This window comes from Balaenoptera musculus, chromosome X (assembly GCF_009873245.2).
Source record: "Balaenoptera musculus isolate JJ_BM4_2016_0621 chromosome X, mBalMus1.pri.v3, whole genome shotgun sequence".
Lineage (NCBI taxonomy): Eukaryota > Metazoa > Chordata > Mammalia > Artiodactyla > Balaenopteridae > Balaenoptera > Balaenoptera musculus.
This window is the reverse complement of record NC_045806.1, coordinates 60,664,450-60,808,628: the sequence shown is the minus strand read 5'-3', so window position 1 is coordinate 60,808,628 and position 144,179 is coordinate 60,664,450. Positions and strand designations below refer to the sequence as shown.

The window sequence follows — 144,179 nt, the reverse complement described above, 5'->3', positions numbered from 1 at the left end:
GATTCCTAACCCTGACATCTTTGTAGATGACTGAAATATCTACTTACAACTGTTTCAGAGAGGTACTGTGGGACCCACTTGAAAGCACGCTGTGATTTACAGCATCCACCCTCCAATCACCAGTACTGTATACACACTTTGATTGCACTGAAAGGTTAATGTGAACTGTCAGCATGGCCCTGAAAGGAAGAGGGAAGGAGAGATGGCTATGGATTGATGAATAGACCAATAGGTGTCTTGAATATCTATCTGTTTATGGGTCACTGGACTAGGCTTTTTTTTTCCCCACGTTTTTCCTCTTATTTGATACTCATAACAATTGGGGGGCAACTGGATATTTGCATTTTATCCCTGAAATAAAATCAGAGGTTAAATGATATGCTCCAGGTCCCACTGCTAGTACTGGTCATCAAAACATTTTTTTATTGGAATCTATGTCCCAAGTACCGTTCCAGGTGTAGAGGATACAATGGTGAACAAGACAAAGGCCCTTGCCTTCATGGAGCTTACATTCTAGTAGGGAGAGGCAGATACATTTGTAAATATAAATGAAGACAGTGACTAAATGCTGGGGAAAAAAAATAAAATGGTGTGATGTGATTGTGACTGAGATGGAATAGGGTGGTTGTAGAAGACCTTTCAGAGGAGGTGACACAAGCTGAGAACTGAATGAAGAGGAAGCAGAACACTCCAGTCCCAGAAAATGAGCTCTGCTCATTATTTAGAGGGAGGAAAAGGAGCAATGTTGGAGGGGGGAAGCTGTAAGAGATAAGTAAGCGCCAGTTCATGAGGGTTTTATAGCCCAGGGAAGGGAGATAGGATTTTATTCCGAGATGAGAAGCTGTTGGGGTCTTGATCATGGGAGTGAAGTGCTCTGACTTTAACTCCTAAGTGGCAAAATCGAAGACAGACCTGACTCTAGAGTGGCTGCTGCAAGTTCCATGATACCACAGAAGACTCTTCCCTGCCCCTCTCCTTCCAAGTGTAAGTGCTGGGAAGCTGAGTCCACAGTACCCTGGAGATGGCTCTGCAGTGCTCTAATCTTTTCACTTATCTTTCCTTGTTTTCCTAACGATTTGGCTCTTTGTGTTATTTTATTCTAATCTGATTCGAATGACCCTTTTCTGCCATCACTGAGAAATCCTCAGGTAATGGAACCCAATGCCACAAATGAAGTGGAACAACCTCTTCTCACTGAAAACTGCCAGCATTGCTCTGTTTTTCGTTGCTAATACCTGTAGGGGGCAGTGTTGTCCATAAAATGAACCAAAGAGACAACAGGGTTAATTTTTTAAAGAGCTGACTGTTCAGATCCTTTTCATCGGATGCCTCTTGGTGACTTCTTTACTTGTCAGTGATTTTACTGATGTGTAGGCTAAATTCAGCAAACTCAGATGAATCTAGGAAAGTTAACATACATTTATGGATTAGCTATTATGCCCTGGCATTTTATGATTGACAGTCACCCAGTTCAGCTGCCTTCATCTAGGCAGGTCTACATTCAAACCATCCCAAGAGCTGAAAGACTGGAGACTCTGGATTGAAAGATTCCACTTACTGATTGGATATAGGGCCCTAACCTAACCATGGGAAAAGGGGTCTCAACCTCAGTGTCCAAGTTACTAGCTCATCTTCTGGGTTTCAGATATAGAAGCAAAGGGCCAAAGGAAATAGGGTCAAAGGAAAGGCAGTTCTGGGCTACCGCATGGGAATCAGGCCAAGCTACATGGAAACTGGCTCCTTTTCTGCTTGTTATGGTGGCATACATTGCTTCCCTAGTCTAGTAGGTCCTACTACCTCATCCCTCTGCCATGCCACCACTAACTGTTGGGATGGATCTAATGGTGACTTCGTAGCCACAATCCCCCTGGACCCAGCCAAGTCCAGAGATGTTCAGGGCTGTAGGTGAGTGCACATGGAGCCTGGCTCATTTGCAGAAGTATCTCCTCAGGCTAAGCAACAAGTTTTGGGAAAAGGCCCTAGTTCAATTGCTGATTCTAACCTTGCCCTAAGTTGATGAGACAAAGCGTCCTGCAAATAGCATATTTGACATGGACCCTAGTCCTGTGCAAGAAAGACACTTGCCTAGGAAGATTACCTCCTGACAGCTTTTCCCCCACTGAAACTTCCCTCTGTCTTTGTTCCTTCAGAAGAATCTATTCACCTGGAGATCCACCTGAATAATTAGAACTGTGTCTGGATAAGGACACACAGCCCTAGGAACTTTAAGAGGCAGTATAAGGATAAATATATTCATGCATAAAAACAGGCAATATGTGTTCAGGACCTTACTAGTAACGAGCAGCAATGATCCTATTGAGCAAATGGCCCATGGGAGAGGTGATTTGGGGACCTAAAGGTGCAGTGAAAAGAATACAGGTTTAAGAGCCAGTTAGATTCATATGCCTCTTACAAGCTGTGTGGTTTTAGATGACACATCTTCTCTGAGTCTCAATTTTCCTTTCTGCAAAGCGGGACTAATGATGCCTACTTTGTTGGGAAGCTTAGCGATCACGTAGGGAAATTCCCTAGCACTTTAATGGGAGGGACATTCTATTGAGATACTAATAAGATAGGAAAGCAGCATTTCCTAGCGTGGGAGAGGTGGCTGAGCCAACCTCCAATGGCTGTGAAATCTGTGCATCTAATTTTTAAAATTAATTAATTAATTTTTGGCTGTGTTGGGTCTTTGTTGCTGCACGCAGGCTTTCTCTAGTTGCGGCAAGCGGGGGCTACTCTTCGTTGCGCTGTGCGGGCTTCTCATTGCGGTGGCTTCTCTTGTTGCAGAGCATGGGCTCTAGGTGCGCGGGCTTCAGTAGTTGTGGCACACGGGCTCGGTAGTTGTGGCTTGCAGGCTCTAGAGCACAGGCTCAGTAGTTGCTCTGCGGCATGTGGGATCTTCCCGGACCAGGGCTCGAACCCGTGTCCCCTGCATTGGCAGGCAGATTCTTAACCACTGCACCACCAGGGAAGTCCCTGTACGTCTAATTTTGAGACGTTTAAAAAGCATTGAGCTTGTGGTCTGGGAAACCAGCTTCAATAAAGAGGAATGCATCTTCCCAATGTTCTTTGGATGCTCAAAGAAGTCTACTAGGTGTATGAAGGAGACAGGCAGGGGACAGACAGTTTTTCTAGAATAAGATGGGACCTGTCCATTGTGAGACAGCAGGAAAAAAACAAAAAAAACCCAAAAAGCCCATGTAATAGGCACCTGCTTTACCAGGTAAACTAGGATTACACCTAATTGCCTGTGAAGCAACAAATCAATGGCTAAAGATTTGTTGCTATGGCAACTTTTTTTTTGTTGTTGCTTATTCAGCATCTAGCCGCTATTTAGAGGCTACAGCAGGGCCTGGATAGGCAAGTAATTAGATATACCAGGTGCAAAACAAATGAAAAAAAAAACCCACAATCTAAAAAACAACCCTCCAGGGAATTCCCTGGTGGTCCAGTGGTTAAGACTCTGCACTTTCACTGTCAAGGGCATGGGTTCAATCCCTGGTCAGGGAACCAAGATTCTGCAAGCCGTGCAGAGCAGCCAAAACAAAAACAAAAACAAAACCAGAAAAACCCCAAAATCTGCTGGTAAAATAGGATAAGTGGCAAAACTTGCATGCTTCTTTTAAAACTTGCATGTGGCTCAACAAAGATTCCACACATGCTGAGTGACGCTAAAAAAAGAAATCTTTGCTACAGTTGGAAAAGGTTGAAAAAGAAAAGAAATGTGGAAAGTGTGGATTGCTAAGGGCCCAGCAAAAGCTTTTGTCAGAAACCAGTGACTCCCAAAATCTTACCTAGAATTTCTTCTGTTTCCCCTTCTCCTATAATTTAGGGGTCCTCTTCACTAGGAGCAGCAGCCCTCAGGTATCTTTTAGCAACATTTTAGACACTGTATTTAGCAGCTTTATGTTTGTAATCAGCATCCCCAGGTCTGAGATGAACTGCGATTTTCCTTTGTTCTTCTAAAAGGAGTGAAGGTACTTCTAGGTCAGAGACAGCCAGCAAAAAAACAAAAACAAAAAAACAACAAAAAACAAAACGAAACAAAAACAAAAAAGTGCTGAAACAATTCATCCAGAGGGAGCCCCTCCTCGCATTACCGCCCCATCACACAAAGGCCTGCTACTTTTCCTCAGCATGCTTGGGACAGTTCAAGGCTTCAACCGTCAGAGACCATAGCTCAAAGAAAAAAGCACCGTTAGGCCCTTTGTTCTTCTCTAGTTAACACTGTTTGACTTTACTCACCCCCATGGTATTTTTCCTTTATGTAAGAATTGTTTATCTTATTACAGAAGAAATTTCCCCATGGTTTTAACTATTCTCCATACCCTGATGACTCATCAACCTATATCTCTAAGGTCTGATCTCTCCTTAGAAATTTAGACACTCTTTCCCCCCTGCCCCCACCCCAGTTGTTTGTGGGGCATCTCAATCGGAATATTTTATAGGCCCTTGTTTTACGTGGAATATCCTCCTTTATTTCTTTAGGTGGTACCATATAGTGATCGACAGTGGATTTGAACTGCTTGGCCCAGTTAATAAGTGGGCCATTTCTCAACAGAGGAGATCGTAAAATAGGCAAGAAGCTTCTAAGAAATCTTGAACATGACTGAGCCGGATCTTAAGGCTTAGTGTGAAGAGTTAGGAGTAAGGGTTAAAAAATCCACCTTAGCAATAAATATTTAAGTGTATGGCTGCTAAAAAAGGTTAAGCCATCTAGAGGGGGGAAAGCCAGTAGGGAGGAAGACTCTTAAGGGAAATCTGACCTGGAAGAAAAACTAGAACTTTGATATAAGAGAATGCAATGGAACTGTGGGCAAGTCAACATTGGAAAGTACACTGGTGAAAGTTGAGTTTTGAGAGTCCCAAAGAAAGATAGATCTCAGGACAGTAATAAAGGTTGCAAGGTCTCAGTGCTGCACCAACTAATTGTGAAACATTGGGCAGTCACCTGCCCTTTTGGCATCTCAGTTTCCCTATTTGTAAAATAAGGGATTTGGATAAGTTTTTTCCAGCTAACTCAAGTTTTAAATTTTTTATTTTTGAAATACTTATAAATTCACAGGAAATTGGAACGATAGTAGAGAGAGGTAATATATGCCCTTCACCCAGTTTCCCTCATTAACTACATCTTAGGTAACTGTAGCACAAAACCAGGTAATTGATACTGGTACAATGTGCATGTGTAATTTTAAACCATTTTATCACATATGTAGATTCGTATAACCAACACAACTATCAAGATATAGAACTATTCTATCACCCCAAAGATCTCCCTTGTACTACCAGTTTATATTCAGAATCACACCTGCTTCCCACCACCACCTTTAAACCCCTGGAAATCACTAATCTCTTCTCCATCTCTATAATTTTGTCATTCCAAGAACGTTATATAAATGGAATCATACAGCATGTGACCTTTTTTTTTTTTTAAATATTTATTTATTTATTTTTGTCTGTGTTGGGTCTTCGTTTCTGTGCGAGGGCTTTCTCTAGTTGTGGCAAGCGGGGGCCACTCTTCATCGTGGTGCGCAGGCCTCTCATTATCGCGGCCTCTCTTGTTGCGGAGCACAGGCTCCAGACGCGCAGGCTCAGTAGTTGTGGCTCACGGGCCTAGTTGCTCCGCAGCATGTGGGATCTTCCCAGACCAGGGCTTGAACCCGTGTCCCCTGCATTAGCAGCCAGATTCTCAACCACTGTGCCACCAGGGAAGCCCCAGCGTGTGACATTTTAATTGGCTTTTTGTCATTCACCATAATACCCTAGAGATCCATCCAAGTTGTTGCATGTATCAGTAATTTGTTCCTTTTTATTACTGAGTAGTATTTCATTGTGTAGATGTACTACCCTTTAACTACTCATCTATTTTAGGACATTTTGGTTGTGTCCAGATTTTGGCTATTACAAATAATACTATGAACAATTGTGTAGAGGTTTTATGTGGACCTTTATAAGTTTTATGTGGAAACTTTATAAGTTTTCATTTCTCAGGAGTGCAATTGCTGAGTCTCATGGTAAATGTATAATTAGCTTTTTAAGAAAGTGCCAACTTATTTTCTAGAGTGGCTGTAACATTTTACATTCCCACAGCAATATGAGAGATTCAGTTTCTCCACATCCTAGCCAGCATTTGGTATTGTCACCATTTATTATTTTAGCTGTTCTAATAAATATATAATGGTATCTCATCATAATCTTAGTTTGTATTTCCCTAATGCAAGAAATGTTAAACATCTTTTCATGTGACTATTTACCAAACATATATCCACTTTGGTAAAATGTCTCTTCATATCTTTTGCCTATTTTCTAACAGAATTGTTTGTGGGTTTTTATTCTGTTGAGTTTTATTTATATATTCTGGATATGCATTCATCCAATGATGGACACTTAGGTTGCGTCCATGTCCTGGCTATTTTATTTATATATTCTGGATATGCATTCATCCAATGATGGACACTTAGGTTGCTTCCATGTCCTGGCTATTGTAAATAGAGCTGCAATGAACATTTTGGAACATGACTCTTTTTGAATTATGGTTTTCTCAGGGTATATGCCCAGTAGTGGGATTGCTGGGTCGTATGGTAGTTCTATTTTTAGTTTTTTAAGGAACCTCCATACTGTTCTCCATAGTGGCTGTATCAATTTACATTCCCACCAACAGTGCAAGAGTGTTCCCTTTTCTCCACACCCTCTCCAGCATTTATTGCTTCTAGATTTTTTGATGATGGCCATTCTGACTGGTGTGAGATGACATCTCATTGTAGTTTTGATTTGCATTTCTCTAATGATTAAAGATGTTGAGCATTCTTTCATGTGTTTGTTGGCAATCTGTATATCTTCTTTGGAAAAATGTCTATTTAGGTCTTCTGCCCATTTTTGGATTGGGTTATTTGTTTTTTTGATATTGAGCTGCATGAGTTGCTTGTATGTTTTGGAGATTAATCCTTTGTCCGTTGATTCATTTGCAAATATTTTCTCCCATTCTGAGGGCTGTCTTTTCATCTTGTTTATGGTTTCCTTTGCTGTGCAAAAGCTTTTAAGTTTCATTAGGTCCCATTTGTTTATTTTTGTTTTTATTTCCATTTCTCTAGGAGCTGGGTCAAAAAGGATCTTGCTGTGATTTATGTCATAGAGTGTTCTGCCTATGTTTTCCTCTACGAGTTTGATGGTGTCTGGCCTTACATTTAGGTCTTTAATCCATTTTGAGTTTATTTTTGTGTATGGTGTTAGGGAGTGTTCTAATTTCATTCTTTTACATGTAGCTGTCCAGTTTTCCCAGCACCACTTATTGAAGAGGCTGTTTTTTCTCCACTGTATATTCTTGCCTCCTTTATCAAAGATAAGGTGACCATATGTGCGTGGGTTTATCTCTGGGCTTTCTATCCTGTTCCATTGATCTATATTTCTGTTTTTGTGCCAGTACCATACTGTCTTGATTACTGTAGCTTTGTAGTATAGTTCATGACCATTTTTTTGTTTGTTTTTTTAAATTCCATATATATGTGTTAGCATATGGTATTTGTTTTTCTCTTTCTGACTTACTTCACTCTGTATGACAGACTCTAGGTCCACCCACCACACTACAAATAACTCAATTTCGTTTCCTTTTATGGCTGAGTAATATTCCATTGTATATATGTGCCACATATTCTTTATCCATTCATCTGTTGATGGACACTTAGGTTGCTTCCATGTCCTGGCTATTGTAAATAGAGCTGAAATGAACATTGTCGTACATGACTCTTTTTGAATTATGGTTTTCTCAGGGTATATGCCCAGCAGTGGGATTGCTGGGTTGTATGGTCATGCTTTTGCACAGCAAAGGAAACCATAAACAAGATGAAAAGGCAACCCTCAGAATGGATTGTACTTTTGATGTCATGTCTAAAACACTCCTCTCCAAGCCCTAGGTCCTGAAGATTTTCTCCTATGTTTTCTTCTAAAAGTGTTATAGTTTTGCATTTTACATTTAAATCTATGATCCATTTTGAGTTTATGTTTGTATAAAGCATGATATTTAGTAGGTTGAGATTCTTTTTGCCTATGGATATCCAATTGCTCTGGCATCATTTGTTAAAAAGATTATAAATTCCTTTTTTGTCAAAAATCAGTTGATCATACTTGTGTGGGGCTATGTCAAGGTTTTCTATTCTGTTGCATTGTTTTATTAGGTTGGCCAAAAATTTCGTTCTTTTATTCCCATAAGATCTTATCCGAACGAACTTTTTGGCCAACCCAATATATATCTAGCCCTCTACCAATACCACACAGTCGTGATTACTATAGCTATATAATAAGTCTTGAAATCAGGTGGAGTGATTCTTCTCACTTTATTATTGCTTTTCAAAGAAGTTATTCTAATTCCTTTATCTTTCCATATAAATTTTAGAATAATCTTGTCCGTTTTTACCAAAAAAATCTTGCTAGGATTTTGAAAGGAATTGAGTTAAAACTATCAGTTTGGGGAAAATAGACATCTTTACTATGTTGAGTCTTCCAATCCATGAACAGAGTATGACTTTTGATTTATTTAGCTCTTCTTTGACTTCTTTCATCAGCATTTTGGAATTTTCAGCATACAGATCCAGTACATGTTTTGTTAAGTGTATACCTAAGTATTTCATTTTCTCTGTAATGATTGTAAATATTACTGTGCTTTCAACTTCAGTGTCTGCATGTTCATTGATAGTATATAGAAATGTGATTGATTTTTGTATGTTGATCTTGTCTACTGTGATGTTGCTAAACTTATTAGTTCTGTAAGGTTTTTGTAGATTCCTTGGGATTTTCTATATAGACAATCTTGTTATCTGCGAATACAGTTTTATTTCTTCCTTTCCAATCTGTATACATTTTAGGTATTTTTCGTTGTCTTATTGCAGTGGCTAGAATTTCCAGTACTGTGAAATAACAGTGGTGAGAACGGGCATCTTTGTCTTGTTCCTGGTATTAGCAGGAAAGCATAGAATATTTCCTAATAAGTATGATGTTGGCTGTAGATACTTTTCATCAAATTGAAGTAGTTCCCTTCCATTCTCAACTTTCTGAGAGCTCATAATTATAAATTAGTGCTGTATTTCGTCAAATGCTTTTTCTGCACCAACTGATAGTATCATATGATTTTTCATCTTTAATTTATTGATATGGTATATTATATTGATTGAATTTCAAATATGGAAACAGCATTATATACATGGAATAAATCCCATTTAGGCATGGTGCACAATTCTTTATATTATTGGATTTGGCTTGATAATATTTTGTGGAGGAATTTTGCATCTATATTCATAAGGGATATTGGTGTATTGTTTTCATTTTTTTGTATTGTCTGGTTTTAATATCAGGGTAATGCTGGCCTCATAAAATCAGTTGGGAAGTGTTTTTTTAAAAATTTTTATTTGTTTATTTATTTATTTATGGCTGCATTGGGTCTTCATTGCTGCACACGGGCTTTCTCTAGTTGCAGCGAGCAGGAGCTACTTTTCGTTGTGGTGCGCAGGCTTCTCATTAGGTGGCATCTCTTGTTGCGGAGCACAGGCTCTAGGTGCGTGGGCTTCAGTAGTTGTGGCTCGTGGGCTCTAGAGCACAGGCTCAGTAGTTGTGGTGCATGGGCTTAGTTGCTCTGTGGCATGTGGGACCTTCCCGGCCCAGGGCTCGAACCCTTGTCCCCTGCATTGGCAGGCAGATTCTTAACCACTGTGCCACCAGGGAAGCCCGGGAAGTGTTTTTTTGTCTTAAGTTTTCTAGAATAGAATGTGTAAAATTGCTGTTAATTCTTCTTCGGATGTTTGGTAAAATTTTCCAATGAATCCATATAGGCTTTTTTTTTTAGAGGAGATTTTAAATTACAAATTCTATTTCTTTAATGGTTATAGGATTATTCAGGTAATCTATTTCCTTTTGGTTGAGTTCTTGTGGGGTTTGAGGAGTTTGTCCAATTTTTCTAGTTATTGAAGTTATAAGTGGAAAGTTGTTCATAGTATTCTCTTATTATCTTTTTAATAGCTGCAGGATCTGTAATATAATCCTGTTTCATTTCAGATATTGGTGATTTGGATCTTCTCTCTGTATTCACTCTTACTAGAGGTTTATAAATATTATTGATTTTTTCAAAGAGCTAAATTTTGTTTTATTGATTTTCTCTATTGCTTTCCTATTTTCAATTTTATTGATTTCTGCCTTTTATTTCCTTCCTTCTTCTTTCTTTGAGTTTATTTTGCACTTCTTTTTCTAGTTTCTTGAGGTAGGAACTTAGATTATTGATTTGAAACCATTCCTAATTTATAAGATAAGCAATCAGTGCTATAAACTTCCCTCTCAGTACTGCTTTAGCTCTGTCCCATGTATTTTGATATGTTGTATTTTAATTTTCATTCAGTTGTCTATATTTTTAAAAATTTCCTTTGAGAGTTCCTCTTTGATCTATGCATTGTTAAGAAGTATATTGCTTAATTTCTACTTGTTTAGAGATTTTCCTGTTGTCTTTCTGATTTTGATTTCTACTTTGATTCCATTATACTGAGAAAACATATTATGTATGATTTCAATTATTTTAAATTTGTTGAAGTTGGTTTTAGGCTCGGGATATGGTCTATTTTGGTATACGTTGCATGGGTGCTTGAAAAGAATGTGTATTCTGCTGTTGTGAGGCAGAGTGCTTCTTTTTTTTAATTAAATACATTGTTTATTTAGTTATCTATTTTATACATATTAGTGTATATTTGTCAATCCCAGTCTCCCAATTCATCCCACCTCCCCCTCCCCCGCTTCCCTCCTTGGTGTCCATATGTTTGTTCTCTACATCTGTGTCTCTATTTCAGGCAGAGTGCTTCTTAAATTTGATTAGATCTCCCTGGTTGATAGTGTTTTTAGTTCTTCTATGTCCATACTGATTTTTCTGTCTAGTTTTTCTATCAATTTTTGAGACACAGTGTAGGAGTTTCCAACTATATTATCTATTTCCCTTTTATTTTCTCAGTTTTTGCTTCAACTGTTTTGTAACACTGTTTAGGATTGCTATATCTTCTTGGTAGTCTAACCCTTTTATCACTATGTTTTGTCTTTTTCTCTTTTGGTAATTTTATTTGCTCTGACATCTACTGGCATACCTTTTCCCATCCTTTTACTTTCAACCTACCTATCATTATGTAATTGAGGTGAATTTCCTGCATACAACATATAGTTGTGTCATTTAAAAAATCCACTCTGGGGTTTTCAAGATGGTGGAGGAGTAGGAGGACATGGAGTTCATCTCTCTCCACAAATGCATCTACAGATGGAACAATTCTCACAGAACACCAGCTGAACACTAGCAGAAGACCTTGGACACCAGAAAGGACAATAAAGGACCTTGCATAACCAGGTAGGACAAAAGAAAGAAGGGAGAAAGAACAGAAGAGGAAGTGGGATGGGACGTGCGCCCCTGGGGGTGAACTGAAGCAGAGGAGAGGGTCCTGCATCTGGGGAAACCCCTCTCTGATGGGGAAATTGGTTGGGACAGAAAGGAAGCATCTGAGGCTGTCAGAGGAGGGTGAAACAGCTGGTCTGTGGCAGACAGGACAGAGTGAGAACTACAGAGATGGTCCGTGCCACGGCCCTGTGTGCCCCGGACTGGGACATGTGTCCACCAGTGCACACGGGGGCTGGGAGCTGGAATGTGGGGATTGGAGAGCAAAACCCAGGGGGAGGACTGCTGTTGGCTGTGAGGAGACAGCTTGAGGGGACAGGAGGGAGGAAATCCACAACTGGGAATGCCTGTGGAGGAAACCCGGACTGCCATGGAAGCAAGGCGCCACTGTTAAGTGATGTGCAGAGGGTGGAGCCACCATTGCAGCCTCTCTCTCCCCATGTGCTGGCCTCTGCCCGCCCCCCCCAGCACTAGGAAAGGGCCCTGCCAGGGCTGGCCCTCATGCACCTGCCTCCAGGCACTAGAAAAGGCTCCCACTAGGGCTGATTCTCTCTCGCCCATGGCTGCCGGCTTCCCTGTGCACCTGTCGCCACTGGGGCTCCTGTGACCCAGGCAGCTGTGCCACATCTGCGGCCTGTTCTCACCGAGGCAGACCCGAGTGCTCTAGGGCAGCCTTGGGAGCAGACTCATGTGGGTGGCCCACACCCAGAGGTGGGGCTAAAAACACAGCTGAGCCTCAGGGGAGGGACAACTAAGGAAGAGGAACAAAAATCTTTCTGTCACCCGCACAAGCCACAGATTAAATCCCCGTAATTGGCTTGGTAGACCCTGCGTCTGTGGAATATCTGAATGGACAACGAGTGTTCCCACAAATGAAACCAGTCTAACTCTGACAGCTGTGGACTCTGGGGGCAAGAACACGTGGGAGCTGGGCCAGATCAGAATCTGTGCTGTCCCCAAAGTGCCCACAGCAGGTCCAGAGACCAACCTAGAGGCATTGGAGGGCCTCCTGGGGAGGTGGAGGTGGGCTGTGGCTCACAGCAGGGACAAGGACACTGACAGCTGAGACCCCATGAAAATGTTATTATTACTATTATTTGCCTTATGTTTTGATTAGTTCTGTTGTTTTTTTTTTAATTATTATTATTATTTATTTTTATTTATTTTCAGGGGGTTTGGTTTGTTTTTTTTCTTTTTCTTTTTAATTTTTAAAATTCTTTTTAATATATTTTTTATATTTCTATTTTTACTTTGCTTCTTCATTGTTCTGTGTTTTTTCCTTTTTTAAATTGTTTTTGTCTGTTTGTTTACTTTTCTTTGCTTTATTCTTCAGTTTGCATTCTGCTTTGTTTTGGTTTGTGTTTTTGTTAGTTTTGTTTTTAATTGTTTGATTTCGTTTTTGGGTTCTTTTGTTTGTCTGGTTGTTCTCCTGTTTTCTTTGTTTTTGTTTGTGTGTGTTTGTTTTTGTTTGATTTTGCTTTTACCGTTAGTCTGGTTTTTTTTTTTAATTTTATTGCTGTTGTTGCTGTTTGTTTGCTTTGGTCTTTGCTATTTGTCTTGGGTTTTGTTTCTCTTTTTATTTTTGTTTGTTTTCTTCCCCCACTTCTTTTCCCTTTATTGCCATGACATGCGGCTTGCAGGGGTTGGGCCTGAGCCTCCAGGGTGGACGCACTGAGTCCAGGATGCTGGACCACCAGAGAATTCCTGGCCTCGGGGAATATTAATCAGCGAGAGCTCTCCATCTCAAATCCAAGACCAGCTACACCCAGCTGCCTGCAGGCTCCAGTGCTGAATGCCTCATGCCAGACAACAAGCAAGACAGGAACACAAACCCACCCATCAACAGACAGGCTGCCTAAAGTTGTACTAAGCTCACAGACATCCCAAAACACACCACCTGAAACGGCCCTTCCCATCAGAGGGAGAATATCCAGCTCCACCCACCAGAATGCAGGCACCAGTCCCTCCCACCAGGAAGCCTACACAAGCCACTGGACCAACCTCACCCACCGGGGGCAGACACAACCAAGAGGAACTATGACCCTGCAGCCTGTGGAAAAGAGACCTCAAACACAGTAAGTTAGACAACATGAGAAGACGGAGAAATACGTTGCAGTTGAAGGAGCAAGGTAAAAACTCTCAAGATAAAATAAATGGAGAGGAAATAGGCAGTCTACCTAAAAAAGAATTCAGAGTAATTATAGGAAAGATGATCCAAGATCTCGGAAATAGAATGGAGGCACTGACCGAGAAAATACAAGAAATGTTTAACAAGGACTTGGAAGAACTAAAGAACAAACAAACAGTGATGAAAAACACAATAACTGAAATTTAAAATACACTAGAAGGAATCAATAGCAGAATAACTGAGGCAGAAGAATGGATAAGTGACCTGGAAGATAGAATGGTGGAATTCACTGCTGTGGAGCAGAATAAAGAAAAAAGAATGAAAAGAAATGAAAATAGTCTCAGAGACCTCTGAGACAACATTAAATGCATCAACATACGAATTATAGGGGTCCTAGAAGAAGAAAAGAAAGAGAAAGGGTCTGAGAATATATTTGAAGAAATTATAGTCGAAAATTTCCTTAACATGGGAAAGGAAATAGTCAAACAAGTCCAGGAAGCACAGAGAGTCCCATACTGGATAAACCCAAGGAGAAACACAGTGAGACACATATTAATCAAACAAACAACAATTAAATACAAAGAAAAAATATTAAAAGCAGCAAGGGAAAAGCAACAAATAACATACAAGGGAATCCCCATAACATTATCAGCTGATTTTTCAGCAGAAATTCTGCAGGCCAGAAGGGAGTGGCAAAATATATTTAAAATGATGAAAAGGAAAAACCTACAACCAAGATTACTCTACCAAGCAAGGATCTCATTCAGATTCAACAGAGAAATGAAAAGCTTTAGAGACAAGCAAAAGCTAAGAGAATTCAGCACCACCAAACCAGCTTTGCCACAAATGCTAAAGGAACTTCTCTAGGCAGGAAACACAAGAAAAGAAAAAGACCTACAAGAACAAACCCAAAACAATTAAGAAAATGGTAATAGGAACATACATATCAATAATAACCTTAAATGTAAATAGATTAAATGCTCCAACAAAACGACTCAGACTGGCTGAATGGATACAAAAACAAGACCCATATATATGCTGTCGACAAGAGACCCACTTCAGACCTAGGGACACATACAGACTGAAAGTGAGGGGATGGAAAAAGAGATTCCATGCAAATGGAAATCAAAAGAAAGCTGGAGTAGCAACACTCATATCAGACAAAATAGACTTTAAAATAAAGACAGTTACAAGAGACAAGGAAGGACACTACCTAATGATCAAGGGATCAATCCAAGAAGAAGAAATAACAATAGTAAATATTTATGCACCCAGTATAAGAGCACTTCAGTATTTAAGGCAAATGCCAACAGACATAAAAGGGGAAATTGACAGTAACACAATAACAGTGGGGGACTTAAATACTCCACTTACACCAATGGATAGATCATCCAGACAGAAAATTAATAAGGAAACAAAAGTCTTAAATGACACATTAGACGAGATAGACTTAATTGATATCTATAGGACATTCCATCCCAAAGCAGAAGAATACACTTTCTTCTCAGGTGCACGCAGAACATTCTCCAGGATAGATCACATCTTGGGTCACAAATCAAGCCTCAGTAAATTTAAGAAAGTTGAAATTGTATTGAGCATCTTTTCCAACTACAACGCTATGCGATTAGAAATCATTTACAGGGAAAAAAACCCTGTAAAAACAAAAACACATGGAGGCTAAACAATATGCTACTAAATAACCAAGAGATCGCTGAAAAAATCAAAGAGGAAATCAAAAAATACCTAGAAACAAATGACAATGAAAACAGGACAACCCGAAACCTATGGGATGCAGCAAAAACAGTTCTAAAAGGGAAGTTTATAGCAATAAAATCTTACGTCAAGAAACAAGAAATATCTCAAATAAACAGCTTAACCTTACACCTAAAGCAACTAGAGAAAGAAGAACAAACAAAACCCAAAGTTATTAGAAGGAAAGAAATCATAAACATCAGAGCAGAAATAAATGAAATAGAGATGAAGAAAACAATTCAAAAGATCAATGACACTAAAAGTTGGTTCTCTGAGAAGATAAATAAAATTGATAAACCTTTAGCCAGACTCATCAAGAAAAAAAGGGAGAGGATTTAAATCAATAAAATTAGAAACGAAAAAGAAGTTTCAACTGACACCACAGAAATACAAAGGATCATAAGAGACTCTTACAGGCAACTATACGCCAATAAAATGGACAACCTGGGAGAAATGGAGAAATTCTTAGAAAAGTACAACCTTCCAATACTAAACCAGGAAGAAATAGAAAATATGAACAGACCAATCACAAGTACTGAAGTTGAAACTGTGATTAAAACTCTTCCAGCAAACAAAAGTCCAGGACCAGATGGCTTCACCAGCAAATTTTATCAGACGTTTAGAGAAGAGCTAACACCTACCCTTCTCAAGCTCTTCCAAAAAATTGCAGAGAGAGAAACACTCCCAAACTCATTCTACAAGGCCACCATCACCCTGATACCAAAACCAGACAAAGATATTGCAAAAAAAGAAAATTACAGGCCAATTTCACTGATGAACGTAGACGCAAAAATCCTCAACATAACACTACCGAACAGAATCCAACAACACATTAAAAGGATCATACACCATGATCAAGTGGGATTTACCCCAGGGATGCAAGAAATTTTCAATATTTGCAAATCAATCAGTGTGATACACCACATCAACAAACTGAAGAACAAAAACCATATGATCATCTCAATAGATGCAGAAAAAGCTTTCGACAAAATTCAACACCCATGGGGCGTCCCTGGTGGCGCAGTGGTTGAGAATCTGCCTGCTAATGCAGGGGACACGGGTTCGAGCCCTGGTCTGGGAAGATCCCACATGCCGCGGAGCAACTAGGCCCGTGAGCCACAACTACTGAGCCTGCGCGTCTGGAGCCTGTGCTCCGCAACAAGAGAGGCCGCGACAGTGAGAGGCCTGCGCACCGCAATGAAGAGTGGCCCCCGCTTGCCGCAATTAGAGAAAGCCCTCGCACAGAAACGAAGACCCAACACAGCCAAAAATAAATAAATAAAATTAATTAAAAAAAAAATTCAACACCCATTCATGATTAAAAAAAAAAACCTCTCCAGAAAGTGGGCATAGAGGGAACCTACCTCAACATAATAAAGGCCATATATGACAAACCCACAGCAAACATCATTCTCAATGGTGAAAAACTGAAAGCATTTCCTCTAAGATCTGGAACAAGACAAGGGTGCCCACTCTCGCCACTCTTATTCAACATAGTTTTGGAAGTCCTAGCCATGGCAATCAGAGAAGGAAAAGAAATAAAAGGAATCCAAATTGGAAAAGAAGAAGTAAAACTGTCACTGTTTGCAGATGGCATGACACTCTACATAGAAAATGCTAAAGATGCCACCAGAAAACTGCTAGAGCTTATCAATGAATTTAGTAGAGTTGCAGGATACAAAATTAATGCACAGAAATCTCTTGCATTCCTATACACTAACAATAAAAGACCAGAAAGAGAAATTAAAGAAACAATCCCATTCACCATTGCAACAAAAAGAATAAAATACCTAGGAATAAATCTGCCTAAGGAGAAAAAGTCCTGTATGCAGAAAACTATAAGACACTGTTGAAGGAAATCAAAGATGACACAAACAGATGGAGAGATATACCATTTTCCTGGATTGGAAAAATCAATATTTTGAAAATGACTATATTACTCAAAGCAAGCTACAGATTCAATGCAATCCCTATCAAATTACCAGTAGCATTTTTCACAGCTCTAGAACAAAAAATTATACAATTTGTATAGAAACTCAAAAGACCATGAATAGCCAAAGTGATATTGAGAAAGAAAAATGGAGCTGGAGGAATCAGGCTCCCTGACTTCAGACTATACTACAAAGCTACAGTCATCAAACCAGTATGGTACTAGTACAAAAACAGAAATATAGATCAATGGAACAGGATAGAAAGCCCAGAGATAAACCCACTCACCTCTGGTCACCTAATCTATGACACAGGAGGCAAGAATATGCAATGGACAAAAGACAGCCTATTTAATAAGTGGTGCTGGGAAAAGTGGACAACTACATGTAAAAGAATGAAATTAGAACACTCCCTAACACCATACACAAAAATAAACTCAAAATGGATTAAAGACCTAAATGTAAGTCCAGACACAATAAAACTCTTAGAGGAAAACATAGGCAGAACACTCTTTGACATAAATTGCAGCAAGATCTTTTTTGACCTACCTCCTAGAGTAATGATAATAAAAACAAAAGTAAACAAATGGTGCCTAATTAAACTTAAAAGCTTTTGCACAGCAAACGAAACCATAAACAAGATGAAAAGACAACCCTCAGAATGGGAGAAAATATTTGTAAACAAAGCAACTGACAAAGGATTAATCTCCAAAATATACAAGCAGCTCATGCAGCTCAACTGCAAATAAAAACAAACAACCCAATCCAAAAATGGGCCAAAGGCCTAAATAGACATTTTTCCCAAGAGATATACAGATGGCCAAGAGGCTCATGAAAAGATGTTCAACATCACTAATTATTAGAGAAATGCAAATCAAAACTACAATGAGGTATCACCTCACACCAATCAGAATGGCCATCATCAAAAAATCTACAAACAATAAATGCTAGAGAGAGTATGGAGAAAAGGGAGCCTTCTTGCATTGTTGGTGGGAATGTAAATTGATACAACCACTATGGAGAACAGTATGGAGGTTCCTTAAAAAACTAAAATTAGAACGGCCATATGACCTGGCAATCTCACTACTGGGCATATACCCAACAAAAACCTTAATTCAAAAAGATACATTCATCCCAAAGTTCATTGCAGCGCTATTTACAATAGCCAGGACATGGAAGCAACCTAAATGTCCAACAAGAGAGCGATGGATAAAGAAGATATGGTACATATATACAATGGAATATTACTCAGCCATAAAATGGAAAAAAATTGAGTCATTTGTAGAGACGTGCATCGACCTATAAAGTGTCATACAGAGTGAAGTAAGTCAGAAAGAGAAAAACAAATATCATATATTAACGCATATATATGGAATCTAAAAAAATGGTATAGTTGATCTTATTTGCAGAACAGAAGTAGAGACACTTATGTAGAAAACCAACGTATGTATTCCAAGGGAGAAGCAGGGGTGGGATGAATTGGGAGATGGGGATTGACATATATACACTATTGATACTATGTATAAAATAGATAACTAATGAGAACTTACTGTATAACACAGGGAACTCTACTCAGTGCTCTACGGTGACCTAAATGGGAAGGAAGTCCAAAAAAGTGGGGGTATATGTATACGTATAGCTGATGCATGTTGCTGTACAGTAGAAATTAACACAACATTGCAAAGCAACTATACTCCAATAAAAATAAATTTTAAAAGGAATGTAGGATTAAGTAGATGACCCGAAAAGTTTAAGTATTTAGGGTTAATTATGAGGTTTATTAAATAACCATATTTCTTTCAAAAAAAAGTCCACTCTGCAAATCTCTATAGTTGATGTATTTACACCATTTATACTTAATGTAATTATTGATATATTATGGCCTAGTTCTGACATTTATTGTTTGTTTTCTGTTTGTTCCCTCTGTCTTTCATTTATGAATTTTATTCCTGCCTTCCTGTGGGTTAGAATTCTATTTGATTTTCGAGGGTATCTATTTGCACAGCTTCTTTAGTGGTTGATCTAAGTATTACATTATATGTACATAACTTATCATAGTCTATCGGAGTTGGTATTTTACCAGTTTTAATGAAGTGTAGAAACCTTACCTCCTTTTTTGTCTTTTCACCATCCCCCATTTATAGTATTGTCCTAGTTTCTCTACATACATTGAGAGCTACATCAGATATTGTTATAGTTTTTGCTTCAATTGTTAAACATAATTTAGAAAGCTCAAGATGATAAGAAAAACCTGTTGTATTTTTGCTCTTTTCATTGTACTTTCTTCCTTCCTGACATTTCAAGATTTCTTCTTTTGTCGCTTCTTTTCTGTTGGAAGAGCTTCCTTTAGCAATTCTTTTAGGGTAATTCTGCTGGCAACAAATTTTCTTAGTTTTCTGTCACCTGAGAATGTCTTGATTTCCTCTTAATTCCTCAAGGATTTTTTTGCTGGATATACAATTCTGGGTTGATAGTTCTTTTCTTTTACTACTTGAAAAACTTACGACTTTTTCTAGCTCCCGTCCATGGTTTCTGATGAGAAATCTACTGTCGTTCTAATTGTTTTTTCTCCTATAATTAAGGTGTCATTTTTCTCTCACTGCTTTCAAGATCTTTGTTTGTTTGTGTTTAGTTTTCACATTTGACATGATGTGTCTTTGCATAGATTTCTTTGAGTTCCTCCTGTTTGGGTTTTGCTCAGTTTTTTGAACATACAAGAATATGTCTTTTACCCAGTTTGGGGAGTTTTCTGCCATTAAGTAATGACTTTGAATACTTTTTCAGCCCAACTTACTTTCTCCTCTCTTTCTGGGACTCTGATGACATGAATATTAGATCTTTGTTGTAGTTTCAGCAGGCCTCCTCTAACAGTGTGCCAGTGAGAGAAAGTGTGCACTACTTCATTACTGTCTAGTCGAGGTAGAAGTCCAGGTTTCCCACTGGTCCTTCATTGACACCCAGGTGTTGAGGGGCTCCTCATTACTGCTTTGCAGGGGTTGGAGTTCAGGCACCCACTAGGCTTCCTCTGATACCCACAGGGATGCAAGGGACTGGGATGCCTCATTACTATTTCCTGCATGGCTGGGATGAAACTCTGGGCTCCATATTTGGCTTTCTGTGACACCACCATGGTGATGGCGGGGAAAGGTGCTTTGTTATAGCATGATGAAGGTGGAATCTAGGCTCTCCACTTTGCCTTTGCTGGTTGGGGTGGGGGTGGGGCCACAATTTGTCCATGGTGTTTGACTGGAGTAGAACTGTAATGTGTAAAAGTTTTCTGTCTTTCTAGACTGTCCCTTTCCTGATTCTTTGGCTAGAGAGAAAAAAAATTCCCTTGGGCTTTTTATGTCAGTGCCCATTGCCATTTCTGGGTTTCTGGCTTCTCCATCACCAAGTCTGGGATATGTAAGGCAAAAAGTAAACCTACAGCACTCACCTCAAGTGAATCACTCCTCAGGTTCTGCCTCAGGTCTTCACTCCTACCTGGTTTGCCTTCTTCTCTCCAACTTTCAGAGTCATCTTAGGTTTGTTTTATATACAATATTCAGCATTAAACTGTTCTTCATTGGAGGAATAAGGAAAACCAGTCCCAGAAATTTTAGCGGTCTTTTTTTTTTTTTTTTTTTTTTTTTAGAAATAGGTAATCCTAGGAACTGCTTTTCTTTAAGTGGATTTTTTTTTTAATTTATTTTTGACTGTGTTGGGTCCTCGTTTCTGTGCGAGGGCCCTCTCCAGCTGTGGCAAGCGGGGGCCACTCTTCATCATGGTGCGCGGGCCCCTCACCACCGCAGCCTCTCCTGTTGCGGAGCACAGGCTCCAGACGCGCAGGCTCAGCAATCGTGGCTCACGGGCCCAGTCGCTCCGCGGTACGCGGGATCTTCCCAGACCAGGGCTCGAACCCGTGTCCCCTGCATTGGCAGGCAGACTCCCAACCACTGTGCCACCAGGGAAGCCCCTAGCGGTCTTTGAGGTACCTCTGTGAATCCCCCAAAGAGTCACAGAGTACAGTATGAAAATTACTGGATCTGAAGCTCCCCACCATTTCCCCTCTGACCTCCTTTGGGTCTTTGATTTCCTCCTGGTAGAGAACAGCCCTTAACTGTGTTGACCAAGGATTGTGAAGAAAGTACTTAGTTAACCAGAAAAACGGAATTAAGGTAAGTTTCTTTGTAGCCCCTGTGCTCTATCATTATAATGTTTAAAGTGCTCCTGAAGTTCACTAGTTACAACTATGTACACAGCTACTGAACTGGAACTAGCTTTGCCTAGATCTTGACTTTTCTTGAAACTTGCCTCTTCCTGCTTTCCGGGCCCAGCCATTGTGGTTGACAGGTGAGTCCTAACCTTGGAGGGACCTGGCTTGGATGCTTGAAGCTATTTACCCTGAAGGAAAGGCTTAGGCTAGGATTTATTGGGATCTGGGAATTTAGAGCCCACCAAAAAATGTGGTACTGAAGGGTGGGGGCTGCTAGATGACAACAAGCTCCCCTGCAGATACAGGGAATCTCTCAGCTGGGGGCAGGGGAGATGAGGAGGAGGGTAATGGCCACAGTTGCTGAGAGGCATATACAGGACAAGCCCACCTCAGTGAGGTGTGTGGTCAGGGGTTTAGGCATGTTCTCCACTTTTCCTTTCCCCGGGTGCTATCTTGGGAGCTCTCCTACCCTTAATTGCATGATATTTGCTACTCTCCCCTCCCCACCGAATCCCCTCTCTGTAGCTTGGCAAAGTGCTAGAAGTCTAGACGAGAGGGAGCCTCTGAGCTAGCTGTGTTGACCACTTAGACACACGAATCCTTTCCCAAGAAAGCAAGGCCTCCCAGGAACTGTTCCTCCCCTCCCCTCCCCTCATAACTAGACCAGACAAAGGGTCCTTTGGGGGGTCTATGGGCAGTTAGCAAGGCCCTGGAAATTAGCTCTCAGTGATGATAGTTTTATTGAATAATAAGAGAAGGACTGAGGGAGTAAGGCACAGGGGAGCACAGTTTGGAGTTTTATACCCATTTTGGGGCAGAGAGGAACCCAGAAGACAGTGTTGTACACCCCCAGGGAAAGGCGGATCAGAGACTCCTAATTCCTCTTCCACATTCCCCTCCCTGTCCCATTCCCTCCAAGAGAGAGGCTGGGGTGGGTGGGTAGGGGGTGCACAAGGACTCTGGCTCAGCTTTTGCTCCTTTCCATGCCTCCATCTTGGTGCTGTGGTGCCACTCACTACCCAGAGCCTTCCTTGGCTGGGCCTGGGGAACCGTGGGTATTATCTCCAGGAGGAGCAAGCAGGCTTTCTGAGAAGTCAAGGGAAAAGAGAGATTCGCTTACTTCCCTACTTTCTGTGAGGTGGGGTGGAAACAGCCTTGGAGAAGGAGTTTGAAAACTGGCATTCAGTTCCCCTCTGGGGCTTACTTTCCCTATCTGTAAAACAGGCACAGGAGCAGCTGCCTTCCAGGGTTGGGGAGAGGGTCAAGCATGATGAGAGCTATGTGAGCACCTATGAACTGTAAATTGAGCGCCCCCCTCCCCCACAGATGAAGGCGCCCTGTTATTATTGAAGGGGACCTCTGTGTCCAAATATGCTGGGGGAAGGCCCTTGTGTTCTTGGAGCTGAAGGATGACAGGAGTGTGTCTGTGCACGTGTATGGGGGAGGGGAGGCAAATGAGGAGGCAAGGTAGCTGGAAGGTCTTGGACTGACAGGAGGAAACTCTGGCCTTTGCAGGCTTTAAGGCAGAAGGATCTGCAAGGCTGGGATCCTCAGAAGACTCCACCTTGTGGGAGGAAGGATGTATGTGGATGTGTGTGGGAGGGCAGTGGAGGTGGTTACCCTGGCCCCCTCCTACACCACCACTTAGGCAAGTGGCTGAAGGAAGCAGGTTGATGGAGAGTAGGGTGGAAGAGTGTTCGGTGGGGAGCAAATTGAGGAGGGCAGGTCTTAGAGTTAATCTGGTCCATTCCTGGGGCTCTGTCCAGGTTTGGAGGAGGGTTCTCAAGCCTAGGAAATCCCACTAGTTCACCTCTGTGAACCTAGGGCAGCTGGTGGGGGCTCACCTTCACCTTGGGTAGGACCTGGGGACCTTGTAGTGGTAGAGCAGGCCTGAGCTGAGAGCTCCCACCAGCAAGCATGGTTCCCCCCGGGAGTTCTGGGACAGATTTTATGGGGACAGCCAGCCCGGGGTTGGAGGATGGAGAGGAGAGTGAGGAGGATGGCTGCTCAGGACCAGAGCGGAGCGTTTCCTGGAGGCGGTTCTCGCTCCTAACCCCCTCATCCTGGCAGGCCTCCTGCCTGAAATCACTTAGGTCCTTGCTAGTTGCAGGTCGGCCCCGCCCTCCGGACCTCGGGGACAGATCTGGTAGGGGGCCGCCGGTGGGAGGGGGTTGTTGGACTGCGCAGGCCGAATCACCTCTAGGGCTCTGGACCCAACGGTCGATGGGGGCGGCGATGCCGCAATCCCTGGTGGCGGTGGCCCGGGCAGGGTAGTGGGGGTGGGGGATCGAGGAGGAGCTGAGCTCAGGACACGCGCAGCTGCTGTCTATCCATCTGGCTCCCCAGACAGTTGGCAGGGCCCGAAGCTGGGCCCTCCCGCCTTCCTTCCCACCCCCTTCCCCTGGGAGGGAAAGTTTGCTTGTCTTGGGTGGGCCTGATTCCCGTTCGAGTAGCAGGGGCAGATGAGTCTCAGTTGGCGCGTCTCCAGGGTTCTTCCCCCTCCCAGGCGGGGAAAGGGATGGAGAGCCACGGAGGGGCAGGAACCGCCCACCACTCTGCTTAAAGTGACCGGAAGCCAGCGGCAGGACCAGGAGAGCAGCCAGGGCCACTGGGGCCCCCCAGACCCATCTCCATCCCCAGGCATTCCCCAAGTGTGGGGTGGGCATGGGGATAGAGTGGGAAACGGTACCGGTTAGCACCCACATCCCCGGATCCCAGGGCCCAGTAGTTGCGAGGGCTGTGTAGGGTGGGTGTGTGGTGGGAAAGGAGGGTAGCTGTAGCCCCGCCCCTTTCTAGTTCCCCATCCCTGGGGGCGGGTAGAGCAGGGTGAAGGAGGAGGCCCTGGGCCGGGGGCGCTGTACCGGTGCTGTTACTCCCCATGTTGACTGGCCCAGCAGGAGGGCCCATGGGTTACCTTCCCTCCCCCTAACTGGACACGGGTTGACACTTGTTAGCCGTGAGCAATGGGCTAATTTTATCTCGCTCCAGCTCAGCAGGAAACCAACGCTGAAGAGCGCGTAGTTCTTCCGGGAGGCTGTGGCCGGGGGAGGCCAGTCTCAGGGCGATGGGGAGGGGGGAAATGCTGAGGCCTCCATCCCGGAAGGGGCGTGGTGGCCCCTGTCCTGCCCCAAAGGCTCTGAGGTCCGTAAGCTCCGGGCCGCTGGGGTCCAGAAGAAGAAAAGGTATCTTGGAAAGAAGACAGTTCAGATTCCTTCTTGTGTTTCTTCTCTTTGTTTTCTCCACCTCTGTTCCTTTCATTTCTGAAATCCCTGGGTTCTAGCAAAGTGCCTGACACAAAGCAGGTCCCTAGAAGATATTGCTGAAATGACTTGAAAACCAGGCATGGAACTTTGTTTCTGGTGACCACTAGAGAGAGCTGAAAGGCAGGATTTGAAAGGCCTTCTAAAGTAAAGCCTCCTCAACCCCTGCAGGAATTGCATATCTAATCCCTTTCCTTGTGCCTCTGGAGTCTCCTCTACATTTCAGCTTATTCGAATTCAGAACTTGCTTCGAAGGCTCTGGTTCTAACCAGCACCCACCCTATCTAAGCACCAGCTGTCAGATACCAGGGATTTACTGGGGGCACCTGTAATTCCTGTCAGCTGGCCTGCTCTGCTGCTGTGAACTGCTGGCTGCCTCTTCAGACATGAAAAGGCCCTGGGGGAGAGCATATGCTCAATAAAAATTATGGGATTCCACAGCTTTGAAATCTAATGATCCTGAGTGATCAAACACAGACTAGGGCCTTGGGGCTACTGGGGGAGTGACTGAGGGGGCAGCAGACCTTGGGTGGGAGAGCCTGGGGCCAGGCAGCAGGACAGAGTAATTAGTCTCAGTGGAAAGAGATGAGGAGGCTGGCAGCTTGGGGATGTCTGCACTGAGTCAGGGGAGAAACAACAATAGCCAAGAGCTGGGTGGTAAACCACCCTCTTGCAAAGGAAACCAGTCCCCTCCACCCCTCTCCTGTTCAGTGTATGGCCATAGGGAGATGGACTTTATTTGTACCTTTTGGGTTGCTGAGGGTGGAAGGGCAGTAGGTGGGACTAGCTCTCCATGGCCAAGGCCACATGAAGGTCTGGAGTGCTTGGGAAGAGAGAACCCCAGAAGTATGTGTTGGTTGGGAGTGAGAGTAATTGTGAAAAGATGGGCTATGCTAAGTCAGACATGGCTCAGATTTCTCTTTGCTTGGAGCTGGTTCTGCCAACGCCCTTTTGGAAATGGGTTCACTATACAGTTGTTGAATGAAGTGGGCAAGTCATTTTCCCCTGCTTGTGTTGGTTTCTTCATCTGCAAAATGAGGCGTTTGGACTGGACTGGAAGTCGACCTGAGTTCAAGGTTTCAGCCTGCTCTGTCACTGACAAACTGTGTGAGCCTGCTGCAGTGCCTTATATACAGGCCTCAGTGTCCTCACTTAAACTCAATGCAGAGTATGGACAAGGGAGACTCTAAGGTTACTCCCAGCTTTGTCATTGTTATGGGTCTCTCTTCTGTATCACCCTCAATTCCAGGCTGCTGCCTGGCTATATAACCCAGCTATACTAGCCCATTCAAGTTCCTCCATCAATTACAAGGGAGAAGAAAAGGAGTACAGACCCTGGCAGAAATTTGATTTGAAATGAGATTTCAGTTCTGAAAGTAAACTTCCCGCTGTTAACCAGGTTAAGACTATTTCACCCATGTAGGCAACATACACACCAAAGCTGGATTTTTAAGACTATTTCACCCGTGTAGGCAACATAACACACCAAAGCTGGATTTTTAGATCTGTTTATTTTGTTCCAAACCTTCTGAGGATTTAAATGTCCCAGATCTCAAGCTCCCAAATTTTGTTCGTTCTCCTTGATTTAACTGTGGTGCATAAGAGGCTGCATCTTACCCTAAATGTTAATACTGTGCTGCTTTCGCCAACCAACATTCTCTCCAAAAGTGCACAAGCACGCACATGCACGCGTACATGTGTGGAAGAAGTAAACTGACACCCTGCCACGTTATGTGACACCTGATAGGGCAGATTTGGGACCTGTGAATGTCTTTCCTTCATCTGGAGAGAAGCGGGTAGCACCCTGATTCTTAAGAGCTATCCACACCATGAGCAACAAAGGAGGCCCTGCAGAACTGCCCTCAGGTGACTTGGTGGGAGTGGGCAGGGAGCAATGGAAGCAGGGGCTTTGTTGCTCCAACATTTTCAATGGCCTCTTCTGGGACTTAAAGAGCTCCTGGGGCCCAGCTCCTCCTGTTTCACTGCTGTTTGGGATAACAGAATCGTAATTAGGCAGGCCCCTTCCTATTCACAGAGCCAAGAACCAATGGGTTTTCCTTCGGGGAATTGATAAGAGCTGGACTGGGACCAAGGGAGGGGGCTCCAGACTTTGGCCTTGAATGAAGCCATCAGAGGCCAACCATGCCCCAGCTGCCTGTTTGTAACGGAAAAACTCATGGGTGGGGACCACTGTCTTCTTTGGGGCTCCTCAGGGGCGATCTCATCCTCCTGGCCCTGGGATGGCCCTGGCTCGGGGTGGCAAGTCACTGTTAGCTCTAGGTGACAGCCAGGGATGCCTGGCAAGAAGATGATGAAAGGTTAGGGTAATAGGAACACAGCAGAAAAATACCCAGCATAGGGAGAAATACAAAGAGGCTGAGTGAGGAGAGAGGCTGAGCTCCTAATAAGGTGAGTTGTGATGGCCGGACACAGCCTGGCTGGAAATGCTCTGCAGCAAGAGTGCTTCCCAGAGCTTAGGCATAGGGAAACATCTGGTACCTACTTCAGAGGGATGAAGATGGTCCAGAGTCTACCTTTCCTGGCACCTTTAATGCCCACTAAGTAGAGTGGTCCAGGATGCCCAGCATGGGGGACACATTGGGTAGTAAAGGCTAGGATGGTTTCCTCTTCCTAGACGTTTTCCAACCCTATGTGCAGCTGCTGCCTCTACCTTTGGGGGATCCAGGTTGGGAATGGGATTTTCCCTCAAACAGTTCCTTTTCTGGCCTGGCCCAGGTGGAAATGTTGACCCGTCATGAATAATGAGAGATGGAGTTGGTCCTTCCCCAGGTCCAAAACTATTGCTCCTCCCCCCACCATGCCATTCCCCCTGTCATCAGTCTTCCTCTGCCTGCTGAGATGAAAGGAATTTCTTCACATTTTGACAGGTGGATATAAGGATGGGGAGCTGGGACAGCCTGCAGGTTAATGCATTGTCCTGGAAAATCTGTAAAAAATCAGTGAGTGGAATTTTACGGTGTTTAAGGTCCCTTTCCTATGTGATATTCTATTATTCCAGTATAGGATTATAGCAGCTTGAGCCAAAAAATGAGATGTGGCTCAGCCTGAGATGAGTGGAATTGATGCTAGTGTTAGGGGCGGGCTGGGCCAAGGTGAGGCTGATTGGCCCAAGCTCTGGGTCCCTCCTTTCTTCAAGCACCCATGAGTCTATGACAGTCATAAAAAGAAATAGAGGGGGATGAGAAGGGAGAAGAGGCAGTAGAGGAAAAAAAAAGGAGGAAGGAAAGAAGAAAGCAGACTGTTAACCAACCATATGATGGGGAGACTCTCTGTACACTTGTAAAATGATGTCACCCACACCTCTTGGGAAGCCATAGCCCTCAGAGACTCTGAGGCCAAACAAGGCTCCTTGTCTCATTTTACCTCTATGCCCTTTCCCTCGCACCCCCCAATGGTTCCTAAGGACAGATGGCAAGGAACTCCTCAGCACACAGAGGCTTGGATCTTCCCACCAGGCTCCTGGGGACACAGTAGCACCTTTGGCAGTTGCTTTTAGTGGGTGACTAACAAGCTGGGCCAGGAGTTCCCATCCTCCTCCCCCAAGAGTTAGAAAGTATATGGAGAGGGTCCAAAGGCGAGGGGGTGATCCCAAGCTTTCCTAGATCCTGGGAGGAGAGGACCCTGGCAAGTTTAAAGGCATTCACAGGGAGAATTTGGTTAATGAGTTTGGAACACCTGGAGCTTTGGCTCCAGGGGGATGGTCAGGTGGCTGAAATGCTGCATGTGCAGGTTTGGGAACAAGTGTGCTGGTGGCAAAAATGTAAATGCTGAGCAGGGTAGGGTGAAGGGAAAGGTTTGGGGAGGAGCACACAATGGCAAATAAGAGGCATTAGATTGGTTCCTCAGGGGTGGGGGAGCCTGGCAGCAGCTCTCCATTGGGGTCTGGGTCAGGGGTCAACATCTTATCCTTGCTGGAATCCCTTTGCTCCTTCTTGAACATCCTTTGATGCATCAGAGGGACGAACAAGAGGATTACAGCCCCGACGATGGGGGGCACACCGGCAAAGTAGAAGGCCACATGATAGTCCCCAAAACAGTTGCGGAGGAGGCCTGAAAAGTCAACAGAGACAAGTCAAGCCCAGCTTTGCCCTCCTGTACAAAGGTGCTCTCTGCCTCTTCTAGGGGCCATCACAATGCCTATGCAGAGACTCTTGGCCTGTACTGCCTTGACCCGAGAGCCCCCTCAGTTTAAACACTCCTAGATGGAAGAAACAAAACCTCTATTACAAAGACAGGCTGCTCCTCCCTGAGGCACTGGGGTTGCAGGCTCTTGAGGTTATGAAAGAAGCAAATGAAGCTTCTCAATTTCTCCATTTCTGACTTGCATGAAGCTACAGCTAACTTCGAGTCACTCCAAGGTATGGAGTTAGGAGGGAAGCTACTCTAAAAGAACTCCACAGAAGATGGCCAAGACTTGTTTTGGTTCACAATGATATACCCTTCCACCCCCAGCTTGGGCTAGAGTGTTCTTGTGGAACAATTCAGCCAAGTTCCTATTTTCCCTTTCTTTGAAGTGCCCATTTGCCCTAAGAGGAGGCTGTATGTGTATCCTTCCTTCCAGTTACAGATATGGTTGGCCCCTCTGGGTTCCTCTAGGTTGCCAATATGGTAAATGTGTTTGGCATGGGATACAGGGCCTTCGCTGCTCACCTCCAGAAGCTAATGTGGGACACCTCATAGGGAGGATGAGCCCAGAAACACTACCGAAGAAAGGCAAGTAGGCCCTGGGGCTGCTTAGGAGGTAAGCAAAATGGAAAGAGATATGGATTCTGGGATCCACCTTTGGGATCAGGAGTTGGGTAGAGGCTCCCCTCCCCCAGTGGACAGTGTGGCTGTTGAACAAGGGCCTGAGTAGAAGGTTTTGTCACTGTAACACAGCATGACCAGTGCCCTCACAACACCTTGCACAGAATTGGTATTCAAGGAATACTTGTTGAGCTAGCCCAGTTGGCCAGCCTAGGAGACTCTAGCCCATGAATCAATATTTGCAATAAATCCTAAAGAAAGGAAATGATGTTCTCTTCTTATTAGTTTTCCTTGTTTCCTAAGTTCTCTGGGGTACCAACAATGTCCTTCTTGGAAGTGGAGAGAGAAATTGGGAGTGCTGAAAGATGGCAAGCCAACACTTTGCCTGTTGCCTGCTAGAAGTGAGCCTCATTGGTCCAGTCCTGGGTTGTGTTCTTAATCAAATCTTTTCTACAGGCTCAATTCAGAAGCTGGTAGAGGAGGAGGGGGTATCTCTAAGTCTTAATAAAACCAGGGCCCACTTTCTCTTCTCTTCCTGCTCAACTACCTTCCAAATAATTACTTGCCTGTAAAGAGAGAGAGAGAAGATTCTGGATCAATAGAATGGTCAGGAAGGCCAAACCCATTTCTCTCTCTACCGTCCCAGAATCAGCCATGCTGTCTACAATAAAACCCCACAGCAACAGATATACAGCCATGAAAAGCCCATCCCCCCAAATGAATCCATGCACATGTACTGTCCTTAGTCTCTTTCACCAATAGTGGTAAGGGGTTTCATGCACTCTGACCAGGCTGCTTAAATAGAAAAGAAGGAGAAAAGGGACTTTAAGCAGAGGTGCTTAGGAGATCTAGGTCCCAAGGAAGACAGGACTCCCCCACTCACGCCCTCCCTGCAATATTAACCTCACCTGCAATGGGGGGTCCGGCAATCATCGGCAGGGCCATCATGCCCAGGAGGTAGCCAATGGCCTGTGAGGCCTGCATTGGGCCCACCAGCTCAAATGCGATGGGGGCCATGATGGTGATGAAGAAGCCATCACACAGGCCCAGGAAGAGGCAGACAACGATGAGGCCCCCGAAGCCCCGGCAGAGGGGAATCATCATGGACATCAGGCCCAGGAGCAGGAAGGAGATGACCTAAAGGAGCAACAGCCTGAGGTCATGTTGTGCTTGCCTGCCAAGACCACATAGTAAATCACATCTCCTTTCTCAGGGCCTCGTTTCTACCATCTGTAAAATGGGGCAAGGGGATATCAACAGAGAGCCCAGTGGACTAGTTACTTAGGCCCCTTCTAAGTCCTGCTTAGAAGGACTTAGGATTTAAAGTTTTTAAGAGATCCCCTATTTAACTTTGATTCTGTCAAGACTTTTAAAAGAGGACGCATTCATTGCTCCTGTCCTCAAGAAGTTGTCTTTTAATTGGACTCTGAGATAAAGGGAATTGCTGTTGCTGCTTTCTGATCCTGTGTTTGTCTGCCCCAGGCAACAGGGTCTGGGATCAGACCATGCTGGTATTTTCAGATCCATGTTAGATATGGGAAGAGGAAGGGGAGGAAGTGAGGATGACTTGAATAATGATTAGATGGGGGCATGAATGGAAGGCACAGCTTCCTGAAATGAGGAAGGAGCCAGTCCCCATTTTTGCGGGAGACTGCTTTTAGAAAACACCTTGGTATGAAGGAGGCCATTGGGAGGTTCACCCAGGTTCCTTAGGCTTTAGGACATGGGACACACCACCCATCTCAGACACTCAGATGTTATGGCTCTGGGGGCTTCTGGGCTTGTCTGGGCACCCTGTGAAGGTAACAAAGGGGGCTCTAAGGAGAACCAAGACACTAGGAAGAGGTCTAGGGAGCCTGAAGCCAGTCCAGGGGGCACTGACTAGCCACTGGGCTTTCTTTGGGCTGAGCAAAATGACTCTGAAGTAAAGAAGCTGCCTTTCCAGAGGCTGGTTTCTCCCTCTCAATAGAGATAAGGGCCACTGGAAACACAGCTAGCCTTTTGATGAAGGTCATCTGCAACCTGTGTCCGTGAGCCAGACTGAAGACCTGGGCTCCACCCACTGTAGCCAGCAGAGCCAGGTTGTCCCAGGGTCAGGGCTAAGGCCTGATTTGTCAACCAAGGCCTTGACAGGATCCAGGATTTTCTAATAGTTCACACAGGCAGGCTGACTTATCCAGGAAGTGTTAGTCACCACATGGTAAGGGTACGTCACCACATCAACACATGCAAGGCAGGTAGGAGGGTCAAGGCTGTTTCAAGCACTAAAGATTTTCTGTGTTGTTGCTGCCAGTGGGTTTGTTAGGCTAATTGGTTGGATTTTGGAGAGGATAAGAAATGTCCTGGTCATGCCATCTGAGGAAATCTCTTTGTTGAAGGACTTTTGAACTTTGCCCAAGATGTTTTGGGATAGCTAGGCAGAATCTAGGAATAAGAACCCAGATATCCCAGTTTCTCCTCTAGGAGATTCATGTACAACTGTAAGATAAAACCAGACCCACCTATCAACCGAGTCATAATGGTATGGCAATTAAGGAGTTAATACCATTATATAATACAAAGGACCCCATTAAGTGATTTCAATTGGCTGTAATTACTACCTACTGTATCTAGCTGCCTCTTAACATCCTCCACGAGGCCTTGCCAAGGTTCAGAAATTAAAAATCCCTCTTGGAACTGAGAATCAGGCCTCAAGAATTGGCCCAAAATGAGGTTGTCCTGCAGGTTGTCACCATTTCCTTACCAACAGACTGTCCAGGGGCTTGACACCAGACACATGTGCCTGTCTTTGTCAGTAGTAGGAACCACAAAGTCTAGTGGATGGCTCTTCAGAACCTGAAGCTGTGTACGCTCCTTTTCTCTCCCAGACCAGTACTCCTGCATCTGACCCGGGGAGAAAGGGAGGCAAATTCTCGTGATGGAGTATCTTGAGTAGCTCAAGAGAGAGAAGTTCATTCATTGTTCTGTGCTCTCAGCCTGAGACACTTACCAGCACAATGAGTTTGAACAAATCACTTTCCCTCTCTGGGCCTCAGTTCCTCAGTTTGTAAAATGGAGAATTTGGACTACAAGTTGATGAAGATATGTTTCAGCTAAAAAGTTCCAAGATTATTTTATATTGTTCTAAGTGGTAAAACTGGGTCAAGTAAGAGTGGAAAAGGGGAGAGATTGTTGGGTGGGTAGGGGAAATGGTCAGCAGAAGCACTGGGCCATAAGCCTAGTTCTCCTTCTGACTAGCTAATGCCTCTGCCTCTCTTGGAACTCCCTCTACACAATACAAAGCAAAAAATGCTTGGGCCCTACCTCTCTCCTAGGGACTGCAGTGAGAAATGAGCTATATAGCTAGGCAAGGGCTGCTGCTTTTCCTCAAGACAAAGCCCTGGCCCAATACTAGCTTACCCTGATCGCCAGCACTCTTTGGCATCTTGGAGTTGCTGATATTGACAGGGAAGACCCACAGGGGTGCCATGTGGAAGAGGCTGGGAAAGCCACACACAGTCCTATGCAAAAAGCCACCCAGGTAAGGTCTTGCTGATATTGGCACAGGAATTTAAAATTTTATAATTGGTTTATCTCAATCACAGCCTTTTGGTTTGACCTTGTTCTAGTCACTTATCATGTCTGGGACTTGGTTCTGCCATCCATCACTTAGTGTAAAGTGGAATATGAGAAGAGTGCTACATAGGAGTTCAGCTCTGCCATGACTGTCTGAGTCTTTCCCTCAATTTCTCCATCAGTGTAATGAGAGGTTGGGCTGGATGGACCATAATGGCACCCTGAGCTCTGACAAAGCAGATTCACTAGCTCTTGCAAATCTAACACAAAGTTAAACACAACAGGGAACCTTAATCATATCCTCATCCAAGACATACGAGGGTATTTAGGAAAACACTTGGGGCTATCAGAAGACAGAGAAATCCCTGCTGTGTGTATAGTCAGGGCCCCTTGGAAGTTCTTTTAGGACTTCTCCAGGATAGTCAGAACTCAACCACCTTCCTGATGGACTATTTGTGACCCACATGTTTTCTGGGGCTGCTGTTACCCCTTCACAGGGTTCCACACTTGGGCACCTTCTGGTAAACCCAGCTGCTGTAGCAAAAACATGAGCCAGGTCCGAAAGACAATATTGTTGCCCAGTAGACAAAGACAGACAGCTTGAGCAGTAGTCTGTATTCAAGCCAGACCAGAGCCCAGGTCACACAAAAAGTGGCCTCTCGAGCATCCACATGGGTACTGCCCACAACATGAGGCTACCTGTGTCACTGTGAGAAGGATTAAAACTTTGCATGGCTATAACACTTTTTACTTCTCAAAGCCTGGTCACACCTGTATTCCTTTTGATTCTCACCTGCAAGGTGAGATAGGAAAGGCAAGGATTATTCTCATTGCATGAAAGAGGAAAGTGAGGTGTAGAGAGGGCAAGTGAGGTCTGGCCTTTTCTGGCAATTTTTTTGTGCCCGTCAAGAGGATAGCATTTGAGAGCCAGTGTTTGGTACCAAGTAGCTCTGGAGGTATAAGAAGTGATGGGTCTGGGCCTAGAGGAGAGAGACACTGGGCCACAGAGTACTGCAGATGCTCAAGACCCTCCAAGAGAGTATAAGGTAGCAATGAGTTCAGTCTTCAATGGGGGCAGCATCTAACTCCTGGCTTCAGTTTCCCTCTTTCAGATGGGAGAGCCTTTATTAATAAACATTTTCTTTGAAAGTGTTCTTAGAGGTTCCATCTACACTGACAGCTTTCACTACATCCTCACTCCATTTTGATGAAGGAGGCAGAACAAGGATGATGATCTTCACTTGAAAGCAAGGGAAACGGAGGCTTAGAGAATTTGATTGATTTTCCCATGTCACACAGCAAGCTGGTGTCAGAGCTGGGGCCCAGGCCACAGCAGTTATACATCCTACCACTGTATCCCAAAGGCTGGAGATAACCTAGCATCTGTGGCAGGCTGTTCTCTCCACAGTAGACAGGGTGGTCACACTCACCTGCAAGTAGATCTTCTTAAGTCCAGGAATGGAGTCACTGACACGGCCTGACACAAGGCGCCCAAGGCCTGAGGTAGCTCCAATACACACCAAGAGCACCCAGGTCTGCTTGATTTCCAAGAATTCCTCTTCCACATACTTCATCTGAAAAGCATAGCACCAGGCCCCCGGGATAAGAGGAAGAAGAAGAGATGGCTGGTTAATTGTTGGCATACCCAGAACCCTCTACTGCTTACGTCCCTGGACCATGGCAAGAGTTCCTTCTCCTGCAGCAACCTCCCTTATAGCCTTAGCTCCAGAACAAGCTCTCTGGCTGTTTCTAACAGCTTAAAAGGCTGCATATCCCCTGGCTCTCTGGATTCTCGGTTTCTGAGCAACAGCTGAGGGCAGTGGGTGTCTCTAAGCCCCTTCCAAGCCCTGGCAGGACAGAATACAGCCTTAACAACTGAAAAAGGTCCAAGGGTTCCCCTATTATCTCCTCATTCCCTGACCCAGAACTGACAGCCTGGGGTAACAGCAGGTCACCAAGGGAGAAGGATCCACTAACTTCCAGGTAATATTCCAAAAGTGTGCTTTAAGAAACACAAGGTCTGTGGAAGATAACACTGGACTACAACCAACAAATCTGTGGCCATGTAAGTTGGGTGTATGGTGGTTAAACAAAGCTGAATTGATTTCTTTACAGCAGGATCTTTGGTACCTTTAAAAGATTGTTACATATTATGAAGCTAGAGAAATCTAGTATATGTTATTTCTTAAACAAAATTACTTGACCCCAAAGACTAGCATTCCATAAGACACACTCTTAGAAAACTCTATCATTGAGGGACTTCCCTGGTGGTCAGTGGTTAAGACTCCGTGCTCCCATGGCAGGGGGCCTGGTGATCCCTGGCCGGGGAACTAAGATCCTACATACCACAACTAAGCTGGCGTGCTGCAACTACTGAGCCCGCGTGCTCTAGAGCCTGCATGCTGCAACTAGAGAGCCCAAGCACTGCAACCACTGAGCCCACATGCTGCAACTACTGAGCCCATGCACTGCAACTAGAGAAGCCCACACGCCGCAACGAAGAGACCAGGCACTGCAACGAAGACCCAGCACTGCTAAATAAATTTTAAAAAAAAAAGAAAGAAAAGAAAACCCTATCATTGGGTCATCTGGGGCAGCCTCCTGTATCCCGGTGATGCTTATCTTCTCCTGAAAATCCATCTAGATTTATCAGTGTGGGAAACCATAGGCATAGGCCTCCCCCTGAGGAACTTCCCCCATTTCCCATTGAGGTCTTCCCTCAGCCTGTGCTCTTTCCTACTCTGGGTCTCTCCAACCACTGTTTTGTCTTTCTCCAAAGGTTCCAGGTCTGCCCTTTCAATGTCTTCTGCTCCTACCCTCTGGACTTCAGGCAGGTTAAGGGCAACGTCTTGGGGTCAGGTAGGGTGGACCCACCCTGGTATTCCTCACCAAGTGTACATAGGGAACGAAGTAGCCAAGGGCAGCAGCAGCGATCCCGAAGGCCCAGATGCGGTAGGTACGTTGGCGGAACACTCGCATGTTGAAGTACTTCCTGAGCTGAGCCAGAAAGCGTTGGCACAGGGTGTGGACACCTCTCTTGCTTGGGGTGTCCTGCGAGCTGGGCAGGAGGGGTCGGTAGGTGAGTGAAAGCAGCGTAAGAATAAACATAAAGGTACTCAGCACCTGGAAGGTTTGGGCGAGCTTGATCTTAGCCCCCAGCGTTTTGATGAGGAGGGGGAAGGATATGGAGAAGATGCTACTCCCAGCAGACACCACACCATTGGCCAGACCCAGACGGCGTTGGAAGTAATGGCCCAGGATGACGAGAGATGGCTGAAAGGCGAAGGAACAGCCACAACCAAAGAGAATCCCGTAGGTGAAGTAACGCAGGCTTAGTGAGCTGTGGGAGAGACACCAAGAGCTATCCTCAGAAGCCTGACCAGCAATCCACCTGCCCTTCCCCCCTCACCCTCCTGAGATCGGCATACCCCCACCCTTAACCCACGGCCCCAGTTACTACTGACCCTCAGAACAGACAAGGAATAGGACCTTCTGATCCCCATTTTGTAGATGGGGAGACAGAGGCTCAGAGAAGTAAAGTAATTTACCCAAGGTAGCATAACTGGGGATCAGCAAAGCTTGGACTTGAATCTAAGTCTGTGTGACTCTAGTTTGAATCATAGTACTCCATCAGAGAGTACTGTTCAAAAGAAAGCCGAAACTAGCCTATGCAAAGTCTGGATGAGGGGCTACAAAGAGTAAGTCAGTGCCTTAGAAAGAATAGTTACACCTACTGCTCACCTAGACACCATGGTTGGGCTGGTAACCAAAGCTTTATCCCAAGTAACAAGAAAGTTCTGCAAGGAGCCAAGATTCTAGAACGTTGAGACCCTCCATAAGACTCTTCAGTGTCTTTCTTCATGCTCAGGGCCCTTAATATTTCACAGAATGGTTGGTGGTGGTGTTCTGAGAGACACCCCCTCCCCAACCATGCCCACGGTTTGGATGTCCCAAGACCCTTTACTCCAGGCCCCAGATAATTTCCATGGGGATCCTAAGGTAAGGAGTTTCTATAACTTCCAAAGCCTGGCTCCTGTTGCTGGACATGATATGGACTAGCTTCCCAGAGTAGCTTGGCTGCTTGATGGGAACTGGAAACTCAAAGAAGTTGTGAGCCTGGCCAAGTAAGAGAGGCTCTGGCTTAAAACCCTTAGGCCCTGCTTTGACTATAAACTTCTATAACAGAAGGAAAAGTATCAGAAGGGAAAAGGCCATGGGAAGGTCAGCTTGGCTGGCCATTTGCCCTCAGATGACACTGGCACAAACTAGTGAAAAACTTTGTTTTCTTTTTGATGCCTCCACATATTTTGCAATATTTCTTATCTGACCACGTAATAACCTAATACTTTCCACGGTTGGGCAGTTCCTCTCCATAGCTAGATCCAGTCCTCATACTAAAGGACTGGACCTATGCTGCAGAGATGAAGTGGTGCTAGTACTCATGATTCCAAGACAGCTATCATCATCATTTCTTTCTATCTGCTTGCATTCATTGGATATGAGCAAGGGCTTTGGTTTCAAAAGGCTTGCCTCTACTTAGAACACATAGCTAAGCCAACTGCTCCTCTTCTGTCAGATTCCTTGGGGCTTCCTCCTGTTAGAGTCTAAGTACCATTTGGGATTGATCTGGGCTGGGGGCCTTGTCTAAGGGAGAGGAGTTATGAAGGTCTGAGGGAGACCCTCAGGGAGGGGGCCAGTGGGAGCAAAGCATGGGATTCAGTTCAGGGAGCTGTGTGGTGGATCTATTTCTAGCTGGGCCCAAAGGCAGGAGGCCCCTGAGCAGGCTTGCCAAGGCCTCCCCACCCCTGCCTGAACTTTGCCCCACCTCACACCATCCAAAGGAACTCAGAGCCCTGATTCAAGCAACAGGAAAGATGACTTGGAGTTCTAGCCACAAGCAGAACCATTTTTCCACTGGATATGAAGCCATCCAGAAAGTTTCTTGGCTTTGAAGATGTTCTTACAGAAAGGGCAAAGGGGGTGGGGGAGGAGCTTAGGGGCTGGAGAACAGAACGCCTACTCCAATGTGCCTAAAGAAGAATGCCAGGAGAAAGCACATCTGAGCTCCTTCCCCTCCTGTAACTGAGCTCATGTGGACTGGAAGGAAAATGGGATCCGTATGTTGCTAATTTGTTTACACTTTGCTCTGCTTGGCCTTAAAAAACAGGCCTCTGCTGTGTAGCTCTGAGACTGGAGCTGCTTCTGAGGCCTAGCTCCTTCCCACAAGGAGCCAGACACGAGCTTGCTGAGGGCAAATGAGGCCGACCACCAGAGGGGTCCTGAAAGGGTTTGGAGCTGCTGCCCTGGGAGGACTGAGCAGATTACAGACAGGATATGGTTTTCCCTGCCTCTGTCCCAGTTGGATGGGACCAAGCCAAGAAACCATTGCAGGCCAGATCCAAGCTCTGCTGGAGGGTGGGCTGGGCAGCCGGAAATGCTCAAGTCATAAAGAAAGCTGGCTCAACCTCACAAGGCCCAGTTGTAGCAGAACACAATTATCATTCTCTGCTGTGAGTGGAACCTTAGGCCTGGAGAGCATAACCACGGTCCTTCTCTGGGGAGCCAAGCTCAGAAAGCAAGTCTCTGATAAGCTAGCCATGTCTCCAGGCTGGCATTCTCCTACACCAGCCCAGGCAGATTGGAAGTAGGAGGTACCATAACTCCCAAAGTGTCTTTGGCAGAAAGTCATTGGAGTTCTTTAGGAATCCCATATTCCTCAGGCTGTGGTGGAGGGTTTTTACTTCTCTCCTCCCCTACAGACATGCTTCTGGAGAGCTGGCAGAAAGAAAGCAGAAAATGAACTTGTAGCCTGCTCCTTGACCGACACTACCAGTTTCTGCCAGTGGGACCTATGGGACCAGAGTTTGAGTTTACCTAGCTTAGGCCTAGTTGGGTAGCTGGGTACTGGGTCTGTATCTCAGTGAGGGAGGCTGCTAAACATCCCTTCTCACACCCAAGACATGAATCTTTATCTGTTCCAAATCATCCATACATTGCTATCCAGAAATGGAAAAGGACCAGAAATGCTAAACAGCCTTGGGCTCAGCTGACCTCTTTTTCAGCATAAGATTACCTTAGGAATCCTGTAATGGTAGGTGTTCACATGGGCTTACTCCAGAAGTTCATTTCCAGGAGGGCAGTTGAGGTCATGAGATGTGTGGCATATTGAAGGGAAATAGAATGGCAGAGCTGGAAGACACCTGAAAAGACCTGATCTAATCTCCTCATGTTACAGTATAAAAATTGAGGCTCAAAGAGGGGAATGGTACTCATGAATTGTTCCATTGCCATTCAGTGGCCAAAACTTGACTTGGGCCCAGCAGTATGAATGCCCAAGCTCAGGCTCCTCCCACCACTTTGGAACTCTTGGGTCCTCTTTGGGTATATTCCCTACCAATGTGTCCTGGGGACCCTACCAAGATGAGTCCCATTGGACAATAGTTCCTGGGAACAGGGTCTTGAGGACCCTACATGGAAAGGGCCACAGGGGATTCTGCAATGAGAAGAGTGTCTAGTTGAGGCCCAGAAAGAAGCCAACCCTCAGCCTTGGGCAAATGGTCAGCAACTCCTAGCCTTACCTGGTGAAGGAGCTGGTATGGAGGCCAATGAAAGCGACGGCAGCCCCTGCAGTTGCTGTGATTCGGCAGCCCAATCGATCAGTGAATATACTCACAATGGGAGAACAGAAGAAGATCATGCCCATTGAGAGGGCTCCTACCCATGCTGCAGAGAAAAGAAGCACAAAGACACCTTAGTTTAATGTGTTACCTGGTGGTGCGGCTGGTATCTCAGATCTTCTCTGGCCTTTCACTGGGGGCATTGCCTTGGTCTGCACTGCCAGCTTGCTAGTCCCTGATGGCCAGTGAGGTTAGGCAATTTTCAAAGTGCCTGTAACAAAGCAATGTGAGAACCAGGAGTCTAGTTCATAAGCATACCCAGAACTTCAAAGCTGGGGCAGGGAGCCTTTAGAGATCAAGTCTGTGATAGAGACTTCTAGCTAGCTACCACACAGCTACACTACATTTCTTAGCCTGTTCAGCTGTTTGGCTTGACCATGTGACTGAATTCTGACCAATAGCATGTGGGTAAAAAAGACAAATACCACTTCCAGACCTGGACCATAAAAAGACTACCATGATGTTTCTGCTTACTTGGGAGCTATAACGGCAGAGTGACCTTGGAAGCCATGTATTTTTTTTTTTTTAATTACGAATCATTCTGTTGTTGTTTTTTTTTTTTTTAACTTTGGGTTTATTATTTATTTATTTATTTATTTATGGCTGTGTTGGGTCTTCGTTTCTGTACGAGGGCTTTCTCTAGTTGCTGCAAGTGGGGGCCACTCTTCATCGCGGTGAGCGGGCCTCTCATTATCGCGGCCTGTTTTGTTGCGGAGCACAGGCTCCAGACGCGCAGGCTCAGTAGTTGTGGCTCACGGGCCTAGTTGCTCCGCGGCATGTGGGATCTTCCCAGACCAGGGCTAGAACCCGTGTCCCCTGCATTGGCAGGCAGACTCTCAACCACTGCGCCACCAGGGAAGCCCTGGAAGCCATGTATTAAGACTGGCAGAACTGCCATCAGTTCTGTCTGGGTCTCTGAATGGAGTGAAGTTCCCCCTCTCTCTCCAGTCTGGAACCCCTGCCCTGAATGTTACATAAGAAGTAAAGAAACGTCTTGTCCTTTAAGCTACTGAATTTTCTAGGGCTATTTGTTATAGCAGTTAAACAAACACAAACTAAAACAAAGAGATTCCTCTACAACCGTTTTACTGATAAAGAAACAGGTCCAGAAATGTGAAGGGACTTGCCAAAGATCACACAGCAAGTTAAGTGGCAGAGCTGGGACTCAACCCTAACTCTCCTTATTTCTAGTCCAACTTTCATTGTATTATATCTCTTACTGGGATGAATGAAGCTTCCCATCATTGGAGGTGTGCAAGCAGAGGTAGATATAAAACAGGGGATTCAAGCACTGTGGTCAGATTTGGACTAGCCAACAATTCAAGCTTCCCTCCAGGGATGCTAAGCCAGATTTATAGCCTTAGGCATTGGGCTACTTGGCTTTAGTGCCAAGGAACATGAGAATTAATTAAGCCTTCAGGAGCTTAGGTAAGACTTCTCTTGGTCATTGGAACAGTCCTGTGAAGGTGCTAAGAGTAATGAGTAGGGAAGACCACAGACAAAGGGCTCCTGGAATTGTACAGGAACACAGGGCAGGTTCAGGAGACACCCAAAGATTTATAAGGACACTATGCAAGAGGGTCATGTAACTCTCATGCTGAAATCCTTCATAAGAGCCCATGTTTGGCAAATCCCTGACTCCAAACTCAAATAAGAAGAGTTTATTCTGTTTATAAAGGCTCTTAAGTGTCTGTAACAATCCTCAACAGGGAGGAAGAAATTTGCCCTTTTACTTGGATTCTTCCAGCCCATTTCCCCTTGCTCAGTCCTCGGAAAGAAAGCCCAAGCTTTTTTTGTTTGAAGGTTGTATCAAGTTTCATCGTGGGCCTCTGTTTTCTAGGCTAAACAATTCTTGGTTTCGTTAATATTTCTTCTTAGCTTTAATTTCTAAATCTGTATTACTTTGAGAGCTCGCCTCTTAACACGTTCCTAGTCTTCATCATCATCATCAGAAAGTATTCATTGAGTGTCACCTGAACAGGATGCCAGGCCAGCTTCTGGCTCTCTTCAATTGTGGAGCCCCAGATGGGCCAGAGGAGTGCAGTCTGAGGTTAGACTAGTCCACTGTCTGAGTCTCTTTCCTCAGTGCCTAATAGGTTGCTCAGTTCTCCACTGGCAATCTTTGCTTTGCTGTGGGTGCCATCTTGAGTCTTAGCTGGCTGGCTCCAACAGTACTGGCCTGAGACCACAGGAGACCCGAACTCTCATCACAATTTTACCTTATACCTTTCAATTTCATCTCTTATCAGCTATGGGGCCTTGAGCAAATCACACAGCACTTCTCTAATCCTCCGACTTCTCATCTGTAAAATGGGGATTAAAATTCTCCACGTGCCTTCCCCAAAGTTGTTTTTTAACCTAAAGATTATCAGATGTGATCATATGTATGAGAGCTTTATAAATACCAATAGTCACACCGTACATAAAAATTAATACAAATGGATCATAGACTCAAATGTAAAACTTAAAACTTCTAGAAGAAAGTATAGGAGAAAATCTTTTTGACCTTTAGTTAGGCAAAGATTTCATAGATAATTACCAAAAGTGTGATCCATTAAAAAATTGATACATTATACTTCATCAAAGTGTAAAACTTCTGTTCTTTGAAAAATACTGTTATGAAAATGAAAGGGCAAACCACAGATTGGGAAAAGTATTTACAATACACACATTGATAAAAGACTGGTATCCAGAGTACAAGTGTGAGTTGACTCTCACAACTCAATAAGACAGCAAACAGTCCAATTTAAAATACGGGCAAAAGATTTGAACAGACATTTTACACACAAACACAGGACGTGAATGGCAATTGAGCACATGAAAAGATGCTCAATATCATTAATCATTCAAGAAATCCTTATTAAAACCACAACGAGATACCCCTATACAACCACTAAAAAGGCTTTTTTTTAAAAAAATGACAATACCTAGTACTGGTGAGGATATAGAGGAACTGGAAATCTCATACACTGTTGATGGGAATGCAAAATGATATACCTGCTTTGGAAAACAGTTTGGCAGCTTCTTAAAAGTTAAACATACAGGGGGACTTCCCTGGTGCTCCAGTGGTAAAGAATTCACCTTACAATGCAGGAGACGCAGGTTCTATCCCTGGTTAGGGCACTAAGATCCCACATGCCGAGGAGCAACTAAGCCTGCATGCCACAACTACTGAGCTCACACACCTCAACTAGAGCCCGGGTGCCGCAAACTACAGAGCCCACATACTCTGGAACCCGTGTGCCACAACTACAGAGCCCATGCGCCCTGGAGCCTGTGTGCCACAACTAGAGAAGAGAAAACCTGCACGCCACAACTAGAGAGAAACCCGCACGCCACAATGAAGAGCCCGCCTGCCTCAACGAAGATCCCACGTGCCACAACTAAGACCCAATGCAGCCAAAAATAAATTTTAAAAAAAGTTAAACATACAATTACCATATGACCCTAAAATCATTCTCCTGGGTATTTACCCAAGATAAATGAAAAATTATATTCATACAAAAACCTGTACCTAGATGTTTTTGCAGATTTTTCATAACTGCCAAAACGTGGCAATAACTCAATTGTACTTCAACTAGTGAATGGATAAATACGTGGATATACATTAAGACAATGGGATACAACTCTGCAATAAATAGGAATGAACTATTGATACAGGCAACAACTTGGACAATTCTCAAAGGCATTGTGCTAAGTGAAAAGAAGCCAGACACAAATGATTCCATTTATATGTAATTCTGAAAAGGCAAAACTGTGGGGTCAAACAGATCAGTGCATGCCAGGAGGAAGGGTGAGGGGAAATGACTCATTGTAGATGAGCATGAGGGAACTTTTCGGAGTAATGAAATGTTATATATTTTGACTGTAAGTGGTGATATTCTTTTGTCAAAATTCATAGAACTGAGCATATAAAAAGGGTGAATATTACCATATGTAAATTATACCTCAATAAATCTGTTATAAAAAAAGAAGAGGGGGCAGGGAAGCAGGAAGTGCCAGTGGGAAATCTCATTTATGATGTATGTATTTTTATTCTGGCTGAATTTTCAAAAAAATTAGTTCAAGCGTATTATCAAAAATGAAAAAATACTTAAATTCAGTAAATTATCTTACTGTCATTTTATCAACTACAACTCACCATTATTTGGTCCTTCTGAATTTCTAAAATACAATGAAAGCTGATGATTGGGCTTGAAAGTATCTTTTGCACAGTCAAAAAATTTAAATTATATTGGATATAGCTTTTTATGTTAATGACATGTATTCATCATTATGGTATCATACAGAATATTTTCACTGCCTTAAAAATACCATGCTCCACCTATTCATTCCTCCTCCCCTCCCAACCTCTGGCAACCACTGATCTTTTTACTGTCTCCCTAGTTTTGCCTTTTCCACAATGTTATATAGTTGGAATCATACAGTATGTAGTCTTTTCAGATTGGCTTCTTTCGCTTAGTAATATGCATTTAAGCTTCCCCCATGTATTTTCATGACTTGAAAGCTCTTTTTTTTCAGCACTGAATAATATTCCATTGTCTGGATGTACCACAGTTTATTTACTAACTCACCTACTGAAGGACATCTTGTTTGCTTCCACATTTTGGTAATTATGAATAAAGCTGCTATAAATATCTGTGTGCAAACTTTTGTGTGGACGTAAGTTCTTGATTCATTTGGTTAAACACTAAGGAGCATGATTGCTAAATTGTACGTTTAGTTTTGTAAGAAATTGCCAAACTTTCTTCCAAAGTGGCTGTACCACTTTGCATTCCCAACAGTAATGAGTGAGAGTTCTTGTTGCTCTACGTCCTTGCCAGCATTTGGTGGTGTCGGTGTTCCAGATTTTGGTCATTCTAATAAGTATGTAGTGATATCTCACTGTTGTTTTCATTTGTATTTCCCTGATGGCATATGGTGTTGTGTATCTTTCCATATGCTTATTTGTCATCTATATATTTTCTTTGATGAGGTGTCTGTTAAGGTCTTTGGCCCATTTTTCAACTGGGTTGTTCATTTTCTCATTGTTGAGTTTAAGGAATTCTTTGTACATTTTGGATAACAGTCCTTTATCAGATATGTCTTTTGTGAATATTTTCTCCCAGTCTGTGGCTTATCTTCTCATTCTCTTGATATTGTCTTCTGCAGAGCAGAAGTTTTTAATTTTAATGAAATCCAACTTACCAATTATTTCTTTCTTGGATCGTGACTTTGGTCTTGTATCTAAAAAGTCATAATCATACCCAAGTTTTCCTAAGTTATTTTCTAGGAGTTTTAAAGTTTTGTGTTTTATATTTAGGTCTGTGATCCATTCTGAGTTAATTTTTGATAAGGATGTAAGGTCTGTGTCTAGATTCATTTTTTTGCGTGTGGATGTCCAGTTGTTCCAGCACCATTTGTTGAAAAGATTATCTTTGCTCCATTGTATGGTCTTTGCTTCTTGTCAAAGATCAGTTGGCTATATTTATGTGGATCTATTTCTGGGCTTTCTATTCTGTTCCATTGATCTATTTGTCTATTCTTTCACCAATACCACACTGTCTTGAATACTGTAGCTTCATAGTAAGTCTTGAGGTCAAGTAGTGACAGTTCTCCAACTTTGTTCATCTCTTCCAATATTGTGTTGGCTATTTGGGGTCTTTTGCTTCTCCATGTAAACTTTAGAATCAGTTTATCGATATCCACAAAATAAATTGCTGAGATTTTGATTGGGATTGCATTGAATCTATACATCAAGTTGGGAAGAACTGACATCCTGACAATATTGAGTCTTCCTGTGCGTGAACATAGAATATCTCCATTTATTTAGTTCTTTGAATTTTAGTTCATCAAAATTTTGTAGTTTTCCTCATATAAATTTGTACATATTTTGTTAGGTTTATACATAAGTATTTCATTTTTGGGGGTGCTAATGTAAATGGCATTCATTTTTAAAATTTCAAATTCCTCTTGTTCATTGCTGGTTTATAGGAAAGCGATTCACTTTTGTATATTAACCTTGTATCCTGAAACTTTGCTGTAATTGCTTTTAAGTTCCAGAGTTTTTTGTCATTTTTTTCAGATTGTCTACATAGATGATCATGTCATCTGTGAACAAAGACAGTTTTATGTCTTCCTTTCCAGCCTGTATACTTGTTATTTCTTTTTCTTGTATTATTATATTAGCTAGAACTTCCACTACAATGTTGAAAAGGAGTGGTGAGAAGGGACAGCCTTGTCTTGAACCTGATCTTAGTGGGAAAGCTGCAATTTTCTCACCATTTAGTATGATATTATCAGTAGTTTTTAAAATATAGATTTTAAAAAATTAATCTGAGTTTTTTTCAACTTTTGAAACAATTATAGATTCACAGGAAATAGCCAAGATAATCCAGAGAAATCCCATGAACATTTCACCCAGTTTCCCCTAATGGTTACATCGTACATAACTATACTATAATATCAAAACCAGGAAATTGACATTGGTACAATATGTGTGTATAGTTCTATATCATTTTATCACATGTGTAGATTTGTGTAACCACCACTGCAATCAAGATACAGGACTATTCCATCACCATAAAGATCTCCTTTGTGCTACTCTTTCATAGTCACACCCAGTCCACTCCCCCACCATCCCTAACTCTTGGCAACCACTAATTTGTTTTCCATCTCTATAATATTATTTTAAGAAAGTTATAGAAATTGAGTCGTATAGTGCATGACTTTTTGAAATTGGCTTTTTCTCACCCAGCATAATTCCCTGGAGATATATATTTGAAGTAAGTTTCTTGTAGACAGCTTATAGTTGGGGTATTTTTATTCCCTGCCAATCTCTGTCTTTTAATTGATGTATTTAGATCATTTGCAAGGAAGTAATCATTGACATGTTAGGGTCATTTTATTTTTGTTTCCTGTTTGTTCCCTCTGTTTTTCCTTCCTCTACTTTCTTTTTCTCTGCTTGCCTGTAGGCTCCCTTAACAATTTTTAGAATTCCACTTTGATTTATTTATAGCGCTTTGAGTGTATCCCTTTGTATACCTTTTTTAGTGGTTGCTCTAGCTATTACATCATAGTTTACTGATGTTGACATTTCACTAGTTTGAGTGGAGTGTAAAAACCTAAACTCCCTCATGTCCTTTCACTATCCTCCATTTATAATATAATTTTCTTAAATATTTCCTCTATATACATTGAAACCACATCAGGAATCATTATAATTTTTGCTTCAACTGTTAAACATAATTTAGAAAATCCAAGAGGAGAAGGAAACTCTATTGTATTTACCCATAATTTTACTCTTTTCATTGTTCTTCCTTCTTGATGATCCAATATTCCTTCTTCTATTGTTTCCTTTTTGTTTAGAGAATTCCTTTGGCCTTTCTTTTAGGGTAGGTCTGCTGGTGACAAATTCTCCTATTTTTCCTTCATTTGAAAATGCCTTGATTTCCCCCTTCATTCCTGAAGGATAGTTTCACCGGATATGCAATTCTGGATTGACAGTTTATTCTTTCAGCACTTGAAGAATGTTTTGCCACTTCTTCCTTCTACCATCTGTGGTTTTTGATGAGAAATCCACTATCATTTGAATGTTTTTCCCCTTAATTAAGGCGTCATTTCTCTCTCAATTTTTTCAAGATGTGTGTGTGTGTGTGTGTGTGTGTGTGTGTGTGTGTTTATATTTCAGAAGTTTGTGATGTGTTTTGGCATAAATTTCTTTGAGTTCACCCTCTTTGGGGTTCACTCAGCTTCTTAATACTGTAGATTTTTCTTTTGCCAAATTTGGGAATTTTTCAACCGTTATTTCTCTGAGTAATTTTTCAGCCCCACCTTCTTTCTCTTCTCCATTCAGGACTCCTCTGATGACAGGAATATTACATCTTTTGTTATAGCACCACAGTTCTCTGAGGCTCTGTTCATTTTTTAAAATCTTTTTTTTTTTTTAATGGTAATTATTTATTTATTTATGGCTGTGTTGGGTCTTCGTTTCTGCGCAAGGACTTTCTCTAGTTGCGGCAAGTGGGGGCCACTCTTCATCGCGGTACGCGGGCCCCTCACCATCGCGGCCTCCCTTGCCACGGAGCACAGGCTCCAGACGCGCAGGCTCAGCAATTGTGGCTCACAGGCCCAGCCGCTCCGCGGCATGTGGGATCCCCCCAGACCAGGGCTCGAACCGGTGTCCCCTGCATTGGCAGGCAGATTCCCAACCACTGCGCCACCAGGGAAGCCCTGTTCATTTTTTAAAAATTTATTTTCCCCCTGTTGTTCAGATTGTATAATTTCTATTGTTCTGTCTTCAAGCTTACTACTTCTTTCCTCTGCCCTCTCCATTATTTAATGGAACGCATCCAGTGAGGTTTTTAAAATTATTATTATTTCAGTTGTTGTATTTTTTAGTTCTAAAATTTCCATTGTTTCTTCTTTGTATTTTCTATTTATTTGCTGAGACTCTATTTTTTCATTTGTCTCAAGTATGATTGTAATTGCTCATTGAAGCGTTTTTATAGTGGCTGCTTTAAAATCCTTGTCAAATAATTTCAATATCTGTGTCATCTTGGTGTTTTCTCATTGAAAACAACACATAGTCTTTTCTCGTTGAAGTTGAGATTTTCCTAGTCTTTGGTGTGACAAGTGGTTTTTCTATTTTACTTGGGACATTTTGGATATTATGTTATGAGACTCTGTATCTTATTAAAATCTTGTGTTTTAGTAGGCCTACTATGACACTGTGCCAGCAAGGTACCACCACATTTTTTTCTAGATGGGGTGGAAGAGATGGGGATGGAAGTCCAAGTTCCCTGCTTAGCCTCCTCCCCTGGGGAGGATGGGTGCCTTGTTTTGCTGAGCAGGGGTTGGTGTTCAAGATCCCCACTGGTCTTCCTCTGATACTTAACTGGTTGGGAGAGGTAAGAGTCTCTCGTTACTATTCTCCACGTTGCTTCAACTGATACTGTACTGAATGCTGCTAAAAGTCCTAGCTTCCTACTTGGCCTTCACTGACACCACCTTGGCACCTCTTCAGGAATGGGAGGACAGCCGGAAGTTACAGACTGGCAAGGGTGAGCGTCCAGGTTCCCTGCATGGTCTCCACTGAAACAACGGACGAAGAATAGGCCTTGTTACAACTGAGAGGATGACATTCCTGGCTCCCTACTCAGTTTTCTCTAATGCTACCTTGGAATGGTAGGTGGACAGATTGGGGCACCTTGTTATAACTGGGTGAGTATATAAGTCAAGGTTCCTTATTAGGCCTTTGTTGGTAAAGGTCAGAAGGTATGCATTTTTCCCCATGGTGTTTGGCTGGAGTAGAGTGGTTATTGTCTAAAAGTTTTCTGTCTTGCTAGGCTCCTCCTTTCTTGGTCTTTTGGTTAGAGAAATCAGGCTTTTCTCAATGCTCATTTTATTTGTTTCTGTTGGCATTTCTGGGTTGCAAGCTTCTTCAGCTCCAGGTGTAAGATATATGAGGCAAAAAGAAAACCCAGGTAATTTACCACTGTGTTGTTCCTTGAGTCCTGAGATACCTAGTCCATCAACTTTCTTCTCTCTACCTTTTAGTCTTCTTATATTTGCTTTATATACTGGCCAGTGTTTTTAGCCATACTTCATGGGAGGAATAGGGAAAAGTACCTTGATATAGTTTTTGACACTAAATGTACATTTTTAAAAAATGAAGCCATCCATATATGATAGTCATTTATTTAACAGTTATTTAACATCCTTTCTGGCCCAAATACACAGCTATCCCACAGGTACTGAGGATGCTAAATGAGTGACATATGGTCTTTGCCTTCAAGGATCTCACAGTAGAATAAGGAACACTTTTTTAAACAGGGCAGTAAAATGTATAAATCCCATGGTTCAAGACCACAGTAAAATTTTCTATTTAGAGATTTTCAGAGAGGTCAGACATTCCAAGGGAATGAAAATTTGCTACGTTAAGGAAAAGAAAGGTAATTTAATAGCTAGATCAATGACTGAAGAAGAATAGAACGATTGTTAGCAGGAAAGGTTATCAGAGGAAATTTTGTAAGAGAAAAATAATCAGCTATAACTATATTTAAAAAAAAGAACCAATAGTGATAATAATAATAATAATGATAATTATAACCATGTTGATGGTAAAATGAGTGTTGTTGGTTATCCTTTATCTTTCTTGCACTCAATTTCCTTTTTTGGAAAATACAAGGCATGGGTAGAGGTTTTCTAGAACTCTTGACAGTCCTTGGACTCAAAGCTGGGGAGTTTTTGTTGTTCCCCATATTACCCTTGTTCTCATATGAGGAAGACAAAGTGATTTTTTTAATTCCCTACTGCTGATGACAAAGTGATTTTGATGAAACAGCTGAATGTGGGAGAGTTCAAAGGGTGAAAAGTAGACTTTAACAGGAGGTATAGAGGGCCATCTTTATAAACAGACTTGGCAAAATCAGAGATGGCACCCCACAACTTTCCATCAGGCAGAGAGCATTATTTTCAATGCACAACTGTGCTAAGTGCCAAGCAAGTGTCTAATTTCTGACTAATAAACTTTCTGTCCAGCAGAGCCCTAGGACTTTAAGGATTAACTATGTATAAACCCACCATCCACAACTTTCACCCAATGATTCCCAGAATTCTCTTTAGCCTCAACCACTACCCTCAGGTGAGTTAAGTACTCCCAAAGAGTTGGCCCCCAAAGACCTGTGCCTGAAGTGAACACAATGTCTATATTCACTGGACACCACCTCCTTTCCTCCTCTAAGCACCCATAGCCAGCTGGGCTTCTGTTGAGCCTGAGCAGTGTGAAAGCAGAACCCCAGCCTTTCCAGCTCCATTCTGGACCTATTGGCCCTCAAATTTCCTTATATTCAAAGTCTTTTCACTCAAGTGCCCAATTAGTGCCCTGGCTCCTTACCCAGGCTCACAGTCTAATGTCTTTGAAGTACAGGGAGTCTGCTCAGAAAAGAACTCAAATGAGAGACCAGATTCCCCATTCCTTGGTTTCCAAAAGCCAACTTCTCTGAGCTCTCCCTCTGAGTTGGAAAGCGGGGAGAGAGTACTCTAAGAGCCAAACTCTCTAAATAAAATTATAGGCTTTCACAAATTCCTGTTGTTGTGGGGAACTAACAAAAGCTCAAATGAGGGAACGATGGAGCAAAGCCAAAGAAAGGGCAAAGCTGGGGAAGGGTAAAGGAGAAAGAGAGGTGAAAGGGGGTGTTATGAGGGCAGAGATGTCTCTATTCAGCAGCCCCTGCTTCATGACAAGGTGAACAGTATGATGAAAGACTAGCAAATAGGATTAGGAGCCATGTTCTGAAGCTTGCTATGCAACGCTAAGTGGAGGAAATGTCACTATTAACTGGAGTCCCTGTTGCCAGAAATATTCCCGTTTCTGCCCCATCTCCACCCTTCTTCAGAGTCCCCAGAACACGGTAAAGAGACTAAACCTAGATGGGATAAGTGAGCATGGTCAGAATGGCATAGGTAGGGCATGGGGACCATGTGGGGTTGGTGGCAGGTAGCTCAGGACTGTGCTGATGGTATGCTGGTACATCTAGCCAGTTGATCAGCACACATTAGTAAGATGACTGAAAGCATTGGTGGAATACATTTAAAAGGAGGCAAGTAAAAGCACTTCAGAGGTCAGCTGGGGCACTCCAGAGAAGAAAAATGCAACACTCTGGTCTTCCTTGGGGACTGAGATGGCAGGAGCCCTGCCTTTCATTCTCTCTGTGGCTGATTGGAGAGTGACCTCCAGCTGAGCTTCATTTATTAACTATTTCTCTAACCTTGTGCTAGGAGTTAAGTGCTAGGTAGTTATTTTTCTGGTGAATAAATGTAACAATCTTGTTCAGGGAAGCTGATTCCAAAACTTTTTTTATGGTTTGATAAACATTATGTTGAGAAGCTCTTTCTTCCAGCTCTCAGCCTATCGAAGTCCATTTACTTTGGTAGCTACTCACCATCCACTGTGTCTAGAACACTACTCCAGATCTGTAGCAAGCCTTTATTTTAAAACTCCAAAAGTGTTTTCATATTTGTCCTGGCAGTGTTTTATTTTTTCTCTTCATTAGAATGTGGTGGTGTTTTTCTGGGTTGGCACAGAAATACTGGAAAACATTCTTTTCCAAGCATTCAACATCTAAACAAACCCCATTTTTAACCTTCTACACTTTGTCTCAAAACATGCCAACTTTAATGGGCTACCTACTTTTGAGTGTCAAAACTTGTAAAGTCAAATAATCTGAAAACGTAAGTGAACTTACTGAAAACGTAAGTTGTCTTATTACCCCCACTTATTACTTTATTTGACCTCATTCTCTGTGCTGCTATTGTTTATTTACTTCCATTTTTTGGAGTCGGAAGATCTAGACATCCAGTTCCTAATTTTACAGATAGTCAGACTGAGGCCCAGAGAGACTCACTTAGAAGTATCCATGTCAAGTCTGAAAATGCAGTCCTTCTAACTCCTGCCTCAGTCCTTCAGGGATGATGGGCTTTACTTAATGTCTTATGGCCACTGATTTGGCAACCACTGGTTTAGGACAATGGTCAGTTATCTATTCTAATGGCTAAGGTATATTAGAGGTGGTTCTTGAACCCAAACCATCAGTGCTTTGGAAGAACTATGAATTGAAACAGTTTCCTCAGTTTTCTCTGAGGGGGTTGGCTAGCACCTAGAGACTCTGATTGTCAGACATTCACCTGATAGAGAGTATGGAAAAGAGGCAGGAGGCAGAGACAGAAAAGAAATAAGGAGACAGAAAGAGAGATGCATATATCTAAAATAGAAAGATTCATGATGAGCATCTTATTAGAACTGCAAAGTGTTAAAAATGAAAGGGTCCTCAAGAATCATAGAGGGGGTAACCAAGATGGCTTCACTGGTGAATTACAAACATTTAAGGAAGAAATAATAACAAAGTTACACAAGCTGTTGCAAAAAATAAAATAGGAGGCAATACTTTCCAACTCATTCTATGAGTCCAGTGTTACCTTAATACCATAACCACCATAAAGACAACACAAGAAAAGAAAATTACAAATGAATGTCCCTCATAAACACAGTTGCAAAACGCTTAACAACATTTTAGCAAATTGAATCAAACAATATGTAAAAAGGATAAAACATCACGACCAAGTAATATTTATCCCAGAAATACAAGGTTAGTTCAACATCCAAAAATCAACCAATGCAGTATGTGATTATTAACGACTACAAAATTTTAAAATCCCATATAATTATCTCAGTAGATACAGAAAAACACTTGACAAAATTCAATATCCATTCAAGATAAAAACTCTCAGAAAACCAGTAATAGGTGGGGACTTTCTCAACCTGATAAAGGGCAACTAGTGAAAACCTATAGCTAACATCATACTTAATAATGAAAGACTAAAATCTTTCATCCTAAGGTTAAGAACAAGGCAAGGATGTCTGTACTTGCTATTTCTATTTAATATTGCATTGGAGGTTCTCACCAGTGCAATAAGACAAGAAGAAGAAATAGAAGACATACAGATTATAAATAAGAGTTACTTACAGTTTTACAACTATCTCTGTTTACAGACAACATGATTGTCTATCTAGAAAACATTAAAGACTACAAAAAAGCAACTAGAATAAGTGAGTTAAATAAGCTCACAAGGTACAAATCAACATACAAAAATCAATTGTATTTCTATATATTAGCAATGAATAATTAAAAACTGAGATAAAAATACCATTTACAATACCATCCAAAATTTGAAATACTTATGGATAAATTTGATGAAAATATGTACAAGATCTCTACATTGAAAATTACAAAATGTTGATGAGATAAATTAAAGAAGACCTAAATAAATGAAGGATATATCTTGTTCACAGGTCAGAAGACTCAATATTGTTAACAGATCAATTCTCCCCCAAGCTGTTTTATACATACAATGCAATCCCAATCAAAACCCCGGCAAGGTTTTTTTTGGATAAAATTTGGCAAACTGATTCTCAAATTTATGTGTAAATGTAAAGGATATAGAATGGCAAAAATAATTTTTACATTGAAGAACAAAGTTGGAAGACTTATAATGACTTGATTTTAAGACTTACTATAAAATTACAGCAATCAAGACATTACGGTATTGGGGCTTCCCTGGTGGTGCAGAGGTTAAGAATCCGCCTGCCAATGCAAGGGACACAGGTTCGATCCCTGGTCCGGGAAGATCCCACATGACACGGAGCAACTAAGCCCGTGTGCCACAACTACTGAGCCTGTGCGCCACAACTACTGAGCCCACGTGCCACAACTACTGAAGCCCGCGCGCCTAGAGCCCATGCTCAGCAACAAGAGAAGACACCGCAATGAGAAGCCTGCACACCACAATGAAGAGTAGCCCCCACTTGCCACAACTAGAGGAAGCCTGCACTCAGCAATGAAGACCCGACGCAGCCAAAAATAAAATAAATAAAATAAACAACAACGAAAAAAGATATTATGGCATTGGCATAAGATAGACATATAGATCAATGGAACATAACATAGTCCAGAAATGGGCCCACACATATATGGCTAGTTGATTTTCAATTAAAAAATGTTAAAAAAAATTCAATAGGGAAGGATAATATTTTTCAACAAATGGTGCCGGGTCAACTGGATAGCCACATAGAAAAGAATGAAGTTGAACTAATATCTCAGACCATACTCAAAAATTAACTCAAAATGGATGGTAGACCTAAATGTAAGAGCTAAAACTATAAAACTTCTAGAAAACATAGGATAAAATCATAGTGAAGTTGGGTTAGGCAAAGATTTCTTAAATAGAGCACAAAGAGCACAAAGTATAAAAATACATAAAATTAACTTCATCAAAATTTTAAAATTTATTCTTCAAATATACTTTTAAGAGAATTAAAAGACAAGCTACAGACTGGGAGAAAGTATTTGCCAATTATATATCTGATAAAGGAGGACTCATATCCAGAGTGTTTAAGAATAATTTCTTATTTACAAAAACAAGAAAATAAAGAATCCAATTGAAAACAGGCAAAAGATTTAAACTGACACTTTACCAAAGAAGATATATGAGTGGTAACCAAATACATGAAAGAATACTCAACATCATTAGCCATTAGGGAAATGCAAGTTAAAACCTAATGAGATGCCAATACACACCCATTAAAACATCTAGTATTTTTAAAACTGACCATACCAAGTGTTAGTGAGGATTTGGAACAACTGAAACTCTGAGTTGCAGTTGCATAGTTGCTGGGACTGTAAAATGGTGTAATCACTTTGGAAAACAGTTTGGAAGTTCCTCAACTGGTTACATATAAAGTTACAATGACCCAGCAACCCCCCAAAATGAAAGCATATGTCCACATCAAGACCTGTACATGAATACTTATAGCAACTATATTTGTAATAGTAAAAAACTAGAAACAACCCATGTCCATCAATATGTAAATGGATAAACACATTGTGGTATATCCATACCAAGAAATGGTACTCAGCAATAAAAAGGAATGAACTATTGATATATGCAACAACTTGGATGAATCTCAAAACAATTGCAGTAAGTAAAAGAAGTCAAATTTTTAAAATACCTACTTTTTATTCCATTTATATAAAAAGTCTAGAAAATACAAACTAATCTGTAGTGACAGAAAGAAGAGCAATGGTTGCCTGTGGATAGGAAGAGGACTTTGGAGGATGATAGATATGCTTGTTATCCTGAATATGGTAATGGCTTCACGATGTATACATACATATATCAAAACTTCTCGTACTGTGCATTTTAAATATGAGCTTTTTTATTGTATGTCAATTATAGCTCAATAAAGCTGTTTAAAAATAAAGAACATCTTCCTACTTTTAAAAAGAGCTGTATATTTTCACAATTGAAAAATTAGAAAAACAAAGAAGCAAGGCAAAAAAAAAAAAAAATCTCCACAATTCCAATCACTTGGAGACAAGTATTTTTACCTTGATATGTATCCCTCCAGATTTTTCTATACATTTATATCTATATAGTTTTTCAAAGACAGTATATATAGTATACATCACTTATAAGCTGCTTTTAAAAATTTCTCATGTTTTAGAGACCTTTCCATGTTAATAAAATTCAACACCATCTCCCCAAAAGAAATACTGGAAGAACGGAAAGGAGGTAAGAAGGGAGAACGAACAATTGATACATGTAACAACATGGATGAATTTCAAAATAATTATGTTGAGTGAAAGAAGCCAGAGCCTACCAAAAAATACATACCCTATGACTCCAGCTATGTAAAACTCAAGAAAAATACAGACTAATCTATAGTGAGAGAAAGCATATTAGTGGTTGCCTGGGAGTGGGGAGGGGCCAGAAGTGGACTGGGAGAGAAGAATTATAAAGAGACATGAGAAACCTTTTGGAGGTGATGGACATGTCCATTACTTTGATCATAGTGATGGTTTCCTGAGTGTGCACATATGTCAAAACTTGTCAAATTGTATACTTGAAATATATGCAGTTTATTGTATGTTAATTCTTCCTCAGTAAAGCTTTAAAAAACCATAGATGGGAAAATCGAGGCTCAGAGAGGACACAAACTACTCAAGGAGACACAGTAGGTCCATTGCTGAGCCAGAACTAAAATCCCATCTTTGGACTCCTAAACTAGTGCTCCTTCCACTGTACCACAATGCCTGACAGGCCTCTAGTGATCTGCCCAACCACCAGGGAAGAGCAGCAGGGTCAGATGGCTGATTTTCTAAGCTCTGCTTTCAGCAGAACAAGAACAGAAAACAAATGCTGAAATGATGAGCCCCTTCCTGCCCTGAGACTGAAACTAGATAGGGCTCTGCCCTGAGCTTTGAGAACACTCCTGAGCTAAGGAGGTAGCCAGTTTGGGTAGTTCCTTCAAGTAGGCAGGTGACAGCTCTGTCTCCAGAAATAGCTCTCTCCACACTTGCAGTCCAGCAATTAGGAAGGAAACCTTGGACAGTCAGCCTGAGACAGATGACAAGGTAATCAATCCAGGGAAGACTGGCTGCCAGGATCAATAGGGCTTTGATCCTCAGAGCTGAGATAAACACTAATGTTAGCTACACAGTTAGGGACCTCCTGCTATGGCTTCAGGATGTATCAAAGCCAGAGGAAATCTCACTTCTGAGATTAGGCCATGTTCCTGCCTCTGAGCAGGAATCTGCTGACAATCCCTAGCACCACTGGATTCCTTATTAGAGCAGAAGGATGGAGGTAGGGAAAAGATGGCAGAGGGAAGGACTGGGAAAACATGGGCAGAACCCATTTTTTCAATGTAAAATGCTTTTTCCAGGGATACTGACCCTTTCTATTAAGTGTTTTATGAGAGAGATGGGGAAAATGAGGAAAAGAACAGAGAAAGAAAATCAAATCCCTGCAGACCACAGAATATTACAGTGGTTGGCAACCTGCTTCCCAACAGAGAAATTTCCTTGAGCCTCAGCTTGGCTATCTTGGAACCAGGCTGTTGGGACCTGTACCACTACAAGGAAGGTTCTGGGATGGATTAGTCTTTCTATAATGTATAGGTTAAGAGCACAGTCTCTGAAGTCAGATAGACATGGGTTTAAGAAAAGATCTACTTACCTGCTGTTTGACTTTGAGCAAATTACTTCATATCTCTAAGCCTCAGTTTCCTCATCTGAAAAATGGATATTATAAAAGTGCCACTAAATGTTTGTTTTGTGAAGATTAAGTGAGGTAATATAAGAGACCTGGCATGTAGAAATTAAATAATGTCCTGGAGAGAGCAGATGAAGACAGTCACTTCTCTCAAGCTGCTACTGAAGGGAATCCCACACCCAGACACATACACCCCTCCTTTAACTAGCCCAGGTTTGTTGGATGGTCATTATGTAACTGTGTCTTTGTGTACAGAAGTCAATGATTGTTCAGAGCAGTAAGTCTTCATGGCACCCCATGGGTTCCAGCACACCCCCAAACGTGAAAAGCAGCTACAGCAGCAACTAAGAGCCAGACCCTCAGCAGAGCAAATGCAAAGTGCAGTCTGGGCGGGCTGGGCACAGGCTACTTATCTAAGAGGTGACTCTGCAGTAAGGGTGGGAGTGGAAGTTGGCAGAGGGATGGAGGTCAAGATTTCAAATCTCTTCTTCCAATTCAATCTGCCAGGAGGAGTAAATCATCATGATGCCAAGGATAGGTAGGTGGACAGGGAAGGAAATAGCCACTCATGCCAGCACTGAGCAAGTCAGAGATCATAGACTCAAGATAAACCTCTTGGCAGCAAGGGGGAAGGTCCCAACACCTTTATGTTTTAATTTCAATACCACCTCACCTTTGAAAAGTCCTTTTATCTTCCAAATGCTTTTCCAGCACTTATCTCATTACATTCTCATAGCAACTGTATAATAACCTAACATAGATAGGCCAGCAAATGTCCTCCTGCAAGTCTTCCTTTTCTTCATAGTAGTAGTAGTAATAGCTGAGACTTGTATAGTACTTACTATGTGGCAGGCACTATGTTAAATTCCTTATGCATATTAGCTATGTCATCTCATTTAATCCTCATAACAACCTCATAAAGTAAATACTGTTAGTGTCCCCACTTACTTTCCGTCAAGTAAGTAAACAGACCAAGAGGGATTTGGTGACTAGACTAGGGCACATGGCTAGTAAGCAGTAGAGCTGAGACACCAACCCAGGTCTGTCTGATTTTAAAGCCCTTGCTCTTAGCTACTATGCTAAGGTATATAACCCTATTTTGCAAAGGAAGAAAATGGAGCCAGAGAGCCTGAGTGGCTTGCCCAAGGACACAAAGCAAGCTAGTACCAGAAGGAGGCCTAACTTTGGGCCTTCTGACCCTCAGCCTAGTGTTCACTCCCTTATTCACTTCCCAGCCATTGGTACTACACTCCAGGCGCCCTGTGGTCAACATGCACTTGGAATGCCAGAGATCAGGTAAACATGCCATCTACCAACAAGGTCAGAGTTTAATCTTTCATTATTTTATGATACCTGCTCTATAGATGAAGTAACCAAGGTGCAAAGGAGGCAAACAGCTTACCCCAGATTTTCCACTGTACCAGGAGCAGAGAAATTCCTCGAAGTTCTTAACTTTCAAGTCTGGGCTTGTTTCACTCGAATACCTATGTGTGTGCCCACAGGGCAGCAAAGAAAGTAGTGTGGATCAAAAGACAATCAGACAAAAGAAACCCAGTATACTCCCTGTCTCCTTTTAATTGGATCTGTGGAGCCCTCAGGGCTGGGACAAAGAGAGCTGACACAGAAGTGAGGTGGCTGAAGAGAATGTCAGGAGTCTGCAGGGATAGGACAAGAGAGGTTTGAAAAATCATATAATTTGGGTAGAGGTAGAGGGTAATGTTAGGGTCTTGAAGCCTTGGAGTATCTTTTTGTAGAGGCTCTGTGGTATCCCTTAAGAGGGTATGGAGAAGGCAGGAACACAGACAGAGCTGTAAACACATTTCTATCCTGGTCTTCAGCCATGAAACCAACACTGACTAAGAACCTGCCAGGATTTTGGCCTGGTACCAGAGACTGAGGTGGCTATGGTGCATTGCAAGCCAAAGGTCTAGCCAGTCCAAGCAGGAAGCTAACATACATGTAAAGGGAACTTGTCCAGTGATCCCAAATGCCAGCATGGGGACCATACTTGTCTGGCTGCATCTGCACTACCTAGGTAATTCAAGGGCATTGTTAAGTTTGGGAAGCTCTGTATTGGCTCAACTAGTATTTTTCAGTGTCAGTGACCATTGTGGGGAGTGGTCAGAAGGACCATTTGGTTGGAGCTCTCATTCAGAAAAGGTCTCCAATGTAGACCTTATTAATCTTGTAGTTATCTTGTGAATGACATATACATATATATATTTTAACATCTTTACTGGAGTGTAATTGCTTTGCAATGGTGTGTTAGTTGCTGCTGTATAACAAAGTGAATCAGCTATACATATACATATATTCCCATATCTCCTCCCTCTTGCATCTCCCTCCCACCCTCTTGTGAATGACATATATTGATTACCTTGTATTTATGTGATGTGTGTTAAAAGCATATTTTGGCAATTCCTTGTTTAAAAGTACCCAGAGAGCCTCACAAAATGGATGTGTCTTGACCCTTTCCCCTCCTCTGCATGTGGAGAACTATGAATGACAGGGTCAGGAAAAGGACCTGGATCTTTACATACTGGAGACCCCACACACGGTTCAAGTAGAATGTTAAAAAGATAACTGTGGTCATTGTGTCCATAAGGGTGTGGAGGCAGGATTGGAAACCACCACTGAGGAGGCCAGTGTCAGAATTTTTTAGGGATGGTAGGAAGGAGCCTGGACTGGAGACCTGCCAATGAGAACAGGCTTAAGACTGAACCACATAAACAAGAGTTTGGAAGAACAATTTTTAGTGTTCATCTAAACCCACCTCCTCACTTTATGCATGGACAAACTGTGGCCCAGAGAGATTAACGTATCACTCAAAGTCACTAGTTTGTTAGAGCCTAAAGTAACATGTTACATATTTCTAGTACACAGATACTTAAGATATTAAAAAGGGACAGGACTCTTTCTGGAGAGGAGGGAGGAGAGAGCTGAGGAGGACTCCAAGGTTTCAAGTATGTACCTGCATCCCAGATAGTGCCTGAACCCAGGACCCTCCCACCCTGTGGAAGGTGAACAGGATTTCAGGGAACACTTCAAAGAAAGTGACTGAGGGCCTACCTCCAGGGGCTCTTTCCATTCAGTGGGCCAGGGGTTGGTCCAGTCTCTGGGTAAGGATCTCCACCTGATGGGTTTTGGTGGAGCATCAGGTATCAGTAAAAGCCCGGCTACCCAGCTCCCATTGCAGCCTGTTCTACTCTTCTATGTGGGTGGCATTCCCCAAGGGCCAGGGTGGGGGCAGGGTGAACAAGCTAGCAAACACCAAGGTGAAGAGGAGCAGGAGCTATTTGTTAAGACATGTGCTCTTTGGAGGGGGTGGCCTCCATGCCAAGAGAAACTCCTTCAGAAATAAATATGGCACATAAAAGACTAATTATGGGTTTGGTCTTTGGGGTTTAGTAGGAGAGGATTGGCTCTCTTCAGGATAAAGTTTTGCAGTCTGCAGTGCCAGTCTGCAGCAGGGGAACATGAAAGGGCAGGGTGGGAAGGGGTGTCTCCATTACCCCTCAGCAGGCTCCTCTGGCTAGGAAGTGATGTTTACCTAGGGGGAGACAGTTTTACAAAGTTGGTTTTACTAGGAACTGAAACAAAAGGGAGCCAGAGCAGAGATGGAGCCCACCATAAATGGCAGTAGCTGCATTAGGTTCTTCCCTCTTGTGCTACTTGCCCAAGGGGCTTCAACTATACCCTCTCCAATCTTCCTCCTCAACTGGCTTATGCTGTTATCATCAGTTGCCACGAAAAAGGCTCTTCACCACCAAGCCTGGAGATAATAGCCCTCTATCCCCTCCCACCCCAAGTTGCTTGCTTTCTGTCTTGTCTGCCCACCAGGTAAATACTGTGTCCAACATGGCACAAGTGGAAGCCAGGCAGCTGTTCTGTACACAGCCCAGGCCACGCTGGTGAGAGACACTAAAGAATACTTTGACAATTGAATGCCCAGCTCTAGCTTCATCCTTTACCTTCTATATAACTTCAGACAAGTAACTTAACCCCTTCAAATTAATTTTCCTACTCTGTAACATGAGGGTAATAGTAGTCATATTATAAGGTTATTATAAGGACTATATAAAATAATGCATATGACTCTCACCCTGTCTCCTGTAATGAAGATAGAAGAAAATTTATTTAAGGGAGAGCAGAATTGCATCCTTTCTCTTTGGATGTAAAGCACCTTGAAAAGCTGTTGCAAGGCCTCTGGACCCAACAGGACCCTACAACTCTTACCTGAATTGGATTGAGCTGAAATAAAGAGGTAAAATCCTAAATCATCTATTGAAATCTTCTTGAAAGGGTTCCTGGACACAAGATGGCAGAGTAGAAGGACATGAGCTTACCTTTTCTTATGGAAACACCAAAATCACAACTAACACTGAACAACCATCAACAAAAAATGCTGGAACCTACCAAATAAGATACCCTATATCGAAAGACAAAGAAGAAGCCACAAAGAGATGGTAGGAGGGGCACAATTGTGATAAAATCAAATCCCATACACACTGTGTGGGCGAGTCACAAAAAGGAAAATAATTATACCACAGAAGTTCTCCCACAGGAGTGAAAGTTCTGAACCCACGTCAGGCTCCCCAGTCTGAGGGTCTGACAATGGGAGGAGGAGACCCCAGAGAATCTAGCTTTGAAGTCCAGTGGGGTTTGATCGTGGGAATTCCAAAAGACTGGAGGAAACAGAAACTCCACTCTCGGAGGTCACACACAGGGTCCCAGGCACAGCAGGACACAGGGGAAAAAAGCGGTGACCTCATAAGAGACTGGGCCAGACTTACATGCTAGTATTGGAGGGTAACCTGCGGAGGCAAGGGGCAGCTGTGGCTCACTGTGGGGACAAGGACACTGGTGACTGTAGTTCTGGGGAGTACTCACTGGCATAAGCCCCCTTGGAGGTCGCCATTTTCTGACCAAGACATGGCCCCACACAACAGCCTATAGGCTCCAGTGCTGGGATGCCTCAGGTAAAAAAAAAAACAACAGGGCAGGAACACAGCTCCATGCATCAGCAGACAGGCTGCTTAAAGTCTTCGTGAGCACACATCTGTCCAATAAACACACCCCCTAACACGGCTCTGCCCACCAGAGGGACAAGACCCAGCTCCACCCACCAGAGGGCAGGCACCATTCCCTCCCACCAGGAAGCCTACACAAGCCCCTGGTGCAACCTCACCCACCAGGGTGCAGGAACCAGAAGCAAGAGGAACTACAATCCTGCAGCCTGTAGAAAGAGGACCACAAATATAGAAAGTCAGACAAAATGAGATGACAAAGAAATATGTTGCAGGTAAAGGAACAAGATAAAAACCCACAAGAAAAACTAAATGAAGAGGAGATAGGCAATCTACCTGAAAAACAATTCAGAGTAATGAATCCTATGCATCCTATGGGATGCAGCGAAAGCAGTTCTAAGAGGGAAGTTTAGAGCAATACAATCTCACCTCAAGAAATAAGAAAACCCGTAGGAATCAAGATGGTGGAGTAGAAGGACGTGCTCACACTCCCTCTTGTGAAAACACCAGAATCACAACTAGCTGCTGGACAATCATCAACAGCAAGGCACTGGAACTCACCAAAAAAAAAAAAATACCCCACATCCAAAGGTAAAGGAGAAGCCACAATGAGATGGTAGGAGGGATGCAAACAGAGTAAAATCAAATCCCATAACTGCTGGGTGGGTGACTCACAGACTGGAGAACACTTATACCACAGAAGTCCACCCACTGGAGTGAAGGTTCTGAGCCCCACATCAGGCTTCCCAACCTGGGGGTCTGGCAACAGGAGGAGGAATTCCTAGAGAATCAGACTTTGAAGCCTAGTGGGATTTGATTGCAGGACTTTGACAGGACTGGGGGAAACAGAGACTCCACTCTTGGAGGGCACACACAAAGTAGTGTGCACATTGGGACCCAGGGGAAGGAGCAGTGACCCCAGGGGAGACTGAACCAGACCTACCTGCTAGTGTTGGAGGGTCTCCTGCAGAGGCGGGGGGGGGGACTGTGGCCCACCATGGGACAAGGACACTGGCAGCAGAAGTTCTGAGAAGAACTCCTTGGCGTGAGCCCTTCCAGAGTCTGCCATTAGCCCCACCAAAGAGCCCAGGTAGGCTCCAGTGTTGGGTTGCTTCAGGCCAAACAACCAACAGGGAGGGAACCCAGCCCCACCCATCAGCAGTAAAGCAGATTAAAGTTATAGTGAGCTCTGCCCACCAGAGCAACACCCAGCTCTACCCACCACCGGTCCCTACCATCAGGAAATATACAAAACCCTCTTAGATAGCCTCATCCACCAGAGGGCAGACAGTAGAAGCAAGAAGAACTAGAATCCTGCAGCCTGTGGAACAAAAACCACATTCACAGAAAGATAGACAAGATGAAAAGGAAGAGGGTTATGTACCACATGAAAGAACAAGATAAAACCCCAGAAAAACAACTAAATGAAGTGGAGATAGGCAACCTTCCAGAAAAAGAATTCAGAATAATGATAGTGAAGATGATCCAAGACCTTGGAAAAACAATGGAGGCAAAGATCGAGAAGATGCAATAAATGTTTAACAAAGACCTAGAAGAATTAAAGAACAAACAGAGATGAACAATACAATAACTGAAATGAAAACTACACTAGAAGGAATCAATAGCAGAATAACTGAGACAGAAGAACGGATAAGTGACCTGGAAGACATAATGGAGGAATTCACTGCTGCAGAACAGAATAAAGAAAAAAAAAGAATGAAAAGAAAAGACAGCCTAAGAGACCTCTGGGACAACATTAAATGCAACAACATTTGCATTATAGGGGTCCCAGAAGGAGAAGAGAGAGAGAAAGGACCAGAGAAAATATTTGAAGAGATTATAGTCGAAAACTTCCCTAACATGGGAAAGGAAATAGCCACCCAAGTCCAGGAAGTGCAGCGAGTCCCATACAGGATAAACCCAAGGAGAAACACACCGAGACACATAGTAATCAAATTGGCAAAAATTAAAGACAAAGAAAAATTATTGAAAGCAGCAAGGGAAAAACGACAAATAACATACAAGGGAACTCCCATAAGGTTAACAGCTGATTTCTCAGCAGAAATTCTACAAGCCAGAAGGGAGTGACATAATATACTTAAAGTGATGAAAGAGAAGAACCTACAACCAAGATTACTCCACCCGGCAAGGATCTCATTCAGATTCGATGGAGAAATCAAAAGCTTTACAGACAAGCAAAAGCTAAGAGAATTCAGCACCACCAAACCAGGTCTACAACAAATGCTAAAGGAACTTCTCTAAGTGGGAAACACAAGAGAAGAAAAGGACCTACAAAAACAAACCCAAAACAATTAAGAAAATGGTCATAGGAACATACATATCAATAATTACCTTAAACGTGAATGGATTAAATGCTCCAACCAAAAGACACAGCCTTGCTGAATGGATACAAAAACAAGACCCATCTATATGCTGGCTACAAGAGACCCACTTCAGACCTAGGGACACATACAGACTGAAAGTGAGGTGATGGAAAAAGATATTCCAGGCAAATGGAAATCAAAAGAAAGCTGGAGTAGCAATACTCATATCAGATAAAATAGACTTTAAAATACAGAATGTTACAAGAGACAAGGAAGGAAACTACATAATGATCAAGGGATCAATCCAAGAAAAAGATATAACAATTATAAATATATATGCACCCAACATAGGAGCACCTCAATATATAAGGCAACTGCTAACAGCTATGAAAGAGGAAATCGACAGTAACACAATAATAGTGGGGAACTCTAACACCTCACTTACACCAATGGACAGATCATCCAAAATGAAAATAAATAAGGAAAAAGAAGTTTTAAATGAAACAACAGACCAGATATATTTAATTGATATTTATAGGACATTCCATCCCAAAACAGCAGATTACACTTTCTTCTCAAGTGCGCACGGAAAATTCTCCAGGATGGATCACATCTTGGGTCACAAATCAAGCCTCAGTAAATTTAAGAAAATTGAAATCATATCAAGCATCTTTTCTGACCACAATGCTATGAGATTAGAAATGAATTACAGGGAAAAAAACGTAAAAAACACAAACACATGGAGGCTAAACAATACATTACAAAATAACCACGGGGTCACTGAAGAAATCAAAGAGGAAATCAAAAAATACCTAGAGACAAATGACAATGAAAACACGATGATCCAAAGCCTATGGGATGCAGCAAAAGCAGTTCTAAGAGGGAAGTTTATAGCTATACAAGCCTACCTCAAGAAATAAGAAAAATCTCAAATAAACAATCTAACCTTACACCTAAAGGAACTAGAGAAAGAAGAAAAAACAAGACTGACAGTTAACAGAAGGAAAGAAATCATAAAGAGAGCAGAAATAAATGAAATAGAAACAAAGAAAACAATAGCAAAGATCAATAAAACTAAAAGCTGGTTCTTTGCGAAGATAAACAAAATTGATAAACCATTAGCCAGACTCATCAAGAAAAAGAGGGAGAGGACTCAAATCAATAAAATTAGAAATGAAAAAGGAGAAGTTACAACAGACACCGCAGAAATACAAAGCATCCTAAGAGACTACTACAAGAAACTCTATGCCAATAAAATGGAAAACCTGGAAGAAATGGACAAATTCTTAGAAAGGTATAACCTTCCAAGACTGAACCAGGAAGAAATAGAAAATATGAACAGACCAATCACAAGTAATGAAATAGAAACTGTGATTAAAGGTCTTCCAACAAACAAAAGTCCAGGACCAGATGGCTTCACAGGTGAATTCTATCAAATGTTTAGAGAAGAGCTAACACCCATCCTTCTCAAACTCTTCCAAAAACTTGCAGAGGAAGGAACACTCCCAAACTCATTCTACGAGGCCACCATCACCCTGATACCAAAACCAGACAAAGATACTACAAAAAAAGAAAATTACAGACCAATATCACTGATGAATATAGATGCAAACATCTTCAACAAATTACTAGCAAACAGAATCCAACAACACATTAAAAGGATCATACACCACGATCAAGTGGGATTTATCCCAGGGATGCAAGGATTCTTCAATATACGCAAATCAATCAATGTGATACACCATATTAACAAACTGAAGAAGAAAAACCATATGATCATCTCAATAGATGCAGAAAAAGCTTTTGACAAAGTTCAACACCAATTTATGATAAAAACTCTCCAGAAAGTGGGCATAGAGGGAACCTACCTCAACGTAATAAAGGCCATATACGACAAACCCACAGCAAACATCATTCTCAACGGTGAAAAACTGAAAGCATTTCCTCTAAGATCAGGAACGAGACAAGGATGTCCACTCTCGCCAATATTATTCAATACAGTTTTGGAAGTCCTCGACATGGCAATCAGAGAAGAAAAAGAAATAAAAGGAATACAAATTGGAAAAGAAGAAGTAAAACTGTCACTGTTTGCAGATGACGTGATACTATACATAGAGAATCCTAAAAAGGCCACCAGAAAACTACTAGAGCTAATCAATGATTTTGGTAAAGTGGCAGGATACAAAATTAATGCACAGAAATCTCTTGCATTCCTATACACTAATGATGAAAAATCTGAAAGAGAAATTAAGGAAACACTTCCATTTACCATTGCAACAAAAAGAATAAAATACCTAGGAAGAAACCTACATAGGGAGACAAAAGACCTGTACGCAGAAAACTATAAGATACTGATGAAAGAAATTAAAGATGATACCAACAGATGGAGAGATATACCATGTTCTTGGATTGGAAGAATCAATATTGTGAAAATGACTATACTACCCAAAGCAATCTACAGATTCAATGCAATCCCTATCAAATTACCAATGGCATTTTTTACGGAACTAGAACAAAAAATCTTAAAATTTGTATGGAGACACACAAGACCCCAAATAGCCAAAGCAGTCTCGAGGGAAAAAAACGGAGCTGGAGGAATCAGACTCCCTGACTTCAGACTATACTACAAAGCTACAGTAATCTAAACAATATGGTACTGGTACAAAAACAGAAACATAGATCAATGGAACAAGATAGAAAGCCCAAAGATAAACCCACGCACCTATGGTCAACTAATCTATGACAAAGGAGGCAAGGATATACAATGGAGAAAAGACAGTCTCTTCAATAAGTGGTGCTGGGAAAACTGGACAGCTACATGTAAAAGAATGAAATTAGAACACTCCCTAACACCATACACAAAAATAAACTCAAAATGGATTAGAGACCTAAATGTAAGACCAGACACTATAAAACTCTTAGAGGAAAACATAGGAAGAACACTCTTTGACATAAATCACAGAAAGGTCTTTTTGACCCACCTCCTAGAGTAATGGAAATAAAAACAAAAATAAACAAATGGGACCTAATGAAACTTCAAAGCTTTTGCAAAGCAAAGGAAACCATAAACAAGAAGAAAAGACAACCCTCAGAATGGGAGAAAATATTTGCAAACGAATCAACAGACAAAGGATTAATCTCCAAAATATATAAACAGTTCATGCAGCTCAATATTAAAGAAACACACAACCCAATCCAAAAATGGGCAGAAGACCTAAATAGACATTTCTCCAAAGAAGACCTATAGATGGCCAAGAAGCACATGAAAAGCTGCTCAACATCAATAATATTAGAGAAATGCAAATCAAAACTACAATGAGGTATCACCTCACCAGTTAGAATGGGCATCATCAGAAAATCTACAAACAACAAATGCTGGAGAGGGTGTGGAGAAAAGGGAACCCTCTTGCACTGTTGGTGGGAATGTAAATTGATACAGCCACTATGGAGAACAGTATGGAGGTTCCTTAAAAAACTAAAAATAGAATTACCATATGATCCAGCAATCCCACTACTGGGTATATACCCAGAGAAAACCACAATTCAAAAAGACACATTCACCCCAATGTTCATTGCAGCACTATTTACAATAGCCAGGTCATGGAAGCAACCTAAATGCCCATTGACAGACGAATGGATAAAGAAGATGTGGTACATATATACAATGGAATATTACTCAGCCATCAAAAGGAACGAAATTGAGTTATTTGTAGAGACGTGGATGGATCTAGAGACGGTCATACAGAGTGAAGTATGTCAGAAAGAGAAAAACAAATATCGTATATTAACGCATGTATGTGGAACCTAGAAAAATGATACAGATGAACTGGTTTGCAGGGCAGAAGTTGAGACACAGATGTAGAGAACAAACGTATGTACACCAAGGGGCCAAGCCGCGGGGGGGTGGGGATGGTGGTGTGATGAATTCAGTGATTGGGATTGACATGTATACACTGATGTGTATAAAATTGATAACTAATAAGAGCCTGCTGTTTAAAAAAAATAATAAAATTTAAAAATTAAAATAAAAAACCCTCAAATAAACAACCTAACCTTACACCTAAAGCAACTAGATAAAGAAGAACAAAGAAAACCCCAAGTTATTAGAAGGAAAGAAACCATAAAGATCAGAGCAGAAATAAATGAAATAGAAATGAAGAAAACAATTCAAAAGATCAATGAAACAAAAAGCTGGTTTTTTGAGAAGATAAACAAAATTGATAAACCATTAGCCAGACTCATCCAGAAAAAAAAGGGAGAGGATTCAAATCAATAAAATTAGAAATGAAAAAGGAAAAGTTACAACTGATACCGCAGAAATACAAAGGATCATAAGAGACTACTACAAGCAACTATGTGCCAAAAAAATGGACAACCTGGAAGAAATGGACAAATTCTTAGAAAGGTACAACCTTCCAAGACTGAACAAGGGAGTAATAGAAAACATGAATAGACCAATCACAAGTAATGAAATTGAAACTGTGATTAAAAACCTTCCAACAGACGAAAATCCAGGAGCAGATGGCTTCACAGGCAAATTCTATCAAACATTTAGAGAAGTGCTAACACTCATCCTTCTCAAAATCTTCCAAAAAATTGCAGAGGGAGGAACACTCCCAAACTCATTCTACGAGGCCACCATCACCCTGATACCAAAACCAGACAAAGACATCACAAAAAAAGAAAACTACAGGCCAATTTCACTGATGAACATAGATGCAAAAATCCTCAACATAATGCTAGCAAACAGAATCCAACAACACATTAAAAGGATCATACCACATGATCAAGAGGGATTTATCCCAGGGATGCAAGGATTCTTCAATATACGCAAATCAATCAATGTGATACACCATATTAACAAACTGAAGAATAATACCATATGATCATATCAACAGATGCAGAAAAACCTTTCAAAAAAGTTTGACACCCATTTATGATAAAAATAACTCTCCAGAAAGTGGTCATAGAGGGAACCTACCTCAACATAATAAAGGCCACATATGACAAACCCACACCAAATATCATTTTCAATGGTGAACAATTGAAAGCATTTCCTCTAAGATGAGAAATAAGACAAGGATGTCCACTCTTGCCACTTTTATTCAACACAATTTTGGAAGTCCTAGCCACGGCAATCAGAGAAGAAAAAGAAATAAAAGGAATCCGAACTGGAAAAGAAAAAGTAAAACTGTCACTGTTTGCAGATGACATGATACTATACATAGAAAATCCTAAAGATGTCACCAGAAAACTACTAGAGTTCTTCAATGAATTTAGTAAAGTTGCAGGATACAAAATTAATGCACAGAAATCTCTTGCATTCCTATACACTAACAATGAAAGATCAGAAAGAGAAATTAAGAAAACAGTCTCAGACTTCCCTGGTGGCACAGTGGTTAAGAATCCACCTGCCAGTGCAGGGGACATGGGTTCAAGACCTGGTCCCAGAAGATCCCACATGCCGTGGAGCAACTGAGCCTGTGCACCACAACTACTGAGCCTGCACTCTAGAGTCCGTGAGCCACAACTATTGAGCCCACATGCTGCAACTACTGAAGCTCATGCACCTAGAGTCTGTGCTCCACAACAAGAGAAGCCACTGTAATGAGAAACCCACGCACCGCAACAAAGAGTAGCCCCCGTCGCCGCAACTAGAGGAAGCCCGCGTGCAGCAACGAAGACCCAACACAGCCAAAAATAAATAAATAAATAAATATTTTTAAAAAAGAAAACAATCTCATTTACCATCACATCAAAAAGAATAAAATACCTAGGAATAAACCTACCTAAGGAGGTAAAAGACCTGTACTCTGAAAAATATAAGACTCTGATGAAAGAAATGGAAGATGACACAAACAGATGGAAAGATATACCATGTTCTTGGGTTGGAAGAATCAATACTGTCAAAATGACTATACTACCCATGGCAATCTACAGACTCAATGCAATCCCTCTCAAATTACCAATGGCATTTTTCACAGAACTACAACAAAAAAATCTTAAAATTTGTATGGAGACACAAAAGGTCCCAAACAGTCAAAGCAATCTTGAGAAAGAAAAAGGGAGCTGGGAGGATCAGGCTCCCTGACATCAGACTATCCTACAAAGCTATAGTCATCAAAACAGTATGGTACTGGTACAAAAACAGAAATATAGAATAATGGAACAGGATAGAAAGCCCAGAAATAAACCCATGCACCTATGGTCAGTTAATATATGACAAAGGAGGCAAGACTATACAATGGAGAACAGACATCTCTTCAATAAATGCTGCTGTGAAAGCTGGACAACTACATGTAAAAAAATGAAATTAGAACATTCTTTAACATCATACACAAAAATAAGCTCAAAATGGATTAAAAACCTATATTTAAGACTGAATACTATAAAACTCTTAGAGGAAAACATAGGCAGAACACTCTTTGACATAAATCACAGCAATATCTTCTTCAATCCATCTCCTAGAGTACTGGAAATAAAAACAAAAATAAACAAATGGGACCTAATTAAACTTAAAAGCTTTAGCATAGCAAAGGAAACCATAAGCAAAACAAAAAGACAACCCACAGAATGGGAGAAAATATTTGCAAACAATGTGACTGAAAAGGGATTAGACTCCAAAATTTACAAACAGCTCATGTGGCTCAATATTGAAAAAACAAACAACCCAATCAAAAAATGGGCAGAAGACCTAAATACATATTTCTCCAAAGAAGACATACAGATGGCCAAGAGGCCCATGAAAAGATGATCAACATCACTAATTATTAGAGAACTGCAAATCAAAACTAAAATGAGATCTCACCTCACACCAGTCAGAATGGCCATCATGAAAAAGTCTACAAACAATAGATGCTGGAGAGGGTGTGGAGTAAAGGGGACCCTTCTACACTGTTGGTGGGAATGTAAATTGGTGCAGCCACTATGGAGAACGGTATGGAGGTTACTAAAAAAACTAAAAATAGAGCTACCATGTGATCCAGCAATCCCACTCCTGGGCATATATCTGGAGAAAACCATACTTTGAAAGATACATGGACCACAATGTTCACTGCAGCACTATTTACAATAGCCAAGACATGGAAGCAATCTAAATGGCCATCAACAGAGGAATGGATAAAGAAGATGTGGTATTTACATATATACAATGGAATATTACTCAGCCATAAAAAAGAAGGAAATAACGTCAGTTGCAGCAACATAGATGGACCTGGAGATTGTCATACTAAGTGAAGTAAGTCAGCCAGAGAAAGACAAATATCATATGATATCACATATATGCAGAATCTTAAAAAATGATACAAATGATCTTACTTACAAAACAGAAACAGACTCACAGACATAGAGAATGCACTTATGGTTACCAGGGGGGAAGGTTGGGGTGGAGGAATAGATTGGGAATTTGGGATTGACTAGTACACACGGCTAAAAAAAAAAAAGAGAAAAAAATTCAAATTCAAATTAAAAAAATAAAATAATGCATATGAATTAAAATGAATGGTATGTAAAGAAGGGGAGCACTTAATTTATCATGCAAATCATGTCAATTTTGAGAGGAAATTTTAATTTCAATAATTAGAATGTGACAACATACATAAACTGGGACATCCAGTTATTCTATTTATAAAGGTTGCCTATTATTAAGAAACCTGACTTTCATTTCTGCAAATGATCGCTGTGGAACATTGAGCAAATGACCTTCTTTATCCGGAACTCAGACTGTCTATACGTGAAATAGAGTAAACAGGGTACAGTGGTAGTCTCAGAATTACACTGACGTTTATAATCGTTTCTTTGAGATCAATCAGGATGGTGCATTTTACTCCAGAATCTTTAAAATTTAAAGCACTGCTTTAAATTACTAATAACTGAGTGAAATAGAGATTTTCAGCTTTCTGATCACTGTAATAAGTGCAAAAGCCCTGTGTTCTCTGGGTCTCAGTCCCCAGCTCTGAGAAAGAAGGGGCTGGACGCCACCACACCTGTGCTTCCTCTCTCATCCAAAGTCTGACAGGGGTGGGTATGGCATGAGGGCGAGAAAGGAAGTGTGGCCCCCAAAGGACTGGAGGCCCACTGGGATCATTGCTTTTCATGGGCGCAGGCCCCACCACCCAGGGCCAGTGGCAAAGAGAGACCATATGGACAGAGTCTGTGGGTGGGGGCCCCAGGGACCAGAGGGCCCTTCCCTTTCTGTTCCAAGAACACATACAGCTTCTCAATACGTCAGTACTTATGAAACAGCCTGGAAACCAGAAGGCTCAGAAGCCAAACAACAGGAGTGACCAGGCGGGGAAAATAAGGCATTTCCTTATTTCTTCCCTGAAACTTTCACTTAAACATCTCTGTGTGTCACTGAGCTCAGTAAGTAAAGAATCCACAGGACACTTTCGCATGCTTTTCCCCCCTTCTTTCCTGTGCCACTCCTCCACCCCCACCCCCACATACATAGGAGAAGAGTAGCAGGGATGGAGAAAAGGGGCAGCCTTACTCCCTGCCCTTTATGTTAATTGTCAAGGTCAATGGAAGCTAAATCACAAACACAGGTTTGAAGAAGGCAATATCTTGGCCCTCTGCATGAGTGGGGAAAAAAGAAAACTGCTTGTCAGAACAATTGAACTGTTGCCGTTTTTGGAGGCCTCGCAACCCACGCTTTGCATCACACGAGCCAGCAAGAGAAAGGGCACCCGGTTCATATTCAACTTCTGCTCAGAAGAGCCACTGAAGACTCAACAGTGAGCTCTGGGGTCCCAAACCACTACTTTGGGAACCCCTGGTGTGATGGAGGGGAGCCTCACCTCTCCTCCAAGCCCCAGAAGTTGCCCAGTTATCAGTGACGTGACAAAAAGTTCCGGAAGGTCATCCGCACCCTTGACCATGTCTGCCTGGCCTGAAGAGGGGAGACCGATGGCTCCCCAAGGATACCTTCCCAACCAGCTAGAACCGACTCCTCCAGAAATGGGCACGGACAGCCAGGAAAGTGCCTGCAGCACAGGATGGTTCCTGAGCCCCTGAGATGGGCTCCGCTGGGTTCCCACAGCCCCTGGCTTCCTTTAGCCCGGGGGTAGCTCCCTGGGTTGCACTCACCTCTCGAGCACTTGCCTGCCTAGCTAGGCTGCAAGCTCTGAGAGGGCAGGGACCACATCCCACTTGTTCACTGTTGGGTTCCCAGTCACTCGGTCACTGTTTGTTGAGTAAAAGAAGTAGCTAGGATACTCAGTGGCTCGTGGTGGGTGGTCAAGATAAGAGTCCCAGCTCAGGCACTTGGTAGTCAGACGTGCTTGTGACCTTTCTCCCTGTGGCGTGCATGCATGTGTGCATGTGTGCCTGTACGTGTGTGCATGTGTGTGCGTGTGGCCTGTATCCGCCCAGGAGAACCCAGGAGCTCCCTGAGGGTGGGTTTCATAAACTGGTTTTAGTTCATGCCACAACTCTGCTCCTTAGGGGGCTGGCTCTCCACTTCACCATCACCCGCCCTGCCCAGGCAAGATCCCTCCTGAGGAGGTCTCCAGCTCTTTCCTACCCAAGCTCCTCCCTGTCCCAGCTCTGTGTAACCTTGGACGAGTCCCTGTTTCCTTGTCTGGAAAGTGAGGGTGTTGGGCTACATGGAGGGCAAGGAGCCAATCGGTGCCCCAATTGCTCATCTCCATGATGTCTGAACACTGCTGCCTCCTGAACGCCTCGGGGATTGGGAGCAGGGACTTGAGGGCTCTAGAGCCCAGTCTGCCACCACTGTGACTTGAGTTGTGGTGATGAAAATGGCTGTCACCCACCCAGGTACTTCTGGGTCAGCCAAGAAGCTTAGACAGACCCAGGCCTCGGCCAGAGGAAATGAGGCTCAGAGACAGTGGGACACAGGCAGGAAGGAAGACCCTCCTGACTGTAAAGGTAAATAAAACCAGCAATCGTTTACCAAGGAATGTTGTGGGTCTCCCTTTCCTGGAGATCACAGAAACGTGGAAGCTAACGGGCCCCTGGAGATCGACTGGTGCAGCCCCCTCATTGTATAGATGAGGAAACCGAGACCTACAGGGAGGAAGTAGCCCGCCCAGGGTCACAGAGCAGCGTAATGAAAGAGCAGAGACCCAGACCTGCCACCAGGGCTCTCGGGCCAGAGCTGATTCCATTACTCCGAGCTGAGAGGCCTCCTTCAACCACAGGGCAGCCCAGGCGATTCTCTGCAGTGTCTTCGCTGCACGGATGAAGACTCCCTGAGGCTCTCGGAGGGTAAATGAGCTATGGGAGGGAGGGCTGAGGCCAGAGGCCAGAGGCCCCTGTCCTCAGGATGCCCAAGCCCAGGCTGCTCCCTGGGCAATCCCTTGCCTTCTCTGGGGGCAAGAGAGACCCCCATCACTCTGGAGTGTCTGATGGCTCTTCCTGCCTGGGGTCCGGGATCTCTCCTCAAAGCCTTGCCCGTACATTGAGCCCACTCACCCTCCGGAAGGCCCCTCACTCGGGCAGTCAGTCAGTTAGTCAGCTGCCCTTTGGGGAGCACCTTCCAAGTGACTCTGAGTGAGGCTCAGCTGGGGCAGGTCACAGATATCCAGAAACAAGGTCCCCGCACTTGGGGTGCTTCTGGGTGAGGGAGAGACTGGGGTACATGCACCCAAGGGCAGACACTTGGGAATAGAGAGAAATGGGCCAGGGTGGTCAGAGGAGGTGGGAACGCGTGGGTGGGTCTTTGACAGAGGCTAGGTAGGACCTGGACTGGGAGGCGGGGACAGGGTGGAGGCCTTCCCTGCCTCCTCCCTAAAGCCTTCCCCCGCCTTTCTGGAGGCAGGACAGGTGGAGGTGGCAGAGTGTGTTTACCAGGAGTTTAGGCTCCTGACATGAGTTCCCGGCCTGGCCCCGTGCCTCAGTAGCTGGGTGACCTTGAGCTCTTCATTTCATTGCTCTGAATCTCAGTCTCCTCATCTCAAGATTTGGGAATTAACAATGCCTCACATAACTCAAGGCAGGGCTCACAGGAGGCCTCAGGAAGAGCCCGGGGGTTAGTGGTTTGCAGGGTAATTTCGGTGTCTTGGGATTTCGGTATACTGCAGGGACACACTTGGGACCCAGAGCTGGTATAAAGATTATTTTAGCTGAAGACATTTGAGCTTTGGTAGACAACAGGGAAAAAAGCCTTTTTTGTAGCTTCCCTTATCTGACTGAAAACAGCAACTTCTAGGAAATGAGGCTGCCAAAAATTCCTTCTCAGGGCGGATCTACTCCCGGAAGGTAGACTGTGAATAAAGTCTACGCCAAATCTTTTCCCCAAGTGAGTTTGTGGCCCTGAAAAGATAGAAAGGCCACTCACACCTGTATAGACAAACATTACAGCCTCTCTCATCAAGTGTTGGTTCTCCTGAAAATCCGTGTATCTTTCCAAAAAGTCATTTATACTCCTGGCAAGTGCCTTTCTCCCCCACTTCATCTATTAAGATGGTATATAAGCCCCAAATTGCAACCACTCCTTTGAGTTGCCATCACTGAGTTCTTCTGTGTATATGGAAGTTGCACATGTAAATACACTCTGTTTCTTTCTCCCGTTAGTCTGTCTTTTATCAGTTTCATTCGCAGGCTCTAGGTACTGAACCTGAGAGAGTAGGAGAAAAGTTTTTTCTCCCCCAAAGTGTTCAGAAAGGGGAACGTCTACATTACCATGTGGCCTTTATTTAGACCTTGACTCAAATAAACCGTGAAATCAGAACAAAAACCAAAAAACAATCAGCACTTCATGATACTGATGAGGCATTTGAAGTTTGAACACTGCCTGCATGTTTGATGAGATTATGGAATTACTGATGATTACTTTAGGTGTTCTAATGACACTGTAGTTCTGTTAAGAAGAGAGTTCTCATGTTTCAAAGCTAGATACGGAAATGCAGTTAACAATGATGTGATATCTGGCCAGGGGTTGATAATTGTTGATGCTGGGTGATGTCCACAGGAGCCTCATTATGCTATTCTCCTTGTATATAGGCTTGAAATTTTCCACAACAAAAAGTTTTTAATATGAAATAGAAAAGGGTGGATCAAGGAGATGTTTACCCAAATGTGGCTTAGCTGTCTGCCTTTGGAAGACTCTTCATTACAGAGAACAACAATCGCAAATTTAAGAAAAGCCTGGTATCTGTTTTGTGAGCAACAGCGACATATGACTAGAGACAGTGATTTCGCCCCCTCATTTCAGCCCCCTCATTAGGCAGCATCTGTGCTGCTCCTCTCAGCCTGTGGCAGCCCAGTTTGGTTGCCAGGCAATGGAAGCCAGAAGCCAGAAGCCCTTTACTTGGGAGGGGGAAAGGGGGAAAGGGAGGGAGAGAAGCCAGGAGGGGGGAGGGCAGAAAGAAGCTGCCCAGAGGAAGGCTTGTCCCTGCCTAGCGGCCTGGCCCAGGGGGATAGATGCGGTGGCGGGGTCCCTTGTTGGACGCTGGTTTCCTACAGCCCCCACTTTCCATGGGTTATTCCTGGGGGCAGCCTCATTGTCAGAGCTTGAGGCCCCACGGAAGGAGCGGGGTGGGGGTGCACACATGTGCACCTCCCTCCTGCGAAGACCAGTGAGGTCTGCGATTAAGTAAGACAGCAACTAGCACCCACTCAGAGTCAGAATTTCGGACAGGCCTCCCCTGGGGGACGCTCCTGAGCTCTTATTGAGTTCAAAACAATTCTGGGAAAGCAGCTCGTCAAATGGAAGTTCTCCACTGGTGATCACCCTTTGCTGGGGCCATTCCAGAAGGCAGGAGGGCAGCAGGCTTCCCCCTGGGGGTGCAGAGTTCTGTCCCCGCCGTCCTCTGGGGACGGAAGGCGGAAGCCTCCGGTGCTGCGCGGCGGCCTGGCAGTCTCACGGCCGCTGACTGTGCTGGGGAGCCCTGTGCTCTGGCGTTGCTTCAGACCCAGCTCTCACTGGAAGGCTGTGTGGGCCTGAGCCCACGTCTGACTCGCAATTTCCTGACCTCTAGAAGCCCGGGGAGTGTGGTACCTTGCCTCCCTTCAGGCTCAGGTGGGCTGGGGTTACAGTGCACGCCCCACCCCCCGACCCTGGGCAGGAATTGCTCTCATCCAGGGTAAAAGGAGCCTGGCCCACTCTGAGGCAGGAGGTAGATGGGCCCCAGGCTGAGCAGCTGGAGTTGGTCCCCTGAGGACAGATACTCCAAGAGGAAGAGGAGGAGGAGGAGGAGCGGAGCCCTGCCCAGGTAAACAGAGACAGAGACCACATATTTCTCGTTCTCGAGGTCAAGGAGACCTTCCCGACTACACATGTGCAGAGAGGCTCCTTGGAGGTCAAAAAGGGAGTGATGTCAACCTACCCATAGGCCTCTTCACTAGAATCCATCTTGGCTAAGAGATGCGTGTGCACGCATGGGAGGACCCTGAGATAAGCCAAATACGGACTCAGAGCCAGGCAAAGCAAGATGATTGGCCAAAGGAAACCCGGAAGAAATGCCCCATATAAGCGATTCAAACTACCACGAGGGCGTGGCTCTCTCTGAGCCCACCCGTGTGTGCCTATTCACACGTACTCTTCTTCCTGCTAATAAACACTTGTTTCACCACTTTCTGCCTCTCTGTGGAAATTCACTTCTACACAGCTGATGGGCCAGGGCCTCGTTACTGGCCACTGGTCCCTGGTGGTCTAGTGGCCAGGATTCAGCGCTCTCACTGCTGCGGCCCGACTTCAGTCTCTGGCTGGGAACCGAAACCCTGCTTCAAGCCTCTGCAGGCCCAGGCCACCCGAGCGAGATCAACTCTACTCCCACCCACCAGGCCACACTGGAAGAAGCAACATAGCCAGCGACCTCGGAGAGACAGAGTGAGGGCCCTTCCTAGAGCCACCCTGCTATGATCATGAACTACCTCCTGCTGGCCTGGGAGGTGGGATTCAGAGAAGCTCTAGGCAGGCAGGATAGGGGGTGAGGTCAGGCAGCTGCCCCAGAGATCAGCCTTTCAAGACCCAGCACCTGAGAGAGGAAGGCTGGCTGTACTCAATGAGAAAAAAAACATCAGGGAGGCAGTAGTCAGGAGCTGAGCCGGAGCAGGGCCCAGACAGCCCCCTTTCTCTGCAGCATCTTTGTGGCTCCTGGTTGTTAGGAGCAGGCTCTTCCGTTGCTAAGCAACTGGAGCCTGGTGGATTAAAACCAATTTCCTGAGCTCACTGAAAGGGGGAGGGAGAGAAGGTACAATGCAGATGCCCTGGGGAAGCTCATCCCTGCCTCCAACCTTTGTCGGTGCATGCGGTGCAAGCGGGTGGAGGTGAAGGGAAGGTGAGGTGCAGCTGGGGGCTGATCTCTAGGGAGAAGGTTGGGGGTGGGGTGGCTGGGGGAGGGCTAGGCACCAGATATCCATTATAAAGACCAAGAGACCAGAGTGAAACTGCCAATTAAGATGCCAATTAGAGCACTAATGAATGCTAATGCTGCTCCTTTTTGAAACCCCAGAAAAGGCCTGCAGTCCCTGGGGTGTTTCTGAGCCACCTGACCAGGCCAGACAGGATTGGGCAAGGTTTGTCCTCCAAAGATGGGACGATCAGAGCATTTTAGGGTCCACGGGCCCCCAACAGTCCTGGGGTCCTACCTCTTGTTGAATGACAGAGGCCCCTCGACACGCTGCCCTCCGCTTAGATAATAACCCCCAGATGACAGGGAGCTCACTTCCTCCTGCAACAGCCCTTTCCGTATCTTTTCCACAGAGAGTGCTTTGCCCCACGTGGCCCAAGTCTGTCTTCCTGTGGCTCTTTCCCGCAGGAGCCGAGGGAGTCATCCCAATCTGCCCTGCTGTAGGGACATGTAGCCTCTCTCTTCTGTGAGGCCCACCTCCTACCTCTTGCCGCTACTCAAGGGACAGAATGGGTGGGGCCTCACCATGACTTGGTGCCCTCTGATCCCCCACCCCCAGCCTGGTCTTTAGCCTCCTTAAGGAAGAAGCCACTAGGATGGACAAATTTACAAAGAGGTCCTGGATCCAATTCCTGCCCCAGAGTCCAGGCTTCTCCCACTACCCTGCTCATATGAGATCTTGGGTCAGAAAGAAGAGTCTATGTCTGTGTTGGGGAGTGTGGTGGGGTGTTTACAAACTTAACAGAGAGGTTTCCAGTTCTAGAATGGGGATGTGATAAGCCTTGTGGACCCATTTTCTAGTGAAAACACCATAATTGGTATAATCTCTTAAATATATTAAGAAGTTGTTCTAATGTCATATAGCAAATGGAGCAGCATTTATTCAAAATACTCTAATAAATCTTGGTAAGAACAGCAAGAGTCCATGGCATTTGAGCCGTGACTTGCTCCCATCTCTGCCCTCTCTTGCTCAGTGTAATATAAGCTCTATTCTAGGTGAGTGTGGCCAATAATAGGGGCCTCTGTCTTCCTCCAGGTCCCAGTTTGGGCTACAGTTTGATTCCTGGATGGATAGGATACAGGCATCTCTCATCCTTCCTTCAGCTCTGTGTTGCAAAAGCTTTGTTCCAGACAGGCAGGGCCAAGAGGACTGATGAGCCTTTCTACCACCCAGCTCCTACTGGTATGGTGAGAGCTCTACTCCAGACATGGCACGTAGAATATTGTCTCTGATAACCTCTGCCCTAATTCACTCATAGGGTAGAGGTTACACATTAGGAAAGACAAGTCAAAAAAAGCAGTAGCTACCGTCTTGCCTAGCACCCTGCTCATAGAGTTGGGGTGTCACTCTGGTAGATGTGGGATGCTCTCCCCACCTCCAGCTCAAGTACAGTGAAGCAGAAGTTTCCATCCAGAGGAAAGACAGACTTTTAAAATGTGAGAGCCCCTTTAGCTCTCCCTAATGGGACTAACTTTATGTGGAAAAGAGAGCGGAGAAGTTCTTGCCAAAGGGTATTATCAGAAACAATGAAGTTCTTGATGTTGAGCAATTAAGAGGGGACTTGGAGCTTCAGAATTTTAGTAGCAACTGTAAAATGTTAGACCAGTTAGAAGTTTAACAGAGAGAACCAGGGAAAGAACGAAGAAGAACTATTCTAGGCTCTGAGCAAGCCTCAAGGACTGATAACATCCTGCCCCTGCAATGGAGCAGCAACTTTAATTGGATCAGATTATGGAATAATTTATGCCCACAGGCATGATTTAAAAAAAAATAGTGGAATTAAGAAGAAATTAGTATAGGCTAATAGCTGGGTGTGATACCACTAGAGATAGATCAGTTAGAAGCTAAATGGGAGTCTCAATGAAAGAAACAGAGATTCCATTTGAAAGCACAGTAATCACTGGTAGTAGTGATGCTGTGTACATATCCATGGCTGCGACTTTTGAGGAGGTGGTATACTGCAGGAAATAGACCTCACAAACCTAGTCCAGAAAAGCCAGTAACAGTAGCTCGAGTTGTTACGGTATATTTTTCAACAAAAAAATTATGAAACATGCAAGAAACAGGAAAGTGTAACCCATAAACAGGAAAAACATCAGGCACTAGAAGCTGTCTTGAGGGGGCCAAATGGTGGACTTAGAAGACAAAGCAGCTATTATAAATATTTGCAAAGAACTGAATGAAATCATGTTTAAAGAATTAAAAGAATGCATGATGACAATTTCTAATCACAAAGAGAATATCAATAAAGAGACAGAAAATTTTTAAAAGAACCAAATGGAAATTCTGGAGTTGAAAAGTACTGTAAGTGAAATGAAAAATTCAACAAGGAGCTCAACAGTAGATTTAAGGTGGCAGAAGAAAAAAATCAGCAGACTTGAAGGTAGATCAATACATATTATGCAAATTGAAAAACATTGAGAACATAGAATTAAGAAAAATGAACAGAGCCTCAGAGAAATGTGGGGCACCAGTAAGCCCACCAATATACATGCAGTGAGATTCCAGAAAGAAAGAATACTCAAAAATAATGGAAACTCTTCAAATTTGAAGAAAACATTAATCTACACATATAAGAAGCTCTACAAATAACAAGAGGATAAACACAAGGAGAGACATCCCAGAGACACCACAATCAAAATGTTGAAAGCCAAAAACAAAGGGAAATCTTGAAAGTAGCAAGAGAAAAATGACTCATCATGGACAAGAGAAACTCCATAAGATTAATGGCTGACTTCTACCAAATAGAATAGAGGTCAGAAGGCAGTGGGATGACATATTCAAAGTGATGAAAGGAAAAAACTGTCAATCAAAAATATTTGCTATGGAGGCCTGTCTGTGGCGTCTCAGAGACACCGCCGCAGCCATGGCCAGTCAGTCGCAGGGCATCCAGCAGCTGCTCCAGGCCGAGAAGCAGGCCGCCGAGAAGGTGTCCGAGGCCCGCAAGCGAAAGAACCGGAGGCTGAAGCAGGCCAAAGAAGAGGCCCAGGCTGAAATTGAACAGTACCGCCTGCAGAGGGAGAAGGAGTTCAAGGCCAAGGAAGCTGCGGCTCTGGGATCCCACGGCAGTTGCAGCACTGAAGTGGAGAAGGACACCCAGGAGAAGATGACCATCCTTCAGACCTACTTCCGGCAGAACAGGGATGAAGTCCTGGATAACCTCTTGGCCTTTGCCTGTGACATCTGGCCAGAAATCCATGAGAATTACCGCATAAAGGGATAGGGGAAGAGCAAAAGCGCTGTGCCGTGGATTGGCATTTTAGATGCCTTCATAGAATATGAGGCTTTAGCAAGGCTTGGGTTATATTCTTGTGAAAAGGCATTAAATTATTTCTGTATATTATATAATAGGTCCCTTCACTTTTTGCAGAATAGCAGTCATAGCTTCTTTGTACAAACTTATAGCCTATCCAAAGATTTTATCTTTTTACCTCATATTTCTTAGAAACTTAATGGGTATATGTTGTCTGTTTTCCTATGCCTTTTCACTCAAGTGGCATATTATGAACACTGACTTTTTCTTTCTTAGATATAGTTGTTTTTTTTTAAATTTTAAGTCATAGCTTTATGTTGCAACTCTACTTGTTCAAAAATTAGATCATGAAGGTTCCTTCCTATGACCTTAGATATAGTTTAAAAAAAAACAATTTTCTTAAGAAAGAAAGGGATTAAATATTTTTTTTCCCCTAAATCTTTCTTGAAGGTTAGGGGCTTTATCTATGAAAAAGTAGTAAATAGTTACTTGTAACCTATGTGAACAGCCAGCCTTAAAATAGTCCTTTCCGGCTAAGAGTTAGAACAATGGGTACTAGTATTGGGCTGCTTTTGGTTTCTCTTATTTAAAATTACTAGATGATAGAATTCAAGAACTTGTTACATGTCACTACTTGGTGTACTGATAGTGTACTAATAATCATTTAAAAGTCAAAAAAAAATTTGCTATGGAATGTCCAAAATAGGCAAATCCATAGAGACAGAAAGTAGACTATTGGTCACCAGGGGCTGGGGAATGGAGAGGTTGAGAAGAGATAGCTACTAGGAAGAATCTTCTTGGGGTGATGAAAACGTTCAGAAATTAGAGAGTGGTATTGGTTGGAAAAAATTGGAAATATACTAAAAACACCAAATTGTACACTTTAAAAGGGCAAATGTTATGGTATGTGAATTTTATCTCAACAAAAAATTTTAAAAAGTAAAGATCTCAAATCATGAACTGAACTTTCCAGCTAAAGAAACTAGAAAAAGAAGAGCCAACTAAACCCATAGCATGCAGAAGGAAGGCAAAAATTAAGACTAGAACAGAAATAAATAAAATAGAGAATAAAAAGTGGAGAAAATCAATAAAACCACAAGTTGGTTCTTTGCAAATATCTACAAAATTGGCAAACCTTTAACCAGATGGACCAAGACAGTAAAAGAGAGAAGACTCAAATTAGTAAAATTAAGTACAAAGAGGGGATATCACTACAACCTTACAGAAATAAAGGAGCATAAGTGAATACTGTGAACAGTTGTATGATATAGACAAATTCATACAAAACCTCTACTCATAGGGTAGAGGTTACATGTTAGGAAAGACAAGTCAAAAAAAGCAGATAACAGATGATATAGACAAATTCATACATTACATAACAGATGATATAGACAAATTCATACAAAACCACAAACTACCAAAATTGATGCAAGAAGAAACAGAAAACCTGAATAGAGATATAACAAAAGATTGAATAAGTAATTGAAATACTTCTCCCATCCTCAAAAATAAAAAACCTAAGCCAAATGCTTTTACTAGTGAATGGTACCAAACATTAGAGAATTAATACCAAACTTCACAAACTCTCCACAAATAGGGGGGAACATTTCTCAACTCATGAGGCCAGTATTACCCTGATACCAAAGCTAGCCAAAGACATCACAAGAGAAGAAAACTACAGACCAATATCTCTTATGAATATTGATGTAAAAATCCTCAACAAAACACCAGCAAATTGATTACAGTAATATATAAAAAAAGATTATACATCATGACCAAGTGAGGTTTATCTCAGGAATGCAAGACTGACTTAAAATCTGACAATCAACCAATGTAATACACTGTATCAATAGAATGAAAGAAAAAAAACACATGATTATCTCAAGAGATGCAGAAAAGGCATTTGAAAAATCACAACATTCCTTCAAGATAAAACATTCAACAAATGAGGAATAGAAGGGAACTTCCTTGACCTGACAAAGGTGATTTATGAAAAACCCAAGGGCAATATCATACATATTGGTGAAAGACTGATTACTTTCCCCCTAAGTTCAGAAACAAGACAAGGATGTCTGCTGTCATCATGTCTGTTCAACATTGAACTCAAGGTTTCAGCTAGGCCAATTAGGCTAGAAAAATAAATAAAAGGCATCCAGATTGAAAAGGAAAAAATAAAACTATCTCTGTTTGCAGATAACATGATCTTGTATATAGAAAATCCTGAGGAATCTACCAAAAAAAAAGAAAAAACTATTCAAACAAATAACCTAGCTCAGCAAGGTTGCAGGATACAAGATCAATATACAAAGATCAGTAGTACTTCTGTACAATAACAAACAATTTGAAAATGAAATTAAGAAAAAATTCCATTAACAATAGCATCAAAACATAAATTACTTAGAAATAAATTTAACAAAAGAAGTATAAAACTTATACTCTGAAAACTATAAAATATTTTTGAAAGAAGTTAAAGAAAACCTAAATAAATGAAAATACATCCCATCTTCATAGGTAAAAAGATTTAATATTGTTAAGATGGCAATGTCTCCAAGTTGATCTACGGGTTCCCTATCAAAATCCCAGCTGCATTGTTTTTTGCAAAGATTGACAAGTTGACCCTAAAATTTGCATGGAAATACAAGAGACCCAGATAGCCAAAAAATACTTGAAAAATAAAAAGTTGAGGACCCACACTTTCTGATTTAAAATGTGCTACAAATCTACAATAATCAAGGCAGTGTAGTACTGGCATAAGGATAGATACATCTATTAATGGAATAAAACGGAAAGTCCAGAAAAATTACATTTATTGTGATTTACTGCTTGCAAGAGTGCCAAAATAATTCAGTGTAGAAAAAGTAGTCTGTTCAATGAAAGATGATGAGCCAATTAGATATTCACATGCAAAAGAATGAAGTAAGATCCCTGCATCACACCATATAAAAAATTACCTCAAAATGAAGCATAGTCCTAAATGTAAGAAATAAAACTATAAAACTCTTAAAAGAAAGCATAGAAGTAAATCTTCATGACCTTAGATTAGGCAATGGTTTCTTAGATATAACAACAAAAGCACAAGCAACAAAAGAAAACTGTAGATAAACTGGACTTCATGAAAATTAAGAACATTTTTTGGGTTATATACCCAAAATAATTGAAAACAGGGACTTAAACAGATATTTGTATACTCATGTTCATAGCAGCATTGTTCACAATAGCCAAAATGTGGAAACACCCAAATGTCCATCAATGGATGAATGGATAAACAAAATGTTGTATATACAAACAATGGAATATTATTCAACATTAAAAATAAAAGAAATTCTGACACATGCTACAATATGGATGAACCTTGAAGACATTATGCTAGGTGAAACAAACCAGTTACAAAAGGACAAATATTGTATGATTTCACTTATAATGAAGTACATAGAGTAATCAAATGCATAGACACAGAAAGTAGAATGTTGGTTGCCAAGGGATCAGAGGAGGAGAAAATGGGGAGTTATTATTTAAAGGGTATAGAGTTTCAGTTTGGGAAGATAAAAAATGTTCTGGATATGGGTGGTGGTGGTGCTTGCACAACAATGTGAATGTACTTAATACCACTGAAACATATGCTTAAAAATGGTAAATTTTGTTATGTATATTTTAGCACAATAAAATATTAAAAACTTTTGTGCTTCAAAGGACACCAGCAAGAAAGTGAAAAGACACCAACACAATAGGATAAAATATTTGCATATCATTTATCTGAAAAGTGATGAGTATCCAGAATATATAAAGAACACTTACAATTCAACAATAAAAAGACGACTCCTTTTTTTTTTTTTTTTTTTTTTGCCACACCGTGCGTGGCATGTGGGATCTTAGTTCCCCAACCAGGGATCGAACCCACGCTCCCTGCATTGGAAGCGTGGAGTCTTAACCACTGGACCACCAAGGAAGTCCCAACGACTCCATTCTAAATAGGCAAAGATTTTATGGTCTGGCATGTAAGGAGCTTGGAAGTCATCACTCCATCCTAACAACAAATAAAAAGCTGAACAAACTAAAAAATCAACAACTCTTCTTAGATTCATTAGCGAAGTGAGGTCACAGGGCAAATTACTATACTAAAAATTATAGAGACAGACAGCTGAATACAGAGAATCACAACTTACTAGAGCAGAAACCCATGAGCAGAAAATTCCATGAAACAAGCATCAGGGTAAGAAAACCTAAACTGTAACTGACAAATTGCTGGAGGCTCAGTGTGGACAAGTGTGAGACTTAAAAACTCCAGGGGAGCCTGTCATGGTGGCGGTTGGGGGGGCAACCCTTTTGTGAATTTTACCTCAGGAGCTCTACCAGGTTCTCACAGTGAAGACTGGAGAAAAATTCTTCCATGCTTCTAGCAAGGGGAGGGGGAAATGTAGCTATTTTGAAATATATCAGAGCATTCTGTTCTTAACAAGGTCTGTCCACAAGAGAAACTATTTTACCAGAGCCTAAACTGTTGAGGTTTTATCAGAGTCTAACTGACCTGGGGGAAGAGAAATACCCAATCAACCCCTTTTAGCCATCCTGTCCCACCTAAAGGGGAAAAAGAACTGAGACATACTTTTGAAGTTCACAGCCCAGAAGCACAGGCGCACTAAGAGACTGAGACCTAATGATAGGACTATAAAATACTTTCTCTCCCTCCCCACCACACCATACGACCACATCACTAAAGGCCTATTTACCAGAGTTCATTTTACCTAGTACATCATGTCTGACTTTCAACAAAAAATTACAAGGCATACTAAAAAGCTAAAAACAGAGTTTAAAGAGACAGAGTGAGCATCAGAACCAGACAAGATATGGCTGGGTTGTTGGAATTATCAGACCAAGAATTTTAAAAAAACTATGATTAATAATATGGTAAGGGCTCTAATGGACAAAGTAGACAACATACAAGAACAGATGGACAGTGTAAGCAGAGAGAAGGAAATTCTAAGAAAGAATCAAAAAGAAATGCTAGAGATAAAAAAACAGTGTAACTGAAATGAAGAATGCCTTTAACAGGCTCATTAGTAGATTGGACATGGTTGAGGAAAGTCAGTGAGACTGAGGATATGTCAATAGAAACTTCCAAAAAGGAAAAGCAAAGAAAAAGAGACTGGAAAAAATGGAACAGAATATCCAAGAACTGAGGGAAAACTACAAAAGATGTAACATATGCACAATGGGAGTACCAGAAGGAGACAAAAGAGAGAAAGGAACAGAAAAAAATATTTGAAGCAATAAGGACTGAGAATTTCCCCAATTAATGTCAGACACAAAATCACAGATCCAGGAAACTCAGAGAACACCAAGCAGAATAAATGTCCCGAAACAACACCTAGGCATATTATATTCAAACTGCAGAAAATCAAAGATAAAGAAAAAAAAATCTTGAAAGAAATTATCTTACCTAAAGAAAAGATAAGAATTACATCTGACTTCTCCTCAGAAGTCATGTAAGCAAGAAGAGAGTGGGGTGAAATATTTAAAATGTTGAGAGAAAAATAGCACCAACCTGGAATTCTGTACCATGGGAAATTAACCTCCAAAAGTAAAGGAGAAATACTTTCTCAGAAAAATAACAATTGAGGGAATTTGTTGCCAGTGAACCTGCCGTGCAAAAAAATGTTAGAAGAAGTTCTTCAGCGCGAAGGAAAATAGTGGGTGGGCCAAAAGTTTCATTCGGTTTTTTCCTTAAGATGGCTCTAGTAGCACCTAGCTGTCTTTTGGCTCTGTGCTTTGTGACCAGCTAGAAGGGTGGGATAGGGAGGGTGGGAGGGAGGGAGACGCAAGAGGGAAGAGATATGGGGATATATGTATATGTATAACTGATTCACTTTGCTATAAAGCAGAAACTAACACACCATTGTAAAGCAATTATACTCCAATAAAGATGTTGAAAAAATAAATAAATTTTAAAAATATATAAAAAAATAAACAAAATTGGTGAATTTTTGTGTAGCCATTTTAATATTGAAGATGGAAGAAAAAAAGCAACATTTTCAGCATATTATGCTTTATTATTTCAAGAAAGGTAAATATGCAACTGAAACACACACACACACAAAAGATTTGTGCAGTGTATGGAGAAGGTGCTGTGACTGATCAAACGTGTAAAAATGGTTTGCGAAGTTTCGTGCTGGAGATTTCTTGCTGGATGATCCTCCATGGTCGGGTAGACCAGTTGAAGTTGATAGCGATCAAACCGAAACAATAATTGAGAACAATCAACGTTATACCATGCAGGAGCTAGCCGACATACTCAAAATATCCAAATCAAGCACTGAATATCATTTGCACCCGCTTGGGTATGTTCATTACTTTGATGTCTGGGTTCCACATAAGTTAAGCGAAAAAAACCTTCTTGACCATATTTCTGCATGCAATTCTCTACTGAAACTTAATGAAAATGTTCCATTTTTAGAACCAATTGTGACGGGCGATGAAAAGTAGATACTATACAACAATGTGGAACGGAAGAGATCACTGGGCAAGCGAAATGAACCACCACCAACCACACCAAAGGCCAGTCTTCATCCAAAGAAGGTGATTTTGTGTATATGGTGGGATTGGAAGGGAGTCCTCTATTATGAGCTCCTTCTGGAAAACTAAACAATTAATTCCAACAAGTTCTGCTTCCAATTAGACCAACTGAAAGTGGCACTCGACAAAAAGCGTCCAGAATTAGTCAACAGAAAACGCATAATCTTCTATCAGGATAACGCAAGACCGCATGTTTCTTTGATGACCAGGCAAAAACTGTTACAGCTTGGCTGGGAAGTTCTGATTCATCCGCCATATTCACCAGACATTGCACCTTCGGATTTCCATTTATTTCAGTCTTTACAAAATTCTCTTAATGGAAAAAATTTCAATTCCCTGGAGACTGTAAAAGGCACCTGGAACAGTTCTTTGCTCAAAAAGATAAAAAGTTTGGGGAACATGGAATTATGAAGTTGCCTGAAAAATGGCAGAAGGTAGTGGAACAAAAGGGTGAATGCACTGTTCAATAAAGTTCTTGGCGAAAATGAAAAATGTGTCTTCTATTTTTACTTAAAAAACCGAAGGCACTTTTTGGCCCACCCAACAATATAGGTCAGAACTTTTGATCTACATAAAGAAAGGAAGAGCATTGGAGAACAGATGAGCGAAAGTAAAATAAAAACTTTATTTTTCTTATTTTTAATTGATCTAACAGATCAATTTTTTGCTCAAAATAATAATAGCAACAGCGTTCAATTATGTATACTTACATATAAGTGAAATAAATGACAGCAATGATAGAAGGGACAGCAAGGAAGGATTAGGATTATTTTGTTTTTATAAGATACTTACACTACTCATGAGGCAGTATAGTGTTATATAAAAGTGGACTTGGATTAGTTGGTGATGACTTTTTAGATATGATCCATAAAAGAAAGAATTGATAAACTGTACTTCATTAAAATGTAAAACTTTTGCTCTGCAAAAGACACTGTCAAGAAATGAGAAAATAAGCCACAGACTGGGAGAAAATATCTGCAGAGGATATATCTGATAAAGGACTGTTTGTTATCCAAAATATACAAAGAACTCAAAATTCAACAATAAGAAAATGAACAACCCGATTAAAAAATGCACAAAACATCTGAACAGACACCTCACTAAAGAAGATATATAGAGGGCAAATAAGCATATGAAAAGACGTTCCACATCATGTGTCATTAGGGAATTGCAAATGAAAACAACGAGATCCACTACATACCTATAAGAATGGACAAAATCCAAAACACTGACAACACAAAATGCTGGCCAAAATGTGCAGCAACAGAAGCTGTTATTCATTGCTGGTGAGAATGCAAAATGGTACAGCCACTTTGGAAGACAGTTTGGCAGTTTCCTACAAAACTAAACATACTCTTACCATATGATCCAGCAATTGTGCTCCTTGGTATTTAAGGAAATGAATCAAAAAACCTATGTCCACACAAAAATTTGCACATGATTATTTATATCAGCTTTATTCATAACTGCCTAAACTTGGAAACAATCAGATGTCCTTCAGCAGGTGAATGAATGGATAAATAAACTGTGGTTCATCCAGAAAATGGAATATTATTTAGTGCTAAAAAGAAATGAAGTATCAAGACATGAAAAGACATGGAGGAAATTTAAATGCATGTTACTAAGTGAAAGAAGCCAATCTGAAAAGGCTACATACCATGTAATTTCAACTATATGACAGCCTGAAAAAGGCAAAACTATGGAGACAGTAAAAGAATCAGTGGTTGCCAGGGGTTCAGGGGGAAGGAGAGAGGAATAGGTAGAGCATAGAGGATTCTTATGGCTGTGAAACTATTCTGTATGATACTTAATTGTGGAGTTCGACATTTGTCAGAGTTCATAGAATGTACTGATACGAAGTGTGAACACAATGTAAACTATGGACTTTGGGCACTGATGATGTACCAATGTAGGTTCACTCATTGTAATAAATGTATCACTCTGGTTTGGGATGTTAATAGTAGGGGAGGCTCTGTGTGTGTTGGGGCAGGGGGTATATGAGAAATCTCTGTACCTTCCACTCAATTTTGCTGTGAGCCTAAAACTGCTCTAAAAAATATAGCCTTTTAAAAAATCAGGCAAAAAGAATATTTAGATAGACATTTCTCCAAAGAAGAAATATGAATGGCCAATAAGCATATGATAACATGCCCAACATCATTACAGAACTGTAAATCAAAAGAAAAAAAGAGATACCACTTGATACTCACTAGGATGGTTACAATAATAATAATTAAAAAGGAAAATAAATGTTGGTAAGGATGTGGAGAAATTGAAATCGCCATTCACTGCTGGTGGGGATGGGAAATGATTCAGTTGCTTTGGAAAATATTTTGGCAGTTCCTTAAAGTGTTAAACATAGAGTTATCATATAATCCAATAGTTCTACTCAGGTATATATCCAAGACAAATGAAAATATATGTCTACAAAAAAAACTTGAACACAAATGTTCATAGCAGCATTATTTATAATAGCCAAGAAATGGAAACAACCCAACTGTGCATGAATTGATGAATGGATAAACAAAATGTGATATATCCATACAATAGAATATTATTCAGCCATAAAAATGAATAAATTAATGATACATGCCACAACATAGGAGAACCCTGAAAACATTATGCTAGGTGAAAGAAGCCAGTCAAAAAGACCACATATTGTATAATTCCATTTATATGAGATGTCCAGAACACGCGAAGACATGTGGACAGAAAGTAGATTAGTGTTTGCTGAGATGATTGTATGGCATATGAATTTTGTCTCGATAAAGCTGTTATTTAAAAAAAAAAAAAGCTTAATAGAACAGAAAGTGATCTTTGAGTTGAGTCCTGAAGGATAATCAAATAATTACAAATGGTTTGGAGGCTTGAAATACGAATGATACAGTGTGAATGGAGAAGGTATGTGTGGGTGGTTTAGGTAGGTGCTGGGCGGAAAAATATGAGCCTGGGAAAGCAGCCTGGGAACTTGAATGGCATGCTCAGGAGTCTGGATCGAATCTCACCAAGTCAATGGAGATTCATGAGTTGTTTCTGGGCTGGGAACTGACAAGGTCAGATTTTCATTTTTATGGAGCATGTCCGGACAACGGTCAGTCTGTAGAATATATGGGAGAAGGCAAGAATACCAGTTAGGCTTTTGTAAACTGTGTAGTCTGCAAAGGCTGTCACTGGGGGCTTTCTCAATTGTCTTCTCTGAGCTGCCTCTCTCAGGGCCTGCCCTGATCCTTGTTCCCACAGGGTCTCGCCTATACTAAGATTTTATTTTTGGAAAATTAAATATGCACAATTTTCAAGCTCCAAAAGAATTACTCAGAGGTGGCATCTCTGTTTCTGAGAGATACTTTGGTGCCAGTGCCAGGAGTCTACCAGGTCAAAAGCAAACCAACCCTAGAGGTGGCCACAAAGTCCAGAGTATGGGTCTTGATCTGCTTTCTGCATGCCCCCCACACACTTAACTTAGGATATTCTCTGTTTTAGAAGCTTCCCTTCAACCCATAGCCCTAGACTTCAGTTCTCAGATCTACCACTAATCTGCTGTGAGGCCTAAGTCAAGTCCCTTACTCTTCTAGATCTTTGTTTCTCTGCCTATATCATGAAGGATTCTGAAAACATTTGCTCTAAGGGTCCTTATCACTTTCCAGCTGAGCTTTCTTTAAATAGAGCTAAGGCTGAGTGGGCAGAGGAGGAACAGAGACAGAGACAGGAAAATAGAGAAGAGGGGAAAGCCCTTAGACCTCTCTCTCTGGCTGAGAGCTACCTGGGTATATGGTGATCTGGTTCAGCCTGGGAAGGGTGGGGACTGTCCCTAAGCCAAACATGCTCCCCTCAACCTGGCATCTGCCCTTTGGGAGTGTTCCACTTTCAAATTCAAAACGTACTTCATATTTTCCAATGCTCTCTGTGTCTCCAAATCTCAGGAGAACATACTGTTTTGGGTAAGATAGGAACCTATAAGAAGCATACCCTTTGTTAACAATCTGAACAGTCCACTGAACAATGGCAAGCAGACCAAAAGAAACTTGGAGATCAGGCTTGGCTTAACTGTGGTGAGGATCCTTGCCCTCGTCCCTCTAGCCTGTCTGGGTTCCTGCCCATACTTCACAGAGGCCTTATAACTGAGGAGAAGCAACCCGGAGAAGAAGGCCTACCACTCTACAAAGCAGCCACAGTTTGAAAGGCTAGTATGGCAATGTCACAGAAACTGGGGAGCCAGGTTTGAAGGCAGCAAGTTGAGAGCAGGGACTCATTCCCTGGGGCACCTAAAGGGCTGATGGGAGCTTAGTGACCATCTATTCCAGCAGCTTTTAACTGAAAATGGTAGAAGGTAGTAAAGAGGGAATGGAGGGAAGGAGAGAAGTCTTTGAATGAATCTGAAACCCTCAAAGAAATTCTAGGTTGACCCAGGATAAGGTGACATACAGCACATGCTCACTAAAGTGTGAAGTTTCTTTCTTTTTGGCTATAACAGTCATTATCTTTACTGGTCAGAAGTTCTGATTGGCAGTTATGACTTAGGCTAATAAGATGAGGAAATAAATTATAACATAATCAATATATTTATTAGTAAAAAAAAAAAAGAAATCTCGCAAAATACATGGCCCAGGAGGGGAAATATTTTTAAGGGTGAAAAATTTGGGAACTGTTAATGGAATCCAAATATTTAATTTTACTCATGAGGAAACTGGGACCCAAGGAAGAGAAGTAACTTGTCTGAAGTCACATAGTGAGTGGACCTGTCAGTTATGGAGCCCAGATCTCTTAACTACCAGCCAGAACCCTGTTTCCTCTACTCCACTCCAGGATTGCCTGTTCCTCCACAATAAAGCAGGTGCTCAGGAAAGGTTTGTTGAATTGAATAAAACCCATCCATTTTGCCAGGAAAAATGTCTGGCTAGATTGGTTCCATGGTCATAAAGTGATCTGGGTTGGCAGAATTGGGCCAAGAAACTAGAACCCAGGCTAAAATGTATAACACCTCTCTAAGGCCACATCACTAAGTATTGGGTACTGTTGCAAAGCCATGGACTTCTGAACCATGCTAGATCTATGGCAACCCTAACTTAGATCAGGACATTATGGTCTCAGTCCAAACCACAAGTTCCAGAACTCTCAGACCCCTCCTACCAGGTGAGTGTTTTATTGTGTCCCCAATGTCACTGAACTGGTGCTCAGAGTGGCTGTGACTGGGTTGGAGCTTGGTAAAGTAACTCAGGGAAAGGCAACTTTGTTTTCACCAGGCACAATGGGTCAATTTCTTTGTGTCGAGGAGAGGCACAGAGAATGAGAGTCCTAGAAGAAGCATGGGTCTGCAGCAGATCCCAGATAAAATATATTCAGGTGAGAGGAATGGTGAGTAGGGAGTCAGAGAAGTGGATGGAAAAAAATGTTGTCGCCTGAGCAGCTGTGTGGCATTTGTAGCTTTTTAGGAGCCAGGTCTAGAAGAAGCTCATAAAGACAATGAAAGTAAAAAATTCACACCAGCCCCAAGCACCATGGCTTTGAAGCATTGGTGAGAGAGTACGGAGTCTGAATCCACCGCCCATCCGGACTCCTGGAACCCTGGGGCCTTGGATGGAGCCTGTATCCTTCTTCCTAGGCTTCTCCCAATGGCGTTGCCTGCTGGGTTTGCAGTTCTCCGGGTTCCCTTCTCATTTCTCCTTGGAGGTGGTATTGACCAGCCCTCTCCCACCAGATAAGGACATCGTGTTCTTCCTGATCTGGGAGAGCAAAGCAGTCCACATTCCCTGGGGTCTGGGAGGGCCGGAGAGGGAAGTTCTAATGTTTGTAAGCAGATCCGTCAGTCTCCTGGGCAGCCCCAGGGGCTCCTGGTCTAGATATCCTCCACCACCTCCCTTTTAGTCCCCTCCTCATCTTTTTCCCCTCGCACAGCTTCTGGACTGCTTTGTTCACTGCCCAGAAATTAGCAGCTAGCCAAGAACAATGCATCCCACCTCCCTGGAATTGTCTCTTCAGTATGGGGGTTGGCTGAGGAAGAAAACTGCAGTGTGCTCCTCACTAGGCCTCTCTCCAACTCTCTCCAGCCCTTTCCTGCCTGCCAGTGGGGACTGTTCTGGTGAACAAACACTGTCTCCAATCTACAGGATGGGCTGAGCACTACCTCCAGCCTCCCTGGCAGCCTAGCATAGCAAAAAAATACTATTTAAGCTGGTCTGAGTGGCCTCAAGGCCCAGGGGAAGAATCTGAAGAGTGAGCAAGGGCAGCAAGAACCTGGAGGGCTGCAGTAACTGATGAATCAGTGCTTTCTAAGGGGTTCTGCTCCTGCCTTCCTCTGTAGTAATTCATTCTCAGGGACACATGCAGGGACTCCAGAGTCCAGGGCAAAGTTTTTGTGCTTGGATTCCCCATTCTAGGCTGCCCCTTCTCACACTGTGACAAAAATCTTCTCAAGCCACACTCTCGCCTGGACTGACAGTCATTCTTGGTTTCCAAATAGTCCCATGAGGCCATTTTAAATTTTGTTAAGGAAATATCAACTAAAATAAAATAAGAATGAAATAAAAGTATGGCCATTTCCTTGGGGAGTCCTGGAGGGAAGACATGAGATAGATATTATATCCCATGCACAGATGCATGGATGCACATGCAATCTCTCTCTGAACCCCTTTCCTGAAACAACAGCTGTTTGCTGGCCATGGGCCAGCCCAAACCTGAAGGCCAGATCCCTCCATGTTGCCATAGTCTCTGGCTCAATGGCAGAGCAATAGGTCTGAAACTGACAATCTTAGGATTGTGTTCCCTGTCCCACTCATGGACTTGTAGTCTCTCCTATCTGAAGACTCTAGCCTTTATCTAGGCCAGTGGCTTTAAAAAGAAATTAATTCTGTCCTTTTTTGGTATTATATTTATTGGTTTGTTTTAGTAAATATATAATATTTACAAGGGCTTTGGCTCTTATTTCCCCACCAAGACAACTTTTTATACAAAACGCCTTAAGTTTTTCAGCTGAAATTCTTCCTACATGGGTTTTCAGAAACCCATTCCTCACACTTGGGGAAGTGCTACTGCAGGGTCAACAATGTGTGATAACATCAAAAGGATGTAAAATATCAACAACAACAAAAACTGCCAAAAATAGCATTGAGAACAAAAGAGAAACACAAATGCAACATTCACCAAGTCAGTTTCTGCTAAACACATTTTGAAAATGGAAGTCATCAGTTGAATTAAAAAGCACTTGTAAATGACTTACACAGAAATGTTCATAACAGCTTTATTTTTAATAGTCCAAAACTGGAAACAACCAAAATATCTATCAACAAGTGAATGGATAACTGTGTTATATCCATACAGTGGAATACTACTTAGCAATAAAAAGGAACAAAATGGTGATACACACATTATTTTGAATCTCAAAATAATTATGCTGAGTGAAAGAATTTCTAAGACAGAGCACATACTGTATAAGTCCATTTACACAAAATTTTAAAAAATGCCAACTAATATATAGTGACAGAAAACACACCAGTGGTTGCCTGGGGATGGTGGTGGAAGGAAAGATATACTGTGCAAGGGCATGAAGAAACTTTTGGGGGTGATATGTTCATTATCTAGATTACTGCAATGATTTCACAGGTGCATACATTTGTCAAAATTTACCAAATTATAAAATTTAAATGTATGCAGTTTGTTGTATATCAATTATACTTTCATAACCTGTAAAAAAAAGTAATTAGATATAGAGTAAAAAAGTTAATTGTAGCAGACGTTGTTGGGCTCACTCAATATCTGTTTCAATTCTCTATTTCTGTCACCATTACAGAAGCTACAAAAGCTAAAAGCTAACTTTTCCAGACTCCCAGCTAAAAGTTAGAAAGTTTAAAATCTTTCTAAATCCATGGAATCTCTTTTCCTTTAAGTTTAAAATCTTTCTAAATCCATGGAATCTCTTTTCCTTTCCAATTGCAATCTTACACTGAAGCACATTGTGTAAATCATATAAAAGTAGGGCTGCACTAGTGTGATGAGAGTTCTTGTCGGGATAGTGGAAACTCCACTCAATTTTTTCTCATTTGCTTTCTCCTCATCAATCCTCTCCCTCTGCTGTAGTCCCTGAGGGATTCTGAATAATCTCTGGAGTCATACAGATCTCGTCTTTCCCAGGCTAGCTACTATCTCACTATCTGTCCTAAAAGAGATGGAGTCCAGTCTCCTCATTTGATAGGTGGAGAAATTGAGCCACAAAGAGGTGAAGGGACCTGCACATGGTCTCACAAGACAGAAGCAGAAGTTGCTGGCCCAAATGTTTTGGGCGTCCCAGGCCAGATTGTTGAGCCTGTGGACTTTTATTTTGATGGGATTTTCTCTTTGGTTTTTTCACAGGTGTCTTGAACCCCTAATGAATTCCTGCTACACTAGTCCTAAGCACAACTATTTCTCTGCCCCCTGCTCAGTCCTATTTCTCTTTGGTCATGGTCTTCCAGACCTGTGAACCCTCCCCCTCCTTTCTAGAGAAGCCCATTCTCCATGGATCTGCAGCAGGCTTGACAGCAAAGTTGTGACATGCTGGGACAAGAACACTAAACTGGGACCAAAATCTCTGGGTGAAACACTAGCAGTCAGAAGTCTCCCCAGGAAACAAGTACCTCAGTACAAGTACCACTTTAAATGAAGAGAACCTCAAGCCCCAAAGGAGCCTGGGAACCAGAAAACACAAACAACCTTGATTCCCAATCGTTCTCTGGATGCCTGCGAGGGGCTCCACCCAAACTCAGAGGGGCAGCTCCGGACCCTCTTCAAAGACACTGGGTCAACAGAGGTGGGGTTTCCGCCACTAGGGAGAAGAAGAGACAGGAAGAGGGAGTCCAGAGAGAGGGGCAGCTATGAAACGAGCTGGCCTGGCCTGGGCTGAAGGGCTCAGAAAGACACACTCCACTGAGGGTAGGAGAGTGAAGGCCACTGCAGGGCACAGGGTTAGATTTAGAGAAATCAGGAGCTTGGAGCCTTTGCTGCTGGCCTCTCCATATGGGGCTGGAGATGGGATTAAGGCTGAATCTCTCCTAGGAGGAGTTGGAAGTGATTAAGTTTCAAATCTCTGGGGTGGTTTCCGGCAACATAAAGCTAAGAGCTAGAATGTCTTTCAACTTTGTAATTTCTTTAATTTGGTAGTGATACCAGAGCTGCAGACCCCCTGTTCCATATATTTGTGTCTGTCTTTTAGTGGCAGATCCAACCCAGGCCAAGGAGCAAGGTAAAGAAGATTGTAACTCCGAAAAGAGCATTCATTCTTACAAAAGTAGGTCACCATGTGTGTTGCCTAGCACTGCGTGTGAGGGAACCGCCAAGCGAAGCTGGAAACAAGCTGCATGGAGGGGATGTCTCTGTCTTTGTCTCTGTCTCTCTCTTTCTGTCTCTCTCTCTCTCACACACACACATACACACACACACTGCACACACTCCTTTTCCAACACATTGCTGTCCTTTAGAAGAACTTGAACACCACGATTTGGTTAAGAAAAGACTGAGAAAACAGAGAAAAAGTGGTAGTCACAAAAAATAAGAGCTGAGGTCCAGAAAGGGAAGGTCATAGAGAGTGTAAGGACTTGTTCAAGGTGACATGGTTTGTTAGTGGCAAACCTGGAGATAGATTTCCCTGACTCCCAATCCAAAATGGAGATCAAGATGAAATGAATGTTTCTTAGGCAATACTATAGCTAGACTAAAGAAAGAGCTTCCTATGAAATCTTGCCATTTGTGACAACATGGATGGACCTTGAGGGCATTCCACTAAGTGAAATAAGTCAGATGGAAAAACATAAATACTGTATGATCTCATTTATATGTGGAATATAAAAACAAAACAAAAACAAAAACCCAACCAAACAAAAAACCCCAGAGCTCATGGATATAGAGAACAGATTGGTGGTTGGCTGAGGGTTGAGGTGGGTGAAGGGGGTCAAAAGGTACAAATTTCCAATTATAAAATGAATAAGTTATGGGGATGTAATGTACAGCATGGTAACAATAGTTAATAATACTGTATTGCATACTTGAAAGCAGCTAGGAGAGTGAATCTTGAAATTTCTCATCATAAAAAAAATTGTAACATTTGGTGATGGATGTTAACTGGACTTATCGTGGTGATCATTTTGCAATATATACAAATATCGAATCATTACACTGTACACCTGAAACTAATTTAATGTTATGTCAATTATACCTCAATAAAAAAGAAACATCTTCCTCCATAAGAAGTCATATAAGACACTGAGTTAGAACACTGAAAAAAAAAAAAAGAAAAGAAACTTATTTATACAAGATTCTGATTTGGAGTAAAGCAAGACAATAAATTTGGATCACTCACAAAGTCTTTCTAAACCCTAGGGATTTCCCCACAATGTTTAGAAACTTGATGACTGTTTTCTAAGGGTGGTTCATGGCTTCTCATCACATATAACCCTGGGTATAGATCCAGACTCCAGGCCAATCCATTTGATTTCACATTGCTCAGAACTTGTGTTAGTCTGGGGCTTCCAAGAATCGGACAATAAAATGGAAGTAAATGTTCGAGGATTTACTAAGGGAAATGAGAGCATGGGGAGGGGGGCCTGGGAAGGCTAGGAGAGCCATGAGACTGCAGTGTAAGCCTGGCCCTGAACAAAAGAGAGAGGAAGAGAAGGTTGGGTAGATGTGTCCCAGTCTGCCCTACACTCTAAGGAAGGTTTGGCAAAGCCATCAGAGATTCATGTGACCAATTTCAGTAGGCAGTCAGAGGAGTTCTGTGCCTCCCAGGAATAGGCCTACTACCTTAGTATCTCTGCCATGTAGCAGGTGTCTCAGTGCAAATGCTGGGATGGATTTCAGAGCACAACAGCCAAGGCCCTTGGTCGCTTAAGCTCCTTGTAGTTAGAGGTCATCAAGGCACATTCTCTTGAGTACCATAGAACTCCACCTTTATCTTCTACTGTACCCCTTCTTTGCCCAGATGCATCTGCTTTCCCCAGACCCACAGGCCCAGCTGGAACCTTGAGTCTCTAGAGAGAAGCAACAGAAGAGAACAGGGACCAGAGAGCCTCTACCTGAAGCACTGAAGTCAGACCCACCTTGAGCCGTGGTTCTTTTCTTCCATAGCTCTGCCTTCTGTCATGAGCTAACATGTTCATACCACCCATGCTAGTTGTCGATGGAAGCCATTCAATTCCAGCAGCCTTTCCAAGTACCCTGAATGTACAGACTCTTTCTTGCTCCAGGCACATTCTTATCCTTCCTTTCTCTAGCCTCCTAATCACCTGGGTCTGGAGAACACAAAGCAAAGAACGGCCAAGGAGGTGGGGTGAGAGTTGGAGAGAGTGTCACATACAACTGTTTTCTTCCAACAGTGGATGTGACTATTAGGACCAGGCCAACATTTTGTTGACCTCCCTCCAATATACCTAACCTGCATTACTCTATACATCTGTACTGATAGGTATTAGAATACTTGCTTAGTGGATGAGAAAACTGAGGATACAGGTAAGCCACGTGCCTACAGTCACACAACTCTAAGTGGCCGAGGCACTAAACTTCCAATGAACAAAAACCTTGGGGGAAGGGGACCCAAACGTTGCCATTCAGTGAGTTTTTCCTCTGTCAGAACCCCAGGGATTGGCAGGGGTACAGCTGTCTCTGCAAGCTGCCTCCACTGGAGGCCATCACTAATCTACATTTCTTTCTGGTAACTGTCATGTCTTCAACTCAGTTCCAGGCACTGGGGTGGCCACTGCCTCAGTGTCTGTTTCCCAGGATACCTCTCAGCTTCTGGCCTTGATAGGAGGCAGGAAAAGCCCTGGATTAAGATCAGGGTCAGGGCTCAGTTACAGATAGAGGCCAGAGCAGATGTCTGGAACTGGCTTGAGGGGATCCAGGCAAGGTTCTGGTTAGACAGGGATTGGAGCTTAGCTGGGCTTTCTAGGCACTCCAGTCCATGCACCACTTAATGAAGTGAACAGGATAAGCTATTCTCCCACAACACTGGCCCAGAGGGATTTCTTTATTGCTGTAGCTTTGATTTTACATTTAAAAAGTCCACAGAACACCAGTCCAGGGGATTTAACAATCACATTCTTGGCCACTAAGCCATAGGTGGTAGGAGGTAGAAGAAGGAGCAGAAATCTGACCAAAGGAGGACATCAAAAGACAACAACATAGCAAAGTGCCTATGTTGCCAAAAAATTATTGATAATCCCTTCCGGCCTGATTATTTAAAGATAGGTGTATATAGTATATTGAAGAGGATGTTCTGTTTATTCAGTATTACTAATGTTTTGTTTACTAGAATATTTCAATAAATCTTACTTTTCTAAAAAAATAGAAAGCCTATTTGGTGGTGTGGGAAAAGATACACATATCTACCCCCTCATCCCTGGGCAAGTCAAGCTTACACACAACTATGGGCCCAGAGCCAGCAAGACAGCAGGCAGAGATGAACAGGCATCAGGAGTCCCAGTGACCAGTGTCTCTCTTCTCCCTCCTCTGTGCTAACTCTTCCTAAGGCTCTGGTGCATAGGAAGCATGCTCTATGTGTGAGAACTGTAAGTATTGATAGATGGGGTGGAAGCTGAAGGATATTCTAGATAGCATGAGTCCCTTGGAGGGAGCCAGAGAAGAAACATGCCTTGTGTGGGAGGCTTCCAAGAAAAGTCAGAAACTGGGTCAAATTGTTTGTGGGCTTCTCACTGGAGGCAGACAGTCTCTTCATAAGCCTTTGTGATAGGTAAAGAAAGAGTAAGAAGGCTGGAACTAAAATAGTTCTGATCTAGCACAAGGGGAAAGGTGATGACAAAAGGGTCAGTGGGGCTCAGGACAGTATCACTGATCCTGAAACTCAGACTTTCAGACTTCTAGGTCCTCCACATACCAGGGTTCAGGGTCTTGTTGAGGTGCAGGGTGACCCAGAGTCAATTGAGCAGAGGCTGGGAAGCCTGATTTGTTGGGAGTCTGTCCTTCAAGTCTCACAGATGTAAGGTTCGTTTTCTGTAGAGCAAGTTCTTAAAAAAATCTTGGCTTCCCTGGTGGCGCAGTGGTTGAGAATCTGCCTGCTACTGCAGGGGACACGGGTTCGAGCCCTGGTCTGGGAAGATCCCACATGCCGCGGAGCAACTAGGCCCGTGAGCCACAATTACTGAGCCTGCGCGTCTGGAGCCTGTGCTCCGCAACGGGAGAGGCCGTGATAGTGAGAGGCCCGCGCACCGCGATGAAGAGTGGCCCCCGCTTGCCACAACTAGAGAAAGCCCTCGCACAGAAACGAAGACCCAACACAGCCAAAAATAAGTAAATAAATAAATAAAAAAAAAAAAAATTTAAAAAAAAAAAAAAAAAAAAAAAAAAAAAAATCTTGACTGTACGTTAGAATCATCTAGAGAGCTTTTTAAAATGCCGCCCCAGCCCCCAGAGATGCTGATTCAATTGGTCTGGGGTAGGGCCAGCCCATCAGCATTTTTTAAAGCTCCCCAAGGGATTTTGATGGACTGCTTGGGTTGAGAACCACTGCTCTGGAAGAAGCCCATAGTCTCAGTCTGATGCCAGCTTAGGTAACAGGTCAAGTGACTGGGAGTTGGTGGAGGTAGAGAGAGAGGAAGTAGCAAGAGATGGATGCTATGGAAAGCACACACTGGCCTATGTGAGCCAGGAGATCTAGGTCAAGGCCCTGTTTCTGCCACTGCTTTACTGTGTGTCCCTGGTTAAGTCCATGTCTTTCTCTGTGCTCCCATATTTCCACCAGTATAAAAAAAGAGTTGGATTTCTAAGTGTCCTTCCAACTTCTTCAACATTCTAGGAATTTACCAGGCAGGAGAAGGGAGTCGGGGATGCTTTGCTGCTGCTGTGTGGTCAAGGCTTGGCCCGCAGGGGATGCAAAAAAGCACTGCTAACCCAGCCCACTGGGAAGGGCTGGTCTCAGGGACCTGCCTATCCAGAGCTCAAATTGGAAGGCATACAAACTGTACTCAGGTCCTCCTCAATTGTGAACCCACTAGGTAGAGGCAGTGCCTAAGTGCAGGCTCCCGTTGATAGCATCACATACAAGTTTATTAATATTATTTGCAGTAGTAGTAGTAGTGATAATGATCTTAATTTGACATCTAGATTTCCCATCTCATAATAATGACAGCTCAAGTGTGTCTGCAGTAACATCCTAAGGAGCTTAAACCACTTCAACTGCATTCTCTTCTTCATTCTTATCATCTCCCCACTGGGAAGACAAAGGCCCAGGGAACCGAGGTAGAAGTGTACATGGTAATTCATATTTCAAGTCACTGTTTTCCAAGCTTGAGCCTGGCCGAGATTCTCAGCCCACACATTGGACTCTAAGAATGGCTTGCTGCCCAGTTGGGAAGGGAGCAAAGTGTCTTCTTCCACCTGCAATCTGTACCTCCTTTCCTAGCCAGTGTCCTCATACCTCCTGGCAGTTTCTTCATCCATTTCCCACCTCTCCCCCATAGCCCTACTCATGAACCACAACTACAGAACACAATCCATTCAATAACAATTTCACCATGAAACAACCACAACTCACAAGTAGGTCAATTACATAGACTGAAACCTTCTTGGGAAAGAGATCTTGCTTCCTCTTTCTCCTCAGTCCCCTACAGCTTAACACAGAACTGAGCAGTTCAGTGCATATCTTTCACAAGAGGCCAGTTGGCTCATCTGATAAAGTTGCCAGGGCTAATCAATCAAGGATTGTAAGAGCCCAGTGCAGTAGCCAGATATTCATTGATATTGTGAGTAGATATTTTGGAATACAGATCCAGAGCCTTGGCTTGCCACTGCAGGCTCTCCTTTTTCCTCTCCCACACAGTACACTCCAACCCGTGCCATAGAACTACTCCTGTCTGCTCCCCACATGGCTGCCATGACCTGGTGTCTCCTCTTCAGGTTCATTCTCCTCCTGATCCAGGTCTTCTCTACCAGCAGTATAATGTAGGAGGAGCAACACTCCACCTCCTCCACTACCCCCCACCCCACTTGGGCCCCCTCTGCCTGGAATGGCCTGACAGACTCTTATCAAGGCCAATACTACCCCATCCCTTCCTCATTGCTTCCTCATCACCACCAGCAAGCCTTCCCTACTCCCCCAGCCAGAAGAACTTTTAAATTCCCTGAGGCCTTTTGCTCCCCTCTCTCATGGCCCTTAGCATTTTCTATTCTACTTTTATAATTAATCCCCCAATAACCCTAAGACAGCTCATTTGCTGTAGGACCTTCAACAAGTCACTTAACCGCTCAAGCTTTAGTTACTCATCTGTAAAATGGAGATGACAATTCTCGCTCTAACCTCCTCCCAGATCACAAGATAACATATGTGAAAGCATATAGTACATAATCATAATGATAGTTAATAAATATTTATTAACTAATATTTACTAACTAATATTTATTAACTTTCATTATATGTTCCAGACACTGTTCTAAGTACTTCATATAGATTAATTCACTTAAACCACCAAGCAACCCTATGCAAAGCATACATTTATTATCCTGATTATGAGGAAACTGAGATACATAGAGAGATTAAGTAATTTGCACAAGGATATACAACTAGTAAATTGTAAAACTGGATTTGAACCTAGGCAGTCTAGTTTTTGAGTGCTCACTTGTATGACTTAGTAATACAACTCCAGTGCAGGCAACAAGATATTAATTTACATATACACACACAAATGCATACATACATATATATTCTTATATAATAAGTGTGATGCAATAGACAGGAAATGCAATAGAAATTTAGAAATTCAGAGGATAGATCGATGTGATTTAAAGCTGTTGAATAAAGTGTCATGGAAGATATAGTGACTTAAGCTAGGTCATGAAAGATGAATTGGAGCAAGGAGGGTATCAGAAGATGAGGGTTTAGTGTAGTCAAAAACCCAGAGTCAGAAGTATGTTTGAGGTACAGGGAGGAAAACAGTGAGGACACCAAGTTGGCTGGAGTTGGGGCATCATGGTAGCCAGACAGAGAAAGGATAGATGAACAGTGAAAGGAATGGTCTGGAAAAAAATAAACACGACCTGCTGAGCAAGAGCTATGTGGGGTTTAAATGTAATTCTCTCCAGGCCAACGAAACCAAATTTATATGCATGAAGATGGTCAGGGATGAGATATGAAGTGGATTCAAAAAAAGTGAGTCAGGGTGAAAGGTATACTGTAACAGAGATAAATGACAGTTAATATACTTGGAGTAAGAAGAAACCTGCACAATTATAGAATGAAGGAGCTATGGCTTAGTAGAAACATATGTGAGAGATACCTAGGAGTTTTAGACAACAATAAGTTTAATAGGTATCAAAGTTGTGATGTGCTGCCTTATTGGAAATCTTGAACTGAGTTGTCCAAAATGTACTGATCAGAACAAAGGAGGAGATATTTGTGATTTCTTCTGCTCTGAGCAGACTATGCCTGGAGGGATGCTGTGATTCCAGGGCCCCACACTCAAAGACCAACTGGAATGTGTCTAGAGGAGAGTAGAGTGAGGACAATTGAAATTATACCATATGAGCATCAGTGAAAGAAGACCTGTATATATTTATATGTGCAAAATATATATGTATTACACATACCTATATATGTATATGTCACATTTGTGTCATGATGTAAAATGTATATATATATATATATATATATATAAAACTAATCTATATTTTAAAATATACATATGATATTTACATATACCTTAAACAAATTTCATAAAACAGTAATTACTCCTACTCTGTGTGACAAACTGACATTTTCTAATGCACTGTATTTTTTTAAAATGCAGAATGTGAACTTACTAAATTAATTTCATGACCCACTAATGGGGTGTAATGCACACTTTGAAAAACACTGTAGTAGATAAATCTAGAGGTCTCCACATGCTCTAGGAGACCCTTCTGTATTGCTCATTGCTTGCTCCCTAGTCCAAAATGGTACCTGAATTATGGGCATGTCCCTGCTCTTCTTTCCTAGAGCAGGAGCTATAAGACTGCCCCCAGCAGGACAAAAGAGAAGGCCTGCCCACTCCAGGCTAGTTCTCAGATCCACTCTGCTGAGAGTAGTGGTGGTAATGCTTCAGGGAAGAGAGCTGACTGGCAGTTGGAAAGGTGGTGGGAACTGGCTGGCCCAGCTTCAATGTATGTCCAGTGTGGGGGGTGCCTAGGGGGCTTGCCAAGTCCATTCTGGTCATTTTACCATGATCCAAGGGGGTCAAGGACCAACCTGCTGCTAGTCATTTAGCTCAAATTGTGCTCTAACAGTGGACAAAGATATTGACTTTTCCCTTCTTCAAATAGAGGGCCTCCTTTGGCCCTTTTCCCAACTATGGGCTTCTCCAAGCCCCTTACTAATGGTAATGCATCCCTCCTCTTTCTGACAGAGCATGACATACTTGAATCCAGGCTCATTCTCTCCTATTTATAACACCAGGGAGGCTCAAGTACACCAAAAGCATTTGATCAGTGTGGCACATTTAACTGTCACATTCTCCATTTGTCCCATGACAGGTGTGGGACCCCCAGGGGGATGACATTTCAATGCAAATAGGCATACCACTATGAGAAATTCCCCCTCATACACATTCACACACTTCCTTTATAATCCCTTCTTGAGCTACTGGGCCCTGAGGATCCAGAGTTCTCCTTGCCTCATAGCTTATCCCCCCATCACTAACTATTTACTTTCCATGTCAATTTATAGCCAAGCCTACCAAAGTCTAGCCATGTGACATGGTCATTTTTTCCTTGCCTGGAAGAAAACATTGAAAATAAGAGGTGTCATTGGCAAAGTGCATTGCAAGTCTGAATAATCTCATAGAGTCATAGAATGAACAGCAGAACTGGAAGTTACCTCAGATATTATGCAGCCTAAATCTGATCTTTGATCATGGAGCCTAACTGTATATACGAGGGAAAGTGGGAGGTATGGGTGCTCAACTTTTCAATTTATTGATTACACTTTTTAGGCTGCATACATTCTTTGTCCAATGAACATGCTTTGCCTTTCCTCAGAAAACTGCCTCTACCTCCCCTCTGAAACTCACCATATACCCACATACCCACTGCCTAACCCCAACTCCAACCTGACTCATCACATTCAAAGCACATGCACAAAACAAACTGCCTTTCTACTGGTTACATATTTGGAATCAGAATCATAGATGTCAGGGATTGGAAGGTTTCTTAAAGGTTATCCTTAATAAACAGCATCTTTAAAGTGCATGTGCTTCATCCACAGAGCTCTATGGAAACCCAATCCTGAGGGACAAGAAAGGAAAGACTAACTAAGAGAGATTCTACCTTTTCCAGTTTTCTGCCTGGTTTCCTTTAATCCCAGGCAGGGATTTTTTTTTTTTTTTTTTTTTTTTAATGGCTGTGTTGGGTCTTCGTTTCTGTGCGAGGGCTTTCTCTAGTTGCGGCAAGTGGGGGCCACTTTTCATCGCGGTGCATGGGCCTCTCACTATCGCGGTCTCTCTTGTTGCAGAGCACAGGCTCCAGACGCGCAGGCTCAGCAATTGTGGCTCACGGGCCTAGTCGCTCCGCGGCATGTGGGATCTTCCCAGACCAGGGCTCAAACCCATGTCCCCTGCATTGGCAGGCAGATTCTCAACCACTGCGCCACCAGGGAAGCCGCAGGCAGGGATATATTTTATGGCTGTATATATTTTATGGCTGAATGAGACTTTCAAAACCAAGACAAGGATTTGTTCTGTCATGACCAAGACTCCCAGGTCTTCAGAAAACCTGTCCACCCCAACCACCACTAGAGCCCAGGGGATACCATTTGTGCAACTTACTTCTCGTGGGCCATCAAAGACAGTGTAGAAGGGGCAAAAAGTGGGGGACCTTGAATGTTGTGATTTTCACTCATAGAAGTGAGATCTAATCAGTAATCCTTATTGTCAGGGAGGGAGGCAGTGCCTTCTCTGAAATTGGCTTGGTCCAAAATCCAGAGTTTAGTTCTTTTTTCCCATCAGCATGAGCCAAATACTCTCTGATAACTAGATGGAGGTTTCTTTCACTTCTTGGAGGGGGGTGGGTTTGGGGGTTGGGGGGGTGGGAGGGGTGGGAGGGTGGGAGGGGCATTTGGTATTAGAGTTCAGATCACAGAGTCTTAAACTGCCAGAAATGGAAGATTCCCTAAGGAAACATTGAGTTCAGCATCCAATTCTATAGAGGGAGAGACTTAAGACCTAGAGAGAGGAAGGAATATGCCCAAGGTTAAAAGATGGGTTAGCGGCTGATCCAGGTCTCCTGACTCAGCTAGCACTATTTCCTTTGGTTTTTCAGTCTGTTTAGTCTTCATTTGTTCAGTCATTATTCATTCAACAAATATTTATTTAGTATCTATTATATGCCAGGCAGGCCTTGTGTTAGACCCTGAGGCATGCAATGGGACGTCCATAATTTCTCAATAGGAAGGGCATAAGGAAAGCAATTTGGCTGGAAGGAGGTGACTAAAGGACTTGTCTTGATGCTTGCTTGCATAGCAAGTGCATGAGTTTTACTTAGATTATCGATTTATTAATTATGGCTTTGGGAGATTCTAAAGTTTCCCAAGGTAGCCCTTGTTACTGTAACTGGTGGTAAAGGAAGTGTGGGCCTTCCTGGTAGACCATAGTGCCCTGTTACTCCCCAGTCGTATCAAGTGAACATAGCAGTGGTGAGGCTAGAACCCAGGTCTAATGACAGTCAGTGCTCCTTCTACCATACTCCCCTACCTAGCTTGACACTGAGCTCATCTCAGTGAACAAAAATGAGAACTACAAGTCAGCCCTGCCTTGCCCTCCACCAGCCATCTTTCCATTCTACTTCTTACCCTGGCCCTGAAGAACAGCAGGCCAAAGCTGTGGGCAGCCCTGAAGACTTAGAAAGGGTGAAACACAGTGCTGTGAGAGTGATAAGCACAGCTTAAGATGTGGACATGAAGGAACACCTCCCAGGGTTTGCCTCAATGCTGGGTAATTGACATTTGAGGCATTTTTCAAAGCATGCCATTACCCTTGCACTTAAGGCTGCCGCCGGCAATAGTGTGATGGGAATAAGGCCAAAATTCCCCGAGATAAACAAACAGACACTTAGCTCCAGCCCGAGCTTTAGGTAACCTGCTGCCACTAGACATTCCGGCTCCCTCAGCACAAGAACTGGGCTCCCAGCTCCCACACAGCTCTGGACAGATCTCTGGCAGCACACACACTTGAAACTTTGCAGCCATCCCTGCTTTCTGAAGGAAGGGGTCACTGTGGCTCCTGCCCCAACCTTTTATCCCTGGAAAAATGAAGGTGCAGAGGCTAAGATTGTGCAGCAATTTGAGAGTCTGTCTTCAAGGATAAAACTCAAGGACTTGGAGCCTCAGAGATGGATCTGACTTGGCCCCAGAGTCAAAGTATGCATAATTCCGGAGACACAGAAAGATAAGTAATGGCAGGATGCAGAAGAGTAATATGTGTGTTCTATACAAAGAGGGGATGGTAAGAACCAAGGCAGAAGGGCTCTGCCCTTATTTTTCTGTCTGGCCACTTTGCTGCAAGCCACTGACCCTCTGAGCCTCAATTTCAGCATCTAAAATCAAAATCAAAGGATTCAACCAAGCAATTCCCAAACCTGGCCTATTATCAGAATCGCCTGATGAGATTATTTAAAATACAATACAGGCTTTGGGGCCCCACCTCAGAAACTCTGATTCAGTAGATTTATCATGGGCCCCAGAGAAGCTGTATTTTTAACACATTACCTAGATAATTTTGATGGTCAGCCAGGGTTAGGAACCACTGGACTAGATGACTGCTGTGGTTCTTCTAGCCCCGACCTTCTATGAATCTAAGTTAAGTTTGGACCAAGTACTTTATCATGATTATCAGTGTCACCATCCAAAAAACCTTTATCATGCAACTACCTTCACATGACTCAGGTCTGGGCATTTCACATGGGGAGTTTGTGGGCCTCTCTGAAAACTCACAAAGATTGAAATTGACCACGTGTTCAGACCTAAAGGACATACCTATGGTCTCTTGAACATTGAAACTTTTATTTGAATAACTAAGTCAATAACTTAATAACCTTATTTAGGATGAGAAGGGCAAAAGCTTATTGAGGGGTGGCAAAGGGAGAGGTATTCAATTACATGTTGAGGCAGGACCGGGTGGGGAGGAATGCATTCTCTATTGCAGTTAGGTAACTCTGTCATTCTGTCATCCTCATCTTCTTCCGGGCCCCAGGCCAAAATCTGAACTTCAGACACTAAGAAAATAGACAGAGACCTTCATCTCTCTGGCATGACTGGAGGCAGGAGGCTGAATCCAAGGCATTAGGGAGAACTGTATCTGTAACAATGTCTTAGAATTCTCAAAGTTGAGAGGTTCTTTCTTCTAGATTAATTTTTTCTGCTGCAGGTTTACCTCACCAGTAATCTGGTCTTTGTATGAGAGGTAGGCAAGCTTAAATACCAATCCCTAGATAATTATATGTCAGAATCCACTTGAACCTGGGATGCAATCTGCTTGCTCCATCCAAAGTTGTCACTGAGCTGACAAGAGAGAAGCCTGTCCCCCCTGCCAACTTTTCTCACAAAGGGGAAAGAAAGCAGAGAATTGACTTAGGTTGAGTCTGGAAACTGGGGGTGGGGAGGCCAGGCTGCCCAAGGAAGGACAGGGAAGATGCCTAGGAAATTTACCCTGTCCAGCTGCCCCTGGAGTGCAGACAAGGCAAACCATCTTTGGGAATTCCAGACTAGGCCAGAGGATGGGTGAGAGTGTACGTCTACTCTGGAATTGAGAAACCTGATTGGTCCCAGGGGAAGAAGGCAGGGGGTGTGTAGAATCTTGGCCTCCACAACTAAAATCAGAGTCCACAGATAGGGCAAGGAAATGGGAGAGACATTTGCCAGCTGTCCAAGAGCAAAGTGAAGCTCAGGGGCTTCCTGTGGGATTTCTTAGACAGAGGGGCATGGTCAGCAGTCAAAGGAAAAGCCAAAAACTCTGACGACCGTGGCTGTTAAGAACAATGATTTGGAAAACAAATCCAAATACACCACACCTTTAAAGTAGCCTTGCAAATAAGGCCCGAGAAGTCAGCGGTGGATCCTGAAGTGACAGGCATGAAACATGCCCACAATGCATTAACCTTTCCCCCAAACATGCCCATGGTCTCCTACCTTTGGCCCTCATTTCTTTCAATACACATTTATCACACACTTACTATATATAGTGCATTGTGTTAGGTACTGGGATCACTACATCATTCTTTATAAATCACTGTACTCAATTGTATGTCTGTTCATACAGACATGAAACATGAGACTTCGTTCTCTAGCTCCCCTTGACCCTCTGATCATAGCACCTAGCAAATGTGATATATATAATGAAATAAAATAAGTCTTCTTGTAAGAACCCAAGCCAAATAGAGAAAGAGACGAAAAGGTAGTGCACAGTCAGTATCTTTTTGGTGCACTGCTTAACCTTTTTTAGGATTGCTTCCTGGTTTTATTTGATTCCTGGAGACTGATGGTTATCTTAATGGCTAATCCAGACTTCTCACCTCTCATATGCTTCCAGATGAACTTCCTACCCACCTCAACACACACACACACACACACACACACACACAACTTAAAACCTGCCAATTATCATCTACGTGCCCTTTACTTCACTTCTCTGAGCTTCAGTTTCCTCATCTGCAATAACAGGCTAACAATAACATCCTGAGACAAGCCACATCTTCCCAGATAGATTCCTCCTACTGGTTTGCATTGACTTGAGATTGCCACTGCTCTTATGGGTGAGATGAGAAAGCATTTCGGTGCAGAAAAGCCCAGCTAAGTTTGTCCCTGGGAGAAGAAAGAGGACCCTGTGGGAACATTGTGATTCTCTGCCAAAGACATAGAGATTCCAGGAACAGATGACTACCTAGTCTTCAGAGCAAACATCGGAGGGGGACAGGACATTAGCCAAGCTGGGTAACTTTGAATGTATGTGTATGGCAAGGCAGTCAGGGAATAGAGGGTATCAACAATAACAACTCCTCCTGTGCAAATAGCACTTTAGAGCTCTCCAAATATTTCCAGTTTATTCTCTCATTCTATCCTCAAAATAAGCAACAGAAATGTCCTAGATGTTTTTGCATACATATTTTTTCATTTAAATCCTGAGTCAAACCTTGAAAAACAGTTTGTTTTCTTCCTGTTCTACAAATGACGGAACTGAGGTTCAGGGCAATAAAGTACATTGTTCAAAGTCAACAGGGAGATAGTGGTGAAATTTGTGGATAGTAGTAGAACCCATGATTTCTGATTCCTTTCAGAGTGCTCCTTTCCCTGTAACAAATAACAAGGGTGAAGGAGTGAGGAGCAGGATATGGTGTCAGGAAAGCAAGGTTTGAAGAAGGAGGCAGTATAGAGAAGGCAGAGAGAGAGCATCAAGATGAAAGAAGGGGAATGGGAAGGTGTCTGAACCACAGCCCCTCCACCCATTGTAATTTCCCGAGTGCTGCTCAGGGCCCTCCTAAGGAAACACCCCTCCCCAGATGTTGCCTCCACAGGCAACTTGGCTCATGCCAGACCCTGGCCACCAGCCACATCCAGGTAGTCTCTGATTGTGTAGATAAGTACCACCTCCACCAGACCTTGACTAATATCACTCTGTGAGCCAAACTGCCTTCTTCTGCTCAAGGTTGAGAAAAGGATGGAAAATTCATCATCAGCTTCCAAGAGGAAAAGGTCTGATGGAGTAGTGGGGAAGGAAATATTCATCTCAGCCTACCAAGGGCTGTGGACAATGCAGAATCAAGGTTGATCTCTGTGTGGGTTAATATCCAAAATATAAAAACAGTTCATATAACTAAACATCAAAAAAGCAAACAATCTGATTAAAAGATGGGCAGAAGACCTGAATGGACATTTTTCCAAAGAAGATATACAGATGGCCAACAGGCACATGAAAAGATGCTCAACATCATTAATCATGAGAGAAATGCAAATTAAAACCACAATGAGATATAACCTCACACCTGTCAGAATGGCTATCATCAAAAAGAACCCGAATAACAAATGTTGGTGAGGACGTGGAGAAAAAGGAACCCTTGTACACTGTTGGTGGGAATGTAAATTGGTACAGCCACTGTGGAACAGTATGGACGCTTCTCAAAAAACTAAAAATAGAACTACTATGTGATCCAGCATTCCACTCCTGGATATATATCTGAAGAAAATGAAAACACTAAATTGAAAAGATACATGCACCTCAATGTTCACTGCAGCATTATTTACAATAGCCAAGATATAGAAGCAAGCTAAGTGTCCATCAACAGATGAATGGAAAAAGGTGTGGTGTATACACACACACACACACACACACACGTGCACACACAATGGAATACTACTCAGTCATAAAAAAGAATGAAATTTTGCCATTTGCAACAACGTGGATGGACTTAGAGGGTATTATGTTTAGTGAAATAAGTCAGATAGAGAAAGACAAGTACTGTATGATATCACTTATATGTGGAATCTAAAAAATACAACGAACTAGTGAATATAACAAAAAAGAAACTCACAGATGTAGAGAATGAACTAGTGGTTACCAGTGGATGGAAGGAAGGGGGAGGGGCAAGATAGGGGTAAGGAATTAAGAGGTAAAAATGACTATGTATAAAAATAAATAAATAAATAAATAAATAAAAATAAGCTACAGGGATGTATTGTACAACACAGGGAATATAGCCAATATTTTACAATAACTATAAACATAGTATAGCCTTTAAAAATTGAGTCACTATGTTGTACACCTGAAACTTATATAATATTATACATCAACTATGTGTCACTAAAAAAAGTTTTTTTAAAAGGTTGACCTCTGTCTGCAACTCCTAACTGTACCATAAACCCAGAGAAATGCGCACACAGACACGGACACAGTCACATAAGGCATGGAGGGAGCTTCTCTGGGCCCATTTTGCAGGATTTTCTCATTTGCCAATTTAAGGAGATATTTCCTGTTTTTCAAAGAGGGAAAGAATTACAGGGCCCAGGCCTAGAGCCCAGAGCAGCTTCTAGAGGTTGATACAGAAAGCACCTCACTTGGTACTTGGGGTCAGCAGTGGGGTAGCTGAGTCAGAGCTCCAGGCCAACAGACTAAGCTGATTGGGGGCCACTTGCTCACTCTTCCCTAGAGGGAAGGGGAGCATGACAGGGGAACACAGCAAAGTGACTCAAGGCTGCTTGACTTTGTGGGGAAGGGTTACCATAGAGTTGCTGACCTCTAAAATGTCAAAGCTGGAAGGAGCTTTAGGAATCATGTAGATGGGGAATCTGATATCCACAGTGGATCAGGGAAAACACCCTAGGCTTGGGAGTCAATAGGCTATACTAGTGCTATACTAGCACTAGACCTTGGATGAGTTACCTAGCATTTCTATTCCTCAATACCCTTATCTGTAAAAAAAGGGAGGAGTATCCTCCCCATAGGGCTATTTTGAGAATTAAGTGAGATAATGCATGGAAAAAATATTAGCCTAGTGCCTGGTGTGCAGTGGGTTCTCAATAATTTATTTTAAATGTAAATGGATTTCATACCATTAGTCAAGCAGAGTTGTATTTGAATTCTGATTCCCCTATTACTAGCTGTTTTACTTTAAGCAAGCTACTTTACCTCTTGGAGTTTCTTACTGAGATGAATCCTACTTCACAGGGCTGTTGTGAAGGTTCAAGGAGATAATTAATACATGTGAAAGTTTAGCATCGTACTAGGCATATAGTAAATGCTCAATAAATATTGACTGAGTCTGAACTGGCATATCACGACATGAGACCTGGGTTGTTTTCTCAGTTGTGCTGCAGCACCCCATACTCCTTTGCTTCATCCTTTGTTTGACTGGTCAGGCAAATGCATGCAGCCTGAACAGAGGTTCAAGAAAGCTGGATTTGTCCAGGTGAGGACTGAATCACGGTTTGGGGTTTGGGTTCATCAGCACTGGGCTAATGCACAGCTTGCACTTGCTCACTTGCACAGCTAACTCCTCAGCCACAGATGGAACAGGCTAGAGCTCATGAGAGAGTCACCCATCCTTCTCCTGGGGGCACAAATCCCCATTTCAACAGCCAACCCTAACACTCCTGGGGCCTCTCCAGCCATTTCCTTTGCCCAGAGCCCAAAGTGATGAGGGCAGGAGCCGAAAGGTCAGAGATTAGAAGGGGAGAGGCTTTCCTGTCTTATTGCTCGGTCTGGGGATACTTTCAGCCTATGTCTGGCCCACATCCTGTGAAGCCCTCTAGTGGGTCTTTACTATCCAGGTTTGTCTCCAAGGCAAACCTCATCTGTAGGTTGTATGTTTGGAGCTGGGAGGCTTTGTGTGATGTTCAAAACACTGGAAAGTTTCTATTACTTGAAAAGTTCCTTCAGGGAGGCAGGCTTAGAGAACTGGCCATCTGTCAAATCTTCCCCTTGCACTCAAATCTAGGCTTACAGGCACCTCAAGCTTACTCTCAAGCAGCTTCTTCCCAGACTTGCCAAGTGCCTGTTGTTTTCAGAAACCTTAAAGAAATAGCTAAGCTTTTACTCCAGTGCATGGATTGGCAGTTGGCTCCCAATCAGGATTTTGTGACTGTCGCTAATCTACCCCCAACCACTGACAAGAAAATAGTAAGAGTAAGTCTCATTACACATGCCTCAGTTTCCTCACGTGTAAAATGAGGTGGTGGTCTATGTGATTGCTCTCTGGAAGTTAAAAAGTTCACAACTTAATGAATCAGGGGGTCAGGCCTGGTGCTCATGTGCACACACACACACACACACACACACACGTGTACACACACCCTCATTTATCCTCACCACATCCATGTTCATACACTCACACGTCCATACACATGTACATGCCCATAGTTACACACAGTTACATATACTCATATTCCCACTCCCACTCATACATACTTTAAAAACTTTGACACAAATACATACACACAATACACAAAATTGCACGCACACACACAAACATACAATTTCTCCTCTTCTGAAGCTGACCAGGAAATAACATACTTGGGAAAGTGTTCCATTATATATTTATGGATGACAGCAAGAAAAGGAATTCATGTTCAGAATAAACAATCCTTAGTCTCAAGGCTGAATCTCCCTGCCTTGCTCCCCACTACCCAACCGCCCCCCTCACACACATTTTTCAAGTCATACTTGTGAGGAGCCCTTACAGTTTGCCCTTTCCTGGAAAACTAGAGCAATATGGCCTAAACCTAGAATGAAAATATATCTTGGTCTGCCTGGGACAATCTTAGTTTATGCCTGTTGTCCCACCAGGCTATTGAAATGGGAACTATTATTATTAATAATAATTAATATTATTAATGGTGTCCACTTTCATTCTTAAAAGTATCCCAGTTTGGAAAATAAATTATCTGATAGCCCTGCCTAAAGCTCTCCTCACCCTGGGCCATGGCTAAGCCACCTGGAATGAGGCCCATCACATCTGGCCTGGGCCTGCTCTCTTCCTGGGAACCCATCTTGCTCTTTAACCAAGCTTAACTTTTCAATTCTATCACTAGGGATGCTTCTTGGTGTTCCCACCCTGCATACAAACAAAACAGTTTACTAGATCACATCTAGGTGACTAAGGGGAGGCTGAGGTGCTTTGCCTTTCTAGTTGGCCTCAAAGTGGGCACTAATCCATCTCCTTTTGGTGTCACCCCATTTAATTCCGCAGCTATGTTCTTCCTGCTTATAATCCCGGAAACCCTAACTTTTTGTCTCCTTTCCTTTCCTTTCTCTTCCTTCCTCCCAAAGAGGAGAGCCTGATGAACCCAGGATCTCTCTGAATCCAATACACTCCATGCAAACACCATCCTCTACCCCACTACCGAGACAGAGAGAGAGAGAGAGAGAGAGAGGGGTGGGGGGGAGGGAGAGAGAGAGAAGGACCCGGGGAAGGGAGAAAGAGAGTGAAGAAGGAGGAGGAGGGGAAGGGGAAGAAGGGGAGGAGGAGGGGAAAGGAAAGGACAGGAGAGGGGAGATTGATTGATTCAACCTCATTTAGGCTTTGTGACTAAGTTTCATTAGGCTTGTTGCCTAATTTGTTTTAGCTTCAGGGCATGTGAGCCAGTGACTATTTTCATGGCTAGATTAACTGTGTTTTGAAATAAATATGAAAAAGCTGTCAAACATGGATATCAATATATTGTGCAGAATAGAGTGCTATTCACAGAGCATACTCTGGATACCACATACTACAGCTTGAATTGTGGCAGCAGCTGTGCTAATCTGCAAACAAAATGGAAGCAAGGAAGAGGCCCCAGCAAGGGCAAAAGGGACATTATCAGTATGAAATGGGGGGATTAACAAACAGGACCTTTCTCAGACCCTTAGAAAACTGAATGGTCTGGGGGGAAGCTGAAGGGTATGGTATGCTCACCTGTACAGCTATGGGGCTGTACATATATGTACATATGCATGTCAAAACATACATAGATACATACACATCTGCCTGTGTGTGGATATATATGTGAGAGAAAGAGAAAGAGGCTATCAACATAGATAAATGTGTATCTGTGTGACTATGGGTATGTGCTTTTAGTTGCCTATGTCATGATTATGTGTATAGTTTTGTACACACAAGTGGTTGCTTATACATATGTGCGTCTTTGGTGATGCCTCAATCCAGCTCTACATGCATGAGTATATGTGCAAATCTATAGATAAACTTATGTACCTGGCAGTCATGATGATAATTCATATGTAAGGCTCAAATCAGTATTCAAAGGACTGTCACATCCATCCTCTCATTTGAACCTCATCGCAAGACAGAGATTATTACTCTCCCCCCCCACCCACCATTTTACAGATAGGTAAAGTGAGGCTCAGAGAGGCCAAATGACTTGGCCATGGGTTGCAGATTAGGTAAATGGCAAAGTCAGGACTCTAATGTTGGTCTATCTGATGTCAGATCCTGTTCCTTACCCTATACCACACAGCACAAGGAGAAATGACGCAAAAGGGACTTGAACTTCAGGGTCTTCTTTACGCCCTCCCATTCCAAAGCAATCTTTTCTGTTAGTGCTGAAACAAATTCCATGAAAAGGAAGAGGGCTCCAGGACCTGTGCTATTCTCTGTTGAGCCATGGTCTGGAGACTGGCCTGCAAGTTGCTGGTCCTGCCTGGAGATGTGGCCAAATCCATTCATGGGACACAGATAAGCCATGGTCCCCTTGAGCAGGTATTCACTGGTGACATCCTGGAGCCCAAGGGGAGACTTCCAGGGGTTAGGAGTCAGAACAATAGGTTTGTTCCTTCCCTATTCTCTCCGCTGGCTGTCTGTCTTTCTCTTCCTAAGAGCCTCAGGCTCTCAACATCTGGTCTGACCGGTTCTACTGAGCCTTCCATGTTTGAGATATACTGTGAGGAGGGCAGGGAGCACAGGCTCGGCTAAGCCTGAATGTGAGTGGTGCCATCCCAGGGCAAAGCAGCAAATGAACCTGTTTGGGGTCCTGCTAACTTCCTTTACCCTGGCCACCAGGTCCCTCCAGCTGGTTGACCCGAAGATTTAAGGAAAACTTGCTTTTGGCTAGTCTTCCCATAGGCAAAATCTAGGTCAAAGCAAAAAACCACTGTGGCTCTTGGAACACACACAACTTTCCTGTTGTTCACCATTTGGATGATTAGAACCTGGTCAAGGTTAATAGAGATAATGATAGTAACTCCAAATCTTCAGGATCACTAATTTGAAATCCTTGGAGAAGTCAGGGCTCAGGGAAAGGGGGGATGGTCTCCTAGTCATCTGCAGGCAGGAGATCCTCACCATTCCCCATCTCTATTATGACTGTACTCAGTCATCCCAACTGGTCACCAGAATTTTAACTTGCTAATATTTACAGCCTCCCATAGGGGGCCCTTACTGGGACTTCCTGGCATTTGTCCTCCCCTCCCCCACCCCAGAAGATGAACCCTCCTTCCAGGTAATAGGATGGGAGGTTCCAATGGGCAAGGAGGTCAAGGGGCTTGGCAGGATAAGCTCTTAGGAGGCAGGACACAGAGCACCATGTTGTAGATAGAGCTGTTTGGGTTCAAAATTGTTGTATGTGTATGTGTAGACCACTCACAGTCATTGGTTCCCTCCAGAATTTAGGGAGGAGCTTATAGGCTGATGTGGCCAGTGCAGGATTACCCAACAGGTGGACTAAGTATGAGTTTAGGGCATCAATGAAGCAAGGGCACCCCAAAATGAAAAAATTACATATTTAATGAATTGTTTCAGAATTCAGCAGTTGGAAAAACAGTGCTGCAAGCCTCTAAAGGTATTAATCTGGTCCTGGGAATGACCAACATCAGAGACGCCTAGATGGTATCTTGAGAAGGCACCTTTACCTGCAAAATTCCTGAATGAGTAATGCTAAACTCCCTTGGGCTCACTTGGGGTTACATTAGCTTACTAGACAGATAACAAGAAGAGCAAATGCTTATATGTGCCGGTAAAAGTACTTACTATGTGCCAGACACTGTTCTGAGATATATATAACTCACTTAACAACCCTACTGGTAAGTACTCTTGTTATCCTCCCTTACGCATGACGAACTAGTGGCACAGAGAGGTTAAGTACCTTGCCTAAGGACACACAGCTGGTAAATGGTGGAGCCAGGAATTACCCAGGCAGTTTGGCTCCAGGGTCAGTCAGTGCTCACTCAAGAGGACTCCAAGAAAGGAGGACTCTCAGTGGTACTTTTCCCATAAGACACGAACTCCCTTTTAAAAAAATAAAGCTAAGATTTTAAAAAAGTGATCTTAAAGTAGAGAATATTCAGGAAAGATGTCCAGGCATGTTGACTCAGCATATCATAATCTGTCCCACCAAATCTCAGTTTCACATTGAGGTACTTGCTCACTTGTGCACACATGCTCTCTCTTTGCCTCTCTTGGGTGGAATTCTTCAAGGAGATAGGATAGAGACCATGGGATAGCTACCATTTCCAAAACTCATCTTTCCTCAAATCAGGGAGGATCAGTTTTCAATTTTCATCAGAGAAGTTGTTCTCTTACACTCACTGTCTCACCATTCCTTATAACCTCTGACCCCTTGCCAGGAAGCACCCAAGACCTCTTTGGTTTATAGAAACCGTTGGTTCTAAGCACCACTAAGTTTCTAGGAGGTCCAGCGTTTTCATTGCTTAAGTGGAGAAATCAAGGCCCAGAAAGGGGAAGGGACTTGTCAAGGTCACAAAGACAGTAGCAGAGCCAGAAGCAGAAATTGGCTCTCCTGACTCCCAGTCCAGGGCTCTTTCTTGATCCCAGCCAGCAGGCCTTAGCTATGCCCAGATCCTTCCTTCCATGACACTTATTGCTGTCCCCCTTAGCTTTTTGACTCTCAATTTGTTTCAGGCTGCTATCAAGTTTAGGAAAAACTGTTCCAGGTTTCAGGGAGCTCCTACATCTCTGCCCCCATGAAACATGGAATTGGGAGACCTGGTTTCTAGTCTCAGCTCTGCTACATATTAAGTATATGAGACGTTGGGCCACTCACTTGCCCTCAGTCTGCTCTCCATTTTCTGCAACTGTAAAATGGGAATATGGTTCTCTACACAGCCCTTCCCTGCCATGAACTTTTCCTTAACTAACACAAACCACATTGACTTTTCATTTTCCAGAACCCCTCAACATACCACTTGTTGTGATCAAAGAAGTTGGCACACAATGAGATTCAACTGAGTATTTTATTTCATAACTGTCTCTGTTGCAAGGATAAACATCAATTAAGATGTAAACTACAAATGTACCACACACAGAAGGGATTATTATCACTCAATTGTCTCCCCCTCTTCTGGGGCTCATAGCATCAGACCTGTTTGGGACTCAGGGTGAGGGGCTGAGAGCTGCTGCCACTTCTGCTCTCAGGCCCTTTATCCCTCTTCTTGGACCTCATACCCTTTTCTCTAAATGTCCTCAGTATTTTCCTCTCCTCCTTCCCTTCCACTCCACTCCACCTGCTGGGTCAGGGACTTCCAGAGGGCAAAGACCCAGACATTGAGTAACAACCAAACTATCCAATTCTCAACCTTCAGCCGACCACTGCCCAATTCATAGGCTCCTCTCCACTTAGCTAAGTCCCTTTTCAAGTTACAACTCTACCAGCAAAACTTCATTGATTCCTCTGGCCCTCACATTCGTCTCTCCTTTTCCACATCACCACACCAAAATTGCATTCAATTTTATATATACATAATTTTGCTACCTAGCAGTGATCTGTGGTTGTTTGGTATGTTATGTCTTCTCAAAGAAATTATAAACTTCTTGAGGAACACCTGTCCTTCTCTTGTTCATCCAAGGTCCAGCCTCCTAACACATAATAAACACCTATTGACTTGAATTGAACCAACATCAATTGAATTGAAGATGGAGAGTATGGGGAAGGCTTGTGAGCAAGGAGTGAACTATTTACTGAACACTTAGTATGTGTTAGGCTGTATGCTAGATGCTTTATATGCCTCCTCTCATTTACTCTCCACACCAATAATGACAGATGTTATTATTATCCCTATTTTACACATGAGAAAACTCAGACTTCAAGAAGTTAAAACCTTTGTCAAGGCCAGCCATATGGTGAGTATTTGAATCTAGTGCTGTTTGATTCCAAAGCCTATATTCAAAGAGTGGCTACAGCTTGAATGCTTATTAGCAAAGTGCTGAATAAGTAAATTATGACATACCCATATAATGGAACACTGTGCAGTTATAAAAAAAAAGAGTGAGGATTTTATACACTTAATGTGTAATAATATCCAAGATATATTTTGAAGTATAAAAGGCAAGGTGGAGGATAATGGGAATTAAAGGCTACCATTGTGTTTTTAAAATAGGATGTATACACACATACACAAATGCTTGTACATATACAGAATATCTCTGGAAGGACACCCCAGATAACACTGGTGGCCTCTAGGGAGGGGAACAAGGTAGGCACAAGATAGTGTAGGAGAGACGCTTTTTACCATCATACCTCTTGAATTCTGTCTCAGATTAAATAAATAAAATTACATTTATTACAACACAATACAATCTCTTTCCACAAAGTAGTGCCTGGGGATTAACTTTAGAAAAGTTCAGGGAAAGATGAAGGGGGCAGGATGCCAGTTATTGAACTGGGGAACCCCCAAGGTGCCAAAAGGCCCACCCCTTACACCCATTCCCCAACTCCTCTTATAAACCAACCTTCACTACAATCATCTACCTATAATACTGATTGAGGTTACATCTTTCCAGATCTCAGTTCTCTCCCTGTAAAATGGGAACCAAATGGTTAGGAATAGGTAGTCTCTAAAATGCCTTCCAGTTCACACATTTAAATAACTGAAAGTCAGGATGGTATGTCCTAGTATATTTGAAATATTAGTCTCAAAGAAGGACTTGGGGATTTTGTTTTGTTGTTTACAACAAGAAAGAAAAACATTTTCATTGTGAAATGGTATAAACATTTGTCTACTAAATGGTATTAATGGAGGCTCCATAAGTGTTCACTGAAATGCTGTTCAAAACTGCTATTGCAGAGAAACCAAGATGGAGGAGGAGTAGGAGGACGTGGACGTCATCTTTACACAAATGCATCAAGAATACATCTACAGATGGAACAATTCTCACAGAACACCAGCTGAAAACTAGCAGAAGACCTTGGACAATGGAAAGGACAATAAAGATCCTCGCATAACCAGGTAGGACAAAAGAAAGAAGGAAGAAAGAAGAAGAGAGGAAGCAGTAAGGGATCTGCACCCCTGGGGGGTAGCTGAAACAGAGGAGAGGTTCCCACATCTGGGGAAGCCCCCTCACCAATGGGGAAATCAGTCGGGACAGAAGGGGAGCATCTGAGGCTGTAAGAGGAGGATGAAATGGCCAGTCTGTGGCAGACAGGACAGAGTGAGACCTACACAGACAGTCCGTGCCACAGCCCTGTGCACCCCAGACTGGAACGTGTGTCCACCAGTGCACACAGGGGCTGAGAGCTGGAACGTGGGAATTGGAGAGCAAACCCGGGGGGAGGACTGCAGTTGGCTGTGAGGAGACAGCCTGAGGGGACCGGAGGGAGGAAATCCATAACTAGGAATGCTTGTGGAGGAAACCCAGACTGCCACAGAAGCAAGGCGCCACTGTTGAGTGATGTGCAGGGGGTGGAGCCGCCATTGCAACCTCTCTCTCCCCACGCGCCAGCCCCCAGCCCTGCCAGGTGCTAGGAAAATCCCCCACCAGGGCTAACTTTCTCGCACCTGCCACCAGGCACTGAGAAAAGTCCCCACCAGGGCTGACCTTCTCACACCTGATGTCAGGTGCTAGGAAAGGCTCCCACTAAGGCCAGATCTCTCATGCCCATGGTCACCAGCTTCCCCACACACCTGTTGCTGCCAGGGCCCCTGTGACCCAGGCATTTCATGCCATCTCCATGCCCTGTCCTCACCAGGGCAGACCCAAGTGCTCCAGGACAGCCTCAGGAGCAGAGTCCTGTGGGTGGCCCACACGCAGAGGTGGGGCCATAGCTGATCCCCAGGGCGGGGCGACTAGGAAGAGGAACGAAAATCTTTCCATGCGGTAGCACAAGCTGCAGATTAAATCCCCACGATCGGCTTGGTAATATCTTGCATCTATGGAATATCTGAATGGACAATGAGTGGTCCCAAAACTGAAACCAGTCTAGCCCTAGCAGCTATGGACTTTGGGGACTAGTATATGCAGGAGTTATGCCAGGTCAGAGTCTGAGCTGCCCCCACAGTGCCCACAAAGGGACCAGAGACCTACCTAGAGGTTTTGGAGGGCTTCCTGGGGAGGTGGAGGTTGACTGTGACTCACGGTGGGGCAAGGACACTGACAGCTGAAACCCCAGGAAAATATAATTATTACTATTTCTTTTTATGTTTTGTCTTGTTATGTTGTTGTTTTTTATTATTTTTTTAAATTTTAGTTTTTTAAATTTTTAATATATTTTTTATTTTTTTATATTTCTATGTCTATGTTGCTTCTTTTGTTGTTCTGTATTTTTTCCTTGTTTTTTTAACTTCCTTTGTTCTATTTTGTTTAGCTTTTTTTCCTTTGTTCTATTTGTTCTTACCTTTTTTTAATCTTTTTTTTGTGCTTGTACTGTTTTCTTTGCTGTTTCCTTCAGTTGCCATTGTGCTTTTGTTTTGTTTTTTATTTTTTGTTTTTGTTAGTTTTGTTTTTAATTGTTTGATTTCATTTTGGGATTCTTTTGTTTGTCTGGTTATTCTCTTGTTTTTTGTTTTCTCTGTTTTTGTTTCTTATCGTGTGTGTGTGTGTTTGTTTTTGTTTGTTTGTCTGTTTCTGTTTGTTAGGTTTTGCTTTTACCTTTGTCTGGGGTTCTGTTTGTCTGTTCATTTGATTGTCTGTGTTTAATTGTTGCTGTCACTGTTTGCTTGATTTTGTCTTTGCTATTGTCTTGGGTTTTGTATGTCTGTTTGTTTTCATCGTGCCCTTTTTTTCCTTTTATTTTTTTGCCATTTCTGCCAAGCCGTGTGGCTTGCAGGGTTTTGGTTCCCAGGCCAGGGGTTGGGCTTGAGCCTCTGGGGTAGGAGTGCCGAGTCCAGGATGCTGGAACACCAGAGAATTCCTGACCCCAGGGAATGTTAATCAGTGAGAACTCTCCCAGAGGTCTCCATCTCAACTCCAAGACCCAGTTCCACTCAACTGCCTGCAGGTTTCAGTGCTGAATGCCGCACGCCAAATGACAAGCGAGACAAGAACACAAACCCAACAATCAGCAGACAGGCTGCTTAAAGTGATATTAAGCCCACAGACACCCCAAGACACACAACCTGATGCAGCTCTGCCCATAAGAGGCCAAAGGTCCAGCGCCACACACCAGAATGCAGGCACCAGTCCCTCCCACCAGGAAGCCTACACAAGCCACTGGAACAACCTCATCCAATGGGGGCAGACACCAGAAGCAAGAGGAATTATGACCCTACAGCCTGCAGAGAGGAGATCTCAAACACAGAAAGTTAGACAAAATGAGAAGACAGAGAAATATGTTGCAGACGAAGGAACAAGGTAAAAACCCATAAGACCAAATAAATAAAGAGGAAATAGGCAGTCTACCTAAAAAAGAATTCAGAGTAATGACAGTACAGATGATCCAAAATCTTGGAAATAGAATGGAGAAAACAGAAGAAAAGTTTAATAAGGACCTAGAAGAACTAAAGAACAAACTGTGATGAACAACACAATAAGTGAAATTAAAAATACACCAAAAGGGCTGTCCTTTGGTCTTTTTTAAGGTTTCCTTTGCTGTGCAAAAGCTTTTAAGTTTCATTAGGTCCCATTTGTTTATTTTTATTATTTCCATTTCTCTAGGAGGTGGGACAAAAAGGATCTTGCTGTGATTTATGTCATAGAGTGTTCTACCTATGTTTTACTCTAAGAGTTTTATAGTGTCTGGCCTTACATTTAGGTCTTTAATCCATTTTGAGTTTACTTTTGTGTATGGTGTTAGGGAGTGCTCTAATTTCATTCTTTTACAAGTAGCTGTCCAGTTTGACCAGCACCACTTGTTGAAGAAGCTATCTTTTCTCCATTGTATATTCTTGCCTCCTTTATAAAAGATAAGGTGACCATATGTGCATGGATTTATCTCTGGGTTTCTATCCTATTCCACTGATCTATATTTCTGTTTTTGTGTCAGTACCATACTGTCTTGATTACTGTAGCTTTGTAGTATAGTCTGAACTCAGGGAGCCTGATTCCTCCAGCTCCGTTTTTCTTTCTCAAAATTCCTTTGGCTATTTGGGGTCTTTTGTGTTTCCATACAAATTGTGAAATTTTTTCTTCTAGTTCTGTGGAAAATGCCATTGGTAGTTTGATAGGGATTGCACTGAGTCTGTAGATTTCTTTGAGTAGTATAGTCATTTTCACAATGTTGATTCTTCCAATCCAAGAACATGGTATGTCTCTCCATCTGTTTGTATCATCTTTAATTTCTTTCATCAGTATCTTACAGTTTTCTGCATACAGGTCTTTTGTCTCCTTAGGTAGGTTTATTCCTTGGTATTTTATTCTTTTTGTTGAAAAGGTAAATAGGAGTGTTTCCTTAATTTCTCTTTCAGATTTTTCATCCTTAGTATACAGGACTGCACGAGATTTCTGTGCATTAATTTTGTACCCTGCTACACTACCAAATTCATTTATTAGCTCTAGTAGTTTTCTGGTAGCATGTTTAGGATTCTCTATGTATAGAAGCATGTCATCTGCAAACAGTGACAGATTTATTTCTTCTTTTGAATTGGATTCCTTTTATTTCCTTTTCTTCTCTGATTGCTGTGGCTAAAACTTCCAAAACTAAGTTGAGTAAGAGTGGTGAGAGTGGGCAACCTTGTCTTGTTCCTGATCTTAGAGTAAATGGTTTCAGCTTTTCACCATTGAGAATGACGTTGGCTGTGGGTCTGTCATATATGGGCTTTATTACGTTGAGGTAGGTTCCCTCTATGCCCACTTTCTGGAGAGCTTTTATCATAAATTGGTGTTGAACTTTGTCAAAAGCTTTTTCTGCATGTATTGAGATGATCATATGGTTTTTATTCTTCAATTTGTTAATATGGTGTATCACATTGATTGATTTGCATATATTGAAGAATCCTTGCATCACTGGGATAAACCCCACTTGATCATGGTGTATGATCCTTTTAATGTGCTGTTGGATTCTGTTTGGTAATATTTTGTTGAGGATATTTGCATCTATGTTCATCAGTGATATTGGCCTGTAGTTTTCTTTCTTTGTGACATCTTTGTCTGGTTTTGGTATCAGGGTGACGGTGGCCTTGTAGAATGAGTTTGGGAGTGTTCCTCCCTCTGCTATATTTTGGAAGAGTTTGAGAAGGATAGGTGTCAGCACTTCTCTAAATGTTTGATAGAATTAGCCTGTGAAGCCATCTGGTGCTGGGCTTTTGTTTGTTGGAAGATTTTTAATCACAGTTTCAATATCAGTACTTGTGATTGGTCTGTTTATATTTTCTATTTCTTTCTGGTTCAGTCTTGGAAGGTTGTGCTTTTCTAAGAATTTGTCCACTTCTTCCAGGTTGTCCATTATATTGGCATATAGTTGCTTGCAGTAATCTCTAACGATCCTTTGTATTTCTGCAGTGTCAGCTGTTACTTCTCCTTTTTCATTTCTAATTCTGTTGATTTGAGTCTTCTCCCTTTTTTTCTTGATGAGTCTGGCTAATGGTTTATCAATTTTGTTTATCCTCTCAAAGAACCAGCTTTTAGTTTTATTGATCTTTGCTATTGTTTCATTTATTTTTCATTTATTTCTGATCTGATCTTTATGATTTCTTTCCTTCTGCTAACTTTGGTTTTTTGTTTGGTTGCTTCTTTTTCTTTCTCTGATTGCTTTAGGTATAAGTTTAGGTTGTTTATTTGAGATTTTTCTTATTTCTTGAGGTAGGATTGTATTGTTATAGACTTCCCTCTGAGAACTGCTTTTGTTGCATCCATAGGTTTTGGGTCGTCGTGTTTTCGTTGCCATTTGTTTCTAGGTATTTTTTGATTTCCACTTTGATTTCTTCAGTGATCTCTTTGTTATTTAGTAGCATATTGTTTAGCCTCCATGTGTTTGTATTTTATAGTTTTTTCCTGCAATTGATATTTATTCTCATAGTGTTGTGGTCGGAAAAGGTACTTGATACAGTTTCAATTTCCTTAAATTTACCAAGGCTTGATTTGTGACCCAAGATATTTTCAAATGAAGCAACTGACAAAGGATTAATCTCCAAAATATACAAGCAGCTCATGCAGCTCAATATCAAAAAAACAAACAACCCAATCCAAAAATGGGCAGAAGACCTAAATAGACATTTCTCCAAAGAAGATATACAGATTGCCAACAAACACATGAAAGGATGCTCAACATCACTAATCATTAGAGAAATGCAAGTCAAAACTATAATGAGGTATCACCTCACACCGGTCAGAATGGCCATCATCAAAAAATCTACAAACAATAAACGCTGGAGAGGGTGTGAAGAAAAGGGAAGCCTCTTGCACTGTTGGTGGGAACGTAAATTGATACAGCCACTATGGAGAACAGTATGGAGGTTCCTTAAAAAACTAAAAATAGAAGTACCATGTGACCTGCAATCCCAGTCCTGGGCAAATACCCTGAGAAAACCATAATTCAAAAAGAGTCATGTACCACCATAACATTCATTGCAGCTCTATTTACAATACTCAGGACATGGAAGCAACCTAAGTGTCCACTGACAGATGAATGGATAAAGAAGATGTGACACATATATACAACAGAATATTACTCAGCCATAAAAAGAAACGAAATTGAGTTATTTGTAGTGAGTTGGATGGACCTAGAGTCTGTCATACAGAGTGAAGTAAGTCAGAAAGAGAAAAACAAATACCATAGGCTAACACATATATACGGAATCTAAAAAAAAAAAAAGGTTATGAAGAACCTAGGGGCAGGACAGGAATAAAGACGCAGACCTACTAGAGCATGGACTTGAGGACATGGGGAGGGGGAAGGGTAAGCTGGGACGAAATGAGAGAGTAGCATTGACATATATACACTACCAAATGTAAAATAGATAACTAGTGGGAAGCAGCTGCATAGCACAGGGAGATCAGCTTGGTGACTTATGACCACCTAGAGGGGTGGGTTAGGGAGGGTGGGAGGGAGACGCAAGAGGGAGGGTATATGGGGATATATGTATACATGTAGCTGATTCACTTTGTTATACAGCAGAAACTAATGCAACATTGGAAAGCAATTAAACTCCAATAAAGATGTTTAAAAAATACACTATAAGGAATCAATAGCAGAATAACTGAGGCAGAAGAACAGTTAAGTGAGTTGGAAGATAGAATGGTGGAAATCACTGCCACAGAGCAGAATAAAGAATAAAGAATGAAAAGAATTGAGGACCATCTCAGAGACCTCTGGGACAACATTAAACACACCAACATTCAAATTATAGGGGTTCCAGAAAAAAAAGAGAAATAGAAAGGGTCTTTGAAAATATTTGAAGAGTTTATAGTCGAAAACTTCCCTAACATGGGAAAGGAAATAGTAAGTCAAGTCCAGGAAGTGTAGAGAGTCCCATACAGGATAAAACCAAGAAGAAACAATGCTGAGACACATATTAATCAAACTATCAAAAATTAAATACAAAGAAAAAATATTAAAAGAAGCAAGGGAAACCAACATATAACATACAAGAGAACACCCAGAAGGTTATCAGCTGATCTTTCAGCAGAAACTCTACAGGCCAGAGGAGTGGCAGGATATATTTAAAGTCATGAAAAGGAAAAATCTACAACCAAGATTACTCTACCCAGCAAGGATCTCATTCAGATTCAATGGAGAAATCAAAAGTTTTACAGGCAAGCAAAAGCTAAGAGAATACAGCACCACCAGACCAGCTTTGCAACAAATGCTAAAATAACTTCTCTAGTCAGGAAACACAAGTGAAGAAAAGGACCTACAAAAAGAAACCCAAGGGCTTCCCTGGTGGCGCAGTGGTTGAGAATCTGCCTGCCAATGCAGGGGACACGGGTTCGAGCCCTGGTCTGGGAAGATCCCACATGCCGCGGAGCAACTGGGCCCGTGAGCCACAACTACTGAGCCTGCGCGTCTGGAGCCTGTGCTCTGCAACAAGAGAGCCCACGATAGTGAGAGGCCCGCGCACCACGATGAAGAGTGGCCCCCGCTTGCCACAACTAGAGAAAGCCCTCGCACAGAAACAAAGACCCAACACAGTCAAAAATAAATAAATAAATAAATAAATAAATAAATAAAAAAAAAAAAAAAAAAAAAAAAAACCCAAAACAATTAAGAAAATGGTAATAGGAACAAACATATCAATAATTACCTTAAATGTAAATGGATTAAAGGCTCCAACCAAAAGACACAGACTGGCTTAATGAATACAAAAACAAGACCTGTATATATGTTGTCTATAAGAGATCCACTTCAGACCTGGGAACACATACAGACTGAAAGTGAGGGGATGGCAAAAGATATTCCATGCAAGTGGAAATCAAAAGAGAGTTGGAGTAGCAATACACATATCAGATAAAATAGACTTTAAAATAAAGAGTGTCACAAGAGACAAGGAAGGATACTACATAATGAACAAGGGATCAATCCAAGAAGAAGATATAAAAATTGTAAATATTTATGCACCCAACATAGGAGCACCTCAATACATAAGGCAAATGCTAATAGCCATAAAATGGGAAATCGACAGTACCACAATAATAGTGGGGGACTTTAACTCTCCAATTACACCAATGGATAGATCATGCAGACAGAAAATTAATAAGGAAACACAAGCCTTAAATGACACATTAGACCAGATAGACTTAATTGATATTTCTGGGACATTCCATCCGAAAGCAACAGAATACAGTTTCTTCTCAAGTGCGCATGGAACATTCTACAGGGTAGATCACATCTTGGGTCTCAAAGCAAGCATCAGTAATTTAAGAAAATTGAAATCATATCAAGCATCTTTTCCAACCACAATGTTATGAGACTAGAAATCAATTACAGGAAAAAAAACTCTAAAAAACACAAACACATGGAGGCTAAACAATACGTTATTAAATAACGAAGAGCTCACTGAAGCTATCAAAGAGGAAATCAAAAAATACCTAGAAGCAAATGACAATGAAAACACGACAACCCGAAACCTATAGGATTCAGCAAAAGCAGTCCTAAGAAGGAAGTTTAAACCAATACAATCCTACGTCAAGAAACAAGAAAAATCTCAAATAAATAACCTAACCTTAAACCTAAAGCAACTAGAGAAAGAAGACCAAATAAAACCCAAAGTTATTAGAAGAAATCATAAAGATCATAGCAGAAATAAATGAAATAGAAACAAAGAAAACAATAGCAAAGATCAATAAAACTAAAAGCTGGGTCTTTGAGAAGATACACAAAATTGATAAACCTTTAGCTAGACTCATCAAGATAAAAAGGGAGATTTTAATTTCAATAAAATTAGAAATGAAACTAAATGAAATTAGAAACGAAATTAGAAACGAAAAAGAAGTTACAACTGACACCACAGAAATACAAAGGATCATAAGAGACTCTTACGGGCGACTATATGCCTATAAAATGGACAACCTGGGAGAAATGGACAAATTCTTAGAAATGTACAACCTTCCAATACTGAACCAGGAAGAAACAGAAAATATGAACAGACCAATCACAAGTAATGAAATTGAAACTGTGATTAAAAACCTTCCAACAGGGCTTCCCTGGTGGCGCAGTGGTTGAGAATCTGCCTGCCAATGCAGGGGACACGGGTTCGAGCCCTGGTCTGGGAAGATCCCACATGCCACGGAGCAACTGGGCCCGTGAGCCACAATTACTGAGCCTGCGCGTCTGGAGCCTGTGCTCCGCAACAAGAGAGGCCGCGATGGTGAGAGGCCCGCGCACCGCGATGAAGAGTGGTCCCCACTTGCCGCAACTAGAGAAAGCCCTTGCACAGAAACGAAGACTCAACACAGTCATAAATAAATAAATAAAAGAACGTGAATTTCTTTAAAAAAAAAAAAAAAAAAACCTTCCAACAAACAAAAGTCCAGGACCAGATGGCTTCACCAGCGAATTTTATCAAACGTTTAGAGAAGAGCTAATACCTATCCTTCTCAAGCTCTTCCAAAAAATTGCAGAGGGAGGAACATTCCCAAACTCATTCTACAAGGCCACCATCACCCTGATACCAGAACCAGACAAAGATGTCACAAAAAAGAAAACTACAGGCCAATTTCACTGATGAACATAGACGCAAAAATCCTCAACATAACACTAGCAAAGAGAATCCAACAACACATTAAAAGGATCATACACCATGATCAAGTGGGATTTATCCCAGGGATGCAAGGAATTTTTAATATTTGCAAATAAATCAGTGTGATACACCACATCAACAAATTGAAGAACAAAAACCATATGATCATCTCAATAGATGCAGAAAAAGCTTTTGACAAAATTCAACACCCATTTATGATAAAAACTCTCCAGAAAGTGGGCATACAGGGAACCTACCTCAATATAATAAAGGCTATATATGACCAAACCCACAGCAAACATTATTCTCAATGGTGAAAAACTGAAAGCATTTCCTCTAAAATCAGGAACAAGACAAGGGTCCCTACTTTTGCCACTATTATTCAACATAGTTTTGGAAGTCATAGCCATGGTAATTAGAGAAGAAAAAGAAATAAAAGGAATCCAAATTGGCAAAGAAGAAGTACAACTGTCACTGTTTGGAGATGACATGATACTATACATAGAAAATCCTAACGATGCCACCAGAAAATTACTAAAGCTCATCAATGAATCTGGTAAAGTTGCAGGATACAAAATTAATACACAGAAATTCCTTGCAATCCTATACACTAACAACAAAAGATCAGAAACATATATTAAGGAAACAATCCCATTTACCATTGCAATGAAGAGAATAAAATGCCTAGGAATAAATCTACCTAAGGAGGCAAAAGGCCTATATGCAGAAAAATATAAGATACTGATGAAAGAAATCAAAGACAACACAAACAGATGGGAAGTTATACCATGTTCTTGGATTGGAAAAATCAGTACTGTGAAAATGACTATACTACCAAAAGCAATCTACAGATTCAATGCAATCCCTATCAAATTACCAATGGCATTTTTCACAGAACTAGAACAAAAATTTTACAATTTGTATGGAAACACAAAAGACCTCGTATAGCAAAAGCAATCTTGAGAATAAAAAGAAAAAGAGCTGGAGGAATCAGGTTCCCTGACTTCAGACTATACTACAGGACTAGAGTAATCAAGACACTATGGTACTGACACAAAAACAGAAATACAGATCAATGCAAGAGGATAGAGAGTCCAGAGATAAACCCAAGCACCTATGGTCACCTAATCTATGACACGAGAGGCAAGAATGTACAATGGAGAAAAGACAGCCTCTTCAATAAGTGGTGCTGGGAAAACTGGACAGCTACATATAAAAGAATGAAATTAGAACACTCCCTAACACCATACACAAAAATAAACTCAAAATGGATTAAAGACCTAAATGTAAGGCCAGACACTATAAAACTCTTAGAGGAAAACAGAGGCAGAACACTCTGATATAAATCACAGCAAGATCTTTTTTGACCCACCTCCTAGAGTAATGAGAATAAAAACAAAAATAAAGAAATGGGACCTAATTAAACTTAAAGCTTTTGCACAGCAAAGGAAACCATAAACAAGACGAAATGACAACCCTCAGGATGGGAGAAAATACTTGCAAACGAAGCAGCTGACAAAGGATTAATCTCCCAAATATACAAACAGCTCATGCAGCTCAATATCAAAAATACGAACAACCCAATCCAAAAATGGGTGGAAGACCTAAATAGACATTTCTCTAAGGAAGACATACAGATGGCCAATGAACAGATGAAGAAATGCTCAACATCACTAATTATTAGAGAAATGTAAATCAAAACTACAATGAGATATCACCTCACCCCAGTCAGAATAGCCATCATCACAAAATCTACAAACAATAAATGCTGGAGAGGGTGTGCAGAAAAGGGAACCCTCTTGCACTGTTGGTGGGAATGTAAATTGATACAGCTACTATGGAAAGCAGTATGGAGGTTCCTTAAAAAGCTAAAAATAGAACTACCATGTGACCCAGCAATCCCACTACTGGGCATATACCCTTAGAAAACCATAATTCAAGAAGATGCATGCACCCATTGTTCATTGCAGCACTATTTACAGTAACTGGGACATGGGAGAAACCTAAATGTCCATCAACAGAGAAATGGATAAAGAAGATGTGGTATATATATATACAATGGAATATTACTCGGCCATAAAAAGGAATTAAATTGGGTCATTTGTAGAGACATGGATGGACCTAGAGACTGTCATACATAGTGAAGTAAGTCAGAAAGAGAAAAACAAATACCATATATTAACGCATATATGTGGAATCTGAAAAAATTGGTATAGACAATCTTATTTACAAAGCAGAAATAGGTACAAAGTTGGGGGGGGGGTGAATTGGGAGATTGCGATTGACACATATATACTATTGATACTATGTATAAAATAGATAACAAATGATAACCTAGTGTATAGCAAGGGAACTCTACCTAGTGCTCTCTGCTGATCTAAATGGGAAGGAAATCCAGAAAAGAGGGGATGTATGTATACATATAGCTGATTCACTTTGCTGTACAGCAGAAACTAACAGTTTTAAAGCAACTATACTCCAATAAAAATTTTAAAAAAAACAAAAAAACCTGCTGTTGCAGTCCTCCTCCAGGCCTCTGGCTTTCTGTGGCCTCTGTTCTCTGGGGCTATCCTGTTTAGAACATAAGGAAATTGGCCCACTCCGAAACTGAATACAAAGGAGCAAGGCCCCTTCTTTGCTTAATGTCCCCTGGCCCAGACCTTCTGACCCTAAATATCCCTTTCCTTCTTCTCACTACCTGCAGGAGAACAGAGACTCTGTGAGAGACCCTCGGGAGGAAGCGACACCCTAACTCCACCCACCATCTGCCCCCAATGCGTAGCAATTCCTATTTAAAAACTCAGTCCTTGACTCAAAGGGAGGTTTGTGAGCTCCTGCCAAGAGCTGTAAATATTTCAACATGCCTTGTTTCCTTGAATGTATATGACCTGGGATCTGGCCCCTCCTCTCCCTGGGCTCCTAGAGAATTGAGGAACAAAGAAAACACAGCCAGTCCTTAGCTACAGGATACCCGGGTAATACTGCAGAAGAATACAGAGGAGAGATGGGGAAGAGATGGCGTGGGGAGGTGGAAGGTGGGGAGGAGGGGTTGATTCCTCTTCCAGAAATATTTAGAGAAAGGTGTAGCAGCTCACTTTCTAGGAGCTGGAAAAGGTTACTGGATGATGATGATGATGATGATAATAATAATAATAATACCAACCCCTTCACAATTTACAAATGTCTTTCACATACAGAATCTCATGTGACCCTTCATAGTCCTATAAAAGTAAATGCTGTCAATCTCACTATGAAGATGAGAACACTGAAGCCTTGAAAGGTTATGTGACTTATTCAGGCTAACCAACTAAAAAGAGACAGTTTCTCTGGCCCTTTTTTGGACCCAAGGACCATGGACTCTGGGTAGAGTAAGATGGGTGGTTAGAAGAGTATGTCATGTATCACAAGACTGTGAGACTTTTGTTTACTAAACCCTTTCTTGGTCATCTCTTTTTATCCCTTAGTCATAAGGATGCCCTGAGGCTACAGGAATGGAAAAACTCTGCAGCAGTCTTCCTTGGTAGCTGCGCCTCTCCCATCTTTAGTATGTATTAGGTGATATCTAAAGGCAGGAGTTCTGGTCTCATACTCTCTGGGTTCAAATCTTGGCTCTGCTATTATTTGCTATATGAGCTAAGCAAGCTACTTAACTTCTGTGCATCTTTCTCTTTATCTGTGAAATGGAGGAAATAATAGTACCTACCTCATAGAGTTGTTCAGAATTTAAATGGGTTGGTACATGTAAAGTGCTTAACATAATGCCTAGCACAGAATTAATTGCTAAATGCTAAATAAATGTTAGCAATTTCTATTGTTATTATTACTATTATTATTATTATTATTATTAGGGTGCTTGATGGAAGCAAGAAGCTAAATGTCAAAGAAATAACACTGTGGAAGAGCAGCTATCACTAGGCTGTCTGCTTCATGTCTTTTCTCCCGTAATAGGGAAAGCTTATAGGGAGTCATCTCCATACTTCTACCCAGTCCTCTTGGGATCAGTGGCAACCCCACATGAGGGGCATGGGTGATGAACAGAAGGAGAGTTCTTTTCTTTGTGAGAAGCTCAGTTACCTAAACAAGTGACTGAACTTGTGACCGGAGTCTCATAGGCACCATGTTCTAAGCAACTGTGCTAACTGGCCCAGAGAGACATCACACACCCAGCTATACACACGTACACACAGGTCTGGACACATGGGTGCATGCACATACCCTTCCAGCCTGGGTAAGAAGGTGGGTGGACAGATCCACAGGATAAATTAGACAAGGAGACTGTGTGGGGACTGCTAGTTTAGTGACATTTCCTTTCCTTTTTTCCCCTTCAGCTGCATGGAAGCAGGGAAGCAACTAACCTGGGAGTTTCACTTCCTCCCTCTCCATCCTCACTGAAAGCACTTTTGACTCTAGTTAGGACATGGGTGTCTGTCTCCTCCCCCCTCTGACTCCTCTACAATCAATTCTGCAGTATTTTTTGGCAAGAAGAGAGATGATAGGGGCTCAAAATAGAATGAAGAGCTCTATTCTATCGAGAACCCCTGAAGCTACTGAAAACCAATCTGAAGTCTCTGGAAGTTCAGTTGGCTGAGGAATTGAGGGACAACAATAGTGAGGATTTGAAGAGAAAGGGTGCAACTGACCAGGACATTTGTTGAATACTATTGAGTAAGACCTGCTACAATGTTATCTCTTTGACTGGGGTCCTGGGGCTGTGAAAAAAGGAGGTGTGGAAATGATGAAAAGGGTTTCATAGCAGCTATCTTACTGCAAAAATCCAGAGGTGATAGCTTCTACACTCTTGAGTGCTTCACAGGAAGTCACCCTTCCCCAAGAAAGTGGAGAATAAGAGAGGAGAAAGGGGAAAAGGGAAAAGATACTTCCACAGGATGTGTGGGAATGGGCCTGAGATCCAGTCTGGAGTGAGGCCTGTACAACATCCAAACCCCAGTTGTTCCTCTAATTGAATGAGGGAAAGAAGAAGAGAGAACAATACTGGGAGCAAAGGGATGGCATATGAGCAGAGGTATTACAGATGCACTGTGAAAATAGGAGGAGCCAAGAAAATGTGTGGTTGGGACAGCCAGTTTTAGTCCTTCTTCTACCAACCCCAGAAAAAAGCAAGCAAGAGAATAGAGAAAGACAAGACTTCCAGGGTGAAGAAGCATGTACTTCCTCAAGCCACCCAAGCAGGCCACATTCCCTACCCACAAAATAAGTGCCAAGTGATTTCACATTAGTAATCACAGTACCTTGACTTCAAGGCAAATGATTAAACATCCCTAGGCTTAGTCCTCTGTTACCCTTAAAACGGGAGAGGGCTGGAGTATCCTAAACCCTCTTCCCAATAACCTTTGAATACCAAGAGGGATGCAGGATAAGGAGAGGATGGAAGCAGAAAGAAACTTACAATAAATGTTTCCAAGCCCCACTGTTGGGGAGTTGCAAAGAGTCCATGCCAAGAGGTACAATCCAGGCTGGCCATATTCTCTCCATCACTCTTACCTAACAAGTTTCCCAATCTGGGCCCTTCGCACTAGTCCCCCACAACCCCTACAGAAGCTTCTGTTGCATTAAACCTAATTCTGTAAACAGATGAGAAAAGACTTTTTTCAGATAGAATACTCATAATCCATGGCTTGAGGTGTAGAGTGTGTATGTGTGTGTGTGTGTGTGTGTGTGTGTGTGTTTTATGAGTAAAGATTTTTCTCTAAGGTTAACTCATTCAATCCCAGGTGAAATAATTCCTTTCAAAACAGGAAATCCCACTCCATCTTTCACACACTCTGAAAAGAGTAAATGATTCTTTCTTTTCAAAATGCAATAAAACAAAAAGATGTTGATGGGAAAAGCAGCATACCCTCCTGGGAAACTGGTCTGCTCAAAAGGTCCAGATGACATCCTTTATATATTTCTGTAAATGTTGATAGTCCGTTTGTTTACTCTTCATGGCACTGCAGGAAATATTTCCAAAGCAACTATAAATTCAGGGAAAAGGAGAGAGAGCTCTGTGCCTGCTACTTCAGTAGCCACACTCTCAGCTAAGCCCTGAGTGAAGCTGAAGTTGCCCAGAAATTGTGGATACTCAATATGGCCTTCTCTAGGATGGCAAGCAGCAGCTCTCTCATACCCACTACAAGGCAGCAGCCCTTAGCCAGCTATAAAGATGCCCTGTCTGAAGCCTCCTGAAGGAAAACACTGTATTGCACTTAGGAATCTTGGTTTACTCTTCTATCCTGAAGTAACAGCAAACCAAGATCATACTAACCATGCATTTCTGAGAAATGAGAATGAGCTGTGGAAAATTAAGTTTCAGGAGAGGGGTCCAAACTGAGGCTTAAGGGAATGCTTGAAGTTTAATGCTTTTTAGAAACAGGCTCAAATGCTGGGAAACAGCAGCATACAGAACTACTCTGCTAGCCTGCAGCAGGCCAAGTTGAGGGAATTCTCTTGGAGGCCCAATTCTATGCTAAGCAGGACATTCTGGGAGAAGCATTGTGGATGTGAAGTTGCCTTTACACACTGGGTTAAAAAAAAAGTGGATCTTTTCAACCACATCAGTACATATGAGTTAGCCCCATAGTCTTTTAATACACATGGAGAAATGATGTCTACAAGGTTTTCCATTGCTTTCCCAATCTCCTCCCAACCCATCCACACCCTCATTCAGGCAGATTAACATATTTCCATTTGTCTGAATGAGTCAAAATTTATGCCAAGTGAATAGTAAAGAATAAAATATCACATAATTTTAGAAGGATAGAACAGCAGAGCTAAGAAGTTTATCTAGTCAAACCCTTTCACTTTACAGATAGATAAACTGAGGTACAGAGAGGTAAAGTGCCTGCTCAAAGTCACAGAGCAAGTCAGGGGCACAAGTTGTTTAGCTCCTAGTCACTGCCTAGTTGGTATTACTGAGATCACCAGCCCATTGGGATCCAGATTTAGACTTAGAATGAGCACTCGAGGCTACTGGACAGTGAGCCAGGGATCCAACTTCAATTGGCTACTCCAGCTCAAACAAGCATCCCCCTAGTTGGCTTCCAAGTACCCCAACCTCTCCTCCTCATCCCCTCCGGTATGAGTCAAGGTCTCAGTTTTGGACCTAGCTTGGTTGGAGAGGAGTCAGAGGAGTGACTTGAAAGATGCCTGGCCAATGGCCCTGTGGCCTAAAGCGCCATAGCAGGCTCTGAGCCAACCTTCTCTGGACAGTAAGCAAAAGCCTTCAGCCAAAGGCAAGACATTGGCAGATTTGCTCAAAAGATACCTGGCTCTCAAAGTCAGCAATTTAGTGGTGAGCCCAGTGAGACACTGAACTAAGCAATGAAAGCCCCTAAAATGGGGAAGAGAAAGATAGCTTAAACTGTCCCTGGCCCCATCTATCTTTGGGACTCTTTGCCCAAAGGCAGATTGTATCATTTATCCCATGCCTAGAAAATTCTGTCTCCATCAGAGTGGCCCATGAGCTTGAACTATCTTGTGCCCAATAATGAACCTTCCTGACCATTATTACCCCTTTCCCCAGGTGGTGAGAGACATAGCCCCACACTCCTCACCTGGGAGCCTACAAGGGTCATGCTTATAAACTGCCCAGGAAAAGATGCCTCCCATCATATTTTATGGCTCAGTGCTAGACTGGCAGTCAAGGTGGAAAGTGCAGGGTACTGGGTTTACTCTGGAACACCTTCAAAAAGACCTAAGCTTGGAGCCAATGTTAAAAACTCTGACTTGTTCTGCCTTGTCTTCTGGACCCCCAACCCTAACCTTGCCCCAGCTCCAACTCATTTAGGGTTCCAGTAATGATCTGAGGCCTGCAATCAATGCTACCTTGCTCTTTCTTTCCTCCAAAATGCTCCCCTCTCATGCCAGGAAGCCATGATATACTTTCCACCAAATTGTTGGGTTGCCCATGTCCTGTCTGCTGCTTGGTCTGGGTTGGGGGAGCTCCCAAATTTCCCACAAGCTCTACAAAAGTATAGGCTCATTCCTCTCTTGATTTTTTCCATTTTTCCCTAAATCGGACCTTGGTCACTTGCCTCCATCTCAAGAACCTTTTGTCTGCCAGTCATCCCAGGCCTAAGGCCCAGGGAAAGTTGGTTTCCTTTTCAAAATGGGTGAAGAGAAAGGACAAGATACACTGCCACCATAGAATTGTATGCACCACAGAGTTCACAAAGACTGGACATTGCATGCTCTAGAATGGCCTGCATTCCACTTCCCTTCTACTCTCCATGGTTTTTTCACATGACCAGAGACCCCTCTGATGTGGAGTTAGCCCCCAGACATCAAAACAACCTTTCTCTGGGGCACCCTCACAATAGTCCCAGTCATCTGCAGAGCCTTAGACCCATTAAGCCAATCAGCACAGCTTTAGGACTGTGAAGATATTAGGCCTAGCCAACGAGAATTTGGGTTGTGGGGTGCTTCCAAATATTAAATTCATAGATTTCTAGAGATGTAAGGCATGTCAGACATTAATAGAAATGGACAATGCACCAACCTCCTTGACTGTGGGAGTGTATATTCTGTGTTCCTCAGAATGGCTATTGGGCAAACACTGGCTGACAAACAGCAAGCTTCTACTGGCTTATGCTATCCCTTTGAGACACCAGTGCTGTGGCATAGGTAGCTGAGAAATTTTGAGTAAACGGCAGAAAGTGTGTGGAGACAGAGGCACATTTGGAATCTCAGGACCTGAATGGTTGCTTGGGAAAGCTGAGGGGCTCAAAAAAGGTAGTGGTGAGGATGAGATTTTCTAGGAACTCAGGAGTGTAGTGGGGTGTTCCTGACTTTTTAAAAATAAAAATTGAGGTGTTTCCCAGAGCCTCCAGTATCAAAAATAACTTTCATGAATTCAAGACACATACAGCAAGGACCCAAGCCAAAGTAGTCTGTGACCCTGGGGACATACCAAATTCCTTTCTATCCTTTCCTGACCTATACTCACCATAATTTAAACTGGTAACCCCAGCCCCTCAATGGACCTAGTCTGTGTCAGAACACACACCAGCCACACCTCTGCACAGCTCACTGCTACCACCCCCTTCCCAGCTGCACTGTGAGGTCTTGACCGGAAAGTCTCAGCCAGCCCTCCCCCTGAGTCCCCTATGATCACCTACTTTGAAGTTTGTTCCCCAGCAGTGAACCTCTTCCTGGTAAAATAGTGTTTTTTTCAAGTTTTATTACACACTCCTAAGGCCCCAGCTCTAGGCCTGCTCACATCACATGAATGCCAGGGCCTAGCTTCAGCCCATCCCCCATTACCTCCCATGAAGTTTTACCCAGACTTTGCCACTGACCCCGAAGGCCAACAGCCTGCCTTTAACCACAGGGCAATGCTCAGCAGGTGCCCTCCAAGGTAACCTAGGCAACAGCCAGAGGCCCTACACTGGCTTCCTTCCCAAGAGCCCCTGAACTGCATCAAAGCAGGGAAAATGTAGTCCCAGGGGTGAGTGTGACAGTGACCTTCCGCCCAAATGTTGTTCCACACAGTCAGGGACCCCCTCCACTCAGGCGTCAACGCAGCCTGGGCAGTCCTGAGATTGCCTTGGACAGCCATTGCCGCACACTTGAACTTTCAAGTGGGGCCCCGCACACTAGAACGCCAATGGATCACAAGGTCAGAGGCACCAAGAGTCCCAAAACCTCTTAAAGGGCAGCCTAGCAAACTAAAAAAAGAAAAAAAGAAAAAAAAAAAAGAAAAAAAAGAGTCCTTGGTTGAGAGCCGTAGGAGAGGCTCTCTAAGGGCCCAGGGAATCCACAGGTGGATGCCCCCAGAATTCAAGGCTTCTATTCACTAAATGATCCCCAGGCTCCCTCAAAGAGCAGCAGAAGTACGTGTTTGGGGGTGGCGAGAGGAGGGAACCCTTCAGTCCCAGGGCAACACTTATTCTGAGCTGCGTTTTAAAAAGCCACGTATTCTAAGCTGCAAACTTGCGGCGGGTCTCGAGTGGAGCTGTCCTGAGGAGCCACAAGAGGGAGTGAGCCTTGAGGAAGACGGCATCCCAAGCCCCTCGGCTCGCTCTCGAGACTCCTCATGAGAACGGCTGAGGGGCTTCGCCGGCAGCTTGCCGAGAAAGCGGGATGGCTACTTTGACTTCTCCGAGTCCACAGGCAGGCTCAACGGGAGGAGCGCACAAGCCTGTGGTCCTGTGGCCGCGGGCCTGAAGAGCGAGAACTATGCCCCCAGCCCTGCTTGTCTTAGGGAAGAAGACCAAGTCAGCACCACACGAAGGCAGGAGGGGTGGAGGCCGGCATTCCGGCTAAAGACTAACGAGGCACCCAGCGGATAGCGGAGAGGCGCGGGGCGCCAGGCAGGGCAAGGCTGAGATTGGGGGCGGTGCGAAGTGAGCCTCAGGGCCCAGTCTGCCAGCCGCCACACGCCTCTCTGGCAGGAGACCGCGGAGACTGCCTCCCTGCCTGCTTTGGGGTTCAGCTCAGAGGGCACAGAGATCCGCTCGCTCCCTCAGAGTGGCAGAGGACGGCCGGGCCCGGTTGGGCCGTAACCACGGCGGGCAAATAGACGCGCGCACACCCCCCACTCGCACTCCTTCCCTCCCTTCCTCTCTCTCCTGCAGATACACACGCCTGCCATGTGTTAGAGTCTTCGCTCAGTCACCAGGATTCCTAAAGTGTTTTTGACAGAAAACACCTCCGCTCCCCGTACAGGAACAGGGGCTGCTGCGGAGATCTGCGGTACAGTGTTTCTCTCAAAGTCCTCCCAACCTCCAAACTCTCTCCTCTCTCCATGTCTTCGCACTCCACCCACCCCCCCAAAATAACCAAAAAACAAAAAAACCACAACAACATTCTGCAACTATTTTCCCCCAGTACACACGCTCAGAGTACTTTAAACAAACCCGAAAGGTGCGTCTGGATATGTCCCAGAGCAAAAAAGTTCATTCCTTGCGTATGATCAACGAAGGTCCCAGGTCCCACCCCCGGGACTTCTTGCGCCTAGTCTCCACAGCCGAGGCTGCCCAGAGCCCGGCAACCGGCGCTCTAGCAGCGCCACGGGCAAGGGGCAAGGGGGAGGAGTCCAAGCGGCGCGCTAGAGGGGTGCCTCGGACCAGGAGGTATAGGATCGGCGGCAGCCGGAGCGGACACCCTTGCCTAGAATGCCAGGTGGGGCGCGCGGAGCCGCTCACCTGCTTGGAACTCCACTTGGCGATTTTTCTCTCTTTCCTCCTGCAGCAACATGGAGTAGAGAATCCCGAAGGAGTTCTGGATGCCAAAGATGGAGCCGTTGCACCAGGTGGCAGCGAAGACCACCATCCAGCCGAAGCCACCTTCGGGGGGCTGGAAGCCGCGCGCGGTGCCGCGGGTCTCCACGGTGGGCGTGGGCTCGGGTTCGTGCACCGGCTCAGGCTCAAACTCCAGCTCCGGCAGTGGTGCAGGGTCCGGTAAGGGCTGGGGCTCCGGCTGGGGCTCTGGCTGGGGCTCGGGTGGGGGTACTGGCACGGGCTCGGGCTCCGGCTCCGGCTCCGGCTCTGGCTCGGGGCTACCCACCCGCTCCTGCTGTTCCTGGTCTGCCTCCCGCCAGGGCCCCTTAGCTTCCTCGCTCGCCGGGCTTTGCAGCGCCATCGCGGCCGGGGGACTGTGGCTGCTCGGGCCGGAGGAGCCGCTGTGTGGCTGGTACTTGTTTCTGCTGCTGCTGCTCCAAGCGCTGCTACTGCTGCCTCCTCCTCCCGGCTCCGCGCCCCAGCTGGCCAGCCTGTCCCGAGACAGACGGTCCCTCGAGCCCTCTCCTCCTCCTCCCCCATCCCCCCTCCTCCTCTCCCCATGTCATCTCTCTCCTCCCCCTCCTCCTCCTCTCCCTTCCCCCCAACCTCTTCCTCCCTCAACAGGCAGCCGCTACAGCCTCTCTCTTCTCCCCAGCCCTTCCTCCTCCTCCTCATACTCGCCTACCTACTCAATCCGCAGCTGTCTCCCTCAACTCCCTTTCCAAACTACTGAATCCTGTTCTCCTTGTCCAGAAGCCCAGTAGAGGGATAGTTAAAATGGAAAAACGAGAGCATAAACTATCCTGTTCCTCTGCCCTCTCCTCCCTGCAGGCTCCAAACGAGCATTGATCAACCCAGAACCCCCAGGGAAGACCCTGCCTGTCCTTTGCTCCCACTCTCTCCTTTCTCACAAGTAGCCTGGAACTGGGGTGGCCCCAGAGACCCCAGGACGAGAGGTGGCCCTTGAGAGACCCCACCCCGCCCTCAGTAGTGCCTATGCCCCCCTTGGGTTTGAGGGGGACTTGGAAGGGACACCCAAGCTTGGACAGAGGGTGGGCACAGTCTTCTCGAGCCCGGGGGCTCAGTCCCCCACAGTCCTGCGCAACAGCCCCCCCATCCCCGTCTCTCCCCCTCCACCCCCGCCCTTCCCGGCAAATCCCTGGCGGGGCACGGATGGGAGGAGGCGGCCCGGCAGCGAGGCCCGCCTCTCCGGGCAGTCAATCAGGGCTTTGTTTGCGCCAACCTGGAGCCCAGAGGAGCCGTAGAGGGCCGGGTCTGGGCCGGGGGCCGGGCCAGGTAGGGAGGGAGGTGCAGTGGCACCGGAGGGAGCCGGGCCCGGGCGGGGCGGGAGCCAGAGCTCAGCTCAGGCTCCTCCCGGCTCTCTGTCCCGCATTGGGGAACTGGGAGTCAGGGCCAGGTCGAGCCGCCAGTTCGGGCAAGGGCCG

At 42.9% G+C, this 144,179-nt stretch overlaps 2 protein-coding genes across 3 annotated transcripts; one reads left to right on the top strand and one right to left on the bottom strand.

The window, feature by feature from the left end:
* Positions 1-26,161: 26,161 nt before the first annotated feature.
* SLC16A2 (solute carrier family 16 member 2) lies at positions 26,162-143,289 on the bottom strand. 2 transcript variants are annotated; one of them, XM_036840849.1, is made up of 6 exons: positions 142,660-143,289; positions 39,571-39,715; positions 35,882-36,332; positions 34,423-34,566; positions 30,346-30,574; positions 26,162-28,741 (listed from the first exon to the last, which is right to left on the bottom strand). In XM_036840849.1, the coding sequence occupies exons 1-6, from the start codon at positions 143,093-143,095 to the stop codon at positions 28,521-28,523; spliced, it is 1,626 nt and encodes a 541-aa protein (XP_036696744.1). In that variant the 5' UTR covers positions 143,096-143,289; the 3' UTR covers positions 26,162-28,520. The 2 variants fall into 2 exon arrangements, with proteins under 2 accessions (XP_036696744.1, XP_036696745.1); XM_036840850.1 differs by having other exon boundaries at positions 35,882-36,050; positions 142,660-143,201.
* On the top strand, positions 81,763-82,863 carry LOC118889142 (V-type proton ATPase subunit G 1-like). Its single transcript, XM_036840851.1, has one exon. It carries the CDS (start codon positions 81,795-81,797, stop codon positions 82,149-82,151), a length of 357 nt encoding a protein of 118 aa, XP_036696746.1. The 5' UTR covers positions 81,763-81,794; the 3' UTR covers positions 82,152-82,863.
* Positions 143,290-144,179: the final 890 nt, after the last annotated feature.

Excerpts from the sequence above, each read along its gene's own strand:
- SLC16A2 (XM_036840849.1), bottom strand. The coding sequence starts at position 143,095 with ATGGCGCTGCAAAGCCCGGCGAGCGAGGAAGCTAAGGGGCCCTGGCGG. Across the intron at positions 39,716-142,659 it reads CCAAGTGGAGTTCCAAGCAG|CATGGGTAGGAGCCCTCTCA; the intron begins GTGAGCGGCTCC and ends TTTTCTCTGCAG. Across the intron at positions 34,567-35,881 it reads TCGTTCCCTATGTACACTTG|ATGAAGTATGTGGAAGAGGA; the intron begins GTGAGGAATACC and ends TATGCTTTTCAG.
- LOC118889142 (XM_036840851.1), top strand. The coding sequence starts at position 81,795 with ATGGCCAGTCAGTCGCAGGGCATCCAGCAGCTGCTCCAGGCCGAGAAG.